The sequence below is a fragment of the Odocoileus virginianus genome, chromosome 3 (genome assembly GCF_023699985.2).
Source record: "Odocoileus virginianus isolate 20LAN1187 ecotype Illinois chromosome 3, Ovbor_1.2, whole genome shotgun sequence".
In the NCBI taxonomy this organism is placed as follows: domain Eukaryota; kingdom Metazoa; phylum Chordata; class Mammalia; order Artiodactyla; family Cervidae; genus Odocoileus; species Odocoileus virginianus.
The window spans coordinates 58,065,728-58,209,906 of record NC_069676.1 but is presented as its reverse complement, the minus strand read 5'-3'; the positions used below and the strand labels follow the sequence as shown (position 1 = coordinate 58,209,906).

General features: G+C 45.9%; 1 protein-coding gene and 1 long non-coding RNA gene across 5 annotated transcripts in view; one reads left to right on the top strand and one right to left on the bottom strand.

Annotated features, from left to right (window-relative positions):
- Positions 1 to 43,026: 43,026 nt before the first annotated feature.
- On the bottom strand, positions 43,027 to 138,142 carry NDST1 (N-deacetylase and N-sulfotransferase 1). 2 transcript variants are annotated; one of them, XM_020885135.2, is made up of 17 exons: positions 137,983 to 138,142; positions 131,078 to 137,010; positions 130,152 to 130,210; positions 100,978 to 101,874; positions 92,119 to 92,613; positions 89,180 to 89,267; positions 68,440 to 68,594; positions 67,597 to 67,782; positions 65,705 to 65,833; positions 64,705 to 64,887; positions 60,790 to 60,886; positions 59,503 to 59,626; positions 57,386 to 57,560; positions 54,964 to 55,134; positions 54,221 to 54,330; positions 52,750 to 52,852; positions 43,027 to 47,705 (listed from the first exon to the last, which is right to left on the bottom strand). In XM_020885135.2, the coding sequence occupies exons 4-17, from the start codon at positions 101,488 to 101,490 to the stop codon at positions 47,586 to 47,588; spliced, it is 2,649 nt and encodes an 882-aa protein (XP_020740794.2). In that variant the 5' UTR covers positions 101,491 to 101,874; positions 130,152 to 130,210; positions 131,078 to 137,010; positions 137,983 to 138,142; the 3' UTR covers positions 43,027 to 47,585. The 2 variants fall into 2 exon arrangements, with proteins under 2 accessions (XP_020740794.2, XP_070321746.1); XM_070465645.1 differs by lacking the exons at positions 131,078 to 137,010; positions 137,983 to 138,142 and adding an exon at positions 130,645 to 130,777.
- A 5,422-nt stretch (positions 138,143 to 143,564) lies between these two features.
- LOC110132041 (uncharacterized) overlaps positions 143,565 to 144,179 on the top strand; it is a 7,249-nt gene continuing 6,634 nt past the window's right edge. For all 3 annotated transcript variants that reach the window (XR_002312336.2, XR_011486924.1, XR_002312340.2), the window contains exons 1-2: positions 143,565 to 143,622; positions 144,048 to 144,172. This is a non-coding gene — a long non-coding RNA (uncharacterized lncRNA). The remainder of the gene's footprint in view (positions 143,623 to 144,047; positions 144,173 to 144,179) is intronic.

Sequence of the window (144,179 nt, the reverse complement as noted above, 5' to 3'; positions counted from 1 at the left end):
TAAGAGAAACTCATCTGCTTTTGGTACCAGGAAGATTCCCTGACCACACTAGCTGCCCATGGGCTTCAAGTCACAGTCGGGTACCTAACCTCAGTGTTCAACGCAAGGGGATCATTTAAATAAACTATAATACAGTTCTATAATGTGCATAGGAGAGCTTGTGAAGGAAACCCACCAAAGAGTTAGAAGTGTTAGCCCAGGGACCCAGAGAAGAGAGACTCTCATGCTTTAGATTTTGTGCACTTCACTGATGACTGCAGTTCTCTCGCCAACAATCTTGTACCTGGATGAAAATAGAAATGAGACAATTTGATATGCTAATAGGAGGAAAATATTTAATAACATGTAAAGATGTTGATGAGGTTTGCCTGATGGCTCAGTGGTAAAGAATCTGCCTGTCAATGCAGGAGACATGGGTTTGATCCCTGAGTCTGGGAAGATCCCCTGGAGAAGAGAATGGCAACCTACTCCAGTATTCTTGCCTGGGAAATCCCATGGACAGAGAAGCCTGGCAGGCTACAGTCCATGGGGTAGCAAACAGTTGGACACAACTGAGAGACTAAACAACAACAAAAAGATGTTGGCAATATATTATGATTGAAAAGCAAAATAGAATGTTGGTATATTCTCATTTCTACAAAACAAATTTATACATCAGACAGAGAGGAAAAGTCCTAAAATACTAATAATGATTATTTCAGTCATAGGTATAGACAGTTTTGTTTTCTTCTGATTTGTCTATATGTTCTTGGTTTTCTACAATGGGCATCTGTAACTTCTGTGATTAAAAAATATATTTTCTTAAAAGGAAAGATTTGGCCCGAGGCTTTGCCTGTGTGGAGCGCCTGAGTCACGGTGGCCTGCACTTTGAGCCTTCTTCTTGCCTCTGCTTTCTCCTCCTCCGTGTGCTTGGTTTCTCATCCACTTTTAATTGGCGCCATCTTGCTGTCCCTCCTGCGTCCTTGAAAGAGGCCCGAAGACCTTGTTAAATGGATGCGAGGCAGAAGCCAGGGCACAGGTCCAGCTCCCCATCCAGCGGTTCGCCCCTCACACCGCCTTCTGGGGTATTGTTCTAATTAGAGTGGGATGCAAAGCAGACCCAAAGGCGGAACTATAAACACCAGAGGCAAAGACCCATAAACATCTGGATAACTGACTCCAGCTGTGTAGATGGCCCTGGCCCCCATGTAAGGGCTGGAAGCTGGACGGGGGCTGGGCAGACCATTGAGTTCTGGCCTCAGCCTCCCCTACTTAGACTACAGGGTGATATGAGCTGGGCACTTAGAGAACTGGGTGGGTGAGTCCTGGGTGAGCTTACAGCCAAGTGAGCAAGGGGTGTGGGGGCCAAGGGTCCTCAGAGTCACTTGAGCCCTATTATCTGTGCCCCTTGGCCTCAATTTCCACTTCTGTAAAATGGGGAAGAGAGGAACTAAGAGGCAAGATGGGCCTTCTCAGCTCTACCACATCATGCTTAATTCATGTCTCTATGCACTGGGACTAAATGCCTGCAATTAAAGGTCTGTAATATGATTAAAAAAATATGTATAATATAAACATATGCTATAACAGTATTACCTCTAATGTAACCCATACATTATAAATTATAGTATCATACTCTTTTTTATGAAAGTGGCTTTTAAAAAATTTTATTTTTTTTTTGGCTGCACTGGGTCTTCATTGCTGCGCATAGGCTCTCTCGAGTTGTGAAGAGTGGTGGCTGCTCTTCACTGAAGTGTGCAGGCTTTTCATTGCAGAGGCTTCTCTTGTTGCAGAGCACAGGCTCTAGGGCTTCAACAGTTGCAGCACACGAGCTCTAGAGTGTGGGCTCGGTAGTTGTGGGGCACGGGCTTGGCTGCTCCACGGCATGAGGAATCTTTCAGAAACAGGGATTGAACCCTTGTCCCCTGCATTGGCAGACAGATTCTCATCCACTGTACCACTGGGGAAGTCCTGTATCATACTCTTCATAATTTATAGAAATTCTGTTTCTATAATTTCAAAATGAGTATGGGTGTCTGTTATCAAAGAGTATGTAGAGGCTAGCCAGGAAGACTTCCTATAAGAAGAGAGATTTAAGGGCTATAAATATGGCAGGCAGAGGAAAGGAGGGAAGAAGTGAGAGAAAGAGACTTAAAGGGGATTCTGTGGGTCTTTTGGGGTGGGTCACCTGGAACAGGGACCCATACGCCACCCTAGAAGCACACAGCCTGGTATAACAGAGGGCAGAAAGAAAGCACACTGGATTAAAGTGATCAAGACTTGCCAGCCCCAGCAGCTCCCAGACTTGGATGCACAATAGAACCCCTGGGGAACCTGGTAAAACACAGATTCTTGGGCCTTTCCTAGAGTTCCTGAATCAGAATTTGGAGCATTTGAATATTTGAATTTTGGAAGTTGCCCAATTGATTCTGAGGCCAGAAGTGTCTGTGACTGGTGTGGGTGGGTGTTTGGGAACCTCTGGCCCAGAGTTCTCAGTGTCTGTGGATAGAACGTGAGGTGGATTGACACGCACGAGTCTTAATCCTCCTCTGCGCCTGGCTGTCCTCATGCAAAGGAATGAGGTTGGACCCCAGCTCCACACAATATACAAAAATCAACTCAAAATGGATCAAAGACCTAAATGACCTATCTGAGAAGGGACCGTCTATCCAGAACATATCAAGAACTCTTACAACTCAAGAAAAAAAAAAAGACAACTCAAATATGAACAAGACTTCCCTGGTGGTCAAGTGGTTAAAAATCCACCTGCCAATGCAGGAGACAAGGGTTCGATGCCTGGTCCGGAAGAGTCCACATGCTGTGGAGTGGCTGGGCCTGTGCCCCACAGTCATTGAACCTGTGCCCTGGAGCCTGGAAACTGCAAGTCCTGAGACTTTGTGCTGCAACTTTTGAAGCCCATTTTCCCCAGAGCCCATGCTCCACGAGAGAGGTCACTACAATGTGAAATCTGAGCACTGCAACTAGAGAGTGGGCCCAGCTCACCACGACCAGAAAAAGCCTCAGGCAGCAATGAAGACCCAGCGCAGGCAAATATGAAGATAAATAAAAAATTTTTTTTAATTTTTTAAATGGGCAAAAGGTCTTGAATAGACATTTCCCCAAAGACATGCAAATGGCCAAACACATGAAAAGATGCTCAAGATCATTAATTATCAGAGAAACGCAAATCAAAAGCCACTTTGCACCCACTCGGATAGATATAATTTTTTTAAATGGAAAATAATAAGTTTTGGCAAGAATGTGGAAAACCTGGAACCCTTGTACATTGCTGGCAGGAATACAAACTGGTTTGGTCACTGTGGAAAACAGTTTGAAGTACTGATTCATGCTTCAACGTGGATGAACTTTGAAAACATTATGTTTTAGTGAAAGAAACCAGACACACAAGGCCATATATTGTAGGATTCTGTTTATGTGAAATCTTCAGAATAAGTGACCCATAGAAACAAAGTAATTGAGTGTTTGCCAGAGACTGGGAAGAAGGAAGAATGAGGAACAGCTGCTAATGGATATGAACCTTTTTTTTTTCTTTTTGAGGTGATTAAATATTCTAGAATTAGAGAGTGGTGATGACTGCAAATACACCAATTTAGTATATAAAACCCACTGGTTGTACACTTTAAAGCATTATTTTATGGAGTGTAAATTTTATCTCAATTTTTTAGAGTTGCCTTTAATACCATGTATGTATTTTAATTGTGCTAAAAGATACATAGCATAAAATTTGCAATTTAACCACTTTTTCTTTTTTTTGGCCACGCCACATGGGATTTTAGTTCCCTGACCAGGGATGGAACCCATGCCCCCTGCAGTGGAAGCATGAAGTCCTAACCACTGTACCGCCAAGGAAGTCCCCATTCTAACCACTTTTAAGTATTAATTACCTTCCCAGTGTTGTGCAAACATCTCTCTATTTCTAATATTTTCTGTCACCCCAAGCGGGAACCCTGGACCATTAAACTCCCCATTCCCTCTTCTCTCAACCTCTGATAACCTCTAGTTTACTTTCCCTGTGAATTTTCCCATTCTAGATGTTTGGAGGAATCATATGATATTTGGCCTTTTGTGTGTCTGCTCGTATGGTCAGGCCACTCGACATGGCTGTTCTCCTGTCTTTGTACATCCCCTGCTCCACCAGTCCTGTGTCTCCTACCCCTATTCACGTGGGCGTGCTGTCCCCTGCCCCAGCTAGTGACTGTTCTAATCCTCAGACTAGAGTGTCTCCAACTGCTCAGTTATTAAAGAGAAACATCTGCCCTTGTGATGGTCATGAACCTGAGGTGCCCTAGCTCCTGGTTTCCATGGTAAATGAGGAACCAACCTGATGTCAATTCGCTCTATAAACAGAGGCCTCTGTTTCCTCATAGTAGCTCAGGTTACTTGCCATGTCCTGCCTGCTGGCTGCCACTCACAGTGAGGGTGTCGCTCCAGACCCATTTGTTTCGGACGTGTTAAATCCCCTGTCCAATAAACCATTGATGTCTCTGTCGCTACTTCCAGACCCTTTCTTTAGTCTTGAGTCTGGGCAACTACAACACTTGTTGGGGTGCAGCCCAACAATTGACGAGACAGCCCAAGAAACTCCTGGGAGCACTGAGATGTCAGGAAATAAGGAGAGGGAATGGAAAATTGTAGGAGTAAGGGTGACTGCCACTGGAATGGAGCCCTGTGCAGCTGACTACCACGAAAAATGTCTTTCTCTTCCGTTAAATTGATGCTTTCCTGTTAACCTCAGAGCCTTTTCAGTTTAAAAGTAGCAGTTCATGGTTCATCTGACTGCATGAGGACAGCTAGTGGGTACAGACAAAATGTAAGGACCTGGATTATCTATCAAATACTTGAATGTTAACTGGTCAGAAAAGACAAGCATACCCCTGACACTACTAAATAGTTACAGACATCAGTCTTAGGAATATTAACTCAGGGACAGGCTTGTGTATTGGTTACCTGGAAGGATTTGGATGCAGTTGGTGGCAGTGGCAAAATGATATGAGTCCTCTCGGTCTTCTGGTCCTAGCTAAGGAAAGGCGCAGAGCAATGATATAGTGTGATGAACAGTAGCCACATGTGATCAACAGTGCTACAAAAGTTGAGTAATGGGAAAAGGCCACTATTCAGGATCTAGAACAGCTGTGCATGACATAAGGCCCTCCATGGAAATCGATAGTGACCAAGGAACCCATTTTACTGGCCATGAAGTTTAAGAATGGGCTGATACAAATGCAGTTTCACTGCTGCTAGGCTCTGAATAGACTTAAACAACTACAGAGACAGCAGACTTGCTTTCTCAACTCGTGGACACATCCCAGTCCTTCTGCCATGTTACCAAGCAGCAACTAGTCAACACAATCCAAGTTCAACTCTTGACTACCAGAGGACCACTGCCAACTATTCGTCAGGACACCATCACTTCTCCAAGGGAACACACTGTAAAATAGCCTTGGAACTTGCAGGTTACTGGTGGTTTGAGTTTGCTACCTCATGGGGAATAGGATTAGAAAGGGACTTACAGATTTCACCTGTCCTCTACCTGGCCCCACCTAAGACTACTAAAGTAATTAATCTGGGCCCCCCACTGGAGAAAAACATTATATTATATTTATTATATTATATTCAGTCAGTTCAGTTCAGTCACTCAGTCGTGTTCCACTCTTTGTGACCCCATGGGCTGCAGCACACCAGGCTTCCCTCTCCTTCAGCAACTCCCAGAGCTTACTCAAACTCATGTCCATCAAGTCAGTGATGCCATCCAACCATCTCATCCTCTGTTGTCCCCTTCTCCTCCTGCCTTCAACCTTTCCCAGCATCAGGGTCTTTTCTAATGAGTCAGTTCTTCACATCAGATGGCCCAAATATTGGATTTTCAGCTTCAGCATCAGTCCTTCCAATGAATATTCAGGACCAATTTCCTTTAGGATGGGATAGTTTGATCTCCTTGCAATCCAAGGGACTCTCAAGAGTCTTCTCCAACACCACAGTTTAAAAGCATCAGTTCTTTGGCACTCAGCTTTCTTTATATTATATTAAATTATATTTTAGGCTTCCCTCATGGCTCAAATGGTAAAGAATCTGCCTGCAATGCAGGAGATCTGGGTTCGATCCCTTGGTCTAGTAGATCCCCTGGAGAAGGGAAAGGCTACTCACTCCAGTATTCTTGCTTGGAGAATTCTGTGTTCAAAGGAGCCTGATGGGCTACAGTCCATGGGGTCCCAAAGAGTCAGACACAACTGAGCGACTAACACTTTCACATTATATTATATTAACCCATGGTCTGTTATTGTACTTCTCCAGTACTGAGCACTGGCTGTGGGGACTGAGTGGACAGAGGCTGTGGTACCGCAGGGCAGGACAAAACCTCAGGCGGGGAGCTATTATCTCAGAACGCTCTTACCGCTTGTATTTTGCTTAATGGTCATGACCTTCCCTGTATTCTGCCTCTTAAACATCTTACATTTCATCCATTTCAACACCTGCAAACAGCTCAAAGGATTTGGCTCAGAATATTATCTATAACCCTTGAGGATGATGAGCTAAAGATCCTTGATTTTGTTTAATGGTTGAATTATTGTTTTGTCTTGCTTGACTGTTTTGGTTTCTGTGTCTTCTTGGGTTAAATTTATTCTTTGGAACACAGGAAAGGCCTTGGAGGCTCAAGTTTTTCTACAAAGAGATAGGAAGTGGACATGGAGGAATCTCTGTCCCAGGAAGGCCCCATTGGTCCTGCTCGGTTGGTTATAGTCCGTAGTCCAAGGTGGGGGTGGGGGGGATCTGTTTGGGGCCTGGGGGGGACAATGGAGGCCTCACTGTGAAATGAGTTTCACTGTTGGGTCTGCAGTGAGATGCCATTGTTGTCCTCAAATTCCAAGAAAAACTGCCTGGCTCCGAAGTTTGCCCACTTCTTGAACTCTAGACACTCTCTATCTGTGGTCACCTGTACTACATTTGCGTTGTTTGGTTGCAGTGCCCCTCTACATACCTGACCTCAGCGACAGAGCGCAAGATGGGCAGACTAATGTGGTAAGGGTTGTGCATGGTAAAGAGGGGTGGAGTGTATAGGCAAACCACTCCAGAGGGCTGTCCTCCTGCTCTTGTTCCCCCCCCCTCACCCCCGCCCCTGCCCCAGCTAATGATTCTTCTAATCTTCAGGCCAGTGTGACTCCAACTGCTAGGTTATTAAAGGGAAACATCTGCCCTTGTGATGGTCATGAACCATTAAATTAGTTATATACATACATACATACATATATATATATATGTAACCACTCTGCTTTAGATTTTTTTCATGTAGGGGTTAATGCATAATACTTAATAGGGTTGCTTGTGCTATATAGTAGGTCCTTACTAGTTAATCTATTATATATATACTGTGTATATGTTGATGCCAGTCTCCTAATTTATCCCTCCCAGCCACCCCTTACTCTCCTCCCTGGTACCTATAGGTTTGTTTTCTATATCTCTGACTGTATTTCAGTTTTGTAAATAAGTTCATTTGTACCAACTTTTTAGATTTTGCATATAAGCGATATCATAGGATATTTGTCATTTTCTGTCTGACTTACATCACTTGCTATGAGAATCTGCATGTTGCTGCAAATGACAGTTCATTTTTATGGCTGGAAAACATTCCATTGTATATATGTACCACTTCTTCTTTACCCATTTGTCTATCGATAGATACTTAGGTGGCTTCGCTGTTTTGGCTATTATAAACAGTGCTACAGTGAAACCCGGTGTGCATGTATCTTTTGGAATAATGGGTTTTTCCAGATGTATGATTTGGAGTGGGATTACTAGCTCATGTGGCATTTCTAGATATAGTTTTTAAAGAGCCTCCATATTTTCTCAATCACGCTTGTACCCATCAGGCCTTCCCAGGTGGCTGAGACAGTAAAGAATCTGCCTGCAATGTGGGACACCTGGGTTTGATCCCTGGGTCAGGAAGATCCCCTGGAGAAAGGAATGGCAACCCATTCCAGTATTCTTGCTTGGAGAATTCCATGGGCAGAGGAGCCTGGTGGGCTACAGTCCATGTGATTGCAAAGACTTGGACATGACTAAGGGGCTAACACTTCACTTTTAATACTGAATAATGTTGAGCATGTTGTCATGTACCATTGGCCATTTGTATGTCTTCTTAGGAGAAATGTCTGTTCAGATTTTGGATTACTTTTGAATGGTGCTGTTGGCAGCCTTTACATATTCCAGATCTTAAACCCATAGCAGGCCTATGGTTTGCAAACATTTTCTGCCATTCTCTAGGTTGTCTTTTCTCTCTTGAGAGAATGTCCTGTGAGGCATGGACTTTTTTCATTTTTCTGAGGACCAGTGTATCTAATTTTCATTGTTTTCAATGCCTTTGGTGTCATATTTAAGGAACCATTAGCAAAGCCAAGAGCATGGAGATGTGTGTCTGTGTTTTTGTTTATAGTTCTTAGCTTAGCCAGAGGGTTTGTTTCTGGGTTCCAAGTCTGTTCCACGGTCTATGTGTCTATGTGAATGCAGTAGCACACTTTTGTAAGATTATTTCAGCATCTCTTGGGATTTCATATGAATATTAGATTTTTTCCCCAATTCAAAAAAGAACAACAAAGTAGAAAACTCTGGGATTGAATTGCATCTCTGTATTTTCCTTGGTAGTATGTTATTTGAACACTGTTTAGTGTTCTAATCTTCAAATATGGACTGTTTTCCATTTATTTAGGTCCTATTTAAGCACTGTTTTAGAGTTTTCAGGGTAGAAGCCTTTCACCTCCTTGACTGACTTCTGAAGTGCTGTACATTTTTTGTAAACCATTTATTTATGGTTGCACTAGGTCTTTGTTTCTGGGCAGGTTTCCTCTTGTTGCAGCAAGGAGGGCTACCCTTCACTGTGGGGAGCAGGCTCCTCTTTGAGGGGCTTCTCTTGCTGAGGAGCACAGGTTCTAGGCTCAGGGGCTCCAGCAGTTGTTGTACATGGGCTCAGTAATTGTGCAGCACAGGATTAATTGCTCCATTAATTGCTCCTGTGGACTCTTCCTCGACCAGGGACCTAACCTGTGTCCCCTGCGTTGGCAGGCAGATTCTTACCCACTGCACCCCCAGAGAAGTGCCCTTGTATTATTTTTTAATTTTTCTGGAGAATAGTTGATTAACAATGCTGTATTGGTTGGTATAGAGCACCTGAAGAGAATCAGTGAATAAGCACTGATAAGTGAATCAGTTATGTGTTTAGTCACTTCAGTCTTGTCTGACTCTTTGCACCCCTGTGGACTATAGCCCACCAGGCTCCTCTGTCCATGGGATTCTCCAGGCAAGAATACTGGAGTGAGTTGTCATGCCCTTCTCCAGGGGATCTTCCTGATCCAGGGATGGAACCTGTGTCTTTTGTGTCTTCTGCACTGCAAGCAGATTCTTCACCCACTGAGCTATACATATACATAGATCTACTCTGTTTTAGATTCTTTTCCCATATAGGTTAATACAGAATATTGAGTGGAGTTCTCTGGGCTGTGAGGTAAGTCCTTATTAGTTATCTATTATATGTATAGTAGTATATATATACATTGATCCCAACCTCCTAATTTATTCCTCTCCGCCATGCTCTCACTTTCCCCTTGAGTAACTATATTTTCTCAAGAAGTTCATTTGAATCATCTTTTTAGATTCTTCACATAAGAGATATCATATGATTTTCTTTTTATCTGACTTAACATTCCTTTGTATGAGAATCTCTAGTCCATCCATTTTATGGCAAATAGCAGCATTTCAGTGATTTATTCATTTGTATTTACTTTTAAACTTTTTATTTTATATTGGAGTATAGTTGATTAACAATACTGTCATAGTTTCAGGTGGACAACAAAGGAACTCATACATATATATGTATCCATCTCTCCCAAACTCCCCTCCCATCCAGGCTGCCACATAACATTGATCAGAGTTCCCTATGCTATACAGTAGGACCTTGATAGTTATCCATTTTAAATATAGTAGTGTGTACATGTTGATCCCAACCTCCCTGACTATCTCTTCTCCCTGGCCTTTGCCCCTGGCAACCATAAGTTCATTCTCTGTTTTCTGTGTTGTTAATAAGTTCACTTGTACCCTTTCTTTTTAGATCGCACATACAGGGGATGTCATATGAGATTTCTCCTTCTCTGACTTCCTTCAGTCAAATCTCTAGGTATGCAAATCTCTAGGTTCCTCCATTTTGCTGCAGATTGCATTATTTCATTCTTTTCAATGGCCAAGCAGTATTCGATTGTATAGATACACCAGATTTTCTTTATCCGGTTCTCTGTTGATGGACATTTGGGTGGCTTCCCTGCCTTGGCTATGGTGAACTCTTCAGCAGTGAACCCTGGGGTGAATGTATCTTTTTGAATACTGGTTTTTACAGATGTATGCCTTGGAGTGGGTTTGTGGGATCATATGGTAGTTCTGTATACAGTTTTTAAAGGAATCTCCATATTCTTCTTCATCATGGTTGTACACATTTATATTCCCAATAATAGTGTAGGAGAGTTCCCTCTTCTCCATGCCCTTTCCAGGATTTATAGTTTGTAGATTTTTTATGATGGTCGTTCTGACCTATATGATGTGACACCTCATTGTAGTTCTAATTTCCATTTCTCTAATAATGAGTGATATTGAGCATCTCTTTATGTGCCATTGGCCATCTGTTTAGGTTTTTGGTCCATTTTTGAATTCTGTTGTTGGTATCTTTTACATATTCTGCATATTAAACCCACAGCAGGCCTACAGTATGCAAACATTTTCTGCCCTTCTCTAGTTTGTTTTTTCACTCTCTTAAGAATGTTCTGTGATGACTGGAAATTGTTCTTTTTTTCTGAAGTCTACTGTATCTATTTTTCATTGTTTTTGCGCCTCTTGTCTCATATTTAAGGAAACAAAACCAAATTCAGGTCATGGAGATGTGCAACTGTTTTTTCTTCTACAGTTCAACAGCTTAGATCCAAAATTTAGGCCTTGATTTATCTTGCATTACCTTCTGTGCCTGGTATGAGGTCAGGTCCACCCTCAAGTTTTTGCACGTGAGGTCTGAGTTCTGCAGTGCCATTCATTGGGTCTGTTCTTGGCCCAGTGACCAGTCTTAGAACTTCTATCAGAAATCAAGTGAAAATAGAAGTAAGGGTTTATTTCTGGGTTCTCAAGTGTATTCCTGTATTTGGTAGTTCTACATACAGTTTTTTAAGGAACCTCCATATGCTTCTCCACCATGGTTGTACCCATTTATATTCCCACCAATAGTATAGGAGAGTTCCCTTTTCTCCACATCCTCTTTAGCGCTGATTCTTTGTAGTTTTTTTGATGAAGCCCATTCTAACCTATGTAACTTGACATCTCATTATAGTTCTGATTTCCATTTTTCTGATCATTAATGATGTTGAACATCTTTGCATGTGCTGTTGGCCATGTGTATGTCTTCTTAGGAGAAATGTCTGCTTGGGTTTGTACACCATTAAGGAAAATTTTTTAAATTATTTTTCGCTGTGCTAGGTCTTTGTTGACACGTGGCTTTTCTCTTGTTGTGACCATCAGGGGCTGCTCTCTAGTTGTGGCGTGTGATCTCATTGCAGTGGCTTCTCTTGTTGCTGAGCACAGGCTCTAGGGCAAGTGGGCTTCAGTAGTTGTGACATCTGGGTCCAAGTAAATGCACTTCCCCGACTTGAGAGCACAGGCTCATCAGTTGTGCCCCTCAGGCTTAGTTGACCTGCAGCATGTGGGATCTTCCTAGATCAGGAATTGAACCTGTGTCTTTTGCACCAGCAAGCAGATTCTTTACCACTGGGAAGCCCTGGACCAGTTTTGCATTGGCTAGCGGGTTCTTTACCACTGGCACCACTTGAGAAGCCCCTTAGACCATTTTTGAATTGTTTCATTGGCATCCTTTACATATTCTGGATTTTAAACCCAAAGCAGGCCTATGGTTTGCAAATGTTTTCTGCCATTCTCTAACTTGTCTTTTCACTTCTGTGAGAATATCCTGTGATGCATGAAAATTTTTCATTTTTTTGAGGTCCAATGCCTCTAACTTTCATTGTTTTCTATGCCTTTGGCAAAATATTTTAGGAACCATAACTAAAATCAAGGTCATGGAAATGTGCATTTGTATTTCTGTCTGTAATTCTTTGCTTAGCTTGAAGGTTTGTTTCTAGGTTCCAAGTCTGTCCCATGGTCTGTATGTCTATGCTAATGCAGTAATACACTTTTGTAAGATTATTTCCACCATTCAGCATCTCTTAGAAATTCATTTGAATATTAGAATTTTTCCCAATTCGAAAGACATCAAGAAAAAACGAGACTCTGAGATTGAATAGAGACTGATTTGAATCTGTATATTGTTCTACATAATATTGTTATTTGAACAATATTAAGTGTTTTAATCTTCAAACATGGATTGTTTTCCAAGTATTTGGGTCCTCTGTAAGCAATTTTTAGAGTTTTCAGGATAGAAGTATTTGTTTCACCTCCTTCATTAAATCTGAAATATTTCACATTATTTCCTAATTTTTGCTAAAGTATAGCTGTTGTTCAATGTTGTATCACTTTCAGGCATTCATTAAAGGGAATCTGTTATACATATACTTATATCTACTCTGTTTAAGATCTTTTTCACGTGGGGTTAAAGCAGAATATTGAATAGGAGTTCCCCTGCTCTGTATGCTGCTAAGCTGCTAAGTCACTTCAGTTGTGTTCAACCCTGTGCGACCCCATAGACGGCAGCCCACCGGGCTCCCCTGTCCCTGGGATTCTCCAGGCAAGAACACTGGAGTGGGTTGCCATTTCCTTCTCCAATGCATGAAAGTGAAAAGTGAAAGTGAAGTTGCTGAGTTGTGTCCGACTTGTAGCGACCCGATGGACTGCAGCCTACCAGCTCCTCCATCCATGGGATTTTCCAGGCAACAGTACTGGAGTGGGATGACATTGCCTTCTCCACCCTGCGCTGTATAGTAGGGCCTTATTAGTTATCTATTATACATAGAGTAGTATGTGTATGTTGATTCCAGTCTCCTAATTTATCTGCCCCGGACACCTCTCACTTTCCCCTCTGGTGATTATAGGTTTGTTTTCTATATCTGTGGTTCTGTTGCTTGTTTGTGAATAAGTTCATTTGTACCAATGTTCTGCATTTTGCATGTGTGATATTTGTCATTTTCTGTCTGACATATCACTAGCTTTGAGAATCTCTAGGTCCATCCATGTTGCTGCAAATGGCAAGATTATGTTCATTTCTGTGGCTGAGTAATATTCCATTGGTATGTGTACCACTTCCTCTCTAACCATCTGTCTGTAGATACTTGGGTGGCTTCCCTGTCTTGGTTATTGTAAACAGTGCTTCAGTGAACCCTGGAGTGCAAGTACCTTTCTGAATAATGGTTTTCTCTGAACATGCCCTGGAACGGGATTGCTGACTCATATGGTAGTTCTGTATATAGCTGTTCTTGAGGAACCTCCATATCTTCTCCATCATGGTTGTACCCATTTACATTCCCACCAATAGTATAGGGGAGTTCCCATCTCTCCACACCCCTTTCAGCATTTGTGGTTTGTATATTTTTTGACAATGACCATTCTGAGCTGTATGATGTGATATCTCATTGTAGTTCTAATTTCCATTGCTCTAATAATTAGTGATTTTGAGCATATCTTCATGTAGTGTTGACCATTTGTATGTCGTCTTAGGAGAAATGTCTGTTCAGATTTTTGGACCATTTTTGAATTGTGTTGTTGGCATCCTTTGTGTGTTGATATTGCTGTTTACTCACTAAGTCGTGTCTGACTCTGTGACCCCCATAGACTGCAGCACACAGGTTTCCCTGTCCTTTACTATCTTCTGGATAGTGACACCCAGATAGTAGCATCCTTTACATATTCAGATTATTAAACTTGTAGCCAGACTATGGTCTACAAACATTTTCTACCATTCTCCAGGTTGTCTTTTTACTATCATGAGAATGTCCTGTGATGCATGGAAGTTTTTAATTTCTTTGAGGACCAGTGTATCTAAATTTCATTGTATCTTATGCCTTTAGTGTCATTTTTAGGAACCAAAACCAAGATCATGGAAATGTGTGTCTATGTTTCATCTGTAGCTCTCAGCTTGCCTCAAGGGTTTATTTCTGGGTTCCAGGTCTGTTCCATAGTCTGTGTGTCTATGCTAATACAGTAGCATACTTTTGCAAGATTATTTCAGCCATTCAGTGTCTCTTGGGATTTCATAAAATATTAGAATTTTTTCCCATTTCAAAAAACAGAAAAAAAAGAAACCTCTGAGACTGAATATGGATCGAATTGAATCTGTATATTGTTCTGTATAGTGTTGCTATTTAAATAATATTAAGTGTTCTCATTTCCATACCTGGGTTGTCTTCTATTTGTTCAGGTTATCTTTCATTTAAGCAATGTTTTAGAGTTTTCAGGGTAGAAGCCTTTCCATATTCTTGATTGAGTTCTTAAATGTTTTACATTTTTTTAAATTTGTAAGAGATTGCAGTTGATTAACAGTGTTGTATCAGTTTCAGTGTACAGCACCTGAAGTAAATAAGTGAATAAGCATTGATAAATGAATCAATTATGCATATACTTATTTCCACTCTGTTTTAGGCTCTTTTCCCGTATAGGTTAATACAGAAAACTGATTAGAGATTCCTGTGCTGTATGGTAGGTCCTTTTTAGTTGTCTATTATGTGTTTTAATGTATATATGTTGTCCCAGTCTCCTAATTTATTCCAACCCTCCACCCTCTCACTTTCCCCTTTAGTAACCATAAGTTTCTTTTATATACCTGTGCCTCTAGTTCTCTTTTGTAAATAGGTTAATTCATATCATCTTTTTAGATTCTGCATATAAGAGATATCAAATGTTATTTCTCTTTTCTATCTGACTTAATGTTCCTTTGTATGAGAATCTCTAGGGCCATCCATGTCAATGCAAATGGAAGTATTGCATTCTTTTTTAATGGCCAAGTAATATTCCATTGTATAGAGGTACCCCATTTTCTTCATTCATTCCTCTGTTGATGGACATTTAGGAGGCTTCTATGTCTGAGCTATTGTAAATGAACCTGGGAGTGCCTTCATCTTTTCGAATACAGGTTTTCCTTCCAGATGTATGCCTTGGGGTGGTGTTGCTGGATCATACAGTAGTTCTATTTATAGTTTTTTAAGGAATCTCCATACTGTTCTCCATAAATGGATACCCATTTACGCTCACTCCAACAGAGGGCTCCCTTTTCTCCACACCCTCTCCAGCATTGTTTGTAGATTTTTTGATGATGGCCATTCTAATTTATGTGTGGTGTTATCTCATTGTAATTTTCATTTCCATTTCTCTAATAATTAGTGATATTCAGCATCTTTTCATGTTCCTTTGGCCATTTGTATATTCTCTATGAGACATGCCTACTTAGGTCTTTGATCCATTTTTGAATTATATTGTTGGTGTCTTTTATGTATTCTATATAGTAAACCCATAGCAGGCTTATAATGTGAAAACATTCTTGCCCTTCTCCAGGTTGTTTTTTCCCTCTCATGAGAATGTCAGATGATGCATGGACATTTTTCATTGTTTTCTGTGCCTCTGGTGTGATATTTAAGGCACCATCACCAAATCCAAGGTCATGAAGATGTGTAGTTGTTTTTTCTTGTACAGTTCTATAGCTTAAGTCCAAAATTTAGGCCTTGATTCATCTAGTGTTAACTTCTGTATATGGTATGAGGTCAGGTCCACCCTCAAGGTTTTTGCATGTGAGGTCCGAGTTTTGCAGTGCCATTTGCTGGATCTGTTCTTTGCCCAGTGACCAGTCTTAGCACTTCTCTCAGAAATCAAGTGAAATTAGAAGTGAGGGTTTGTTTCTGAGTTCTCAAGTCTATTCCATGGTCTGTTGTTGTCCAGTTGCTCAATCATGTCTGACACTTTGCGACCCCGTGGACTGCAGCATGCCGGTTTCCCTGTCCTTCACCATCTCCTAGACTTTGCTCAGACTCATGTCCATTGAATCCATGATGCCATCCAACCATCTCATCCTTTTTTGTCCTCTTCTCCTCCTGCCTTCAATCTTTCTGAGCATCAGGGTCCCTTGAATTTCCATAGGAATATTAGGATGTGTTCCCAATTCAGAGAAAAGAAACAAACTCTGAGGTTGAAGAGGAATGAAATAAACTTCTGTGTTAGTCTAATAGTATAGTTTTTGGAGTATAGTTGGTATACATTGTTGTATCAGTTTCAGACATATAGCAAAGTGAGTCAGTTAAATATATTTGTATATCCTCTCTGTTTTAGATTCTTTTAACATAAGGATTAATGCAGAATACTGAATAAAGTTCCCTGTGCTGTATAGTAGGTCCTTATTAGTTATCTATTTTATATAGAGGACTGTGTATAAGTTGATCCCAGTCTCCTAATTTATCCCTCCTGGATATGATATTTGTCATTTTTTGTTTGACTTACATCATTGGGTATAAGAATCTCTGTCCAACCACGTTGCTACAATTAACATTATTTTGTTCTTTTTTACAGCTGAGTAATACTCCCTTGTATATATGTACCACTTCTTTACCCATTTGTCTGTTGATAGATACTTAGGTGGCCTCCATGTCTGGGATGTTGTTAACAATTCTGCAGTGAAGCATGGTGTGCAGTATCTTTTTGAATAATGGTTTTCTCCAGATATATGCCCTGGAGTAGGATTGCTGGCTTATATGATCGTTCTGTATACATTTTTAAAAGAACATCTATGTTCTTCTCTATCATGGTTGTACCCATTTACATTCCCACCAATATTGTAGGCAGTTCCCTTTTCTCCAGACCCTCTCCAGCATTTATTGTTTGCAGATTTTTTTGATGATGGCCATTCTGACTTGTGTGACGTGATATCTCATTGTAGTTCTAATTTTCATTTCTCTGGTAATTAGTGGTGGTGAGCATCTTTCCATGTGCTGTTGGCCATTTGTGTGTCTTAGGAGAAGTGTCTGTTCAGATTTTTGGACCACTGTTGAATTGTGTTGTTGGCTTCCTTTACCTATTCTGGATATTAAACCCGAAGCAGGTCTATGGTTTGCAAGCATTTTCTGCCAATATCCAGGTTGTCATTTCACTTTCCTGAGAATGTCCTGTGACACAGGAAAGTTTTTAATTTTTTTTGAGGACCAGTGTATCTAGTTTTCACTGTTTTCTATGCCTTTTGTGTCATATTTTAGGACCCATGACCAAAGCCAAGGTCATGGAGATCTGTGTCTGTGTTTTCATCTCTAGTTCTTAGCTTAGCCTGAGGATTTGTTTCTGGGTTCCAAGTCAATTCCATGGTATGTATGCCTATGAGAATGCAGTAACGTTTTTGTAAGATTATCTTGGCCATTTAGGATCTGTTGGAATTTCATATTTTCATATAAATAATAGGATCCCAATTCAATCCCAATTCAAAAAACAGCAGAAAAAAGCAAACTCTGAGCTTGAATGGGAATTGAGTGTGTTTATTATTCGGTATAGTATTGTTGTTTGAACAATATTAAGTGTCCTAATCTTCAAACATGAGCTGTATTTCATTTATTTAGGTCTTCTTTCACTTAAGCAATGCTTTAGAGTTTTCAGGGTATAAGTCTTTCACCTCCTTGTTTGAATTCTGAAATAGTTTATATTATTTTTTTCATTTTTAATAGCATATAGCTGACTATATGTTGTAAATTTTAGGTGTACAGCACCTGAAGTCAATAAATAAACACTGATAAGTGAATCAGTTGTACATATATTCACTGTTTTAGATTCTTTTCCTATATAAGTTAACACAGAATATTGAGGTAGATTTCCCTGTGCTTTATGGTAGGTACTTGTTAGTTATCTATTATATATAATAGTGTATATATGTTGATCCCAATTTCCTAGTTTATTCCTTCTCTCCACCCTCTCAATTGTCCCATGTAGCCATAGGTATGTTTTCTATATCTGTGCCTTGATTTTTCTTTTGTAAATAAGTTCATTTGTATCATTTTCTTAGATTCTGTATGTGAGATATCAAATGACACTTCTCTTTTCTATTTGACGAATGTTCCTCTGTATGAGAATCTCTAGGCCCATCCATGTTGCTGCACATGGCACTATTTCATTTATTTATTTACTTTTTCTTTTAAGCTGCTTATTGGAGTATAGCTAATTAACAATGTTGTGATAGTTTCAAGTGGTCGGCAAAGGGACTCAGCCATACATATACATGTATCTGTTCTCCCTCAAACTCCCCTTCCCATCCAGACTGCCATAAAACATTGAGCAGAGTTCCCTATGCTATACCTTGCTGGTTATCCATTTTAAACACAGTAGTATCTACACATCAATTCTAAACTCCCTAACTATCTGTTCTCCGCATACTTCACCCCTGGCAACCATAGGTTCATTCTCTACATCTGTGCATCTGTTTCTGTTTTGTAAATAAGTTTACTTGTATCCTTTCTTTTTTCATTACTCATACAGGGGAGGTAATTCAATATTTCTCCTTCTCTATCTGACTTTTTCACTCAGTATGGAAATCTCTAGGTCCATCAGTGTTGCTGCAAATGGCATTATTTCATTCTTTTTAATGGCTGAGTAATATTCCACTGTGTAGATGTACCACTTTTTCTTTATCCATTCCTCTGTTGATGGGCTTTTAGGTAGCTTCCATATCTTGGCTATTGTAAACTCTTCAGCAGTGAACCCTGGGGTGCATGTATCTTTTTTTTTTTTTGCATGTATCTTTTTAAATACTATTTTTTATTTCCAGATGTATGCCTTGCTATGGAACTGCTGAAATATATGGCCATTCTATATATAGATTTTTAAGGAATCTTCATACTGTTCTCAGCATTTGGTATACCCGTCTTACATTCCCTCCAGCAGTATAGGAGGGTCGCCTTTTCTCTGCATCCTCTCCAGCAGTTATCGCTTGTAGATTTTTTGATGATGGCCATTCTGACCCATGTGAGGTGGTATATCATTGTAGTTTTGATTTCCACTTTTCTAATAATTAGTGATGTTGAACATCTTTTCATGAGCTGCTGGATATTTGTATGTTTCCTTTGAGAAATTTCTGTTTGGGTTTCTGGTCCATTTTTGAGTTGTATTGCTGGAGGGGCTTTTACATATTCTGCGTATTAAAACCATAGCAGACCTAATGTTTGGAAACATCTTCTGCCCTTCTGTAGGTTGTATCTTCAATCCTATGAGAAGATTCAGTTATGCATGGAAATTTTTTCACTATGTTTTTGAAGGCCAGTGTCTCTATTTTTCATTATTTTCTGTGCTTCTGGTCTGATATTTAAGGTACTATCATCAAATCCAAGGTCATGAAAATGTGCAGCTGGTTTTCCTTCTACAGTTCTATAGCTTAGCTCCAAAATTTCAGCCTTGATTCATCTATTGTTAACTTCCATGCATGGTATGAAGTCAGACCACCCTCAAGGTTTTGCAGTGAGGTCTGGGTTTTGCAGTGCCATTTGTTGGATCTGTTCTTGGCCCAGTGACCAGTCTTGGCAATTCTATCAGCAATCAAGTGGAAACAGAAGTGAGGATTTGTTGCTGAGTTCTCAAGTCTATTCCATGGTCTGTATGTCTCTGCTACTGCAGGAACACACATTTGCAAGATAATTTTGTCTCTTCAGTGTCCCTTGAATTCCATATGAATATAGGACGCTCTTTCCTAATTCAGAAAAAAAAAGAAACTATGAGATTTAACAGGAATGATGAATGTCTGTATTGGTCTGAATATTTTTGTTGTTTGAACAATGCTAAACATTCTAATATTTAAACGTGTTATTTTCCAATTACTTAGGTCTTCTTTAAGCAATGTTTTGGAGTTTTGAGGGTAGAAACCTTTCACCTCCTTGACTGAATTTTGAAATATTTTATATTATTCTTAATTTTTTTAGAGTATAGTTGGTGTTCACTGTTGTATCATCTTCAGGCAACAAAGTGAATCAGTTGGACATATACATGTATTTACTGTTTTAGATTTTTTTCACATGGGAGTTAATGAAGAATACTGAATGGAGTTCCCTATGCTATCCAGTAGGTTCTTATTAATTATCTATTATATATAGAGTAGTGGCTATATGTTGATTCCTGTCTCCTAGTTTATCCCGCCAGCCTCCCCTCACTTTCTACTCTGGTATCTGTAGGTTTGTTTGTATAGCTGTGACTCTAAATCTTTTTGTAAATAAGTTCATTTGTACCAACTTTTTAGATTTGCCTATAAACATTATCATATGATATTTGTCATTTTTTTTGTCTGACTTACATCACTGGCTATGAGAATCTCTAGGTCCAACCAGGTTGTTGCAATGGTAGCATTTCACTCATTCTTATGGCTGAGTAATACTCCATTGTATGTACGTAACACTTTTTCTTCTTTTTTAAAATTTTTTAATTGTTTAAATTATGAAAGAATGATAATACATTCACAAGAGACTTGGAGAATACAGAACAAAGTTCTATGTAAAGCCACCATATAGTATAATTTTTTACCTAGATAAGTTAAGATTTTTAGTTGGAGTTTCAATGTCATACTCTCATATCCTTTCATTTTAGATTCTGTATCCAGAGGATGCCATACAATATTTCTCCCTCTCTGTTTGACTTCCTTCACTCGATATGAAAATCTCTAGGTCCATCTGTGATGCTGTAAATTGCATTATTTCATTCTTTTTAGTGGCTAAGATTCTGTTGTAGTGATACATGGAAGCTTTTCTTTTCTTTTTTTTTTGAAGGCCAGTATGTCTATTTTTCATTGTTTTCTGTGCCTCTGGTCTGATATTTAAGGCACCATCTCTGAATCCAAGGTCATGGAGATGTGCAACTGTTTTTTCTTCTGCTTAGCTTAGCTCCAAAATCTAGGCCTTGATTCATCCTGCATTATCTTCTGTTTATTGTATGAGGTCAAGTCCACCCTCAAGGTTCAGCACATGAGGTCCAGGTTTTGCAGTGCGATTTGTTGGATCTGTTCTTGGCCCAGTGCCTAGGCTTAGCACTTCTATTAGAAATCAAGTGAAAATTGAAGAGAGAGTTTATTTTTGGGTTCTCATTCCCGGTTCTCATTCCATGGTCTGTATGTCTACACTAATGCAGTAACACACATTTTGCAAGACAGTTTTGGCTATTTGTCATCCCTTGAATTTCCATATGAATATTAGGATGTTTTTTCCAATTCTGAAAAGAAGAAACTCTGAGACTGAATAGGAATGAAATGAGGCTCCATATTGATCTGAATAGTATTGTTATTTGGACATTATTCAGCATTCTAATATTTATACATGGGTTGTTTTGTAATTATTTAGATCCTCTTTAAGCAATGTTTTAAAGTTTTCAGCGTAGAAGCCTTTCACCTCCTTGATTGAATTCTGAAATATTTTATATTATTTTTACATTCTTATAGGAGTGTAGTGAGTGTTCAATGTTCTATTAGTTTCAGGCATACAGCAAAAGCAATCGGTTGGACATATACCAATACCCACTCTGTTTCAGATTCTCATCACATAGGGGTTAATGCAGAATACTGAATAGAGCTTCCTGTACTATAGAGTAGGTCCTTACCAGTTATCTATTGTATATAGAGTATTGTTTATATGTTGATCCCTTCTCCTAAATTATCCCTCCCAGCCACTCCTCACTTTGCACTCTGGCAACTGTAGGTTTGTTTTTATATCTGTGGATCTAATTCTTTTTGTAAATAAGTTCATTTGTATAAACTTCTTAGATTTTGCCCATGGCGGTATCATATGACATTTGTCATTTTTTGTCTGACTTACATCACTGGCTGTGAGACTCTCTAGGTCCAACCAGGTTGCAATGGTAGCATTTCACTCATTTTTATGGCTGAGTAATTTATTGTTTAAATTATGAAAGTATGATAACACATTTACAAAAAACTTAGAAAATTCAGAACAAAGTTATATAGTTCCACTATATATTATAACTTTTTTACTTGGATAAGTTTTTTAGTTAGAGTTTCAATATCATACTCTCCAAAAGCAATAGAATATATATACAGAGAAGTTGAAAGATAAGAGTGGTCCTGGGAGCAATTATGAACCATTTCAACATAATTAAGATTTATACAATTTTTCACACAACAGTAGGAGACAAATTCTATTCAAGTTCCCATCAACTGTAAACTAGGAGACACTGGAACATATCCAGGAACATAAAACAAGGTGCGAAAATTACATGGTCTAAAAGTACTGAAATCATACAGAATCTATTGTCTTATCACTGTAGAATTACATTAGAAATCAGTATAAAAAGATATTTGAAAATAATCCACACATATTTTCAAGTGCAAAACATGAAATTTACCAAGAAAGATCTTTGACTTAGCCATTGAAAGCCTCAATAAAGTTAGACTGAAAAATACACAGAGGGTGATTGCAGGGAAGAAAGCATTTAAGTGAGAAATTAATATAAAAATGAGAAATTAATATTAAGATACTTTAAACAAAATCCCATGTATTTAGAAATTAAATGTCCATTTTTAAGTGATGGGTATATCTATGAGGTCATAACAAGGAAAATTAGAAAATATTTGTAATAGAGTAAAAATGAAAAGAGAATTTGTCAGAGTTTGTTGCATGCAACTGAAGCTGCTCAGTGCAGTTAAATACAATGTGGAGTCTTGAGTGAGGTATGAAAACAAATAATGGACACTGACATAAAATTTTGTGAAAGTTGAAAAAAAATGGTATTTTTAAATTAATCATTCTGTATCACTTGTTAATTTCCTGGTGTGTTTTTTTACAACATAATATTTCTGTATATTCTCAAATTGGATTAGAATTTTCAAGCCTCATTCAAATTTATTTTGAGTTACAAAGATAATAAATTTTCTAGACTTTTAGCAGTAATACTAAATGCCAAAATGCATGGAACTATATATAAATTAGAAATCTAACATTCTAGTCACACTACATCAAACAAGTAGAATCAAAATATCATAAATTTTTATAATTAGGCAAAAATTCAAAAATTTCTAAGTATAAACATTATACATACTATATATATGTATACAAATGCTTTTCTACTACACTTAATAAAGGCTCAAGAAAGAACAACAACAACAAAAATAGACAAATTGGAAAACAAACTAAATGAAATGGGAGTCCTGAATATGAAATAGAAAAAGTGAAATGAACTAGTTAAAAGTAAAAGATCATCATATAGTCCAGTTGTTTTTAAACATGGCTGCTCATTAGAAACACATCTGAAGCTTTGGAAAAAAATAGTATTACCTGGGCATTTGTATTTTCCAAAATATTCCAAGATAATTCTGTAATGCATCTGAATTTGATGCATTACAAGTGATCATAAAAAGTGATTACAAGTTTTTCTATAAGTGAGTACAGCTTCTTCTTTACCCATTTGTCTGTCAAAAGATAATTAGTTTGCTTCAATGTCTTGGCTATTGTAGAGTGAAGTAGTGAACCCTGGGATGCATGTGTCTTTTCAAATAATGATTTTCTCTGGATACATGCCCTGGAATGGGATTGCTGTACCATGTGGTAGTTTTATATATGGGTTTTGTTTTTTTTTTGAGGAATCTTCATATTCTTCTCCATCACGGTTGTACATATTTACATTCCCACCAATAGTGTAGGAGAGTTCCCTTTTCTCCACACCCTTTCCAGCATTTACTGGACCTGTGTGACATGGTCCACAGGTCATTATTGTTCTAGTTTACATTTCTCTAATAATTAGTGATGCTGAGCATGTTTCATTTTGCCTTTGGCCACTTTTATGTCTTTTTAGGAGAAATGTCTGTTCAGATTTTTGGACCATATTTGAATAGTTTTGTTGGCATCCTTTACATATTTTGGATTTTAAACCCGTAGCAGGCCTATGGTTTGCAGTTTCTGCTTTTCTCTAGGCTGTCCTTTCACTCTCCTGATAATGTCCTGTGATGCACGGAAGTTTTTAATTCTTTTGAGGACCAGTGTATCTAATTTTCATTGTTTTCTATGCCTTTGGAGTCATGTCTTAGGGCCCATAACCCAAGCCAATGTCATGGAGATGTGTGTCTATGTTTTCATCTGTGATTTTTCAGTTTAATTTTAGGGTTTGTTTCTGGGTTCCAAGTCTATTCCATGGTTTGTATGGGAATGCAGTAGCACACTTTTGGAAGATAATATTGGCTCTTCAGTGTCCCTTGGAATTTCATATGAATATTAGAATTTATTCCCAATTTGAGAAACAACAGAAAAAACAGAAACTCTGAGCTAAATAGGGATCAAATTAAATCTGTATTTGTTCTGGAGAGTATTGCTATTTTGGACACTGTTAAGTGTTCTAATCTTCAGACATGGACTGTATTCCGTTTATTTAGTCCCTCTTTAGTTTAAGCAATGCTTTAAAGTTTTCAGGGTAGAAGTCTTTTGCCTCCTTGTTTGGAATCTGAAATACTTTTTATTATTTTTTAAACTTTTATGGGAGTATAGTTGATTAACAATGTTGTATCAGTTTAGGTGTACAGCACCTGAAGTGAATACGTGAATAAGCATTGATAAATAAACCAGTTATACATATATCCACTTTGTTTAAATTCTTTTCTCATGTAGGTTAATACAGAAAATTGAGTAGAGTTCCCTGTGCTATATGGTAGGACCTTATTAATATATATACAGTAGTCCATATATGTTGATCCCAATCTCCTAATTTATTCCTCCTTGCCACCCTCTCACTTTCCCCTTTATAGCCATAGGTTTGTTTTCTATATAAATGCCTCTCTATCTCTTTTGTAAATAAGTTCATTTGTATCATCTTTTAAGATTCTGCATGTAAGAGATATCAAATGATAGTTCTCTTTTCTATCTGACTTAATGTTCCTTTGTATAAGAAATTCTAGGTCCATCCATGTTGCTGCAAATGGTAGCATCTAATTTACTTATTTTTTTGTTTTCAGTTTTAAACTTTTTATATTATACTGGAGTATATCCGATTAACAATGAGATAGTTTCAGGTGGACAGCAAAGGGACTCAGCCATACATAATATACATGTATCCATCCTCTCCCAAATTCCCTTCCTTTCCAGCTTGCCACATAACATTGAGCGGAATTCCCTGTACTATACAGTAGGACTTTGCTGGTTATCCATTTTAAATATAGCAGTGTGTACATGTCGATCCCAAACTCCCTAATTATCCCTTTTCCCTGTCCTTCTCCCCTAAGCAGCCATAAGTTTGTTCCATAAGTCTGTGAGTCTGCTTCTGTGTTGTAACTAAATTAGCTTGTATCCTTTCTTTTTAGATTCTGCATACCAGGGATGTCATACAATATTTCTCCTTCTCAGTGGGACTTTCGTCATTCAGTATGAAAATCTCTAGGTCCATTCATGTTGCTGCAAATGGCATTATTACATTCTATTTAATGGTTGAGTAATACTCCATTGCATAGATGTACCACTTTTTCTTTATCCATTCCTCTGTCGATGGACATTTAGATGGCTTTTATGTTGTCTATTGTAAACAATGCTGCAGTGAACCCTTCAATGAAAGTATATTTTTTCAAATACTGACTTTCCCCCCCAGATGTATGCTTAGTAGAAGGATTGCTGGATTATACAGTAATTCTATATAGAGCTTTTTAAGGAACCTCCCTAGTGTTCTCCATAAATGGTGTACCCATTTACACTCCCTCCAGCAGTGTAGGGGGGCTCCACTTTCTCTGCATCCTCTCTAGCAGTTATTGTTTGCAGATTTTTTGATGATGGCCATTCTGACCCTTGGTGGTAGTATCTCACTGTAGTTTTAATTTCCATTTCTCTAATAATTAGTGGTGGTCAGCATTTTTTCATGTTCATTTGACCATTTGTATGTCTCCTTTGAGAAATGTCTGTTTGGGTTTTTGGCCCATTTTTGAATTATATTGTTTTTAGTGTCTTTTACATATTCTGCAGAGTAAATCCATAGCAGATTTATGGTTTGCAGACATTTTTGGTCCTTCTCTAGGTTGTCTTTTCACCCTCGTAAGAATGTCCTGTGATGCATGGAAAATTTTCATCTTTTCCTTGAAGGCCACTGTATCTATTTGTTGTTGTTGTATTCTGTGCCTCTGGTCTGACATTTAAGGCACCATCACCAAATCCAAGTTCATGGCAATGTTTTAGAGTTTTCAGGGTAGAAGACTTTCACCTCCTTGATGAACTCTGAAATATTTCATGTTTGTTTAAATTTTTATTGGAGTATAGTTGTTGTTCAATGTTGTATCAGCTTCAGACACATAGCTAGGTGAATCAATTAGATACATCTGTATCTACTCTGTTTTAGATTCTTTTCACAAAGGGGTCAAAACAGAATACTGAAAAGAGTTCCCTGTGCTGTATAATAGGTCCTTATTAGTTATCTATTACATACAGAGTAGTGTGTATATGTTCCCCCATCTCCTAATTTATCCTTCCCAGTACCACACACTTTCCACTCTGGGAACTATACATTTGTTTTCTATATCTCTGACTCTAATTATTTTTGTAAATAAGTTCATCTGTACCAACTTTTTAGATTTTGCATATAAGCAATATCATATGATATCTGTCATTTTTTGTCTGACTTAGATCACTGGCTATAAGAATCTCTAGAGCCATCCAACTAGCTGCAAATGGTAGTTTTTCACTCATTTTTCTGACTGAGTATTACCCCATTGTAGGCATGTACCACTGTTTTCTTTTTTTTTTAAGTTTTTTATTTTTAAATTATGAAAGTATGGTAACACATTTATAAAAGACCTGGAAAATGCAGAACAAGTTTATATACAGTTCAGTTGTTTATTACAGTTATCTTTTGCTGCTGCTGCTAAGTCGCTTCAGTCGTGTCTGACTCTGTGCGACCCCATAGATAGCAGCCCACCAGGCTCCCCCGTCCCTGGGATTCTCCAGGCAAGAACACTGGAGTGGGTTGCCATTTCCTTCTCCAATGCATGAAAGTGAAAAGTCAAAGTGAAGTCGCTCAGTCGTGTCCAACTCTTTGCGACCCCATGGACTGCAGCCTACTAGGCTCTTCCGTCCATGGGATTTTCCAGGCAAGAGTACTGGAGTGGGTTGCCATTGCCTTCTCTGACAATTATCTTTTAAGTAAATTAATATTTTTATTTGGAGTCTCAAGTCAATCTCCCCAAAATTAATAAAATGAATGTACAGAGAAGTAGAAGGATAGAATAGACCTGAAAAATGCTATACACCAATTCAACATAAGTAAGATTTATACAATTTTCAAACAACAGTATAATAAAAATTCTACTCAAGTTCCCATAGACTGTAAACTTCAAGACACTGGATCATATCCAGGGACATAGCACAAGGTGCAAAAATGTCATGGTCTTAAAGGTACTGAAATCATAGAGAGTATGTTCTCTTATCACTGTAGAATTATGTTAGAAATGAATATCAAAAGGTATTTGAAAGTAACCCACATATTTTCATATTAAAACATAACATTTATCAAGACAGATCTTTGACTTAGCCATCCAAAGCCTCAGTAGAGCTATGGTGAGAAAAACAGAGGGTGATGACAGAGAAGAAATCATTAAAATGAGAAATTAGTATCAAAATGAGAATAAATATTAAAGATACTTTAAGCAAAACCCCATGTATTTAGAAATTAAATGTCCACTCTTGAATAATGGCTGTATCTAAGAAGCCATAACAAGGAAAATTAGAAAATATTTGTAATAGAATAAAAATGAAGAGAATTTATCAGAATTTGTTGCATCCAGCTGAAGGTGCAGCTAAATACAATGTGGAATCTTGACAAGGATTAAAACATATAATGGACACTGGCATAAAACTTTGTAATATTTGAACAAAATCTGTACTTTCGTTAATAATACTGTATCACTTATTTCCTATTTTTTTAACATCCTGTATCTCTATATTCTAAGAATTGGATTAGAAGTTTCAAGTCTCATTCAAATTTTTTTAAATCACTAATAAATTTTTAGCACTAATACTAGATGCCAAAATACATGGAATTATATAAAAGTTCTGAGTGAATATAAATTAAAATCTAGTCATGCTGAGTCAAACAAATATAATCAAAATGTCAAATTTTTTTAGCTAGGCAAAAATTTATGAATTTTAAAAAATATATATCCACTTTATTATACATACTGTATTTATATTTGTATACAAACACTTTACTACTACACTTGATAAATGCTTGAGAAAGAGCTACAGCACAAAAAGAGACAGAGAAATTGGGAAACATAAAGTAAATGAAATGGGAACACTGAATATGAAATAGAAAAGGTGAAACAAACTAGAGAAAGGTAAACGATCAGCATATAGTCCAGTTGTTTTTCAACATGGCTGCCATTACAAACACATTCGAAGCCTTGGAGAAAATAGTTTTACCTGAGCATTTGTATTTTTCAAAAATATTTCAAGAGAATTCTGTTCTGTGCCTTGATTTGAAAGTGATTTCAAGTTTTTCTGTTGGGTAGCGCTTCTTCCCTACTTGTCTGTCGATACTTGGGTGGCTTCCGTGTTTTGGCTATTGTGAGCAGTGTTGCAGGGAACCGGGGGCGCATGGATCTTTTCAAATAATGGTTTTCTCTGAATATCCGCACTTGAGTGGGATTACTGGATCATACAGTAGTTCTGTATACAGTTTTTTAAGGAACCTCAATATTCTCTATCACAGTTGTACCCATTTACATTTCCACCAGTAGTGGAGAATTCCCTTTTCTCCGCACACTATCCTGCATTTATTGTTTGTAGATTTTTTGATGATGATCATTCTGACTTGTGATATCTCATTGAAGTTCTAAGTTCTAGTTCTCTGATAATTAGTGGTACTGACCATCTTTTCATGTGCTGTTGGTCATTTGTATGTCTTCTTAGGAGAAATGTCTGTTCAGGTATTTGGACCACCTTTGAACTGTGTTGTTGGGATCCTTCATATATTCTGAATCTTAAACCAATAGCAGGCCTATGGTTTGTAAACATTTCTGCCATTCTCTCAGTTGCCCTCTCACTCTTGTATGAACATCCTTTGACACATGAAGTTTTTAATTTTTTGAGGAGCAGTGTATCTAATTTTCATTGTTTTCTATGCCTTTGGTGTCATACTTTTGGACCCACAACCCAAGCAAAAGTTAAGAGAATTCAGCACCACCAAACCAGTTCAATTCAGTTCAGTTGCTCAGTCATGTCCAACTCTGCGATGCCATGGACTGCAGCACGCCAGGCTTCCCTGTCCATCACCAACTCCCAGAGCTTACTCAAACTCATGTCCGTTGAGTCGGTGATGCCACCCAACCATCTCATTCTCTGTCGTTCCCTTTTTCTCCCACCTTCAATCTTCCACAGCATCATCATCTTTTCCAATGAGTCACTTCTTCACATCAGGTGGCCAAAGTATTGAAGCTTCAGCATCAGTCCTTCCAATGTATATTCAGGACTGATTTGATTTAGAATTGACTGGTTTGATCTCCTTGCAGTCCGAGGGACTCTCAAGAGTCTTCTCCAACACCACAGTTCAAAAGCATCAATTCTTCAGTGCTCAGCTTTCTTTATGGTCTAACTCTCACATCTATACATGACTACTGGAAAACCTGTAGCTTTGACTAAATGGACCTTTGTGGACAAAGTAATGTCTCCTTTTTAATATGCTGTCTATGTTGGTCATAGCTTTTCTTCAAGGAGCAAGTGTCTTTTAATTTCATGGCACCATGATGGTAATTTCAATCACCATCTGCAGTGATTTTGGAGCCCAAGGAAAAGAAGTCTGTCACTGTTTCCATTGTTTTTCCATTTGCCATGAAGTGATGGGATTGGATGTCATGATCTTAGTTTTTGGAATGTTGAGTTTTAAGCCAGCTTTTTCACTCTCTTTTACTTTCATCAAGAGGTTCTTTAGTTCCTCTTTGCTTTCTGCCAAAAGGATGGTGTCATCTACATATCTGAGGTTATTGATACTTCTCCCTGAAATCTTGATCCCAGCTTGTGCTTCATATAGTCCAGCATTTTGCATGATGTACTCTGAATATAAGTTAAATAAGCAAGGTGACAATATACAGCCTTGACATACTCCCTTCCCAATTTGGAATGAGTCTGTTCCAGCAACAGTTCTAACTGTTGCTTTTTGACCTGCATACAGATTTCTCAGGAGGCAGGTAAGGTAGTCTGGTATTCCCATCTCTTTAAGAATTTTCTACAGCTTGTTCTTCAAGCACTCTATCAGATCTAATCCCTTGAATCTATTTGTCACTTCTGCTAGATAATCATAAGGGATTTGATTTAGGTCATACCTGAATGGTCTAGTGGTTTTCCCTACTTTCTTTAAGTCTGAATTTTGCAATAAGGAGTTCATGATCTGAGCCATAGTCAGCTTCCGGTCTTGTTTCTGCTAATTGTATAGAGCTTCTCCATCTTAGGCTGCAAAGAATAAAATCAATCTGATTTTGGTATTGACCATCTGGTGATGTTCACGTGTAGAGTCATCTCTTGTGTTGTTGGAAGACGGTATTTGCTATGACCACAGCATTCTCTTGGCAAAACTCTATTAGCCTTTACCTTCTCCTTTGCCCTGCCCTGTTCTATAGCTTAGCTCCAAAATTTAGCCCTTGATTCATCTTGCATTACCTTCTGTGTATAGTATGAGGTCAGGTCCACCCTCAAGATTCTGCATGTGAGGTCAGGGTTTTCCAGTGCCATTTTTTGAATCTGTTCTTTGCCCAGTGACCAGTCTTAGCACTTCTATCAGAAAGCAAGTAAAAATTGAAGAGAGGGTTTGTTTCTTGGTTCTCAAGTCTATGACATGGTCTGTATGTCTCTCCCAATGCAGTAACACACATCTGGAAGACTATTTTTGCTCTTCAGTGACCTTGAAATTCCATATGAATATTAGAATTTTTTCCCAATTCAGAAAAAAATAAGCTCTCAGATTGAATAGGAATGAAATGAGTATCTATTTTTACTGAATAGTATTGTTATCTGAACATTACTGAGCATTCTAATATTTAAACATGGGTTGTTTTCCAATTATTTAGGTTTTCTTTAAGCAGTATTTTAGAGTTTTCAGGGTAGAACATTTTCACCTCCTGGATTGAATTCTGAAATATTTTATATTATGCTTAAATTTTTATTGGAGTATAGTTGGTGTTTAGTGTTGTATCAGCTTTAGGCATACAGCAAAGTAAGTCAAATATATTCATATATCCACTGTCTTTTAGATTCTTTTCACATAGGGGTTAATGCAGAATACTGAATAGAATTCCCTGTGCTGTAGAGTAGGTCATTATTAGTTATCTAGTTTATATAGAGGAGTGTGTGTATATTGATCCCAGTCTCCTAATTTATCCCTTCTGGCCACCACTCACTTTCCCCTCTGGTAACCATAGGTTTGTTTTCTGTATCTGTGTTTCTATTTCTGTTTCATTTTATTTCTGCATTTATGGCAACATTTTAGATTTTGCATATAAGTGATATCATATGATATTTGTCATTTTCTGTCTGACTTACATCATTGGCTGTGAGAATCTCTATGTCCATCCATGTTTCTGCAAATAAGAGTATTTTGTTCGTTTTTATGACTGAGTAATACTCCATTATAAATATGTACCACTTCTTCTACACTCATTTGTCTGCTGATGGACAGTTAGAGTGGTTCCATGTCTTGGCTATTGTAAACAGTGCTGCAGTGAACCCTGGGGTGCATCTTTCTTTTTGAATAACCATTTTCTCTGGGTATACACCCTGGTGTGGGATTGCTGTATCTTATGGTATTAATAGTTCTGTATATTGCTTTTTAAGGAAAGTGTATTTTCTTCTCCATCATGGTTGTGCCTAGCTACATTCGCAGCATTAGTGTAGGAGAGTTTCCTTTTCTCATTACCCTCTCCAACATTTATTCATAGATTTTTTTTTTTTACTTTTATATGCATTTATTTTTTGCTGCATTTATTCCTGGGCCACCAATTTTTATTTCTTCAGTTTCTTCTGGGATATCTTTTTCTTCTGCACAACCTCCTTCTGCACAACTTCCTCTGGTTTAGGAACAATGTTCTTCTCCAGTTAGCATCATCTCAGTGTGCAGGGAGCGCTCACATGTGGGTCGATCTGACCATGAGTCTCTAAGTCCTGTGCTGCCTCCTGGGGGCTTTGTTCACCTGAATGTGCTCAATGACCAGAGAACCTACATCTCAGCCCTTAAGTTCAGCACTGTCTGCATTTCTGAGCATGTGCAGTAAAACTCAGCACTCTTTTCGGACCACTGACCCTGCGTCCAGCCCCACTGTTTGGCCTGTGCACGCCTGCCAGCCCCCCGTGGGAGTGATGGAATAGCACACACTGCTTCTTTACGGTGACATCCTTCAGCTACTCCGTGGCTTTTCAGATATGCATACACTTAACGACCTGGGCGGTTTCTCAGGTGTTCTTAAAGTGAACACGAAGATGTGAACCTCTTGATCTGCATGATTTGTGAGGTTTTCTGGGTCAAGTGTATTGTGCTCCATTTTTAGAGATCACCTCAGACTCTGTAAATTTTATGATGATGGCCATTCTGACCTATATGATGAGATATCTCATTGTAGTTCTAGTTTTCATTTCTCTAATAATTGGTGGAGTTGAGGGTCTTTTCAAGTGCTGTTGGCCATTCGTATGTCTTGTTAGGAGCAATGTCTGTTCAGGTTTTTGGACCACTATTGACTGTGTTGTTGGCATCCTCTGTATATTCTGGATCTTAAACACATAACAGGCCTATGATTTGCAAACATTTTCTACCATTTTCTAGTTGTCCTTTCACTCTCATGATAATGTTCCATGACTAATAGAAGTTTTTCATTTTTCTGAGGGCCAGTGAATCTAATTTTCATCGTTTTCTATGCCCTTGGTGTCATATTTTAGGACCCAAAACCCAAGCTAAGATCATGAAGATGTGTGTCAGTGTTTTTGTCTGTAGTTCTTAGCTTAGGCTGAGGGTTTGCTTCTGTGTTCCAAGTCTATTCCATGGTCTGTATGTCTATTTGAATGCAGTAACACACTTTTGCAAGATAAATTTGGCTCTTCAGCATCCTTTGGAATTCCATATGAATATTAGGATTTTCCCCCCTAATTTGGTGGGGGGAACCTCTCAGATTGAATAGGAGTGAAATGAATCTGAATATTGGGCTGACTAGTATTGTTACTTGAAGCATTCTAATATTTAAACATGGACTGTATCCCAATTATTTAGGTCCTCCGTAAGCAATGTTTTAGAGTTTTCAGGGTAGAAGCCTCTCACTTCTTTGATTGAATTCTGAAATATGTTGTTATTTATAAATTTTTATCGTAGTTGGTGTACAATGTTAATCAGTTTCAGGCATACAGAAAAGTGCATCAGTTCAACATATACCTATAGCCACTCTGTTTTAGGTTATTTTCACCTAGGGATTAATGCAGAATACTGAATAGAGTTCCCTGTGCTATAGTAGGTCTTATTGGTTATCTATTATACATACATAGAGTAGTGTGTATATGTTGATCCCAGTCTCTTAATTTATCCTTCCTGGCCACCCCTCCCTTTCCCCTCTGGTAACTGTAGGTTTATTTTCCATATCTGTGACTCTATTTCTACTTTGTAAATAAGTTCATTTGTATAAACTTTTTAGATTTTGCATATGAGTGATATCATATGATATTTATCAATTTTTGTCTGACTTACATCAGAGACTATGAGAATTTCCTGGCCCATCCATGTTGCTGCAAATGGCAGTATTTCACTCATTTTCATGGCTGAGTAACACTCCATTGTATATATGTACCCCTTCGTCTTTACCCATTTGTCTTTCTATAGATACTTAGATTGCTTCCATGTCTTGGCTGTTGTAAACAGTGCTGCAGTGAACCCTGGGATGCACATATATTTTCAAATAATGGTTTTCTCTGCCTATAAGCCCTGGAGTGTGACTGTTGGTTCATATGGTAGAAATGAAATCTGTATATTCTTCTTCAACACGGTTGTACCCATTTTACATTCTGACCAATAGTGTAGGAGAGTTCTTTTTTCTCCGCATCCTCTCCAGCATTTATTATTTGTAGATTTTTTGATGATGGCCATTCTGACCTGTGTGATGTTGTATCTCATTATAGTTTTGATTTCCATTTCTTTAATAATCAGTTATATCCTGCACCTTTTATGTGCTCTTGGCCATTTGTACATCTTTTTTGAGAAATGTTTAGGTTTTGGCTCATTTTTTTATGTTCTTTTTAAAAAAATTTATTTATTTATTTTAATTGGAGGCTAATTACAATATTGTAGTGGCTTTTGCCATACATCCACGAATCAGCCACGAGTGTACACATGTCCCTCATCCTGAACCCCCTCCCACCTCCCTCCCCATCCCATCCCTCAGGGTTGTTCCAGTGCACCGGCCATGAGCGCCTTGTCTCATGCATCAAACCTGGACTGGCGATCTAGTTCACATATGGTAATATACATATTTCAGTGCTATTCTCTCAAATCATCCCACCCTCACCTTCTCCCACAGAGTCCAAAAACCTGTTCTTTATCTCTGTGTTTCTTTTGCTGTCTCGCATTTTTAAATTGTGTTGTTGACATCCTTTATATATTCTGGATATTAATCCCATAGGCAACCTGTGGGTTGCAAACATTTTCTACTATTCTCTTGGTTGTCTTTTCACTCTTTTGAGAATGTCCTGTGACACATGGAAGTTTTGCATTTTTTTGGAAAGCCAGTGTATCTATTTTTCATTGTTTCTTGTGCCTTTGGTATCATATTTAATGAACTATGAACAAGCCCAGGTCATGGAGATGTTCACAGATGTTTTTCTACATATCTATAGGTTAGCTCCAAAATTTAGGCTGTGATTCATCCTGTATTAACTTCTGTGTATGGTATGAGGTCAGGTCCACCCTCAAGGTTTTGCACGTGAGGTCCAGGTTTTGCAATGTCATTTGTTGGAAACGTTCTTGGCCCAGTGACCAGTCTTAGCACTTCTATCAGAAATCAAGTGAAAATGGAAGTGAGCATTTGTTTGTGGATTCTCATATCGGTCCCTTGGTCTGTAAGTCTATTCTAATAATGCACTACCACTGTTTTGCAAGATTATTTTGGCTCTTTGGTGTCCCTTAGAATTCCAAAGAATATTAGGATTTTCCCCATTTTTAAAATAAAAAAATAAAGTAACTCTGAACTAATGAGAATAGTATGGAGGTTCTTTGAAAAACTAAAAATAGAGCTGCCATGTGATCCAGCAGTTTCACTCCTAAGCCTATATCCAGAGAAAAACATGATCCAAAAGGATCTATTCACTCCAATATTCACTGCAGCACTGTTTCCAATAGCTAAGACATGGAGGTCACGTAAGTGTCCATCGACAGAGGAATGGATAAAGAAGATGTGGTATATTATACAGTGGAATACTACTCAAAGTCTTTTTTTAAAAAATGGAATAGTAAAGTAATTAGCCTCCAACTAATAAAAATAAATGGAAAAAAAATTAAAAAATTAAAAAATGGAATAATGCCATTTGCAGCAACATGGATGGATCTAGAGATGTCAGACTGAGTGAAGTCAGGCAGAGAAGGAGAAAGGTTGTATGACATACCATATATATGGAATCTGAAAGGAAATGATACAAATGAACTTACAAAACAGAAACAGACTCACAGACTTAGTGAAGGTACTTATTTTTGCTGGGGAGGTGGGCAAGGATGGGGGGAAGGGATAGTTATGGAGTTTGGGATGTACATGTACACACTACTATAATTAAAATGGATAACCAATAAGGACCTACAATACAGGACATGGAACTCTGCTTGATGCTGTGTGGCAGCCTGGATGGGAGGGGAGTTTGGGGGAGAATGGATACATGGTATGTATGGCTGAGCACCTTTGCTGTCCACTTGAATCTGTGGCAACATTGTTAATAAGTATACTCCAACACAAAGGGCTTTTAAAAAATTAAATACAAACTGGAACATAAACTCTAAGATTTAACAGGGATTGAATTTAATCTGTATGTTATTCTGGAAAATACTATTATTTGAACAATATTAAGCATGAGTGAGTGAGTGAAAGTCTCTCAGTTGTGTCTGACTCTTTGTGACTCCGTGGACTATACAGTCTATGGAATTCTCCAGGCCAGAATACTGGAGTGGGTAGTCTTTCCCTTCTCCAGGAGATCTTCCCAACACAGGGATCAAACCCAGGTCTCCCACATGGCAGGCAGATTCTTTATCAGCTGAGCCACAAGGGAAGCCCAAGAATACTGGAGTGGGTAGCCTATCCCTTCTCCAGGGGATCTCCTAATCCAGGAATTGAACTGGGGTCTCCTGCATTGCAGGCGGAATCTTTACCAACTGAGCTACCAGGGAAGCCCAATATTAAGCATACTAATCTTTAAACAAGGGTTGTTTTCTATTTATTTAGGCCCTTTTAATTTAAGCAATGTTTTTAGAGGGTTCAGGGTACAGTCCTTTCACGTTTTAAATTCTGAAATATTTTCTAATTTTTATTGGAGTTAGTTGATAAACAGTATCTTGTTCAGTTCTGGCATACAGCAAAGTGAATTATTCACATGCATATGTATATCCACTCTGTTTTAGATTCTTTTCTTACATAGGTTGACAGAATATTGAGTCGAGTTCCCTGTGCTATACAGTAGGTCCTTGTTAGTTATGTTTTATATATGTTGTATTGTTATTTGTTGATTTCCCCTACACATCTCCTAATTTATCACTCTTTGCCAACCACCTTCATACTTTGGTAACCATAGGTTCGTTTTCTACATCTGTGACTATTTTTGTTTTGTAAATAAGTCCATTTGTACCATCTTTTTAGATTCCGCATATAAGTGACACCATATGGTATTTATCTTCCTCTGACTTGCATCACTTAGTATGAAAATCTCTCAGTCCTTTTATGCTCCTGCAAATGGCATTATTTTATTCTTTTTGATGTGATGGTTCATGAACTTGTTTCCTTAATGTCTCCCTCTGTTCTTTCACCATTAGTGTATAGGAATGTAAGAGATTTCTGTATTAATTTTGTATCCTGCAACTTTACTGACTTTATTGATACTCTAACAGTTTTCTGGTAGTATCTTTAGGATTTTCTACATATAGTATCATGTCATCTGCAAACAGTGAGAGTTTTAACAGTTTGAAATCCTTTTATTTTCTTCTCTGACTGCTATACAGCTAGGACTTTCAAAACTATGTTGTATGAGTGGCAAGACATCCTTGTCTTGTTCCTGATCTTAGAGGAAATGCTCAACATCACCATTGAGAATGATGTTAGCCGTGCATTTTTTGTAGATGTCCTTTATCGGGTTTAGGTAGGTTCCCTAATGCTCACTTTCTGGAGAATTTTTATCATAAGTGGATGTTGCAGTTTTTCAAAAGCTCGTTGCAGGCTTCTCACTGCAGTGGCTTCTCAGGCTGCAGAGCATGGGCTCCGGGGCACATGGGCTTATTCGTTGAGGCACATGAGCTTAGTTGTCCTGCCGCATGTGGAATCTTCCTGGACCAGGGATTGAACCCGTGTCCCCTGCATTGGCAGGCGGATTCTTAACTACCGGACCTCCAAGGAAGTCCAATCTCTAGACCTGCAGTTCTATTCAGATTTTCTCTTTCTGCTTGAGTCAGTTTTTGTAGCTTGGGTATTCCTAGGAATTTGCTTATTTCATCTATCCTATTTGTTGACCTGCAGTTCATAGTATTCTTTTATGGTCCTTTGCATTTCTGTGAAGTTGGTAGTTGAGGGGATGTATATATTTTGAGGGGTCATTCTCAGTGTCCTAGATCACCTGACTGGTTTGATTTCAAGGGTCCCAGAGAGAACAGTCACACGTGATGAGTTTCCACGTTGGGTGTTCCTCTTGGCTCCTCAGCCCCACCCTCCTCAGCCTCAGGACAAAGGTGGCAGTGCCAGTCCCAGGCCAAGGCATGGGAGCTGCCAAAGTTGGATGCCTAGAATTGGATCAGGCTTTACCGAGCACTCAGTATGAAGCAGGCCTTACTCCTCACAGCAGCCCTGGCACCTGCCACTCATCACTATTCCCATTTTACCAATGAGAAGACAGCCTCAGAGACATAAGGTACTTGCCCAAGGTCACATAACCAATGTGGACCTGTTTGAAATCAGGTCTACTATCTGTGCATATTTCAGCAACTATGCTACACAGCCTCTTCCCTTCCCCAGGGACAGCTCCCTAGAATGGGGAACAGCTCCTGGAGAACTTGAGCTCCAGCTTCTCCCTCCCGCCTTCCTTCTCCAAAGATTGGATCGAGTGGAGCCTCCTCAGTGCCTCCACCACAGAATCTCCCTCCACTGCTGTAGAAAGCGGCAAATACCTGCCACCCAGTGCCCGGTGCCAGGCAGGAAGCACAGTGCAGAACACGTAAGAGCAAGGCAAGCCAGCAGAGGGTGTGTGTGTGCTGGGCTGTCACATTTGAAAAGTGATCTGTGGAAAGATCCAGAGAAACTGGCGGTAGTCGTTTCCCTTGGAGAGGCGGCGGTTGGGGTGGGTTAGAGGTGGGGGGGGGGTTGCTGTTTAGAGCTGGACTCAGAGCTCACTGTAGGCAGAGCTGTGTTTGCTTTATACTCATGGGTGGGGACACACACACACATTCTTCTGTGTGCTCAGCCTACAGACGGGCAGGGGCAGGCTCAGTGAGTTCTCCCCACTCTGACTCATGACAGGAGGCAGGACCACCCGGGGGGCTCAAGGCAGTGGAATCTCAAAGACTAAGGACTCCCAGCTCTGTGATCCTGGCAGAATTATTCAACCTCTCCGAATCTCAGACTCCTCATTTACATAGTGGGAGTAAGGATAATACCTACCTCAGAGGGTTGTGGCAAGGATTCAAAGAGATAGCACTTGACGAGCAGAAGGCCTTCCTGACAGAGCGAGAAAGTTTTTAATTATCCCTGTCATTGAATTATTTATAGTCTTATTACCTCACCACCATTGATCACCAGCCCAGTCTTCCCAGAGGAGGTTCAAGCCAGCTCGAGTTTGCCAGAGGGTGGGGCGACAGTGTCCCCTGGTGGACATGTTCTGAAGTGCGCCAAATAAGTTTGACCCATTAGAGAAAGTTCATGGGTCAAAATTCAGCTTTATTTCTTCCCTTTTACCCATCAATATTTCAGCATGTACTACTTAAGAGCAATGATATACTCTTATATAACAGTATAATACAGTAAATATTATCCAATCCACACAGAAAATATTCACATTTTGCCAGCTGTTAGTATGGTTTTCTTTACAAGTAACTCTTTCCTAGTCTAGGAACTCTCCTGGATTATAAATGATTTGCCAGGGCTCTTTAGTATCTTTAGTATCCTTTAATTCCCCGAACCATTTCTCAGCCTTTCTTGATCTTCCATGACCTCAACCATTTTAAGGGTTCAGGCCAGTTATTTTGCAAAAATGTCCCTCAACATGGATGTGCAGCTGTTTCTTCTTGGGTAGATTCATGTTATGAATTTCACAGGTGCTAGGCTGGGTTTGTCCCAACACTGATGTTCACTCTAACTCCTCCCGTGTGAGCATGTGGAGCCAAGTCACCCACAGTCACACAGTCAGGATCCCCAGGCCAGGAGCCTGACAGGTGCTCAGGATTCCTGCAGCAAGGCAAGAATCCCCCCCCCCCCCCCCCCACAGCTAGGGCCTCCTCTGGCCCTGCATGTTGGGTGCCTGTGGGCTGGGAGAGCAGCCGGGCTGTTTTCACAGTGAGCATCCCACAACAGTCCTTCTCTCTGGACTTCATTTTCTGCTTTGCCCATTTCTGTTTCTTAAAGTTACCTTTATGACTTTTTTATTCCACAAATGATACATACATTTCTTTTGTTTTTAGTAGAATATTTGGGACAAAGCTAAAGTAGTACCTCTTGAAATCTTCCCCCTCCCCATTCCCTTCTCCTTCTTCCAGAAGTAGCCAGTTACCAGTGTGGTATGAGAGAGAGCTAGCTATATTGCCAGGAAAGATAGTGCAGAATGGCGTAAGTAGTGTAAGTCAGCAGGGCACACATGTGTACTTAGCTGGATGGCATCCTCTTTCCACAGATGGTCAGTCATTCTTCAGATTTCCCTGGCTGGGGACCTGGGGCCTGAGCTATTCATTCTCTCCTGCATCACCATGTTCCAGCAGGTGGCCAGAGCAGTGGCTATTTAGCCGATGCCCTCTGTACAGACATCTAGGCTGTTTCCAGGGCTTTGCTACGATGAAACACACTGCCCTGTGCACCAGATCTAGGGCTTCTCTGAGGGAAGCACCCACTTTCAGGATATGACACTGCCCGTTGGGCATGATGCTCCCTGAGCCAGGACTCCTCACGTGGGAGATGAGGAGGGTTCGATGTGTTTGTTAGGTCTGTTAGAACTGCAGGACTCTTGGGACCTCTGATAACACCTGGGCTGGGCTTCCCTGGGGTGTTTCAAGGATTCTCTGGGTTCCAAAATAGTGTAGGGACATGGAAGAGGTGAGCTGGTGAGTCCAGATACTCACCCCAAATCCAATGAGAAGTCTCTGCCTCTACCTGGTTTTCAATTATGTTTCTTTAAAAAAAGTTTTTTAATTCAAAATTCTGTGATACAGCTTGACTGATTATCTGGCCCAGGAATCCCATCTGTATCATGCATACCCACTGTTCCTGCTAATGCATGCTATACCCATGTTCTTTATATACAGAATTTGTTAGCTGCACTGGGTCTTAGCTGGGGCTCACAAGATCTTTGATCTTTATTGCAGCATGTGGGATCTAATTCCCTGACCAGTGAGTGAACCCCGGTCCCCTGCATTGGGAGTGCAGAGTCCTAGCTACTAGACCACCAGGGAACCTCCCACTGGTGTTCTTATTGTTGCCCCATGACTTTTACCAAGCTCCCAGCCGACAACCCCAAAAGGTGTCTGAAAGTGCCACCCTTGTGTCATCGAGGTTGTTTTTGCTGTTCTTTGGGGGGGATTTTTGGGCACATCATGCAGCTTGTGGGATCTTAGTTCCCCAACCAGGAATCAAACCTGGGCCTTCAGTATTGACACATGGAGTCCTAACCACACTGTACCACCAGGGAATTCTCATGGAGTTGGTGTTTCTTATTTTTAGTTTTTCTAGGAGTATGGCTGATTTACAATGTTTTGTTACAGGTATGCAGCAAAGAGATTCAGTTATATATCTACACATGGCCATTGTTTCAGCCTCTGTTCCCATACAAGTTATTAAAACCTGTTGAATAGAAATTCCTGTGATACAGAGTAGGTCTTTGTTGATGATCTATTAGTTATTATAAAATATATATATATATATATATATATATATTAGTGTGTATAGGTTTCTTTCACCTAATCTATCCTTTCCGCTCACCTTTCCCCTTTGGTAAGCATGTTTCTTGCCCAAGTCTCTGAATCTATTTTTTTGCAAATTAGTTCATATCGAATGAGTTTTTGATTCCACCTTTAAGTGATATCACATGATGGTTAGCTTTATTTAGTATGATCATCTCTGGGTCCATCCATGTTGCTGAGAAGGGTCTTATTTTGTTCTTCTTTATGGCTAAGATTCCACTGTCTCTCTCCTTCCTTATCCATTCATTGGTCCACAGACATTTTGGCCACTCTGGTGTCTTGGTTACTGTAAACAGCGCTGTGGTAAACGCTGGGGGCGGGGGGGTGGGGGTGGTGGTGTTGGTGATGGTGCCTGTGTCTTTTCTTCGGATACATCCCCAGGTGTGGGAATACCTGATCAACCGGTAGCTCTAATTTCAGTTTCCCGAGGAATCGCGGTACTGTTCTCCATGTGGCTCTTTGCATTCAAGGACACTGTAGGTGTCCCTTTCCCCCACATCTTGTTCAGCATGTATCCTTAGTAGATGTTTTAAAGATAATTGCTGTGACTGGTGGGAGGTGATACCTTGTTGCAATTTTGAGTCCCTTGTCTCTAATCATTAGCCATGTTAACCATCTTTTCCTGTGCTTTTTCTCTTTTAAATAATAGCGAAACTAATATTTACCTCTTGAAATTGGCCTCCAGAGAGTCGTCCTGATTTGAATTCTTTTTTGATTACCTCCCCCAGGATATTTCTTGAGAGCTGGGGCTGCAGGCCTTGTGAATATTCAGCGCCGAGTTGCCGTTACAGGCAGTGTCCAGACCGAGGCAGCACTTACGTTCGCAGCTGTGTCCCAGCACAGCCCACGGCAGCTGTCCACAATTCTGTGGAGCTTCTCTGGATGGCCCTTGAGGGCCTGACTGACTCAGTGTTCCCACACCTTCCTGTGAGGCAGGGACTGTGCAGACATCCACATTTCTGGCTCTCTCTCCCAGAGAGATTCTGAGTGGAAAGGACTGGGGGAGGCTGGGAATGTGCATTTTGTAAAGTTCCCCAGGGTCCTCTGAGGGAGCGGCTTCTGCCTCTCTGCTCCCCACCTCTGCCCCGCCCCGGAAAGGGAGGACTAGGAAGTCATTCATTTCACCCAAAGTTTTCACTACTTGGGCAGTAGGAGGAATCAATTAGAATTCATTAATTAGAACCCATAGGAGCCACCTATCTAAACCAGGGTTCCTTGAGTGGGGCGCCTCAGTGTGCTGGAGAGGCTGTTAAAATGCAGATGCTCGGGCCACACATGCATCTGCCACAGAGGAATCCTTGGGGGCACAGCCAGGGAATCTGCATTTGAATCAAGCTCTCCAGAGTGGCCACTGAGTCCAACACCTTCCATGCCTCTAAGAGATGAGAGAAACTAAGAATCCAAGCGTGAGAGTGACGTGTCTTCAATCACATCACACGCTGATGGCAGAACTCTCTCTAGACAGAGGTTCCTCGCGGTACAGAACTCCAGCACTTCTCAACTGTCCAGCGTGCCTGCAAGCTCTCTGTCATCTGACACACCCCACCTGGCTGTCCTGGGACAGGCCCCTACTGTCTAGAAAGGCTGTGGTTTATTGTCTGTGGGATTGGTCTTTGATTTGACAAAGTCACTGTGTGTATAGGGGTGGCCACACTGGCCATCGTGTGAACACCCTTCTCTCCACCACTCCTGTGGGCCTTGAAAAAAAGGTCAGAGAGACAGATGTGACCAAGGTGTACAAACAGAACCCCACTTTATTAGCAGTTAGTTCAAGATTGTACATTAATGGAGGAAGGTTCCCACATTCAACACAACCCAAAACGGCTGGTTTGAGAGCCCTGATCAGCTGAGTGGGGAAGCACCCTCCTCCCCACCCACAAAGGAAGGAAACCTCTGACTGTTCCCCTAACCTGCCCCCCACCCTCTCAGTCAGCCCGCTCCTCTCTCCCCAGGAAATGACATGAATTTCATGCACAAATTACAAAAGGAGCCCTCTTGCTGATAATAAAAGCTAGCACAGTCATAGAAAACCCTCAATGCCCTCATTCTCCTCAAGGGCCACAGAGAGGCAGGGAGGGATGAACTTATTAGGATAAAATACAGCCAGAGTCTTCCCTGGGCCCTCGACATTGACTGCACACAAGGCCCACGGCTCTCCCTGGTGGGAGCTGGAAAAGCCTCTGGCGGTCTGAGCTGGCGAAGGGAAGCCGTGGGGACAGGCAGCCTCAGCCAGGTAAGCAAGCCGGAAGCCCAGCACTGCCTCAAGGGCAGGGGGACCTCCATCCCCACCTCAATGAGAGCCGACTTCCTTCCTTCCTTCGATGTCTGAAAACCCACGCTGTAGCCCCATCTGCTTATTCTAGATGGGAAGTTAAGTCCTGGGAGGAAAACTGTCACCTAGCTCCTTAGTGCACACAGCTTGGACAAAACCACATCTCCTGCCTCCAGCCCAGTGCTTTCTCCTCAACCGTGGCCTGGGCAAGCTGCCCCCACCCCCTTCTTTGGTGCGTCCTTGTGGCTCTGCCCCCGTGCACACAGACCATGGGCCGCCAGGAAGTGAAAACCCAGAGATGCAAAACAGAAAGAGATACTATTTGGTGCCCTGTGGTCCAGTCCCAGGATCAGGAGAGCACAGGACCTTCTGAGTCCAAGATGTTTCATTTCCAACAGGCCCAGCCTCCACGCGTGCGGCCTCTTCCTTCTAGACTCCCCCAGCCCAGTTGTGAAGCTGCCTCCCCCGCCCTCTCCAGGAGCTCTGGCCCGCCCCTCTGTTGATTTGGCACTTGGTACAGGTGACAGCAGAGGGACTGAAGTTTTTAAGTCAGCAACAAGAGGTAACACTTCCCATAGCCTTAATCGCCCTTGCCGATACAGGGGTTAGAGGAACTAGACACCGTGGAGAACAGATCAGCTTGTGGGACGTCGAGCCTTATAAGTAACGTCATTTAAAAAACCAAAGTGGGCAGAACGAAAACTTCACTGGCTTGAAAGAGACTTTAGAAAACACACTTCCAAGATGCAACCTGTGTACCTTAACTAGGCCCTGATTCTAAAACCAGGCATAAATTATTCGGGGAAACTTTAAATGGGGACTGATGTTGCTGGGAAATGACTGTTGTCTTGGGTGTGATGGGGGGCCAACTGAAGGAAAATGACCTACCTCTTAGGAGATGCAGGCTCAAGTATATGGGGTGGAGTCTTAATGATAAAACTAGTTCAGAAAAACTGTACAGACAAAAAGATAAAAAAATGTGGCAAAATGTTCACTGTAAGTCTGAACAGTGGGTAGTAGGAGTTGGTATAAAGTATCTGGTACAACATTTACTTGCTCTTTCTAACATACCTGTGGGGACAGCTCCATGCTGGGACCAACTGGTCTCTGCAGGTCAGCCCAGCAGTTTCCTCCTGCTGGGAACAGACCACTGCTCCCTCGCTGGGCCCCAGAGGCACTGGCTACTCCTACTGAGAGGTGCAGAAGAGACACATCCTTACACCTCAGACTCTTTCTCCAAGAGCAAGACTCCTGTCGTGGGTGGCTCTAGAAGCCCGGGTGACACAGCGCACCTGCTCCCAGCCTGGGGCACAGGTATGTGGAGGAGACAGCAGAAGGGGGGCAGAGTTTCTGCTCTTGTTTTCAGGCCAGAGGACGCTGCACCACTGACCTCTGGTTTTCTCCCCCCTCAGGGGGATCTGTGTACTCAGTAGCCAAAGCGCCCCTAGGGGACTTCTCTCCCCTCCCCAGTTCCTCCAGGTCCTGGCAGGGGGTCCTCGAGACAGATGCCTTTAGTGGGAAGGGAAAAAGTAGCAGTGACAAGACAGACTTACAACAGGTGACAGGTCAAGTCCCCAGGATTTCCTCTGCTCCCCCAGGGTCTCACACCTGCCTGTTTCTTCCTCAGGCCGGAGGACAAGGGGAGCGGACCCACCTGCCCCGTGAGGACAGACCTCAGACGGTGGGAGCTGTGAGGTCCTCATCACAGAACATGAGCCCCGCACTGAAGGGCGGGAAGGAAGGCTGGGCTCTGTGCTGCGGAAGCCGCTGCCAGCTCTGGGAGTCTGGTGCCAGTAAGTCCTCACGAGCATGCACGCAGGCATGTCGCCCAGTCCTCAGACACTCCGCTCCTGAGGCCCCATGAAAAGCATAATAGGAACACCTCTCTTGGGGGACGGTAGAACCACATGCAGCCGGCCCCGCAGAACACTCCACTTCTCCATTCCACGGAGACCATGGGGACCAAGACCCAGGTTCCCAGGCTGGGGAAGGGCCTTCTGAGGTGGGGCGAGCACGACAGGGATGCAGATCTGGGACTGAGAAGGCACCGGCTGGGAAGGAGTGGTTTGTCCCCGTATCCTGGAATGACCAAGGGCATGACCGAGTGAGGGACAGCAACCTGGCAGAGTAGGGTCCCAAGGACGGGCTCAGAGGCAGTGTGGCACTGGAAGAAGAGCTCTGGACCTGGAAGCGGGAGCCTCAAGTTCGCTTCTTGGCCCTGCTCCCAGTCAATTCTGTGACGTCAGCCCAGGAGGCCACCTCCCCTTTCTGGAGCTGTGTCCACACCCGTTGAAGGACCCCGCAGCCCCAACATCCTAAAGTCTTCTGAACAAGACCAGGCTCTCTAGAAAGGATTTCCGAGGTGTCAGTTCAAAGCAGAACTGGCAGTGGGAGGGACTGGGGAAGAGGCACCCCAGCCTTAGTCACTTCACATTGTTAAGAGTGGGGGTAGGAGCAGCCCCCCACCAGAAACTAGTCCAGAGATCCCCTTGTCTGCAGAGGGGCCTAGAGACAGCTGGGGGGGGGGGGTCCTGGGGGCCCCCAAGCTCCCAGGGCAGCTCCCAACCTAGCACCATGTGAGGGGAAGGGGACAGGCCAGCATTTAGCCCCGGGGTCTCCTACCTCAGCCTGGCTGTTTCCTTTGATCAGAAGTCCCCTGGGATCACTGCACTTCATGAAGCCAGACTTCCTGGAGACAGTAGGTCTTCCCTCTGCATATCACCACCCCTGTTCTCCTGGAGTAGCTGCAGGGCAGCCATGGCACTTGACCTCTCCAAGGGCACATTCATTCTGTGTCCTTGAGGCCCCCACACATTAAGATACATACCGCCCCCTCCATCCCATGCTCTAGCACTGAGATAGGACACCCTTTGGGACTGGGGCTTGCCACCATTCTGTACGACTGAATTAAAAACAAACCCAACCAAAAAAATATAATATATATATATATATATATATATATATACACAGTTATATATATATATGTAACACAGTGCAACCCCAGCACCCAGGGTATAAACTCTGGCACCAAGAAAAAAAAAAAATATTAAAATACTTTAGCTTCTTAGTACTTGGGAGGTTAAGGGGGGCTCTAGGTACCCTCGGCCCCAGGGAGCTGGCAGTCTCACCAACTCTGTCCAGCATCTGCCTGGGGCCAAGGCAGGGGCCTGGGGACAATAGATGTACACGGGAGCATGTATACGGCCGGCCCCACGACTGCCTCAGTCTCTTACCACAGGAAACACCACGCATGTCATATCCCAGGGGGAGAGAGGGGGCAGGGCTGAGGACTGGGTCTCTGGGTCCAAATGGCATGGCAGTGCCCCCAGGGCCCTGAAGGTGGCCTTGAGAACTGGGTGGGTACTGTATGAACCAGCGGTTCTTTCCCCAAAGTGGGAAGGTGAGATGCAAAGGTAATGAGCCGCAATGGGTGTGGAGGTCCAGCATTCTCTCAAGGTGGCCACCCTCACACCCCGCCTGTGGCTGCCTCTGGGTTTCCAGCTGACCCCTCTGAAGAGCCTGGCTTGAAACATCAGCGAAACGTCCAATTTCTCTCTCTGGTTTGCCAAAGGTCCCAGCTGGACCCTTGTCCTTGTTGTCAGGAGGACAGAGACGATGTGGCAGCTAACACTGAGTGGACACCCTACAGGGCAGGAGTGAAGGATGGAGCGCGCGGTGGGTAGAACACAGTGAGGGACAGAGAACAGTCTTGCGGACTCCCTCCTACCAGCATGTGGTCCTCCACCAACAGGAAGTGGCCTCCCCATAAAGACTGAGAGGAACGGACCTCAGGTGGCAAGGGAGGTCCGAGAGGCCACCGACCGCGTGCTGGATGCTCTGAGGCACGTGGGCACCTGCCTGGGCTCTCCTCCTGGCTGGCCCGGGCCGCGGCGGAGTATTGCTTGTGAGTGCTTGGCCGGCCGGGCCCCGCTCCCCACTCTGCAGGTCAGTCTGGCTCAGCGTGTGGCGGGACGTCCCTGCCGTCACATTCAGTCCGGCGGTGGGGCCGTGGCTACCTGGTGTTCTGCAGCTCCTCCCGGAGCCAGGTCGGCAGTGTCTGGCCCATCTTGTACAGCAGCTTGGAAAGCTCGACGTTGTGGTCCCGGTAATAGTCCTTCAGGAAGGCGCGGGACTGTAATGGGACGGGAAGCTCAGACGTTAGTCATGTGCTGGTTTGAGTGACCCCCGCCCCCTCCTCTGGAAAACCAGCACCCCGCTGCCATCTCCCACTCCCATTATTTATTCACAATCTTCTTCAAAATGGTAACCTTCAAAAGAAAACATATAGTAGAAGCACCAAACTATAGTATACAAGGTGAAAACTCATGATTGGGAGAAAAGAGAGAATTAATCAAGAATATTTTGTTGAGGATTTTTGCATCCATGTTCATCAGTGATATTGGCTGATAATTTTCTTTCTTCTGTGGTGGTATCCTCATCTGGTTTTGGTATCAGGGTGGGTGATGGTGGCCTCACAGAATGAGTTTGGGAGTGTTCCTTCCTCTGCAATTTTTTGGAAGGGTTTAAGAAGGTTAAGTGTTACCTCTTCTCTAAATGTTTGATAGAATTTATCTGTAAAGCCCTCTGGCCCTGGACTTTGGTTTGTTGGGAGTTTCTTAATCACATTTTCAATGTCAATTTAAGTACTTGTGACTGGTGTGTTCATATTTTCTATTTCTTCCTGGTTGCGTCTTGGCAGGTTGTTCCTGGCAGGTTGCTACCATTTCGTCCAGGTTGTCCATTTTGCATTTCTGTGCTGTCAGTTGTAGCTTTTTCTTTTTCCTTTCTAATTTTATTGATTTACACCCTTTCCCCTTTTTATCTTGATGAGTCTGGCTAATGGTTTATCAACTGTATCTTTTCAAAGACCCAGCTTTTAGTTTCACTGATCTTTTCTGTTTTCTCCATCACTATTGTATTTATTTCTGCTCTGATCTTTATCCTCAACAAAATACTAGCAATCCTAATCCACCAATACAATAAAAGGATCATACACCATGATCAAGTGGGATTTATTTCAGGGATACAAGGATTTTTCAGTATCTTCAAGTCAATTAGTGTGATACACCCCATCAAAAAATTGAAGAATAAAAACCATATGATCATCTCAATTGATGCAGAGAAAGCTTTTGACAAAACTCAACACCAATTTATGATTAAAAACTGTCCAGAAAGTGGGCACAGAGAAAACCTACCTCAACATAACAAAGGCCATATATGACAAATCTACAGCTAACATCATTCTCAATGGTGAAAAGCTGAAAGCATTTCCTCTAAAATCAGGAACAAGACAAGGATGTCCACTCTCGCCACTTTTATTCAACATAGCTTTGGGAGTCCTAGCCATGGCAATCAGAGAAGACAAAAAAAAAAAAAAGAAATAAAGGGAATCCACATTGGAAAAGAAACAAAACCATCACTGTTTGCAGATGACACACTATACAAAGAAAATCCTAAGGATGTCACCAGAAAACTACTAGAGCTCATCAAGGAATTTAGTCAAGCTGCAGGACACAAAATCAATACACAGATATCTACTGCATTTCCATACACTAACAACAAAATATCAGAAATAAACAATCCTATTCAACAACGCACCGACAAGAATAAAATACCTAGATGTAAGGCCAGATACTATAAAACTCTTAAGAGGAAAACATGGGCAGAACATTCTTTGACATAAATCACAGCAAGATCTTGTTTGATCTACCTCCTAGAGTAAAGAAAATGAAAACAAAAATAAATAAGTGGGACCATAAACAAAACGAAAAGACAACCCTCAGAATGGGAGAAAATCTTTGCAAATGAAGCAACCAACAAGGAATTAATCTCCAAAATATACAGACAGCTCATGTAGCTCAATATCAAAAAGCAAACAATCCAATCAAAACTGGGAGGAAGACATAAGCAAAGACTGCTTAAAGAGCACATTAAAAGATATTCCATATTATTATTAGAAAAAAGCAAATCAAAACTACAGTGGGGTATCACCTCATACCAGTCAGAATGGCCATCATCAAAAAATATACAATTAATACTGGAGCAGATGTGGAGAAAAGGAAACCCTCCTACACTGTAGATGGGAAGGTAAATTGGTGCAACCACTGTGGAAAACAGTATGGAAGTGCCTTAGAAAATTAAAAATAGACCTACCATGTGATCCAGGAATCCCAGTCCTAGGCATATAGGGCAGGAAACCATAATGAGATGAAAAAAAAATTGCACCCCAGGGTTCATTGCAATACTTCTGAACTTATTTACAAAACAGAAACAGACTCAGAGACTTTGAAAACAAGCTTATGGTTACCAAAGGGGGAGGAGAATAAACTGGGAGTTTGGGATTGATGCATACACACTGCTATATTTAAAATAGATAACCAACAAGACCTACTGTATAGCACAGGGAATTATGCTTAATATTTTGTAATAACCTAAATGGGAAAAGAATTTGAAAAAGAATAGGTATATGCATATGTATAAATGAGTCACTTTACTATATACCTAAAAGTAACACAACACTGTTTATCAACTATACTCCAATATAAAATAAAAATTTAGAAAAAAAGGAAACAGAACACTCCTTAATACCATATATGAAAATAAGCTCAAAATTATATAAAGACCACTGGGAAGACCCAGAGGGATCGGGTGGAGAGGGAGGTGGGAGGGGGGACTGGGATGGGGAATACATGTAAATCCAGGGCTAATTCATATCAATGTATAACAAAAACTACTGTAATGATGTAAAGTAATTAGCCTCCAACTAATAAAAATTTAAAAAAAAAAAAAAAAAAAAAAAAAAAAATTATATAAAGACCTAAACGTAAGACATGATACCACAAAACTCCAAGAAGAGTAACATAGGCAAAACATTCTGGCATAAATGATAACAATGTTTTCTTAGGTCAGTCTCCCAAGGAAAAGAAAGAAAAGCAAAAATAAAGAAATGGAACCTAACTAAACTTAAAAGCTTCTGCACAGCAAAGGAAACCACTGACAAAATGAAAAGAGAAAATATGTGCAAACAATGCAACCAAGGAGTTAATTTCCAAAATATATCAACAGTTCATGTAACTCAGTATCAAAAAAAAAAACAACTCAATTGAAAGAGCAGACCTAAACAGTTCTCTGAAGAGACAGATGATCAACAGGCACATGAAGAAACATTCAACATGGCTAAGTATTAGAGAAATGGAAATCAAAACTACAATGAGATCACTTCACAAGGATGAGAACGGGCAATGTCAAAGACCTACAAAAAATAAATGCTGGAGAGAATGTGGAGAAAAGGGGTTCCTCCTATACCATTGGTGGGGATGTAAAAATTGGCATAACCACTATGGAGAACAAAAGAGAGGTTACTTTTTAAAAACTAGTCATTGCAGCATTATTTACAATAGCTAGGATATGGAAGCAACCTAGATGTCCATTGACAGTTGAATGGATAAAGAAGTTGTGGTACATATATATAATGGAATATTAGCCATAAAAAGGAATAGCATCTGAGTCAGTTCTAGTGAGGTGGATGAACTAGAGTCTGTTATATAGAGTGCAGTCAGAGAAGAACAAATATTGTATATTAACACATATATATGGAATCCAGAAGGATGGTACTGATTAACCTATTTGCAGGGCAGGAATAGAGACACAGTCACAGAGATCAAACTTGTCACAGCTGGGGAAGAAGAGGGTGGGACAAATAGAGAATAGATTAAGACATATATATTACCACATGTAAAACAGATAGCTAGTGGGAAGTTGCTGAATAACACAGGACCCCAATGTGGTGCTCTGTGACAACTGAGACGGATGGGAGTTGTGAGGAGTGGGAGGGAGGTTCAAGACAGAGGGGACATATGTATACCTATGGCTGATTCGTGTTGGTTTATGGCAGACACCAACATGATTCTATAAAGCGATTTTCCTCCAATTAAAAACAAAATCAGACCTACAATATGATCCAGCAATCCAACTCCTAGGCATACATTCAGAAAAAAACTCATTGGGGCGCATGCATCTTTTCACACACATGCATTGGAAAGATATGTGCACCCCAATGTTCATAGCGGTACTGTTTACAATAGCCAAGATGTGGAAGCAACCTGTGTGACTATCAACAGATGAATGGATAAAGAAGATGTGGTACATATATATATACACATACACTAGAAAATTAAAAAGAATGAACTATTGCCATTTGCAGCAATGTGGATGGACCTACAGAATATCATACTAAGTGAAGTCAGACAGAAAAAGACAAATACTGTATGATATCACTTTATATGTGGTATCTAAAAAGCAAATCTATTTACAAAACAAACAGACTCAAAAACCAAACTTACTTGTTACCAAAAGGAAAGGGAGTGGGGAGGGGCAAATTAGGAGTATGGGTTAACAGATACACAATGCTATATATAAAATAGATAAGTAACAAGGATTTACTGCATAACATAGGGAACAATATTCAATATCTTGTAATAACCTATAAAGGAAGACAATCTGAAAAACTTATACATATATATAAACACTGAATCACTTTGAGATGTACCTGAAACTAATACAATATTGTAAATCAACTATACTTGGATTTTTAAAAAAATGAGCAACGGGTAATGAAAACACTGGGAAACATAACCACAGTCACAATGTGTGCCCTTTCCCATTTATCCTACAAAGGATGTCCTCTCCTATAAGAATGTCTCATCCTTCCATGCCATAGGTCCAAATGCTACCCCATCCTTCCAGGTCCAACCCCAGAGTCAGCCCCCACCTCGTCTGAGAAGCCTTTACCCATCCAGCTTCATATGGCACATCCTTGTTCTGAAGTCCCATCACACATGTGCATACCTAACTACACAAAGCACTTTTTACCTTGTATTCTACTTACTGGCATGTGTGACTCATTTCCCTCCTAGACTAGGAGCTCCCTGAAGGCAAAGAACATGTCTGATTCATTCTCAAAGCCCCATAGCATTCAGCCCTTGCAAAAGGAAATACTCTTTGACTAATCAACTCTGAGTCGCTAAATCCTAGCCCACGTTTCCTCCTAAGAACACTATCCAAGAAATGTCAAGGCAATGCATTGAGTGCTGGGTGTCAGATAAAGAGAAGCTTCTCTCCAGTACGGAACCCCCATCATTTATTCCCCTGCCACAGGCAGCATGTCTGCTACTTACATCCAAGTCCATCTCCGGGTACTTCCGGCCCTTGCTTTTGCCTAGACACTTGGTTTTTCCTCCTTCGAGCAGCTGGCACCAGAATCCTTTCTTTGGATCAAACCTGTGGAGGTGGGGAAAGCCTTCATCCTTCCTTAGCCTGGAAATCCTCCAGAAACTCTCCAACTCAGGGGTGAGAACCCAGTAGGAGAAGAACGTTTAGTGGGGGTTCTTTTGCTTTTTAATAAATTCAATCTTTATCAAGAAATGCTCTATCTACAATTGTGTTTAAGTATGTGTATCACTGGAAAGTTGCTGTTGTTTAGTAAACTCCAGAACTGACAAAGCAAGACTGCCTTCAGAATCTGAAGACATGCTGAGCCTCCCAGGGTATTTTGGGGAGAGAAGGTGCTGTTACCAGGAGGGGAGGCATAATGACGTCAGAATTGAGTCCCAGATCAGCAACTATCTGGAGATTCTTGGGCATAAGGACAGCAGGAGAACAGAGCTTCCTTCTGGCAGTAGAGCGAGATGGGGGTTTCTGAATGGGTCACAGGGTAGGCATGGTGATGCTGAGGGCAGCTGTCATTTACTGAGATTAGTACATGCTGGGCGAACTGAGCCAAGAGCTCTACAAGATAGTGACCCTCGGGAGGTAGGAATTATTATTACCTGTACCCTCAACCTATAGAGGAAAGTGAGACTTGAAGGAACCAAGACCCAAGCTCAAGGTCCCAAAGTTAAAGAAGTAATGGGTCTGGAATCCTCACCCAGGCATCTCTGCTGCCACAGCCATGCTCTTCGCTGCTGCTCCTCTCTACCCTCAGTGCAAAGGACTGACTTCCCTTTTTTACCTTCATCCTCCAAAGTAGGGAGATGGGGATATTCTTGCTGCAGGGCTTTCCGAAGAAGGTAGCTGGGGAAGGAGACTTTATTTCTCCTCCTCAGATTCCCTCATCCAGCTGTGTGTCACTTGTCTGTGATTCACCCTCGAAGACAGCCTCTCCTCAGCCCTGAGTCCCTCAACACAGGCTGGCACTTATTCATCTTGGGAGGGCATTCTCAGTGTCCTTGCATTGGGTTTTAAGTGATGAGAATTAACTGTTGACAATATTTATAGTATCTTTTTCCTTAAATTATATTTAGGCCATAAACTAATGCTAAGAAACCCTTGTGGGTATTAGAGTTGCTCATTACTGGTCTAACTTAAACACTCTGAAAATGTTCAGTCCAGATTGAAAAGAACACCCTAGCGGAAGGACTACCAGAAGAGAACACAGTCATCACCTCCTTTTTTCTTGAGTCAATACCTTTGTTTATATGACTCAAGTCATATTAAGTTTTCTGCTAAACTGCCTTCAGGGCCACGCATACTTTCTCATACTTACTGACTCTAATCTGTGTCTCTCTCCTAATCATTCCAACCTCTGGCTTTTGGGCCCATGTGCCTGTTTAGGACATCCCCCTGCTCAAAAGCCAAGATAACACTCACGCCAACGTTTTGTGGTAGTCAATGGTGTTTGTCACCCCAAGGAACTTTTGCACTGTGTCCATCACTTTGGCAGGTTCTGTTCGCAGCAGTTTACCATCCAAGACCAGAATCTGGAAAAAAAGAAAAAGGAGAATGTGATCTGAACCTGTTTTCACTCCAGTGGCCAACAGGCCCCCAGTCTTCTGGGTCAGCAGCCATGGTTATGGGTTGGGGACCCTACACTCTATAGAGTGCTTCCTCCTCCTCCTTGGACAGGAGGCGTCCCTGTGCCTTAGCCCTGGGCAGTCTTGCTCCCTGCCTTCTGCCAGCTTCTTCTGACTGATGCCATCCTCTTCCAGCATTTAATCCATCACCAAGACCCTGCCTTTCCCTCCTGCCCCTATGACAGCTCCCTCTCTGCCTCTCTCCAAGTTTCTGGACTACATGTCACTCTCCTGCCTAAACCCACCAAGGGTTTCCTTAAAATGCCTCAGCAACCTGGCCCTGTTTACCTCTCCAACTGGGCTCTCCCTCCCTCCCAGGGCCTATTCCAGGGCTTTCTGGGTCCCCTTAGGGTTACAGAGCCTGCTGTGATGGGACAAGGGCTTGGGATAAGCAACACTGAAACCTTTGAAGATCCCAAAGACATAAGTGTCCAATGACCACATTTCTGGCCCTGTCACTGGTAAAAGATCTTGAAGCCCTCAGTTAACTGCACAAGTCAGTGCTATGGCTGCCCTTCCGAGGGTCAGGGACAGGCCTACCTGGTTGGCGTGAAAGGCGCTAAGCCAGCGCTCGATGTGGGTGGCGTACCAGCCAGGGACCAGGCAGCGGTTCTGGAGGGTGCGCAGTTTCAAGGATGCATCGGGCCCAGCCGAGATCACTTCATGGAAAGTGTACTTCAGGGCTACTGGGTCATCATGGGCTCGCTGGTGCTGCAGACGGGCAGGGAGAGAGGGTCAGCGTGCCACATGGAGGCACCAAAGGGAGAGGCTTTTCTGGGGCAGTAACTAGGAGGTGGCTAGAAGACGCCAAGCTGGAACCAGGAGCCCTGGGCTCAAGATCTGGCTCTACCTGTCATTACCCTTTGACCTCAGGGAAGTCACAGCCCCCTGGAGCCCTAGTTTCCCCATCTTTGCAAGATGAGAGTCAGACTAAGTCAGAGCTTCCAAATGCTGGTCACTTCACACCATCTCTGTGGTCTCTGCCATGTCCAGCTGTACATGCCAAATCAACAGAACTTTCTTTATGTGGACTCCTTATTCACATAAATGTATTTCAAAATAAAACTCAATACTGCCTTCACAGATAGAAAACTAGAATCAGTTGTCATATATAAAGGTAATAAAGATAATCACTCATAAATACAGTAAAATAAAGCTATGTGTTCACACACCAGGCAGATACAAATGTCTGCTCTAAGCCCTGATGCAGTCAGGCAGGCGGAGCCCCTGTGATAGGATTGGCGCCCTTGTAAGGAGAGACACCACAGAGGTTGTTTGCCAAGAGGACACAGCAAGACGGTGGCTGTCTAAAAGCCAGGAAGGGAGCTCTCACCAGGAACCAGATCGACTGGTACCTCAATCTTGGACTTAGATTTCTAGGCTTCAGGACTGTGAGAAAAAAATGCTGTTGTTTAAGCCACCCAATCTATAATACTTGCTGAGGCAGCCCAAGCAGACTAAGACAGAAGGACTGGGAAAGAACTGGAAAGGGGAAATGCCAGGTTTGAAGCACCTGAAATAATGCCCCAGGCAGTCAGCATCTGCAGAGTGCCAAAGTCCAGAGATTGCGAGCCTGTTCACCAGGGGTGGCCCTCACGAACCCCCACACCCTCACTAAGCATCACAGACAGCCTGGGCCAGGGGTGGGGGGACAGCCCCCGTCCTCCTGATCTCCCCTCTGAAGCAGGCCACCACCCTTCCCCTCCTTCCAGGACCTCCCTGGGCCCTCCTGGAAGGAATCAGCCCCCCTTCTTCTTATCGCGCCTCAGCCACAGACAGAAGAAGGAACAGGGGCTTAGACCTGGAGGAGCTGGGTTCAAAACGCCAGCACATGAACTTGAGCTCGTCACCCGGCTTGATGAACCTTGGTCTTCTTGTCTGTGAGAGGAGACACAAAGCTCTCCGCCCTCTAGAGGAGGGGGTGCAGCAGGACAGAACCCGGGCACCTCCAGCGAGGGCCGCTTTCCCTCTGCCTCCCTCTCCTTCCTCTTTCCACCCCCCATAAATGCAGATGGTCAGTCACTGCTCACTGCCGGGGCACAGGATGGGGGGGGCAGCAGGGCACGAAGAGAAATGGCTTCCGTTCTCCCAGAGAAAAGGAGAATGTCGGGGTGAAGACAGAAAGTCGTGAGAAGAGTAGGCCTGCACTCCAGATGAGGAGGGTAACCGGCTTGGAGGGAGAGGAGGCGGAGAGGTCTGTGGGGGGAATCTGCACCTGGCCTCCTACCAGCCCATGGCCACAATGAGGCCCCAGAGAGGAAGCTCAGAGGGTGGCCGGGCCTGCAGCAGGACCAGCTCTACAGCAGGAAGCCTCCCACCCTGGCATAAGCATAATTCCAGCAAGATTGGCAGGTAGGAGAGGAAACCCCCCCAAAAGACCTGAGCCTAAGCTTTCCTATAAGCCCAGTGGAAAGGTGCTCAGAAAAAATTCAGTCAGATCATTGAGATTAAAGGAAATTCTAGTTCTTACACAGTCAAGTAGCAACTAGAAGTTGCAATCTCCTGCGCGAATCACAGTCTAGGTAACTTCCTTACCTGATCAGGCATTTGCATCCTCCACTAGGAAAGGCAGGTCCTGTGTTCTGTCCTTTTCTGAATTCCCACCCCCACTCCGAGCCCAGTTAGGAGGCCACAGTTAGCATGAGCCCAGATTACTTTTCACCAAATCCTGACTTCAGCAAGTAAAACCAGCCTCTACCTCTACTTGGAAAATCAGAGTCAGAGGCAGGTCCCCAGATAAAGCTGGGAGGGCAAGTAGGTAACCTGGCTGGGATTCAGCATGAATTTCTGCCCGGCTCCTCCTCTGGGCTGGAAGCACAGTGGAAGGGACCCTGTTCTTACCCACCAAGCCTAGCTGAGGGTGAGCACAAAGACGACACAGGATAAATGTCTGCTGATATTTATTAGTGGCTGAGTGGTAGACACAGCCTGGGCCACTACCCAGGGCCCCACCCCAGCTCACCTGGTACCAAGAGTAGGCTCGGTCCGCTGGGTTGATGAGGATGGTCAGGACCTTGGCCTTGGGTAACAGGGCAGCTGCCCGCCGGGGAGCCACTTCCGAATCAAAGTAGTTGGCGCTTTTCTCAAAGTAGAAGTCGGAGGTGGTGTTGGAGGGGATAGGGAAGAACTCCATGTACCTGCAGGAAGCCCACAGAGGGGGTGCTCACAGGCAAGATTCAGGAGAAGGGCCTGAGGAACGCAGTCAGGAGGGCCGGGCTCACTAGGGGGTGGAACATGAGAAAGCAAGCAGGCACACTGCTCTCAGTCTAACAAGGACTTACTTCTGCCGGGATCCGAGACAGAGTGGCCACTTGGCAGACTCCCTCTAATGAATCTGTTCCTTTTTTGGGGAGACCCTGGGATCAGGAGGATCTTTTCTTCTTAAATGGGATGCTCCCAGAGTGAAACTGACAGGGCCCTAACCCTTACTGCCACATGGGGGCGAGCGGGGATGCTTCTGACCCGGAAACCCAGCACTAAGGGGAAGGACGCCCTCTGCTGCCTCCAGGCTGCAGGGTTTCCTTCCTGACCTGATGGTACTTTCTAAGCTGTTACTGTAGCCCAGCAGATAAGGAGGGGAGGCCATTGACTGCCTACCATCTGTCCCCCCCAACTCCGCCCGCCTCATATGGGTGAACCTGACAGCTTCCCACATGAACCTCCCACATCCCGCTCAGAGTGACGGTCCACACCAGTCCTCTGAGATCTCCTCTAGGTTGAGAGCTCCTCAGAAAACAAACACTCCAGACCCTCCCAGGGGCACCTACTCATGCAAGACGGAGCTACAGCTTCGGAAGTTTCTGGGAACCAAAGCCCACAGAGCTCATCATAGTTAAGGGCATAGGAGCCCTACTCTATCCTGTGAGGCAAGGTTTCTCCTGGGTGGTCCCAGGGACCCATTTATCAGAATTCAGTTACCTGGGGGCCTGGGGGATTTCTATACCCCTATAGACAAAATATTTGGAGTGGAGCTGAGAAATTGCTAGTTCTCTCACATTTCCAAAATTTCTTTACAAAATAGCACCTTTATGTTCACAATTCATTGTTTGTTATACCTAAACGGAAAACTCTGAGAAAGAAGCTTTTTTGCTAAGTTTGTAGCAAAGCCATCTGGCAGCAAACCTTGACTTAAGAATCTTACTTGGCATAAATGTTCACATACTTTGCTACAGATGTATTAATAAACTTGCTAATGGGTGCTGCCCCAGACCTTGGTGAAGGTGCTGTTAAGTATATTATGTCTCTCTAAATCCATAAAGAGGTGACTTCCAATCATGTATCTGGTTACAATGGATTTTAGATGAGAGATTGTGGCAGTATCGGAGAGAGAAAATGACAGCTAGATTGCCTGACAGATGACTGAAAGAAAGAAACAGAAAGAGGCTGATGGAAATACACAGAGAAATACCAAAAAAACAAACAGAATAACACCCATGAGGTCTCTACTCAGGTAAACCACAGACATAAAAATAATAAACAAGAGCAACGCATGTATAAGGTCAGAAAAGACGAGAGAGAGGCAAACAAGAAACACGGTGTGAAACCATCCCCACTAGCACCCACACCCTGAGGGAGCCTCTGGTGACAGCTTCTGGTAGGAATCTGCAATTCCAGCCACGTTCCCAGGAGATTCCCTGAAGACTTAACGAGCCACCTCTGAAGGGCTCACAAGATCGCCTCCTGCTACACGGTCAGCCACACACAGTGGAAAGGGCCAGCTTTCTGGTCCGAACACCTGGATTTTAACCCCTGTTCTGTCCTCAGCTCTCAGGGCCTCAGGCGTGTCCCTCTTCTCTTCTTGGACTCATGAAGGCAAGGAAGGGAATGGACTCGACTTCTGGTATTCCCTGAGTCCAGGCAATAATATAAAGGGGCAAAGGGCTTCCTCATCAAGTGTCCCATCTGTGTGCAGGCTCCAACATCATGACTCAAGGGTCGCTGCACTTTGTCCCTGTTTACAGGAACTGGCTGCGTGTGAGCAAGCGCCAGCTGCTTCCTGCTGTGGCCTCAGCAGACCTCCTCCTTGGCAGCCTCTATGGCGGCCGTCCTGTCGCACTGCTGACAGAAAGACCCACTCACCAGTCAATGCCTTTGTGATAGTTGTGGCCATTAAAAAACTGGATCTCCTCAAAGGTCTCGGAGCTGGGGTAGTTGCTGCTGAGGTCGGGGTGCATGCCCAGGAACAGATAGAGGGCCGTGGTGCCTGCAGGGAAGGAAGGCAGGTGAGACCTGGGCCCAGGCCCCCAGCAAAAAGACAGAGTCTGAAATCCTGAGTTCTGGTCCTGGATCTCCGTTACTCACTGGGAGACACTGGAAAAGTCCCTTCTCTTCTCTGGGTTTAGTTTCTTCATCTCTACCATGAGGGAAACACACTAAACTCAGGATAGGCAAATACAGAGTCTGCAGATGGGCACCCGAACTCTTGAATCCACTGCAGACATCACTAGCCTCTCACAACATTCTTCATCATAAAGACTTGACCTCAGAATCCTTCTCAGCACTGTACCCCGGCATTCACATCCACTTGATTATTGTCCCCTCAAAACCCCGAAGACGACGGTTTCTGCTGGCGCCTTCAGGCCCTGGGACTCGGGTCCTCTCCGGCACTTGGGAGGAACTCAAGGACAAGGGAGTTCCAGACTCGCCAGTCTGCTGGTGTGAAATTCTTGAAGGGCTAAGAAATCTGGCCCAGATGCCTCCTGTTTGAGTGCCCTTCCTTCACTCACGCTCCCTCCCCATTCGACAGTACAGGGCTGACCCCCTCCCTCTAGAGAGTCCATTCCTTTCCTGCACGGATCTACAGCTAACATGCTCTAGTGAGAGCTTTCAGAAGAGAAGAGACTACAGGGCTCGGTGGTTCAGAGTATATATTTCAGGGGCACAGAGACCAGAGTCCCAGACCCGGATATGCCATCTCCTAACTAATGTGTTAGAGAAAGTGACAAGTTCTGCGAGCCTTGAGCGTTTTGTCTGTAACGTGGGAACAGTCATCCATACCATACAGTGTCCGTGTCACCACCACAGACATGACTGACTTGTCAGTCCTCTCTGCCCTGATCCAGTTTTGCCAGGCACTGCGCAGTCTTGCACAGCATCGGATCTAGGCTTCTCTGCTTGGACTCAGAAACCCCCAAGAGGACACCAAGAGAGCTCTCTGAGGCTATGGTTCACAATAGGAGAATTCAATGCCCAACCTCTACCCTTCCCACCTCCACACTGATGGGCAACTCATGGTCACCCCAGCTTCAGTCCCACTTCCTGGGAAAGAGGGTGTAGATTACTGGGGAGTGGAACCAGGGCACGACGGTCTCCAGAATTCTGTGGCTGGGACATCAGGGGAAGCCGGTCAAGAGTGGAGAGACCTGCCTGTTTTTTGGGGGCCAATGATGAGGAGCTTTGGGAAGCGGTCACATGTCTTCTCCTTGGACCAGATGTCCTTATGGCGTTTGTCTTCGCAAGGATCCTAAAATGACAGTGGAAGAGATGTCAGGGCGGGGCAGAAGAGTGGACTCAGTGAACGGATTCCAGACTCCTACTGCACATGGATGTGTGGCTCTGACAGCCTTGAGTGACAAGTGTAACTACACGTGTCCTTGTCACATCCCCACCTCAGGACACTGAGCTACTGGGAGGCAGCATCCATTTCTGGTCAGTCTCCTGCTCCCGGACAAAACCTTAAAAAATGCTCACCCCAGCACTTGGCGCATAACAGGAGCTCACAGGCTCCTATTGTTGAATTTAAAAGTTCAGCAAGAGGTCAGAAAACTTTCTCTATGAAGTACAGTATATCTTTTGAAATGTTTATTACATATTTTAGGCTTGGGTACTATCTGGTCTGTCACAACCACTCAACTCTGCTATTGGAGCTTGAAAGTAGTCACAGACAGTTATGTACAAGAATGAGTATGGCCATGTGCCAAAAAAAATTTACAAAAATAGACCACAGGCCATACTGACTTAAAAGCTAGGTTGTGGACTCCTGGTCTGAACTGTGAGACCATCAATTCAAGCTTCTGCTCCTAGTTTTTGACAGTCCCCACTGGTGCAAACAGCCAAAGTGGAAAGGATGCTCAGTTGTGGAAGTATCTGGTGGTGAAATTAAAGTCTGATGCAGTAAAGAACAATATTGCACAAGAACCTGGAACATTAGGTACATGAATCAAGGTAAATTGCACATGGTGAAGTAGGAGATGGCAAGAGTGAACATCAACATCTTAGTCAGTGAACTAAAATGATAGGAATGGGTGAATTTACTTCAGATGATTATTATATCTACTACTGTGGGCAAGAATCCCTTAGAAGAAATGGAGTAGCCTCATAGCCAAAGAAAGAGTCCAAAATGCAGTACTTGGGTGCAATCTCAAAAACAACAGAAAGATCTCGGTTCGTTTCCAAGGCAAACCATTCAGCATCACAGCAATCCAAATCTATGCCCCAACCACTAAGGCTGAAGAAGATGAACTTGAACAGTTCTATGAAGACCTACAAGATCTTTTAGAACACCAAAAAAAGATGTCCTTTTCATCACTGGGAATGCAAAAGTAGGAAGTCAAGAGACACCTTAAGTAACAGGCAAGTTTGGCCTTGGAGTACAAAATGAAGCAGGGCAAAGGCTAACAGAGTTTTGCCAAGACAACACACTGGTCATAGCCAACACTCTCTTCCAACACCACAAGAGACGACTCTACACATGGACATCACCTGAAAATCAATATCAAAATCAGACTGATTATATTCTTTGCAGCCAAACATGGAGATGCTCTATACAGGCAGCAAAAACAAGACCAGGAGCTGACTGTGGCTCAGATCATGAACTCCTTATTGCCAAATTCAGACTTAAATTGAAGAAGTAGGGAAAAACACTAGGCCATTCAGAAATAACATAGATCAAATCCCTTATGATCATACAGTGGAAATGACAAATAGATTCAAGGGATTAGATCTGACAGAGTGTCTGACGAACTATGGATAGAGGTGCATAACACTGCATAGGAGATCGTGATGAAAACCACCCCTAAAAGAAAGAAATGCAAAAAGGCAAAATGGTTGTCTGAGGATGCCTTATAAATAGCTGAGAAAAGAAGAGAAGGGAAAGGCAAAGGAGAAAAGGAAAGATACACCCACCTGAATGCAGAGTTTCAAAGAATAGCAAGGAGAAATAAGAAAGCCTTAAGTGAACAATGCAAAGAAATAGAGGAAAGCAACAGAATGGGAAAGACTAGAGATCTCTTCAAGAAAATTAGAGATACTAAGGGAACCATTTAATGCAAAGATGGTCACAATAAAAGACAGAAATGGTATGGATCTAGTGGAAGCAGAAGAGATTAAGGAGAAGTGGCAAGAATACACAGAACTGTACAAATAAGGTCTTAATGACCCAATAGCCACAATGGTGTGATCACTCATGTAGAGCCAGACATCCTGGAGTATGAAGTCAAGTGGGCCTCAGGAAGCATTACTATGAACAAAGCTAGTAGAGGTGATGGAATTCCAGCTGAGCTATTTCAAATCCTAAAAGATGATGCTGTTAAAATCCTGCACTCAAAATGGCAGCAAATTTGGAAAACTCAGCAGGGGCCACAGGACTGGAAAAGGCTGGTTTCCATTCCAATCTCAAAGAAGCGCAATGCCAAAGAATGTTCTAATTCCGACACAATTGCATTCATTGCACATGCTAGCAATGCAATGCTCAAAATCCTTCAAGCTAGGCTTCAACAGTACATGAATCGAGAACTTCCAGATGTACAAGCTGGATTTAGAAAAAGGAGAGGAACCAGAGATCATATTACCAACACTTGTTGATCATAGAAAAAGAAAAGGAAAAACCAGGAAAATATCTATTTCTGCTTTATTGACTACACTAAAGCCTCTGACTGTGTGGAACACAACAAACTGTGGAAATACCAGACCACCTAACCTGCCTCCTGAGAAACCTGTAATGCAGGTCAAGAAGCAACAGTTAGAACTGGACATGAAACAATGGACTGGTTCAAAATTGGGAAAGTACGTCAAGGCTGTATATTGTCACCCTGCTTATTTAACTTACACGCAGAGTATATCACGCAAAATGCTGGGCTGGATGAAGCACAAGCTGGAATCAAGATTGCTGGGATATGCAGATGACACCACCTTAATGGCAGAAAGCAAAGAGGCACTAAAAAGCCTCTTGAAGGTAAAAGAGGAGAGTAAAAAAGCTGACTTAAAACTCAACATCCAAAAAATTATGATCAAGGCATCCAGTCCTTGCCACTTCATGGCAAATAGATAGGGAAAAAATGGAAATAGTAACAGACTTTATTTTCTTGGGCTCTAAAATCACTGTGGATGGTGACTGCAGCCATGAAATTAAAAGACGCTTGCTCCTTAGGAGAAAGTCATGACAAACCTAACAGTATATTAAAAGACAGAGACATCACTTTGCCAACAAAGGTCCATACAGTCAAAGCTATGGTTTATCCAGTAGTCATGAACAAATGTGACAGCTGGATCATAAAGAAGACTGAGGACCCAAGAACTGATGCTTTCAAACTGTGGTGCTGGAAAAGACTCTTAAGAGTCCTTTGGACTGCAAGAAGATCAAACCAGTCAATCCTAAAGGAAATCATCCTGAATGTTCATTGGAATGACTGATGCTGAAGTTCAAATACTTTGGCCACTTGATGCGAAGAGCAGAATCATTGGAAAAGACCCTGATGCTGGGAAAGATTGAGGGCAGGAGGAGAAGGGGGTGACAGAGGATGAGATGGTTGGGAGGCATCATCCATTGACTCAATGGACATGAGTTTGAGCAAACTCCAGGAGACAGCAAAGGACAGGGAAGCCTGGCGTGCCACAGTCCATGAGGTTGCAAAGAGTGGGACACGACTGAGCAACTGAACAATTAGGGCAGACTTCCTGAAGAACTGTCCCTTAAGCTCTCTGACTGGTCCCCTTTCCCAGGCTCAGAGCCTGCTGGAGTGAGAAGGGACGTAACAGACAGTCCAGGCAGGCCAGCAGCTGCTTTCCACACTCATTTACACCATGTTCACCTACAGTTCTATGCTGCTGTTTTTCACAGGCTGTGTGTGAGTGTGCATTCACATAGGTTCTGCATGGGAGGTTTCATGTGCACAAGAACAAGTGACAGCGCCCACACTGGCAAGCAAGTGTACACCTGAGTTTACACTTGAGAGTATGAGGGCTTGAGGACCGAGTCCCTGAGCCTGTGCCTGCAGCGCAGACCTGTGGGTGGTGGGCCTTCCCTCCCTGCAATGAGGTACCCAGGCCACCTGCCCTACTCACCTGCCAGAGCGGGTCCTTCTCCTCAGAGAAGATCTGGAAGTACTTCTGGGCCAGCTGCACCGGGGGCAGCGTCTGCAGCCGGAGGTTGGTCCAGGAGTGCAGGAAGCGCGCCAGGTGCTTGAAGGTGTACAGGCCCAGGCGGTCATTCCCGTAGTTGGACAGGTGTGTCATGAAGATGCTGATCTGCTCCAGGGAGGGAAGACGGGAGGCAGGGGCTGTTAGCCTCGGAGCCTCCTTCACTACCTTCACCCCCACTTCTGACCCACTGGCCTTGCTTAAGCCTACAGTGCCGCTCGATGACCAGTCCATGGTTCACCAGGGCCACTGGTAAACTCGCCACGTGACCATGGACTAGGCGCACCCGGTGAATCCAGTCTGACTGACACCAAAGACAGCAGCCCCGAAAGGGAAGCTGACCTCCTGTGCAGACGCGGGGGTGCTCTTTCGTACTCTTCTGGCAGGAAGGTGAGGGGGTACATGAAACGTAAGGAATACACAGTTACCCCCCAAAGCTGATACCACCACCACCTGATATCTATCTAATATTATCAAAGCACAGATGATTATTTCCATTTTACAGATAAAGAAAGAGAGGCCCAGGAAAAGAGAGGAAAAGTTTAAAATGCACTCTACATCTATAGCAAGTGCCTTTTAAATTATATATATCAGTACATATATATAAATGTATACAGACATATATAGTTTAACATATTCAGTTTATCATGTATGTTAATATGCATTATTCATATATTTATACACACACAAGGACTGGAAAAATAACATGGACAAAAATGCCAACTCTATTGTACAGAAGTGCAAGATGATAAAAGGAAACAGACTGCTCAGATTCTCTACCAAAGTCACACAGCAAGTGGGGACAGGGCCAGAGCTGGAATGAGGGTTTTCTAACTCCCAGCTGCACACCTGCTCCTACCCTCCCCCAGGGATGGCGGTCCAGCAGCCCCTCCTCACCGCCAGCCAAGGGCTGTGGAGCACTCACAGGGTTCAGGAGCACGGTGAGGAAGAGCTCGCCCCCGTTGATGATCTTGTCCAGCTCACTGGAGCCACCCGGGTACTCGTTGTAGAAGATGGTGTGTGTGAAGAGGCCACAGGTCTGCCGCGGGAGGACCTGGGGATGGGGCGGGAGAGGAGCTATGGCTTCTCCAGGTCCAGATGGCAGCAGGCAGGGTATCTCCTCAGAGAGGCAGCCTCCTCCGTGTGACCACACAGCCCCCACCCTTGGGGGTCTTCCCCACCAAAGGTCTGCAGCCTGTGACAGTCCCCCAAGTGAGCCCACCCGGCCTTGCCAGTTTACATATGTAAACTCTTTTCATATTTCTCTGTACAAAATGAGCAGACTCCAAGGTATTAGGGACTGGCAAGAGGGAATCTTTCTGGCAGCCCGGCCTGTGTGCCCAGCAAGGGCCCTGTCCCTCTCTAGAGCAGCACCCCCAGGCACGCTCTGTGACTCCTCTCCTGGCTTTAGCACTTGCCTCATGGCATTCTCGGCTGTGCACTGGTTTAGCTGTTTCTTATGTGATCCAGGAGAGTAGAGAACTCACCCTCTCTGTCACCACCTCATCCCCAGAGTCAGTAGGAATGCCTGAAAGGAGGAGGTCAGTGGACAGATGGATGGAGGTGTGACTCTGGCCTTCCCACAGCTGCCCATCTGGACTGATGAGAACTGTCCAGTCACTCCAGCGGCTGAGGTCAAAAACAGAGTAATCTTCTTCTCTTTCACATGCTATATCCAACTCATCAGCAGTTCCTGTATGCTCTAACTACTAAATGAGCCCAGAATCTGATTAGCACTGCACCCAGGGCCAAGCCACTGTACCTCAACCGGAAGACTGGAGCAGCCTCCACTGGCTCCCCACTTTATCCTCTAGCAGCCAGAATGATGGAAATCCTTTTAATATATGAGTCAGATCATCAGAGCACTCCATTCAAAACCCTCCCAGCACAGACTAAAAGCTAAAGTCCATACAGGGGTGTTATGTTGCCCTACATGACCTGGTCCACCAATCACCCTTCTGACTTCATCTCCTGCCACGTCCCAACTTGTCCCTTCCAGCCATAGTCGCCTGTTAGTTGGTCCACCTGACACAAGCCTGCCTCAGGGCCTTTGCACTTGCTTTCCCTGCCATGTATGCCCTGCCTCATGTAGCAGCATGGCTCCATCCCCAGAAAGGCTCTCCCTAACCATCTTGTTTAAGTTTCTTCTCTTCCTGCATGCATGCTAAGTTGCTTCAGTCATGTCCAACTCGGCAATTTTTATGGACCATAGCCCGCCAGGCTCTTCTGTCCATGGGATTATCCTGACAAGAATACTGGACTGACTTGCCAGGCCCTCCTCCAGGGATCTTTCTGACCCAGGGATCAAAGCTGTGCCTCTTATGTCTCCCTGCACTGGCAGGTAGGTTCTTTACCCCTAGCGCCACCTGGGAAGCCCTCTCCTCTTCTGAGCATACCCTATCTCCATCCCGTTTGATTTTTCTCCACAGCACTTATACCATCTGACTTTACACATTATATGCTTTACACAGTTATGAATACACTGTCTCCTGTCACTAGAATGTCAGGTCTACAAAGGTGGGGACTTCTGTTGACTTTGTGCATTTCAGTATTCCCAGTGTGTAAAAAAGGGACAGACACATTTTACGTAAGCCAACAAATGGATGAGACAGAGGCCTGTCCCAGGGCCTCACTAGAGGCCTCTTAAAAAATGTTCCTCCACCTGATCCTGTCACAAAAGCATAAGAGTCGCTCTCTAAAGAGGCAGACAGGCATCCTCCCTCCCTGGGATAGGGAGCCTCAGGTGACAGAGGGGACAGCAGAAACCCCCAACCAGATCCCCAAAGTCCTGCCTCTCAGGCTCCGGGCTGCACTCACCATGATGCCGTTGTGGATGAAACCGCGACGGTAGCGGGCTGGCTTCAGGTGGGGGTACTCCTCCGTGCTGGTCACGCGGATGTTCCACACCTGCTTCCAAGCCTCGTAGAGCTGCACATGCACAGGGTACACGCCCGAGTGGTGGGGTGCCACTGCATACCCCATGTCTGTGGGAATGCCGTGCTCCTGGGGAGAGGAGGGCCAGGGCAGGGTGAGCACAGGGTTCCTGCTCCTCTGGGCCTTATTTCCTCTTTGTAGGGCAGGGGAGAGAAATCAGACTAGGATGGCAGGGCAACAGGTCCGAGACCTCAAGGTGCAGATGGAGAAGCTGAGGCTCGGGGCCCAGAGTCTCGGAGGAAAGCACTGGCCAAGCTGGGACTTCCGCTCTCAGCCCAGCGTTCACTTCCTTCTGCACCAGGAGTGAGGAGCAAGGATGGGCACCACTCTGCCTTCGTGGTCTCTATAACTGGCTGGTGGCTCGGGAGGCATCGGCACCAGGCCTCATTCTCTCCTTGCTGGGCACCTCTTCCAGCTGTCCAGGGCTCCTAGTCTAGCCTCAAGAGAAGAGCTTGGGCTCCGGAAGCCAACAGTCCTGGGTTTAAGTCCTGGTTAGACCTCTTATAAGCTGGGGTGGCTTCCCTGAGCTTCCGTTTCTTGTCTAAAATGATGCTATTGAGATACCGGGTTCTTGGGTATCAATGAGGCTTCAATGAGACAGTGGCTATAAAGATGTTAATAAAAAGCTGTCACATGGAACTGCAAAAGCAGCGGGAGGCCAGCAGTTCTGACCCCCAGTCCAGCCCCAAGCCCACCCGACTCTGCCCTGCAGGGAATCTTACTCACGACAGCGAACTTCTTGTTCAGGGCCATCTGCTCAGCCAGCACGGACTGGTTGTGGAAAAGGTGGGGCTGCATGTGGCTCCACATGTGGGGGAACCACCAGAACTCCTTCACGTATGACAGCAGCAGGTCGTCCCCCGCGTCCTCAGCGTCGGTACCTACCGCCCAAGCACAGGCAGCTCAGCCCAGCCCAACTGCCTCGAGGCCCAGGGATGGGCGTGGAAGGCCACTGCCCACCAAAGTCGCTCAGAGCAATTCTATGAGCTACAGGGCAGCAGAGACAGAGCCCCAGTCCAGGCCCTTGACTCACTCAGTGGATGACTCCGACCAAGTTCTCCCCGTATTTGGGCCCTCAAGGCCTATCTGTGCAATATGCAGTTCAGATACAATGATCCCAAGGGTTTCCTCTAGCTCTGACTTGCTTGCTGTGACTTTAGTCCTGTTTTTCTATTGGGTTACTTGTCTTTTACTTATTATAGATGTTCTCTGTATATATACAGGATGTTTAAGCTGTCTTGTGTACATCACCACAACTACCTCTGAGATGCTAAGGGTCTTGTGCATGTGCTCAATCATGTCTGACTCTTTGCAACCCAATGGACTGCAGCCTGCCAGGCTCCTCTCTCCACGGAATTTTCCAGGCAAGAATACTACAGCAGGTTGCCATTTCCTACTCCAGGAGATGGAACCTGCATCTCTTGTGTCTCCTGCATCGGCAGGCAGATTCTGTACCATTAGTGCCAGCTGGGAAGTCCTGTTAAGGGTTAAGAATATAAAAATACCGACAAACCACCCAGTGTTGCTCTTATTTGGCTTTGGAGCTAAGTTACAGACTTTCCTCCCAGAGCTGCAGACTAGTAGGGTTTGCCTAGAATTTAAGAGAGGCTGTCCTCACTGTGGCCCAAGCAGAAGGCAGCTCAAGTGAATACTCACTACAGATGACCACTCAGGAGCTGTTCCCTCCTGCCCAGTCTGAAGGGTAGCATGTGAGGAACAAGGGCAAGTCACCAAGAGGAGGGCAAGTATGAACCAGACAGCCCTCAGCCTTCAACCTCAACCCTTAAGACATGAAAATAAACTCATTCCAGGCAGAGAACAGGATAAAAACCCACAAGAATAACTAAATGAAGTGGAGATAGGCAACCAACCTGTAGAAGAACTTAAAGATGCTAAAGTGTGAGTTGCTCAACCTTGTCTGACTCTTTGCAATGCCATGGACTGTGGCCTGCCAGGCTCCTCTGTCCATGGAATTCTCCAGGCAAGAATACTGGAGTGGGTTGTCATTTCCTTCTCCAGGGGATCTTCCCAACCCAGGGATCAAACCCAAGTCTCTCTCATTGTAGGCAGATACTTTACTGTCTGAGCCACCAGGGAATAAGAATTTAGACTAACGATAGAAAGCATGATTCAAAATCTCAGAAAAAGAATGGAGGCATAGATCATTAAAATACAAAAGATGTTTAACAATGAGCTAGAAGATTTAAAGAACAAACAGAGATGAAAACAATACAATAACTGGAATGAAAAATACACTAGAAGAAGTCAATAGCAGAATAACTGAGTCAGAAGAAGTGAGTGGAAAGACAGAATAATAGAAATCACAGCCATGGAACAGAATAAAGAAAAAACTAAAAGAAATGAGGACAGTCTCAGAAACTTCTGGGATAATATTAAATATACCAACATTCCCTTTTTAGGGTCCCGAAGGAGGAGAGAGATAAAGGGACTGAGAATATATGAGCAGACTATAGTTGAGAAGTCTCCTAACATGAGAAAATAATAAACCAAATTCAGAAAGCACAGAAGAATCCCATACGACATAAACCCAAGGAGAACCATAAACCCCTCCAACACTTACTAATAAAACAGACAAAAATTAAAAGACAAACAAAAAAATATTAAAAACAAAAAGCAACAAATAACATACAAGGAAACTCCCACAGAGTTATCATCTGATTTTTCAGCAGAAACTCTGGAGGCCAGAAGGGATGGCACAATATATTTAAAGTGATAAAAGGGAGACACCTACAGCCAAGAACACTCTATCCAGCAAGGCTTTCATTCATTCAATGGAGAAATCAAAAGCTTTACAGACCAGCATAAGCTAAGAGAATTCAGTACCACCAAACCAGCCTTACAACAAATCTTAAAGGAACTTCTTTAGGCAGAAAATAAAGGGCCACAACAAGAATCAGGAAAATTACAAAATGGGAAAGCTCACTGTTATGCAAACAAAGTAAAAGTAGGAAATTATTCATACACAAATCTAATATCAAACCAGCAATCGAGAAAAGAGGAGAGTACAAATGAAGAATACTGGAAATTAAGAGACCAGCAACTTAAAACAATCTTGTGCATATGTAGACTACTATATCAAAACCTCAGGGTAACCACACACATACACACAAAATCTACAAACGATACAGACACAAAAAGGAAAAGTAATCCAAATACAACAGTAAAGATAGACATCAAATCACAAGAGAAAAGAACAAAAGAGGAAAGGAAAAAAAAACTTTAGGAATACATCCAACTAACAACTAACAAAATGTCATTAACAGCATACATATTGATAATTACCTTAAATGTAAAAGGATTAAATGCTCAAACCAAAAGACATAAATTGGCTGAATGGATACAAAAATAAGACCCAAATATACATATGCTATTTACAACACTCTTTTAGAAAGGGTCTCAGGAAGCATTACTACAAACAAAGCTAGTGGAGGTGATGGAATTCCAGATGAACTATTTAAAGTCCTAAAAGATGATGCTGTTAAAGTGCTGCACTCAATATACCAACAAATTTGGGAAATTCAGCAGAGGTCCCAGGACTGGAAAAGGTCAGTTTTCATTCCAATCTCAAAGAAGGGCAATGCCAAAGTATGTTCAAACTACCACACAATTATACTCATTTCACATGCTAAAAGGTAATGCTCAAAATCCTTCAAGCTGGGCTTCAACAGTATGTGAACCAAGAAATTCCAGATGTACAAGCTAGATTTAGAAAAGGCAGAGAAACCAGAGACCACATGTCCAATATCCATTATAGAAAAAGAAAGGGAGTTCCAGAAAAACATCTACTTCTGCTTCATTGACTACAGTAAACCCTTTGTGTGGATCACAACAAATAGTGGAAAATTCTAAAAGAGACAGAAATGCCAGACCACCTTACCTGCCTCCTGAGAAACATATATGCAGGTCACGAAGCAACAGTGAGAACTGGACATGGAACAACAGACTAGCTCAAAATTGAGAAAGGAGTACATCGAGGCTGTATATTGTCACCCTCTTTATTTAACTTATATGCGGAGTATATCACGTGAAATGCCGGGCTGGATGAAGCTCAAGTTGGAATCAACACTGCCGGGAGAAATATCAATAACCTCAGATATGCAGGTGACACCACCCTAATGGCAGAAAGCAAGGAGGAACGAAATAAAGAGCCTCTTGATGAAGGTGAAAGAGGAATGTGAAAAACTGGCTTAAAACTCAACACCAAAAGAAATGAAGAACATGGCGTCCAGTCCCATCACTTCATGGCAAACAGATGGGGGAAAAAATAGAAACAATGGCAGATTTTATTTTCACGGGCTCCAAAATCACTGTGGGCGTTGACTGCAGCCATGAATTAAAAGATGCCCACTCCTTGGGAAAAAAGCTATGATACCTAGACACTGTATTAAAAAGCACAGATGTCACTTTGCCGACAAAGGTACATCTGGTCAAAGCTATGGTTTTTCCAGCAGTCATGTACAGATGTGAGACTTAGACCATAAAGAAGACTGAGGGACAAAGAATTGATGCTTCACTGTGGTACATATACACCATGGAATATTACTCAGCCATTAAAAAGAATTCATTTGAATCAGTTCTAATGAGATGGATGAAACTGGAGCCCATTATACAGAGCGAAGTAAGCCAGAAAGATAAAGACCATTACAGTATACTAACACATATATATGGACTTTAGAAAGATGATAACGATAACCCTATATGCAAAACAGAAAAAGAGACTCAGATGTATAGAACAGACTTGTGGACTCTGGGAGAAGGCGAGGGTGGGATGTTTCAAGAGAACAGCATTGAAACATGTATACTATCTAGGGTGAAACAGATAACCAGCTCAGGTTGGGTACATGAGACAAGTGCTCGGGCCTGGTGCACTGGGAAGACCCAGAGGGATCGGGTGGAGAGGGAGGTGGGAGGGGGGACTGGGATGGGGAATACATGTAAATCCATGGCTAATTCATTTCAATGTATAACAAAAACTACTGTAATGATGTAAAGTAATTAGCCTCCAACTAATAAAAATTAAAAAAAAAAAAAAAGAATTGATGCTTCAAACTATGGTACTGGAGAAGACTCTTCAAAGTCCCTTGGACAGCAAGGAGATCAAATGAGTCAACCCTAAAGGAAATCAACCTTCATTATTCCCTGGAAGGACTGATGCAGATGCTCAAGTACTTTGGCCACCTGATGTGAACAGCCGACTCACTGGAAAATACCCTGATGCTGGGAAAGACTGAGGGCAGGAAGAGAAGGGGGCAACAGAAGATGAGATGGTTGGATGGTATACTGACTCAATGGACATGAGTTTGAGCAATCTCTCTCTCTCCAGGAGACAGTGAAGTACAGGGAAGCCTGGTATGGTGCAGTCCAATGGGTCGCGAAGGGTTGGACACGACTGAACAACAGCAAGGTCAGAATGGCCATCATCAAAACATCTAAAAAAATAAAGTCTAGAAAGGGTGCAGAGAAAAGGGAATGCTCCTACACTATTGGTGGGAATATAAATGGTTACAATCATGAGGAAGAATACAGAAGTTCCTTAAAAAGCTATATACAGAATTATTAATACCACATGACCCAGCAATAACATTCCAGGGCATATATCCAGAGAAAACCATTATTCAAAAAGATATACGCACCCCAGGGTTCACAGAAGCACTGTTTACAATAGCCAAGACATGGAAGCAACTTATCTATCAACAGACCAACGGGTAAAGAAGAAGTGGTACATATATACAATGGAGTATTACCCAGCAGTAAAAATGAGTGAAATAATATCATTTGCAGCAACATGAATAAACTGAGATTCTTATAGTCAGTGATATAAGTCAAACAGAAATGAAAAGTACCATATGATATCGCTTATAGGCAAAATCTAAGAAGTTGGTGCAAATGAACTTATTTACAAACAGAATTAGAGTCACAGATATAGAAAACAAACCTATCGTGGAAAACACTTAGAGAGATGGGAATACCAGACCAACTTACCTGCCTCCTGAGAAGCCTGTATGCAGGTGAAGAGGCAACAGTTAGAACTGAACATGGAACAACAGACTGGTTCAAAATTGGCAAAGGAGTAAAACAAAGCTGAATATCATCTCTCTGGTTATTTAACTTATATGCACAGTACACCATGTGAAATGCCAGGCTGGATGAAGCACAAGCTGGAATCAAGATTGCCAGGAGTTATACCAATAACCTCAAATATATACATGACATGACCCTAATGGCAGAAAGCGACGAGGAACTAAAGGACCTCTTGATGAAGGTGAAAGTGGAGGATGAAAAAGCTGGCTTAAAACTCAACACTCAAAAAAACAAAACTCCACACTCGGCTTCTGGTTCAAGATGGCAGAATAGAAGGACATGTGCTCATATCCTTCTGGGACAGCACCAAAATTACAACTAGCTGTTCAACAACCATCGACAGGAGGATGCTGGAACCCAACAACAACAACAAAAAAAAAACCATGTTCAGAGACAAAGAAGCTGCAAGGAGACAGGAGCAGGCGCACAATCACAACAAAGTCAAATCCTATACCCGCTGTGTGGGTGACCCACAGACTGGAGGACAATAACACCAAAGAAATTCTCACACTATTGTGAAGGTTCTGAACCTCAGGTCGGGCTTTCCAGCCTGGGGATCTGACTAAGGGACTGGGAATCCCCAGGGAATTTGGCCTTGAGGGCCAGCAGGACTTGGTTATTGGAATTCCAGAGGACTGGGGGAAACACAAACTCCAGTCTTGGAGGGCACAAACAAAATTCTCCATACACCAAGATCCAGGGGAGAGGAGCAGGGACCCTACAGGAGACTGAAGCAAAACTACCTGCTAGTGTTGGAGGGCCTCCTCTGGTGGCATGGGTCAACAGAGGCTCATCACAGGGACAGGGGCACTGGAAGGTCCCCCTTGGTGTAAACCCTCCTGGAGCTCACCATTAACCCTACCACAGAGTCCACAGACCCCAGGGCCAGGTCGCCTCAGGCCAAACAATGATCAAAGAGGGAATGCAAGCCCACCCATCAGCAGATAATTGGATTAAAGTTTTACTGAGCAAGGCCCTACCCACAGTGCAAGACCCAGGTTTTCCCATCCCCAGTCCCTCCCATCAAGAAACTTCAATTCAGTTCAGTTGCTCAGTTGTGTCCGACTCTTTGCGACCCCATGGACTGCAGCACGCCAGGCCTCCCTGTCCATCACCAGCTCCCAGAGCTTGCTCAAACTCACGTCCATCGAAGTCGGTGATGCCATCCAACTATCTCATCCTCTGTCATCCCCTTCTCCTACCTTCAGTCTTTCCCAGCATCAGGGTCATCTCCAACGAGTCAGTTCTTCGCATCAGGTGGCCAAAGTACTGGAGTTTCAGCTTCAGCATCAGTCCTTCCAATGAATATTCAGGACTGATTTCCTTTAGGATTGACTGGTTTGATGATCTCCTTGTTGTCCAAGGGACTCTCAAGAGTCTTCTCCAACACCACAGTTCAAAACCATTAATTCTTTGGTGCTCAGCTTTATGGTCCAACTCACATCTATTCATGACTACTGGAAAAATCATAGCTTTGAACAGACGAACCTCTGCTGGCAATGTAATGTCTCTGCTTTTGAACATGTGTCTAGGTTGGTCATAGCTTTTCTTCCAAGGAGCAAGTGTCTTTTAATTTCATGGCTGCAGTCACCATCTGCAGTGATTTGGGAGCCCCCAAAAATAAAGTCTCTCACTGTTTTCATTGTTTTCCCATCTATTTGCCAAGAAGTGATGGCACCAGATGCCATGATCTTAGTTTTCTGAATGTTGAGTTTTAAGCCAGCTTTTTCACTCTCTTTCACTTTCATCAAGAGGCTCTTTAGTTCTTTGCTTTCTGCCATAAGGGTGGTGTCATCTGCATACCTGAGGTTACTGATATTTCAACAAGCTTACACAAGTTTACTCTTAGCCTCAGTTATCAGAGGACAGGCAGAAGAAGCAAGAAGCAGCACAGTCTCACAGCAGCTAAAACAAAAACCAAACTACAGAAAGTTAATCACAATGGAAAAGCAGGAAGTTATGTCTCAGATGAAGGGACATGAAAAAACCCAAGAAAAAAAAAACTAAATGAAGTGGAGAGAGGCAACCTTCCAGAAAAAGAACTCAGAAAAATGATAGTGAAGACAATCCAGGATCTCAGGAAAAGAATGGAAGCAAAGATTGAGAAGATGCAAGAAATGTTTACCAAAGACCTAGAAGAACTAAAAAGAACAAACAGAGATGAATGATACACTGGAAGGAATCAACAGAATAACTGAGGCAGAACAGACAAATGACCTGGAGGACAAAATGGTGGAAATCACTGCCATAGAACAGATTGTAGAAAAAAAGGAATGAAAAGAAATGAAGAGAACCTAAGAGACCTTTGGGACAACATTAAATGCACCAACATTTGCATTATAGGGGTCCCAGAAGGAGACGAGAGAGAGGACCTGAGGAAATATTTGTAGAGATAATAACTGAAAACTTCTTGGACATGGGAAAGGAAATATTCAATAAAGTCCAGATAGCACAGAAAATCCCAGGAAGGATAAACCCAAGGAGGAACACACTGAGACACACAGTAAACAAACTGAAAAAATTAAAGACAAAGATACAATATTAAAAGCAATAAGGGAAAATGACAAATAACATATAAGGGAACTCCATCATGCTATCAGATGATTTCTCAACAGAAACCTACAAGCCAGAAGGGAATGAGATGATATATTTAAAGTGATGAAAGGGAAGAACCTATAATGAAAAATACTCTACCCAGCAAGACTCTCCTTCAGACCTGATGGAGAAATCAAAGCTTTCCAGACAAGCAAAAGTTAAGAGAATTCAGCACCACCAAATCAGCTTTACAACAAATGCTAAAAGAACTTCTCCAGGCAGGAAACCTAAGAGAAGAAAAAGGCTTAGAGAAAGTAAAGCCAAAACAATTAAGAAAAGGGTAACAGAATCACACATATTGATAATTACCTTAAATGTAAATGGATTAAATGCACCAACCAAAAGACAGACTGGCTGGGTGAATGAAAACGTGAGCATATATGCCTTTCCACTTACCACATCACTCTGCTTGACCCCTCCCCCCCAAATTGTATGCAATATTTTATATTGTTAAGTTAATCATGTTCCCATTATGGCTTGCAATTCTAATTATCTTGTAAATAAAATGTAAATAGAAAATAACCCAAGTTTAAAGATTAGTACACTTAATAGTGTTCAAATAATATTGTCCAGAACAACATATAGATTAAATTCAATCCCTATTAAATCTCAATTTATTTTCTAGTTTTTATATAACTTAAATCATTAAAATTTTTTTATTTTGTGGAGTATACCTTATTAACAATGTTGTGATAATTTCAGGTGGACAGCAAAGGGACTCAGCTAGACATATACATATCCATTCTCCCCCAAACTCTCCTATCCAGGCTGCCACATAACACTAAGCAAAGTTCCATGTACTATACAGTAGATCCTTGTTGGTTATCCATATTCATTATAGCTATGTGTACATGTCCATCCCAAACTCCTTAACTATCCCTCCCTCTACCTGTCCCCCTGGCAAAGATAATACCTTCACTAAGTTACTGAGTTTGTTTCTGTTTTGTAAGTTCCTTTGTATCATTTCCTTTAGATTCCACATATGCAGTATGTCATACAACATTTCTCCTTCTCTGACTTACCTCACTCAGTATGACATCTCTAGGTCCATCGATATTGCTGCAAATGGCATTATTCCATCTTTTAGTGGCTAACATTCCATCGTATAACGCAACACATATTCTTTATCCATTCCTCTGTCAAAGGACACTTAGGTGACCCCCAGGCCTTAACTATTGGAAACAGTGCTGCAGTGAATATTGGGGTGAATGTATCCTTTCAGATCATATTCTTCTCCAGACATATGCCTAGGAGTGGGATTGAAGGGTCATATGATAGTTATATTTTTAGTTTTTCAAGGAACCTCCATACTGTTCTCCAAAGTTCAGAATTACTTTATATTTTTATTTTAGAAATGGGGAAAGAATCCTAATTCCAAGGATTGCTGAAGAGCCAAAATAATCTTGCAAAACAGTGGTAATGCATTCTTAGCATAGACTTACAGACCATGCGACAGACATGAGAACCCACAAATAAGTCCTCACTTCTGTTTTCACTTGATTTCTGACAGAAGTGCTAAATCTAGTCACTGGTAAAATAACAGATCCAACAAATGGCACTGCAAAACCCCGACCTCATGTGCATAACCTCGAGGGTGGACCTGATCTCATACCATACACAGAAGGTAATGCAAGATGAATCACAGCCTAAATTTTGGAGCTAACCTACAGTTATTGTAGAAAAAACATATGTGAACATCTCCATGACCTTGGCTTTGTTCAGAGTTCATTAAATATGATACCAAAAGCACAGAAAACAATGAAAAATAGACACAGTGGCTTTCAAAAAAATAAACCTTCATGCATCACAGGACATTCTCAAAAGAGTGAAAAGACAACCAAAAGAATGGCAGAAAATGTTTGCAAACCCATAGACTGATTATGGGATTAATACCCAGAATATGTAAAAGATGTCGACAACACAATTTATTTTTTTTTATTTTTATTTTTTTCCATTTATTTTTATTAGTTGGAGGCTAATTACTTTACAATATTGCAGTGGTTTCACAATTTAAAACTGAGCAGAAACATAAAAAAAATTTCTCTAGAAAAGACATACAAATGGCCCAGAGCACATAAAAGATGCAGACTGATGGAAATCAAAACTATAACTAGATACAACCTCACATGGATCAGAATGATCGTCATCAAAAAAATCTACAAACAATAAATGCTGGAGAGGATGCAGAGAAAAGAGGCCTTTCCTACACTACAGGTGGGAATGTAAATGGGTACAACCAAGAAGAAGAAGAATACAGAAGTTCCTTAAAAAACTATGTATAGAACTACATAAGATATGATCCCGCAACCCCACTCCAGGGCATATATCCGGAAAAAAAAAAACAATATTCTAAAAGACAGATACACCGCAGGGTTCACTGTAGCACTGTTTACAATAGCCCAAACATGGAAGCCACCTAAATGTTCACTGAGAGAGGAATGATAAAGAAGATGTGGTACATGTACAATTAAATATTACTCAGCCATTAAAAAGAATGAAATAATGCCATTTGCAGCAACATAGATGGCAATAGAGGCTGTCATACAGTAAGTAACACACCGAAGGAGAAATATCACATAACATCTGTTGTATGTGGAATCTAAAAAGAAATGATACACCTAATAAAAAAAAAAAAAGAAGAAGAAAAAAAAAAAAGAAGAAAAAAAAAAAAAAGAAATGATACAAATGAACTTATTTACAAGACAGAAACAGAATCACAGACTTGAGAATGAACTTGTAACTCCTGGGGGGAAGGATGGAGGGTATAATTAGTTTGGGATAGACAAGTACACACTGCTATATTTTAAATGGATAACCAACAAGGACCTACAATGTAGCACACGGAACTCTGCTCAATGTTAAATGGAAGCCTGGATGGGAGGGGAGTTTGGGGAGAATGCATACATTTATATGTGTGGCTGAGTCCTTTTGCTAGCCACCTGAAACTATCACATTGCTATTCAGCTACACTCCAATACAAAATGGAAAGGTTAAAAAACAACAACAACAACAACCATCATCAAAAAATCTACAAACAAAAAATGCTGGAGAGGGTGAGGAGAAAAGGGAACTCTCCTACACCACTGGTAGGAATGTAAATGGGTACAACCATGATGGAGAAGAATATTCAGGTTCCTTAAAAATCTGTATACAGAACTACCATATGAGCCAGAAATCCCACTCCAAGGCATATACCCAGAGAAAACCATTATTCAAAAAGATACATGGGACACCAGGGTTCACTGCAACATTGTTTATAATAGCCAAGACAGGGAAGCAACTTAAGTATCAGCTGACAGACAAACGGGTAAAGAAGAAGTGGTACATATATACAATGGAGTATTAGTTATAAAAATGAACGAAATACTACCATTCACAGCAACATGGATGGACCAGGAGATTCTCATACTCAGTGATATAAGTCACACAAAATATGATAAATATCATATATCATTGCTTATATGCAAAATCTAAAAAGTTGGTATAAATGAACTTCTTTACAAAATAGGTAGAGTCACAGATACAGAAAATAAATCTATAGTTCCCAGAGGGGAAAGTGAGGGGTGCCCAGAAGGCATAAGTTAGGAGACTGGGATCAACATATACACACTACTATATCTATATATCTATATTATACCTATATAACAATAAACTAAAATAAACAATATATCTAATAAACAATAAGGCCCTACTATATAGCACAGGGAACTCTATTCAGTATTCTGCATTAACCCCTATGTGAAAAGAATTAAAACAGAGTGCATACAGGTATAGATCTAACTGATTCACTTTGTTGAATGCCAGAAACTGATACATTGTACACCAACTAAACTCCAATAAAAATTTAAACATAATACAACATATTTCAGAATTCAATCAAGGAAGTGAAAAGATTCTACCCTGACAACTCTAAAACATTGCTTGAGAAGGACCTAAATAACTGGAAAGCAACCCATGTTTCAATATTAGAATGCTTACTCTTGCTCAAATAACAATACTAGTCAGCCCAATATACAGATTCATTTCATTCCTATTCAATCAGATTTTTTTTTCCCCCTGAATTGGGGGAAAAATTCCTAATATTTATATGGAATTCCAAGGGATGTTCAAGAGCCAAATTTACCTTGCAAAAGTGTGTTACTGCATTTGAATGGACATACAAACCACAGCATAGACTTGGAACACAGAAAGAAACCCTCAACCTGAGCTAAGGACTACAGAGGAAAACAGACACACATCTCCATGACAATGGCCTGGGTTATAGGACCTAAAATGTGATACCAAAGGCGTAGAAAACAATGAAAGTTAGATACACTGGTCCTAAAAAAAAAAAAGATACACAGGTCCTCAAAAAAGTTAAAAACTTCCATGTGTCACAGGATTTTCTCATGAGAGTGAAAGGACAACTAGAGTTTGGCAGAAATATTTACAAACCAGAGGCCTGCTACGGGTTTAAGATGCCAACAATGCAATTTAAAAGTGGTCCAAAAATCTGAACAAACATTTCTCTTAAAAAGACATACAAACGGCCAACGGCAAATGAAAAGATGCTCAACACCACCAATTATTAGGGAAATGTAAATTAGAACTACAATGAGATATCTTGTCACACAGGTCAGAATGACCATCATCATAAAGTCAACAGAGTCTGAGGTGATCTCTAAAAATGGAGCACAATACACTTGACCCAGAAAACCTCACAAATCATGCAGATCAAGAGGTGCAAATCTTCATGTTCACTTTAAGAACACCTGAGAAACCGCCCAGGTCATTAAGTGTATGCATATCTGAAAAGCCACGGAGTAGCTGAAGGATGTCACCGTAAAGAAGCAGTGTGTGCTATTCCATCACTCCCACGGGGGGCTGGCAGGCGTGCACAGGCCAAACAGTGGGGCTGGACGCAGGGTCAGTGGTCCGAAAAGAGTGCTGAGTTTTACTGCACATGCTCAGAAATGCAGACAGTGCTGAACTTAAGGGCTGAGATGTAGGTTCTCTGGTCATTGAGCACATTCAGGTGAACAAAGCCCCCAGGAGGCAGCACAGGACTTAGAGACTCATGGTCAGATCGACCCACATGTGAGCGCTCCCTGCACACTGAGATGATGCTAACTGGAGAAAAACATTGTTCCTAAACCAGACGAGGAGGTTGTGCAGAAGAAAAAGACATCCCAGAAGAAAATGAAGAAATAAAAATTGATGGCCCAGGAATAAACACAGCAAAAAATAAATGCATACAAAAGTTAAAAAAAAAAAATCTATGAATAAATGTTGGAGAGGGTAATGAGAAAAGAGAACACTCCTACACTAATGGTGGGAATGCAGGTGGGTATAACCACATGATGGAGAAGAGAATACAGGTTCCTTAAAAAACAATATACAGAACTATTAATACCATAAGATCCAGCAATCCCGTTCCAGGGCGTATATCCAGAGAAAACTATTATTCAAAAAGATACATGCACCCCAGGGTTCATGGCAGCACTGTTTACAATAGCAAAGACATGGAGGCCACATAGATACCTATCGGCAGACAAATGGGTAAAGAAGAAGTGGTACAATGGAGTATTACTAGCCATTAAAATGAACAAAATAATGTTATTTGCAGAAACATGGATGGACGTAGAAAGTCTCACAGCCAGTGATGTAAGTCAGACAGAAAAGGATGAATATCATATGATATCACTTATATCCAAAATCTAAAATGTTGCCACAAATGCAATTATCAATAACACAGATATAGAAAACAAACCTATGGTTACCAGAAGGGAAAATGAGGGCTGGTCAGGAGGGACAAATTAGGAAACTGGAATCAACATACACACATTACTCTATATAAAATAGGTAACTAGTAACGACCTACCATACAGCACAGGGAACTCTTTTCAGTACCCTGCATTAACCCCTATGTGAAAAGAATCTAAAAGACAGTGGATATACGAATAATTTAACTGATTCAATTTGCTGTATGCCTGAAGCTAACATAACAATGAATACCAACTATACTCCCCCTAAAATTTAAACATAAAATATTTCAGAATTCAATCAAAGAGGCGAAACACTTCTACCCTGAAAACTATAAAACACTGCTTAAAGAAGACCCAAATAATTGGAAAACAACCCATGTTTAAATATATTAGAATGCCTGAAAGTGAAAGTGAAGTCGCTCAGTTGTGTCCAACTCTGTGACCCCATGGACTGTAGCCTACCAGGCTTCGCTGTCTATGGGATTTTCCAGGCGGAAGTACTGAAGTGGGTTGTCATTTCCTTCTCTAGGGGATCTTCCCGACCCAGGGATTAAACCCAGGTCTCCCCCATTGTAGGCAGACACTTTACTGTCTGAGCCACCAGGGAACAATATTAGAATGCCTGCTGCTGCTGCTAAGTCACTTCAGTCGTGTCTGACTCTGTGCGACCCCATAGACGGCAGCCCACCAGGCTCCCCCATCCCTGGGATTCTCCAGGCAAGAGTACTAGAGTGGGGTGCCATTGCCTTCTCCAATGCATGAAAGTGAAAAATGAAAGTGAAGTCGCTCAGTCGTGTCCGACTCTTAGCAACTCCATGGACTGCAGCCTACCAGGCTCCTCCATCCATGGGATTTTCCAGGCAAGAGTAATGGAGTGGGGTGTCATTGCCTTCTCCGATTAGAATGCCTAGTAATGTTCAAATAATAATACTATTCAGTAAAAATAGAGATTCATTTCATTCCTATTCAATCTCATTTTTTTTCTCAATTGGGAAAAACATCGTAATATTCACATGGAATTCCAAGGGACACCGAAGAGCCAAATAGTATTCCAGATGTGTATTATTGCAGTAGCATAGACATACAGACCATGGAATAGACCTGAGAATGAAGAAACAAACACTTACTTCTGATTTCACTTGATTTCTGATAGAAGTGCTAGGACTGGTCACTGGGCCAAGAACAGATCCAACAAATGGCACTGCAAAACTCAGACCTCATGTGCAAAACCTTTACAGTGGATATTCCATCATACCATACACAAAATTTAATGCACAATGAATCAAGGCCTAAAATTTTGGAACTAAGCTACAGAATTGTAGAAGAAAAACAGGCTGCACATCTCCCTGACCTTTGATTTGGTGTCAGAACCTTCAATCTGACACCTAAGGCACAGAAAACAATGAAAATTAGACATTGGCCTTCAAAAAAACAAAACATGAGAAACTTCCACGCATCACAGGACACTCTCACAAGAGTGAAAAGACAACCTAGAGGGGGGAAAAATATTGGCACACCATAGGCCGATGGGCTTAATGTTTAGAATATATAAAAGATGCCAGCAACAGAATGCAAAATTGGACCCAAAACCTAAACAGACATGTCTCAAAGAAGACATACAAATGGCCAACAGAACATGAGAAGATGTTCAACATCACTAGTTATTAAACAAATGGAAATTAAAACTGCAATGAGATACCACTGCACATGGGTGAGAATGGCCATTATCAAAAACTCTACAAACAATAAATGCTGGAGAGGGTGTGGAGAAAACAGAGCCCCCTACACTGCTGGAGGGAGTATAAATAGGTATACCCATTACAGAGAACACTACTGAGGTTCCTTATAAAACTATATATAGAACTACCCTATGATCAAGCAATCCTACTCCAAGGCATACGTCTAGAAGAAACTAGCATTCCAAAGGATACCTGCACCTCAGGGTCCACTGCACCACTGTTTACAATCCCCAAGACTTGGAAGCCACCTAAATATCCATCAACAGAGAAATGGAGAAAGAAAAAGTGCAACACCTATTCAGGGAAGAATACTTAGCCATTAAAAAGAATGAAATAATGCAATTTGCAGCCTCATCAATGGACATAGAGATTTTCATATTGAGTAAAGAAAATCAGACAGAGATGGAAGAAATATCACATGATATCCCCTGTATGGGGAATTTAAAAAGAAAGGATACAAGCTAATTTATTTGTAAAACAAAATAGACTCACAGACTTAAGAATGACTTACGGTTGCCAGGGGTGAAGGGCAGGGAGAAGGGTTTGTAGGGAGTCTGGGATACATGTGAACACACCGCTATATTTAAAATGGATAAGCAGCAAGTCCTACTGTATAGCATATGGAACTGTGCTCAATGCTATATGGCAGCCTGGATGGGAAAGAGTTTAGAGGATAATGGGTATGTGTACAAAACAATTGTTACGTATTGTTTTTGGATTAATCCCTTGATCATTACATGGTGTCCTTCCTTGTTTCTTATAAGGCTTTTTTAAAAAGTTGTAAATATATAAGCACCCAAAATAGGAGCTCCCTAATATATAAGGTAAATGGTAGTAGTCATAAAAGCAGAAACAGTGACACACAATAGTGGGGGACTTTAAACCCCACTTTCATCAATGGACTAATCATCCAGACAAAAAAAATCAACAAGGAACCATGGGCCCTAAAAAGAAACATTAGACCAAATAGACTTAGTTGATACTTATAGAAAATAGAAAACACCTTCTTCTATAGTACACATGGAATATTCTCCAGGACAGATCACACCATAGGCCAAAATCAAGCTTTGGTAAATTTAAGAAAATTGAAATCACATCAAGCATCTTTTCTGACCACAAAACTATGACATTAGAAATCAATTACTGGGGAAAAAATGTAAAACACATAAATATGTGAAGACTATACATTACTAAACAACCAATAGATCAATGAAAGAATCAAAGAGGTAATCAAAGAATAACTAGAGACAAGTGACAAATAAAAAAACAGCAAACCTATGGGACTCAGCAAATACAATCTCACCTCATAAAACAATAAAAATCTCAAACAATCTAACTTTACATGTAAAGCAACTAGTGAAAGAAGAACTAACAAAACCCAAAGTTAGTAGAAGAAAAGAAATCATAAAGATAACGGCAGAAATCAGTGAAATAGACAAAGAAAACAATAGAAAAGATCAATGAACCGAAAACCTAGATCTTTGAAAAGATAAACAAAATCGATAAACCTCTAGCCAAACTTATCAGGAAAAAGTGGCAAAGGGTGCAAATCAATAAAATTAGAGATGAAGAAGTTACAATGAACATCAGAGAAATGCAAAGGATCATAAGATGACCACACACACATACACACAAAAACTGTATGCCAAAAAAACGGACAACCTAGAAGAAATGGACAAATTCTTAGAAAGACACAACCTTCCAAGACTGAACCAGGAAGAAACAGAAAATATGAACAGACCAATCACAAGTGCTGAAACTGAAACAGTGATTTTAAACTCCCAAAAACAAAAGTCCATGACCAGGGGGCTACACAGGCAAATTCTATCAAACATTTAGAGAAGAGTTAATGCCTATCCTTCTGAAACTCTTCCCAAAAATTGCAGAGGAAGAAATACTCCCAAGCTCATTCTATGAGGCCATCATCACCCTGAAACAAAAAGCAAAGATACCACACACACACACAAAAAAAATTACATGCTAATATCACTGATGAACACAGACACAAAACACTCAACAAAATACCAGCAAACTGAATCCAACAAAACATTAAAAGGACCACACACCATGATCAAGTGGGATTTATCTCAAGGATGCAAGGATTCTTCAGTATCCAAAAATCAATGTGACACACCACATTAACAAACTGAAGAACAAAAACCATATGATCATCTCAGTAGATGCAGAAAAAGCTTCTGACAAAATGCAACACCCATTTATGATTAAAAAAAAACACTCCAGGAAGTGGGCATAAAGGGAACTTACCTCAATGTAATAAAGGCTATATATGACAAACTCACAGCTAACATCATTCTCAATCATGAGAAGCTGAAACCATTCCCTACAAATCAGCAACAAGGCAAGGTTGTTCTCTGCCACCAGTTTTATTCAACATAGTTTTGGAAGTCCTAGCCACGGCAATCAGAGAAGAAAAAGAAATGAAAGGAATCTAAATTGGAAAAGAAGAAGTAAAACTGCCACTGTCTGCAGATGACATGATACTATACACAGAAAATCCTAAAGATGGAACTAGTAAACTACTAGAGCTCATCGATGAATTTGGTAAAGTTGCAGGGTACAAAGTTAATATAAAGAAATCACTTGCTTTCCTACACATGAACAATAAAGGTCAGAAAGAGAAATTAAGAAGATAATCCTATTTATCATCACATCAAAAAGAATAAAATACCTAGGAATAAACCTACATAAGGAGACAAAAGATCTGTACTATGAAAACTATAAGATGATGATGAAAAGAAATAGAAGATGACACAAATAGAGGGATACACCATGTTTTCAGATTTGAAGAATCAATACTGTCAAAATAACTATACTACCCAAGACAATCTACAGATTCAATGCAATCCCTATCAAATTACCAATAGCATTTCTCATGGAATTAGAACCAAAATTTTAAATTTGTACGGAGTCACAAAAGACTGAATAGCCAAAGCAATCCTAAGAAAGGAAAATGCAGGTGGAGGGATACGGCTCCCTGACTTCAGACTATACTACAAAGCCACAGTCATCAAGACAGTATGCTACTGGTGCAAAGACATACATATAGATCAATAGAACAGGACAGAAAGCCCAGAAATAGAGCCATGTACCTAAGCTCAATTAACTTATGACAAAGGAGGCAAGACTACACATTGGAGAAAAGACAGTCTCTTCAATAAATGTTGCTGGGAAAACTGGACAGCCACATGCAAAAGAATGAAATTATTCTCTAACACCAGACACAAAAATAAACTAAAAATGGATCAAAAACTAAATATAAGGCCGGACATTATAAAACTCTTGGAGGAAAACATAGGCAGAATACTCTGACATAAATCACAGCAAGATCTTTTTGAATTAACCTCCCAGACTAATGAAAATAAAAACAAACAAATGGGACTCAAACTCCAAAGTTTCTGCACAGCAAAGGAAACCATAAACAAAGACAATCCACAGAATGGGAGAAAATATTTGCAAACAAAGTGACTGACAAGGGATTAACCTCCAAAATATACAACAAAACTGTTCATGAAGCTCTAGATTGAAAAAAACAAAAAACCCAATCAAAAAACAGGCAGAAGATCAGACATTTCTGCAAAGGAAAGACATACAAGATGGCCAAAAAGCACATGAAAAGATACTCAACATCACTAAATATCAGAGAAATGCAAAGCAAAATACAGTGACGTATCACTTCACACCAGTCAGAACGGCCATCATCAGAAAACATGCAAAGAATACACAGGGAGCTCTGCACGGTGCTCTGTGATGATTTAGAGGAGTAGAACAGGTCAGGGGGTGGGGGAGGCTTAAGAGGGAGGGGATATATATATGTATATAATTATGACTGATTTGTGTTGATGTAAGGCAGAGATCCCCACAACACTGTAAAGCAATTATCCTCCAATTTAAAAAATTTTTAAAAATGCAAACAATAAATGCCGAAGAGGGTGTGGAGAAAAGGGAATCCTCCTACACTGTTGGTAGGAATGTAAACTGGTATAGCCACTATGGAGAATGTTATGGAGGTTTCCTAAAAAACTAAAATAGAGCTACCATATGATCCAGCAATCCCAGTTCTGGGCATATATTCAGAGAAAACCATAATTTGAAAAGATATGTGCACCATAATGTTCACTGCAGCATTATTTACAACAGCCAAGACAAGGGAACCACTTAAATGTCCATCAACAGAGGCATGGATAAAGAAGAGGCACATATAGTAGCTCAAATGGTAAAGAATCTGCCTGCAATGCAGGAAATCCAAGTTCAATTCCTGGGTCAGGAAGATCCTCTGGAGAAGGGAATGGCAATCCATTCCAGTATTCTTACCTGTAGAATCCCATGGACAGAGGAGTCTGGCGGGCACAGTCCATGGGATTGCAAAGAGTTGGATACGACTGAGCAACTGACAGTACCTACTACTCACCCATTAAAAAGAACGAAATGATGCCATTTGCGGCCACATGGATACTACAGATTATCATACTGAATAAGCCAAAGTAAATACCATATCACTCATAAGTGGAATCTGATTTCTAAAAGATGATACAAGTGAACTTAGTCACAAAACAGAAACAGAGTTACAGATATGGAAAGTAAACTTATGGTTACCAAAGGGGAAACATGGAAGGGGAGGGATAATCAGCAGGAGGGGTTAACATATACACATGACCATAAATAAGATAGATAACCAACAAGGACCTGCTGCATAGCACAGGGAACTCTACTCGATATTCTGGGATAACCTATATGAGGAAAGAACCTAAAAAAGAATGAATACGTGTATACGTATAACTGAATCACCTGAAACTAACACAACATTGTAAATCAACTATACACCAATAAAATCTTAAAAAGAAAGAAAAAAAATAAACTCATCACAGTGCTCATCTATAGTGCCTTTTCATTTTCTCTGCTATATATTTCTGTAATGTTCTTAAAATTCAACCAGTTCCCTTGTAAGGCAGAAGTAGTAAAAGAATATTAAAGGTGGGGTGAGACAGACAAGAGGGAGAAGATGCCCACCCCCAGGACAGCAGAGCCGGAGGGCCGGGGACGAACCGGGGGATATTGTCGCGTCACTGCTACCCCCAAATGCCCTCTATCTGGGGCTGTGACTTCCCTGTGGGCTGTCTGGTTCAGGGAGAGGCCACAGGAGTCAGGTCAAATGTGACCCTAAGTGGGCCCATCCACCCTCCTGCTGTCCCCATGGCATTGCACTCCGAGGGTCTGGATGCTGAGGCCTTGGAAGTTGTGAATAGGGGCAGAGCCAGGCCCACTTACCTGTGTGGAAGAATTTCCCTGAGTAGCCCAGGTTGAAAGTGAAGTTTGGGATGTGTGTCCGTAGTTCGTTCTGTGTATCAAACAGGGCCTAGGATAGGCAGAGTGGGGACAGTGGGGTGAGAGGAAGCCAGGAGCTCCCTGCTTCCCCCATGAGGGCCCACAACAAGGGTCCAGCTCCTACAGGACATGCTACAAAGGCTGCAGGGCCCAGGGAAAAATAAGAATAGGGATGCTTGCACAAAAATTGTTAAAAAACGCCAGGAAGGCAACATCAGAGGACCACCTTGTGCGGGCGTCTTTGAAGCATGGGGCCCTGTGTGACTGTGCAGGCCCCATACCCGTGAAGCCAGCCTGGGCCGCCACCTCCACCAGGCCTCCAGCAAGACAAGGCCTAGGCCCTAGTACTACTGTGTCCTTGAGAAAGTTCAGCAGCTTCTCCAGGCCTGTTTCCCTAGGTGTGAAATGGGGATAATAACAGCTCTCTCATGGGACTCTAAATGAGATACTACATGTAAAACAGCCTGGCATTTTGGTAAATGATGAAAAATGGTGACATTGTCATGTCTGCAGACACTGCCACTGTGAGCCTCATGTCTTCATCTGTCAAATGAGGGGGATTTCACTTCACTGGTGACTACAAGGCTGATATCAAAGGACCACAACTTTTCCAAAGTTGTACTGTGTGTCCAGCAATGCTGTGTTTCCATGCACAGCACACCCAGTGCTTTGCATGTCAGTGAAAGGATGCTGACCCTTGTGAAACAAACATACAGTTGTCCTCCAGAGTGGAGACTCAAAAAATCCCTACCAGGCATGATGTGAAAGGCTGCTAGGAAACCTGCAAGAAGAGCCTGCTATCAGAACACTTTGCAAACAGAAAGTCCTGGCTCTCCTAGGGCCATGCACCACCTCATGGACATCCATGCCCTAGCTGTGTTGCCTTGGGCCACTCATTTCACCTCTCTGAATGTTAGTGTCTGCCTCTGTAAAATGGGATTTAAAACAATACCCATCTCACAAAGCTGCAGTGAGGATCAGTGAGGCCACACACAGAAAGGGTTGAGCACAGAGCCTGGTGCTTGCCAAGCCTTGAATAAAAGCTGCTGTTGGTATTACTTAAGTTGCACTGGACAGCCCGTACTGTACAAGTTAATAAGCCAACATTCATGTTTCTGAAAGAAAAGCTCAGTTGTCACCAGTGCTTGGGACTGAAGAAAAAATTTTTTAAAAACTCTGTCCATTCTGACTCAAAACAGGATGCTTAAGGCAAACAGGACCCGGCTGCTGGAGGGCTCGGCAGTCTGCGCTGAGCTGCATGCATGGGAAGAGGGCATCTCTGCTGGTATTCTTCTACAGAAACACCTTCAAGCTGCTAGCATTTCTCTCACTCTAAAAATGGGGAAAATAAGAACCAAGAGGCCAAGTCCGGGGTTCATGGGAGACACAGTGAGCCTGGCAGCTTGATTGCCTCCTGGGGCCAACCCTGAACCTCTGAACCTCTCAAGGACTCATCCTGGACAGGCAGCAAAGACCTAAGTTACAGAGGAGAGAGCAAGGCTGGGCCGCCAGAAGAAAGACCTAGGTAGAAAACAGAGTTATCTACTTTGCTGGAGGTGGGTCGTGGCATCACATGAAGCCTCAGCTGGAAGGCTCAAGAGGAGTTGTCGCAAAACTTTTTTCCAACAGAGGAGCCCTTGAGGAGGTGAAACCTAGGAAGCAAACAGGTAAAAAAGCAACACTGTCCTGTCCTAAAAGTGGGGCAGAGGGCTCAGAGCCTGGCATCTGCACACGCCCCCCACCCCCGCTCCAGCCTCCCAGGCCCCTCCCACCCACCCCATCTTGTCATTGCACTGCTGAGGCTCAGACAAGGGAAGGGGTATGCTCAGGTCACCCACTTAGGGGTAGATTGGGACTTGAACCCAGGTCTTGACTCCCCAGACACTGCCTGCTCCCCAACAGCCTCTGCTCTGCTCTTCTCCTCTGGAGGTGTGAGGAGGAGCAGAGAGCTCACTCTGGACCAAGGAAAGGTCAACACGTCTCCCTGCCCCTCACCCAGGGGGCCCCACCCTCTATGGCCCTTTCAGGAGCTACAGCCAATCCCAACACAGCACCCATGGGAGGAAAGCACTCCTGCAAAGTCTCTTTCACTCCTCCTCCTAACATAAAAAAAAAAGTCTTGGTTTGGTGCTAATACATTTCTAACTCTCACTAATCTCACATAAGAGACGACAGGCGGTCAGTAGGCAGCAGTACTTTGCTAGAATTTAATCCCCTGTTTTGTTTTCACTGGATCTATTGTTATGGTTGCCCTCTATTTATGGCATGTGATGCTGATTCCCCATTTACACAAGTGATGTTCCCTTTGCATATAACCCTGAGTAAAATAGTGAGTAGATGGAAGCTGTCTTTTAGAGAATGCTTAATACTCTCAATTTGTAGGTATCTCTTTAACAGTGAAACGTGTAAAATTTCATGGCTTGCAAAATGCTTTTACATATAGTTAGTTAAGTCAGGTAAACATTTTTTGAATTAAACACACACCTTCCGCCATCTATACAGAACTCAGTTCAAGTATGCCTTGTCTATGATTTAAGCTCTAATTCTTGTTTTATGAGTTTTGGAGGAGCTTTGATACCGACATACATGTTTTTTGAGAGTTAAAAATCATGTCTGGATTAAGAGGTAGGTAAACAACTCTGCACAGCTCCCACCTCTCAGTAGTTATGTTCCTGAGCCCCACATATTCCAATGTAAAATTCCTCTATATTCAATACTTCAAATAATTTTAAATGGCAACCTGCTGCGAAGAAAATAGAACCAAGTGGCCAAGGGAGGGGCACGGACAGCATGAGGGAGGCAGAGAGAGCAGAGTCACAGCGGGGACAGCAGAGTTTGACGGTGGTGAGGCCTCCCCTGCCCCCCGGCCCCCCCAGCCATACCTTCACATCCTCCACCTTCATGCGTGTGCCCTCCTTGCCCACGAAGATATCGTCAATGTCCACCAGGATGTAGCGGTCCAGAGGCAATGAGAGGCGCTTGCCCGTGAGGAAGGCCACGGCATCAACGAACACGAGTTTGTGCAGCCAGAAGTTGAGGTTGTTGCCAAAGAGGACACGCTGGATGCCGTCGTGGAGGCCCAGGTCCTGGACCACCGTGGCGTGCAGCGCGGCGTGCAGCCCGGCATCCGCGCCCAGGTGCGGGATGGACTCAGACGAGCGCGTCTTGGCCAGCAGCACTGGCTCGTAAGTGGAGTGGTTTGACTGGAACACGGTCCAGTCCTCGCCAGGCAGCACGCCCTTCTCCACCTCACTGGGCCGGGTCACGTAGAGCAGCGGGGACTTGGGGTTGATGCTGCAGTCCTTCAGGCCCAGGTTCGAGTGCAGGAACAGGGGGAAACCTTTGAGCTGCGCGCTCAGCAGGCTGTTCTCATTGGCCTGCAGCAGAGAGGGGAGGGGGAAGGCAGCCATCAGATCCAGAGCCCCCCGGGGCCATGGACTCTCAGGTGTAATACTGAGATGACAGCAGTGCCCACTCTCATTCCTGGAGGCCTCATCACACTCCTGAGCCTGTGTGAACGTAGCACGCCCCACTCTGCCCATCTTGGTACTACACCAGCTAACACACAGGACGGCTTCCCAGAGCCAGAAACCGGGCTCGTGTACTTCAGTGTGAAGGGGCCCCGTAATCCTCCCAGCAGCCCCACGATGGAGGCATCTCCGTTATACAGACAAGGAGACCAGGCCCGGAAAGGCTAGGTAACCTGTCCAAAATCACACATGGTAAAGCTAGCAGTGGAGCGCATGGATTCTGCCACCAGTCTGCCTGACCTTGAGCAAGTTATGTAACCTCCCCACGACTCAGTTTCCTCTGCTATAAAACATGGCCAAGAATGGCAGCAAGTCCCTCACGGCTGGTGGTGGAAGGTGAGCACTAAGCCTGGCAAAGTGATCAGAACAGGGCCGGCGGCATCACCATTGCTCCTTCAGTCCTCACATCAGCCTCTGTTGCCCCATTTCACAGGCAAGGACACCGAGGCTCTGAGCGCGGGCATCGCCATCACTCCTTCAGTCCTCATATCAGCCTCTGTCACCCCACTTCACAGGCAAGGACACCGAGGCTCTGAGCGCGGGCATCACTATCACTCCTTCAGTCCTCATATCAGCCTCTGTCACCCCACTTCACAGGCAAGGACACCGAGGCTCTGAGTGCGGGCATCGCCATCACTCCTTCAGTCCTGACATCAGCCTCTGTCGCCCCACTTCACAGGCAAGGACACCGAGGCTCTGAGCGCGGTGCCATCCTGGGTCACACAGTGGCCAGAACGAGCCACACCGCACAGCCAGATGGCTGACCCCAGAGTCCACCTGCCTGACCACCAGACTCCCTGCCTGAGCTTTCCAAGCTGGCTTTTGCCACACCATCTTTTCTTCAGGAGAAAGCCTGGGCAAATGCCCATGGAGAAGAGATCAGAGAGCAGGAGACTGCTGGAGGTGCGGGAGCAGACACTCCGCCCCAGAATGCTCCCAAGCCCTAGACACCCCCAGCGCTCCCAAGGCCACGCTCCACAGGAGTCCAGCTCCCTGTGCCTCTCTCTGCTCCCAGGGTCTGCCACTGCCAGCTCCCTGGGACCTTCAGACAGTACCCACAGCACCCCTCTTCCTCTTCCCTAGACTCACAGCCCCTGACCCTTGTCCTTCACCCTCCCAGTCACCTTCCTCTGGTTGTAGTACAATCTTTCTTTGTCCCTGTGCCAGCTCCTTGAGTCTTCTTGGCCTGACAATCTCCTGCTCATCCTTCAAAACCCAATGCATCTGCCCTCTTCTGCCCCTGGAACCACATTATAGCCTCAGCGGCAGCACTTCTCACCTCAGCTGCGGCACTATCTGTTCAGAGTCTCCCTGCTAGTCCGTGACCTCTCAAGGGCAGGGACGATGTCATTTCCACCTTGGATCCCTGGTGCCAGCACAGGCTTGACACCCAGTGTCAAGAAAAGGCATACTTGATGAGTAAGTGAATTTTTTAAAAGAAGGAACAGACAGATCCCAAATACCTGGCACATGGCAGCTGTTTATTACATGTCTCATTTGTTTATCCCACTATTATTCACTATTCCAGGCACTGTGTTAAGTAACAGGCATGTGGTGAGAAAAACAGACACTGCTCCTGCCCTTATGAACTATAAAGGCAAGCAGAGAAGAGAGAAATCAAAATAGCAGAAATGTACATAAAACTTCAATGTGGCACAACTACACAGAAGAGGTTCAGAGCTCTGGAAGAGTAGGTAACTGAGCATAGTCAGCTAGCTCGAGAGAGGCTTCTCTAGGAAACGGACTTCTGAACTAAGATTTAAAGAGTGAGTAAGTGTCAACTAGGGCAGAGGTGGGAGCCAAGTTCAAAGAACAGCAGGTGCAAAGGTCCTGAGATTGGAGAGAGTACGGCACAGTCAAGGAACATGGAAAGGCCAGCAGAGTGATCAAGAGGGAGAAGAGGCAGAAAGGTCGGCTGGGGCCAGACCTGCAGGACCCTGGAGGCTGGAAGTGGCACTGGGAAGCCAACAGAGACTCCATCAAAGGGATCTGAACAGAGGGATGACAGGTTCCAATTTGCATTTTAAAAAGGTCCATCTGGCCACTGTGTGAAGAATGACTGGGGTGGGACAAAGCAAGAGTGGACAAAGGGCGCCAAATGAGGCTGGAGAGGGAGGCAGGGCGGCGCACTGGGCCGCCCTGGAGAGCTGGCCATGTGAGCGCTGTGCAAGGACACTTGCTGAGGGCTGAGCCTTGTGCCCAGGGCACCTTTTAGTAATAACCTCCACGCAAAGTGCTTTTCTGTAATTCCCGTGAAGGCTCTGGAGGGCCCTGGCCTCACGAACTGAGGTAAGGGGCCTGTGTTCCACTCTCCACACACCAGGAATACCTACCAACTCCCCACCCTTGTGTTGAGAGTCCCAAATTGAGAGGCCCCTCCTCCAGCCCCAGGGTCCCCAGGACTATTAAGCCAGCACCGGGGACAAAGGCAGGGGGTGCCAGCGACATCTCAGGCTGTCCATCACCGGCTGTGGCTGGGGAGGCCACAGTGGACCATAGGCACTGGGGGATCCCATTTCAAAGCCCCGATCCTGAACTGCCTGCCAGGCGCTGGCAGCTCAGGCAGCTGGCCAGCTGGGACACGGCGAGGAAGGGAGAAAGCCAAGTCACTGACTGTCCACCCCAGCCCGCAGTGAAAGCAACCGTCTGGGAAGGGAATGGAAAGTCAGCATAAGCATGGCAGAGACTGACCCCTCACTGTGGGCCTCTCCCCAAGGGAGGGGAATCCCTCCTGTTCTTCAGCACTCGGGACCCACACAGGAGACACCACATCTTCCAGTGGGGTCATCAGGCAGAGGAAGGAACAGCCCTGACCCGGGAGTGGGGAGGCCTAGTACAGACTGAGAGTAACTGGCTGCATGACCTTGGGGACCTCAGGGTGCTACTTCCCAAGGCGCTACTTCCCAGGGCCTCAGGTCTTACAGCCATTGGTTAGTTTACGCCTACAAGTGGGTTAGAAGAGCTGAGCAGGGTGGCTGAATCTTGGCTCAGACTTACAAGCTGTGTCAGTCTAGACAGCCATGTTACTTTCGGAGCCTCAATTCCTCACCTGAAAACAAAGTACTCACTTCGCAGGACCTGTGAGAATTATATATGATAAGGCACTAGAGCATTCAGGTATGACCTAAATCAAAGCCCTTCGGATTATTCGGTAGAGCTGATGAATAGATCCAAGGGATTAGATCTGGTAGACAGAATGCCTGAAGAACTATGGACGGAGGTCTGCAACGTTGTACAGGAGGTTGTGACCAAAACCATTCCTAAGAAAAAGAAATGCAAGAAGGCAAGGTGGTTGTCTGAGGAGGCCTTGCAAACAGCTGAGAAAAGAAGAGAAGAGAAAGGCAAAGGAGAAAGGGAAAGATATACTCAACTGCATGCAAAGTTACAGACAATAGCAAAGAGAGACAAGAAAGCCTTCATAAGTGAACAATGCAAAGAAATAGAGGAAAACAACAAAAAGACTAGAAAGCTCAAGAAAATTGGAGATACCAAGGGAACATTTCATGCAAAGATGGGCACAATAAATGACAAAAACTGCAAGGACCTAACAGAAGCAGAAGAGATTAAAAAGAGGTGGCAAGAATACACAAAGGAACTGTACAAAAAAGGTCTTAATGATCCAAATAACCACGATAGTATGATCACTTACCTAGAGCCAGATATCCTGGACTGTGAAGTCAGGTGGGTCTTAGGAAATCTCACTATGAACAAAGCTAGTGGAGGTGACGGAATTCCAGCTGAGCTATTTCAAATCCTAAAAGATGATACTGTTAAAGTGCTGCACTCAATATGCCAGCAAATTTGGAAAACTCAACAGTGGCCACAGGACTGGAAAAGGTCAGTTTTCATTCCAATCCCAAAGAAGGGCAATGCCAAAGAATGTTCAAATTACCACACAACTGCACATTTCACATGCTAGCAAGATTATGCTCAAAATTCTTCAAGCTAGACATCAGCAGTATGTGAACCAATAATTTTCAGGTGTTCAAGCTGGATCCAAAAAAGAGGAACCAGAGATCAAATTGCCAACATCCGCTGGATCTTAGAAAAAGCAAGGGAATTAAAAAAAAAAAATCTACTTCTGCTTTCTTGACTATGCTAAAGCCTTTGACTGTGTGGATCACAACAAACTGTGGAAAATTCTTAAAAAGCTGGGAATACCACATCACCTTTCCTGCCACCTGAGAAACCTGTAGGCAAGACAAGAATCAACAGAACCAAACATGGAACAATGGACTGGCTCAAAACTGGGAAAGGAGTATGCCAAGGTTGTATTCTGTCACCCTGCTTATTTCACTTGTATGCAGAGTACATCCTGTGAAAAGCCGGCCTAGATGACTCAAAAGCTGGAATCAAGATTGCCAGGAGAAATATCAACAACCTCAGATATGCAGATGATACCAGTTTAACGGCAAAAAGCGAAGAGGAAATAAGGAGCCTCTTGATGAAGGTGAACGAGGAAAGTTAAACAGCTGGCTGAAAAACCAACGTTCAAAAAATGAAGATCACGGCATCCATCCCATCACTTCATGGTAAATAGATAGGGAAAAAGTGGAAACAGTGACAGACTTTATTTTCTTGGGCTCCAAAATCACTGGGGATGGGGACAGCAGCCACAAAATTAAAAGACGCTTGCTCCTTGGAAATAAGGCTGTGATAAACCTAGACATGGTATTCAAACGCACAGACATTACTCTACCAACAAAGGTCCGTCTAGTCAAAGCTATGGTTTTTCCAGTAGTCATGTATGGATGTGAGTGTTGGATCATAAAGAAAGCTGAGCACCGAAGAATTCATGCTTTTAAACTGTGGTGCTGGAGAAGACTCTTGAGATTCCCTTGGATAGCAAGAAAATCAAACCAGTCAATGTTAAAGGTAATCAACCCTGAATATTCACTAGAAGGACTGACACTTAGGTTGAAGCTCCAACACTTTGGCCACCTGATGGGAAGAGCTGACTCTTTGGAAAAGACCCCAATGCTGGCAAAGATTGAGGGCAGGAGGAGAAGGGGGTGACAGAGGATATGATGATTGAATGGCGTCACCAATTCAATGGACAGGAGTTTGAGCAATCTCTGGGAGATGGTGAATGACAGGGGAGCCTGGTATGCTGCATGCTACAGTCCATAGGGTCACAAAGAGTTGAACATGACTGAGCAATGGAACAACAAGGCCTGCAAGGCAATGAGCTGAGAGTGTGGCACAGAGTAAGTGTGCAAACAGGGCTTCCCAGGTGACACTAGTGGTAAAGACTCCAGTTGCCAATACAGGAGACAAAAGAGACGGGGGTTTGATCCCTGGGTCTGGAAGGTCCCCTGGAGGAGCACGTGGCAACCCACTCCAGTGTTCTTACCTGGAGAATCCCCATGGACAGAGGAGCCTGGCAGGCTACAGTCCACGGGGTCGCAAAGAGTCAGACACAATTGAGGTAACTTAACACACACACACAAGTGTGCACAGGCCCTTGTCAGGCCTCTGCAGGATGTGCTCAACCCGGGGGAACCTGGAGCTGCCAGGCTGAGCCAAGAAACAGGGCTACTGACGAAGACTGACTCTGCCCTAAGGGACCTCAGGGGCACATGTTGGCTGAGCCACAAGGCAGAGAGCCACCCCCAGTTGTGTGTGCTGAGATAAGATAACAAGGCAAGCCAGCTGCCATTTCCTGGGTGGCACTGGATACCAAGCACTGTGCTAGCGCTTCCTGTCCACTGTCCTGTCTTCAATGTGGCACAACAAGGCGGGTGCTGTGAGTGGCCCCATTTCATAGACTGGCTGAATATCCTGCCCAAGGTCACTCCGTCTATAAGTAACAGGAAGAGCTGACCCACAGTCTGGACCCTCCAGCCCCTGCTCTCCCACTGACCAGGAAGTCCAGTGCTGTGGGCAATGGAAAGTGAGCGCTTCCAGACCCCTGGAGTCCCAACCCCCGACCTGCAGCACATGTTTCTTGCAGAAGAGCAGAAACATGCAGCCTGACCACCAGATGGCTCCCGTTAGAATGGAAAGTCACCGCCCCTGATGAAAACCAAGGAGGGGTCTTGTCTTACACAGTAGGGTAGAAAGAGCATGGAGACCTGGAATGACCACCAAGGAGGACCCACAGGAGACGCAGCACACCCATGCCCCTCCCTGGGCTAGTGTTCACCTTCTGTATAGCAAGGATCCAGGGCCTGAGAGCATCTGTTGTACCCACTGCACCCAATGACCAGAGTCCACTGACTGGTTCCCAGAAACCAGGGGAACTCTGTGTACTGGGCGTGGCCTCTGGTGCAAATCCTACTAAATACGTGGTTTTCAATGCTCCTGGACTCATCCCAGTGTTGGGAATAAAAGTCTCTGGAACCAGACCACCTAGGTTCAAATCCTACACCTATGCTCATTAGAGGTGTGAGTGTGGGTGGGCACATTGCTTTGCCCCTCCTTGCCTCAGTTTCCTTCTCTCTCAAATCAAGAGGACCTCCACCTGGTTTGGAGGATGGTTTATGAGTGTCAACTGTGTTAGTTCACATAAAGCGCATAGGATGTGTGTGGCTGTGCATGAGCGCTCAGTAACTGTCAGCCACTGCGGCATTTCTCAGGCCTGCGGCTCTGAATCAAGCATAATGAAGTCCATGGCAGGAAAGGGAACAGAGTCCAGGAGCAAAGGGAAAGCAGAAAATGAAGCTGTCTGACGTGACGCCATTGCCCAGCCACAAACCAGGCCAGCATTTCCCAGATGCTGAGATGTGAAATAAAGGGTTTTGTCATCAAGCCAGCTGGGGAACAAAGATCACCAGGTTGCTCCACTGCAGGACTTCTAAGGGCCTTCAATTTCTTGGCCCATAAAACCTTTTCTAGTGGCAGAGCATCCTGCTCCATCAGTGCATGAAAGAACACGCTGTGAGACACCCTCATCTAGACCACAGTCCCCCCAGTACGGAGCACAGGGCCAGGGCGCAGCTGAGCCACCAACGCCTGGGGACGAACAAGTAGCCGTCGGTGCCCACGGGCTACTTCTGACCCATCTCCTGCTCCTCTCTCCACTCACGCCACACAAGGGCTGACCTTGGGACCTGTGTGCTTACTGTCTCCTCTGCCTGGAAGGCCCTTTGCACAGAGCCATGGGCTCCTCTCATGCCCTTCCAGTCAGTTAATCAAAGACAATGTCTCTGGCCATTCTATCAAAACCAGCACCACTGCCCATACCCATCATCCACATGCCCTTTCCTGCTTCTTTTTTTTGTACTTATCACCACCTGCCACATGGTATGTTTATTTGCTCACTGTCTAGTCACCCACCCCACCCACTGCCCGGAAATGTCAGCAGCACAACCGCAGGGACTTTGCACACTTCGTCACCACTGTGTCCCCAGTGCCCACCAAGGGACATAAACATGGCAGGCACTCCGTAAATATTTGAATGCAGGAACAAACACCCCTGAGTACCCAGCTACAGTTCCAGTCACCCACCGTGCAGGTCGGAGCTCTCCGGCCAGAGCCTCTGGGTCCCCTATCCAGCTGTCCCCAACCTCCTCCCCAAGGACAGCTTCTCCATTACAATTTCAGCAAGGACCGCAGTCCCAGTGGTCGCTCTGGGTGCCCCACCAAGCCCAGGGCAGCTCACCTGTCCTCCGGGATTTCTTTCCCCTCCTTCTTCCAGTGCTAAGTGGCTCTGGTTCAGGGGTGCATGAACTTCATCTACCCCTCCACAGCCAAGAGGAAAGGGTGCAGGACTCAAAGCCCCAGCCATCTAAGTCTGGGCTCAGGCTCTCCCACTTACAGGCCGCACAGCCTCCTGTAACCTAACAACCCTCTTGAGCCTTGGTTTGCCCATCTACAAAATAGGGTCATACCCCCACCCTTGGGAGAACTGCCGTGACAGGTTCTGAATGACCCGGCAGAACACATGCTCTCCTCCCTTGCACTCATCCCTAGGGCTGCCCTTGAGAACGGGCCTGCAGTGTGCAAGGCCTGTACACAGCAGGCAATGCCCCTGTTGTGTGCTTCTAATAAAGTTAATACTTAAAAGGCACCTACCAGGCATGAAGCACCATGTGCCCCAAGCGCATTACCCACATTCACCCGCTCACCCTTCACGACCAACAAGCTGGGAGGAGGTGCTGTCATTACACCCATTGTACAGGTGGGAAAGTCAGGAGCTCAATCACACGTGTGGGATGAGAATCGGGCTTGGCTGGAGATCCTCACTGCTCAGACCTGCTCCCCGCATACCTTAAAGAAGCCGATGATGCCCACGCCGTAGGCCACGCAGTACTTGTCCAGCAGCTCCCGGTTCCAGGCATCCAGGTTGACGTACTTGAGGATGTTCTCATAGATGATGAGGGCGAAGCGGCCACGGCCCTTGTCAGTGAGCGTCGGCATGTCGCCCTTGCCCGGTGCAATCTCCGTGCGGTACTTGAAGCGGCTGGACTCCAGGATGGCCACCACCTCCTGGCCCAGCTGCGAGTAGAGGCTCTCCACGAACACCAGGACCAGCGGGTCCGTGCGGGAAGGGGTGGCTGCCTGGATGGGCTTGAGCGGCAGCAGGCGGCTGGGGGCCACTGGAGGAGGGTCCCCACAGTCAGGCTCGGGGGCGTCCGCCGAGGGCTCCAGGCCCCGCTTCCAGCCATAAAGGTAGTAGGCCGAGACAAAAACGCTGAACAGGCAGAAGGCGAACAGCAGGAAAAGGACGACCTGCGGGGACACGTGCCGACACAACCTACGGAGGCGCGCCAGGGCAGGCATCCTGGCCCCCGAGACCTTGGCCAGCAGGGCCCTGGCCTGCCCGGGCCACCCCAAGGCCCCACGCAGGAGGAGATACCCGAGGTGTCCACTGGCCGAGAGAGTCACAGAGACTCAGCAAGTGTGGCCCGCAGCGGGCAGGGGAGAGGAGGATCCGAGCCCTGGCCCTTCCTCCCAGCCAGGGGCGCAGTCCACGGCTGGTTGCGCTCCTTCCTTCCTCCGCACCCCGTTATGTCACCATGGCAAACCCCCACGTGGTCCTGTGCACAGCAGAAGTGCCCCAGGGCGTCAGGGCCTCCTGGGGGGGCTGGGCAGCAGGCAGAAGGATGCTGGGCAGGCCTGGGGGGGCCGCATGCCGCTCGCTCAGTGGGGCCCCCGGGGCCAAGGCTGTGGAGAGAGAAGGAGAGTCAGAAGGTGGAAAGCCAGAGTGTGGGCTCTGAGGCTCCACCGACTGTGGACCCACAGGACCTGATCTAGGCCGGCCCGAGTTCAACTACTGCCACTTGTCCTGGGTGCATGCTTCTTCATCTCTCTGAGCCTCACTCTGTCCATGTGTTAACAACAGTACCTGCCTCACTGGAGGCTGGGAGGTTTCATCCCATAATGTATACATCATGCTGAGCAGTTATCTGCATATGGTGTCTACAGTGATAGATACTGTTTATCATGATTACCAGAGTCCAAGACTGCTCTGGTAAGACCAAGAAGACTCCAGAAGCAAAGTGAGACAATAAACATTTGCAAGGCCTGGCAGCTAGAGGTGGAATTCTAAATCACGACCCAACACCACGTTCCCCCACTCCCTTACCCGCGTGCTTCCCACCCATTTCTCTCTCGGAATGTGCCCAGCAGCACCATCTGACAGATTAAAGACTAAGGCTCAGACTAGGATTCAGACCTAGGTTGTGAGGCATCAGTGGCTTGGCTGTGCTAGAAGGCCCTCTCAAGCATCAGCGATCTCGCGTGTGAAATCACCAAGCCTACTGCATTGGGTTGGGGCCGAGGGATAACTTATGAAACCTATTGGAGGAGCATGGCGAAAGCCACACGCAAGAAATGGCACCTGTCGCTATCTGCCCCAAACACAACAGCCATCTCTCATCCTCAGGGCAGAAGCCCACAGCGGCACAAACCAGCCCAGCACAGCAGGCAACCAAACCCCCCTGCCTTGAGGATCCCAGGCTCGCCCAACATCCTCACCCAAACAGCACCCTGACCCCCGGCCCTCTACGTGGTTTCCCTTAAACATGAGCGGAGGCAGCTGCTGAAAGCTGGCAGGAGAGCCCCTGGCAGGACGGGAAACGGGGACAAGGACAGGAGGTGTGAGGGACTGGGCTGGAGCACCAGGAGGGGAATGTGTGTTTCAGACCCAGAGGCGGGGATGAAGACCCTCAAAGACGCTCCCAGCCCCCAGACTGTATGGTCTGCTCAGCGTGGGTACACTCTACCAGAGACCCTACAGCTGTATTTCTAGGAACTCATCCTAGAGGTAGTAATTGCAGAAGTGTGCAAAGATTTCCCACAAGAAAACGAATCCCCGTGCTGTATAATAGCATGGAGTGTTGTTTATAATAGCAAATGCCCAACAATAGGGAACTGTCTTTAGCAATTATAATGCAAGCATGTGATGGAATCCCAGGCAGCCATTTACAATATGTTGAAGGAGGTCATTTACTGACACAAAAATATAATTACCATATATATTATTAAAGTGGAAAACATTTTTATAAGACCATACGGTCTTATTTTTGTGAAAAATGTTATGCATAAACCAGAAACTGGTACTAAATCTAAAAATCAAAACAAAAAACAGTAACAATTATCTCTGACTTTTCTTTTCCTTTGTTTCCTAGATTTCCTATAATAATCATTTGTTACTTTGTGAATATATGAAAGCAAATATTTTTAAAGGATATGCTCAGAAGCAAAGAGGCACGGGTATGAAATGAGAGCATGTCTTGGACATTGGGTCCGCTCTCAGTCCTGCCTTAATGTGCTGCGTGGCCTCAGGCATGCTCTGCCCCGTTCTGAGCTTCTTGTCGGTCAGCAAGGGGCCTGGGCCAGATGATGTCTGGGGACTTTTCCACCTCTGATGTTCTACAGTCCACTCTCTTACACGATGTACTAGCACCACAGGGAACCCAAGGCAGACAAGAAAACAGGCACCTACGATGCAGGGAGAGTGACAGTGGGAGGAGGGAGGGTATCTGAGAGAACTGAGGGGCACTTAATCCCCCTGGAGGAGGAAGGGGGAAGATCAAGGAAGGCTTCCTGAAGGAAGTGGTACCTGAACTGGCCAGAAAGCCAAGCAAGGGTTGACCCAGGGTAGGAAGAGGGAGGGACACACAGCACAGCTATCCCTCTAAAGATAAGGGAGCAGGCAGAGCTTTCCAGGGAGTCCCTGCAATTCCAGCTGAGAGCAGGGCAAGACAGGACTGGCTTCCTGGGTGGGGCCAAAAGAGCTGGGGTGACTTGTCCAGCTTATTCCTAGGGTGCACCCATGTCCCGTTCCCCTTCGATAAGGGCAGCCCTCTGCCCTACAGCCACAGCGAGCCCCACCCCTTGGCCCAGGGCCAGGACAGGAGCACAGTGGGTGGGGAGGCACCTGACTACTCAGGCCATCTAACCCCACCTCCCCTGCTGGCCTGGGTGCTCTGGTCACCGGCCTTCAGCTTGTTGCATTAACAGCCTTTCAACATGTGTGCTAATGACTTACCAGCAGTCTCAGGCATCTTGGGGTCACCGACCCTTGTGGGAAACAGACATTTTCCCATTAAAAAAAAAAATGCACGTACGCTGTGAAATGTTGTAACAATTTCAGAGTCCAAACCCAATGCCTCCAACTCCCTAAAGCCCTAGGTCAATAGAGCCTAAGGGTTACATGGGCAGACTAGATCTAGGCAGCTTCGTTCAAACCCAAACCCTACTACCCAGTAATTGCACATTCTTGGGCAAGTTCCTCAAGTGCCCCCAGTTTCCTAATCTGTAAAACCGGAAAACTTGACATACTTCCCAAAGTTGTGAAAATTAAATGAGTGGATACACAGGAAGTGTCATGCCTGGCACACAACCCTGAGGAAGGGCCAGCTGCTGTTTTCATGTATTCCTATTTAACGTACTCATAACGTGGGTAACACCTGAGCCCACAAAGCACTGTCAAGCTCCAGGCACTCTCTAAGTCTCTTAACAGCCCTTGGAATCCCAAATCCCCACTTTCAGAAGCCGTGCCTTGCTGGGGAACCTGATGGATGAGCAGAGGCCATATAAAAGCCAGAAGGCTAGAGAGAAGGCCATGCAAAGCTCAAGACCAAGAGAGGGTAAAGGAAGAAAGAGAGTGACCAACTAGCCCCCGGCCCCAGAGAAGGCCACGTATCCCGGCAAATCGCTGACCACCATCGACCTGGCCACAGGGCCCTCCAGTGCAGCCCCCACCGTAACCCCTCAAGGGCCTGGCACCAGCCATTCAAGGCCCTCCATACCTGCCTGAATTCCCGCACCCCTGTGGCTCAAGGGATGCGAAACAAAGGTTTCAAACCTCTGTGGAGCCACCCAGGCCTCAAGGACACCTAGGGGCTGAGGCCTCAACACTTCCCTCCCGCCCGGGGCCTGCCTGGGCCTTGCCGACATCACCAGTCATTTTCCTAAACTCCAGCCTCGCCCAACCAGTCACAGTCTTGGTCATGCATCTAAGCCTTTGTTAATGAAGTTCCCATTGCTTGGAATGTCTTCCCCTACCCCTTGGGACACTTACTCATCCTTCAAGACCCCAGTTCCAATAGCATCATGTCTCTGAAGTCATCTCCACCCACCAACCCCTTTCCTGCCCCCACGTCCCATTCCTCCTCAGGCTCCCGCCCCATCCCTACTCTATAGCGTAGAAGCTGAGAACCAGGACCCTCCAGCCAAAACAGGATGCAAAATTCTTTGACAGCATTTTTCTTTGAGACTAGCTATCAGAATCTTAAAATCAGGAGATTTCATATAAAAGTCAGAACTTCTAACTTCTTGGAGAAGGAAATGGCAACCCACTCCACTACTCTTGCCTGGAGAATCCCTTGGACAGAGGAGCCTGATGGGCTATAGCCCATGGGGTCGCAGAGTCGGACACAACTGAGCTATTGACACACACACAATTGAAGAAATACTTGATGGTGAGAGGGTACACTTCATCTACTCTCCCATCTCCTGCAGGAAGCAGAATGGGGCAGGCAGCAGCTGGGAGGCAGGATGGCTCGCCACCCACCCCCCCAACCATCCCTTCTGGAAGTCTTGGGGCCTCAGTGCCTGCAACAGCTGGCCTTAGGCAAATAGAAGACTAAGTTGTTTACTAACAATAAAAAAAAAAGTTTCTACTTCTTGAAAAAGAGCACATTTGAGGGACTTACTGGCAGTTCAGTGATTAAGACTCTGCACAGTTTCAACCCCTGGTTGATGCTGTGTGGTGCAGCCAAATTAAAAAAAAAAGTCAATTAAAAAAAAACAACACATTTTAGTGACACTAGGCCTGTGGAAATGGCAACCCACTCCAGTACTCTTGCCTGGGAAATCCCATGGACAGAGGAGCCTGACGGGCTACAGTCCATGGGGTCGCAAAGAGTTGGGCACGACTGAATAGCTGAACACAGCACGGTGCATGCACACCCACTGGCTACCTTTGTAGCTTATACTTCAAGCTCCAGCCTCAGGTGGGTGAACACAGTCCCGTAGCTGACCTCCCTCCCTCACTTAGCTCTCTGATGGCTCAACAGGTAAAGAAACTACCTACAATGCAGGAGTCACAGGAGATGCAAGCTCAATCCCTGGGTCAGGAAGATCCCCTAGAGAAGCAAATGGTAATCCACTCTAGTATTCTTGCCTGAAAATTCCATGGACAGAGAAGCCTGGTGGGCTACAGCCCATTGGGTCACAAAGAGAGCTCCTCTGGTGGCTCAGTGGTAAAGAATCCACCTGCCAATGGAGGAGACACAGGTTTGATCCCTGATCTGGGAATATCCCACAGTCAGGGCAACTAAGCCTGTGTGCCACAACTATTGAGCCTGTACTCTAAAGCCAGGGAGCCGCAACAATTGAGCCGACACGCCTCAATCACTGAAGCCTGCAAGCCCTAAAGCCCATACTCCACAACAAGATAAGCCACTACGATGGGAAGCCCTCATACCACAACTAGAGAGTAGCCCCTGATAACCACAACTAGAGAAAAATACACACAGCAACGAAGATCCAGCAAAGCCAAAAATAGAATAATAAATAAAAAGTAAAAAGCAACAAAGGGTTGCAAAGAGTGGAACACAACTGAGCAATTAAGCACTTAAGTGCACGCACACACACACCAACCCCTGAGCACACCCAAGCATGGAGTCCAGGCGGAGCAGGCTTGGAGTGTTTCTACACATGGCTCTGTACCCTGGAGTCTGCAGATGGGGGCAGGACTAGAACTTATGACCTGTGCCTGGCACTGTGCTAAGCACTTTTACATACTTTATCTCAGTTAATCCTTACAACTAATACTGTCATTCACCATTTACAGCTGCAGAAAATAAGGCTCAGAGATGTTAAGTCACTTAAACCACACAGCTAGTCAGTGGCAGAGATGAAATCTGAACCCAAACCCCATGAAATGGTAATGGCTCCAGAGCCTACAGGGGAATCTTGGCAGGGATTGGGGAGAGCATGAGGGGGCCTCAACTACCAAGCTCTCAACCAAGCCTCCACTGTGCTCTTTCAGCCCTAGGCCCAGCTTTCCCTGCCAAGGTGCTGGGGATAATGAATGAGATGCTCTGGTTGTCATGGAGATGCCATGGAAACGCTGCACTTTCGGGAAATACCACGGTAACTGTGGCCACTGCTCTGTTGAAAGTCACTCATGACCCCAGCCCCCACTCCAAATTGCTCAGGTGCCCCCAGAATCCTCTCTAGGACCCAAAGAGAAAAGAGGCAGTGGCGACAAGGAACTTCTCAGAAACCACGCTGTCTAGAGAGGAGGACTGGGGAGGAGGTCGAGCTCTGCCCTGGATGGACAGGTAGTCTCTGGAGTGAGACCAAGCGCTCCCTGAGTCTTTCAGGGCGAAGTGCACCTAACAACCCAGCTCCCATGCACTTGCTGCCTACCATGTGCAACAGGCCTTCCGTGAAGAGCTGTATGCATCATGCGGTGTCATCCCATGACAGGGGCAGTGATGCAGTAGCTGCTAGCATCCTTGTTAAAGGTCTTTGTGCAAATCTCTCCACCTCTCTGAGTCTCAGTTTCCCCAGCGTAAAATGGGGTTTATACTACTCATCTATCTTGCAGGGCTATTGCCAAGACTAAGAGAGATGATCTGTGTAAAACTGCTCAGTGCCTGGCACAGGGTGATACAGGCTAACAAGATGATTATTCACTTAATGGATTTGGAAACTGAGACTCAAGAAGGAGCTGGCCAAAGACCACATATCAAATTGATAGTGGATCCAGAAACAGGAAGAGAGGTCAGGTTTGGGCGCACACTGGAAGTCGGGAACAAGCAGATGATCCATTCCCTGTTTCCTCATTCTGTTCCTACCGAGCCCCGCCAGGTACCAGGCAGGGCACTGGGCACGGAAGGTGCAGGCCTTCGGGCTCCAAGGTCCTAGTCTCTGGCTGGACCTTGGACCAGCGGGCTGAATGCTACGGGCTGAATGGAGGCAGGTACCCAGAGCCCCGCAAGCTCGCCCAGCCTAGACTTTACTTCCTGCCTGAGTCACTCCTGGCCATGCCCCCTACTTTCTCCACACTCACAGGCACATGAATGGACAAGCAAACTTACATGGTGCTGAGATGTTCAAATGGGTCAACATAGGCCTCCGAGCCACAAGCACAAGGATGGGGTGGGGAGTTGAGAAGAAGTGCGGGGAGAGCCCCGCAAACAGGCTCAGAAGTATGTGGATGGGCACTCAGCCTCAGGGAGGAGGAGCAGCTGCCGGCTGGGCACTGGGAGCCCTACATGCAATCCCAGGGCCGTTCCCCACAGCTGACTCGGCCCCTCCCAGCCTGTCACACCCCCAGCGCAGTCACACCACACCCAATACCCAGCCACACCCCACAGCCACCCTGCTCCACCAGCTACCCAGCCCCAGCCTGCCCCACCCACCACATGTACAGCAAAGAAAATCCTTCACATTTGCTTCCCAGCTGTGCAGGAGTTTCTCTGGCACAATCACACCCTTGGGAGGCCGAGACCAGAAGCAAATCCCTTTCCTCTGTTGGAATCTGCCGCACGCCCCAGCCCCCACAGCCCGGCAGCACCGCCTGGCTGGGGGCCAAAAGGGCTGCCTATCAGTCACCCTGGAGTCCACGGCTACCACCAAGGAAGGGTCGGCAGTCTGGCTGAAGGGTCTCAGGATTGCAGAGTGTATGGCCCACCCTGTGGTGAGCACACAGGGACACCGAGGCCCAGAGAGATGAAAGGACCATCTCGGGTTGCACTACCAGGTCTGTCCCACCCCCACCTGCCTTGGCTCATTTTCTTATCCACAAAAAAGCCTACACATCCTCCTCCAAGGCCAGCTTCAGCTGAGTTGACTCCACCAGCTCTGAATTTCAGAAGTCCTGGATGAGCTCTCCTGCCCTGTACCCCACCACGCAGGGCCAGATTGATGTGCCAGAGACGTCAGCTGCAATGGAGACTAGCACACTGGGCCCCAACTTCACCAAAAGCTTTCCAAGGCAGAAGTGATCACCCACCCATGGTAGGTACTTAAGAGTGAAGTGCCCCTGCCAATGACCTTTCCCTTTTTCAATCTGCTACAAGGAATTGCCAAGCTAAACGCATTAAAGCATGAACTCCCATATATTAGACATGATATGCCTGTACTACATGCTATTATTTACCCTTCACCACACCACTATGAACAAGATTCCCTTCATTTAACAGATGAGGAAACCGAGGCCCAGAGCGGGTCTGGGGCTTGTTAACAAGTGGTAACTGGGACTCTCCCCAGCCCACGCATCCTTCAGCAGCACAGGCCCTCCAAGTCCACGGAGGACAGCTGACACAGGCCAACGCCTGCACACCCCATCCTCTTTTCCCTTCAAATGCTGCGCTTTCTGTTTTTGTTTTCAAGCATCTTACGTGTGTTTAAACATCAAAAGCAGCCTCTCATGATCCCGCCTGCAAGCAGACCCACAAATCACGCATCAATCAACAAGCAAACAAACCATAAAGCACTGGCTCACTCCCCAGCTCCCAACCTGGGATCTGTTCTGGGTTCCCCAGAGGGGAATGCCCAACAAAAATCTCAAGAACCGAGACCCCCTACTTGTGGAGAATTTGTCTTTCTTCCAGCAAGGCCTGAGTTGAGAGTGTACCTTTGCACCAGCTCTGAAAAAAGGGTTTACTGAGCCATCAAACAAGACAGTGGGGGTGGAAAAGTGGGGAATGAGAGGGGTCAGGACCAGATACCCTTTGGCCCCACTGAAGCTCTCAGGAAAACCAAGGTGGGCAGGACCCTCATGGAGCAAGCTCTTCATTAGCCCACAGAGCTCCTCAAAATAGGGCTCTCTCCACCCAACGCCCAAATCCATCTATGCAGTCAAATCCATTCCCAGCTATTTCACTTAGGCTTGGATCACTGGCATTTGGCGGGGGGGGGGGGGGTCGTTGGGAAACAGTAAGATATTTCTTTGCAAATATCCTAACCTCCCTCACTGATGGCAGCCGGCACTGACTGAACTCCTGGTACCTTGCCAGCCAGACACTGGCTTCCCCTGATTCATCACACCCAATCCTCACACCCCGAGAGGTGGTGTCACTGATACGTGCACTTCACAGAGGGGAAATCTATGCTCTGAGAGATGAAGCAACTGACTCAAGGTCACACAGCTGGGCAAGGGCAGAGCTAGGACTACCCCAAGCCAGCCCACTTGGAGCCCCAGCCTCTGTGCAGCTGCCCAGCACCCTACACCATTCCTAAACTAGGTCTGCAACCCGGAACCTACCCAGGAACAGGCTCCCTGCAGGTGACCGTCCCCAGCTGCCTCAATGCAGACTGATCGGCATCCCTAGCAACAGGAAAGTCTTCCTTCATGGACAGATGAGGCACCACAGGCCCCCAGAGAGGCAGGACCTCAGCCTGAGGGTCCTGACCATCCCCTGCCCCATCTCAGATAGGCAGAGATCCCGCAACATGAGATAGGGAGGCTGCCTCCATGCCCCAGGCAGAGGCCTCATGTTGAGGAAAGGGAGAGCTGGGTGGTGAGGGTTAGAAGAAGGAGATCTGAGTTAACAAGACCAACTCGAAGGACCATGGGGACCAGCATGCCTCACAGGTCTACTACACACCAAACACTACGACAAGCACTGCCCAACCGCGATCTCAGTTATTCGTCGTTTTCTTTCAAGGAAAGTTTACCGTCATTCATTCCTATCTGCCAGCCCTGCATGGGAGCCGGGGAACACTGGTCAACCCCAGCCCCTGCCCTGCCCCGCCCCTTGCCCGTTCCAGGTTGCCATATGACCCCTGGACAGATCCTGAGAAACATGTGCACTCGGGATGGGGTGGGGGCCTCCACCTCCTGGAGGTTAAAGCAAACTCCACATGGGCCTGCCGTACCATCAGCACCCCAGTGTGTCCACCGGCTCCCTCCGGGCAATACCTTCCCTTCTCTGAGCCTGTTCCTGAACTGGACAACAAGGGGTATGGATTAGATCAGAAGTTTGTGACCTCTGGGTGTTACAGCACCCTTTGAGAATCTCATGAAGGCTGTCAGCAGACTCTCCCTAGATGGATGCCACATTCCACACAAACTCACGGAGACTGTGAATGACCCCCTCCCCAAAAGTCAAGTTAAGAGCAAGGAGGGACTTCCCTGGTGGTCCAGAGGCTAAGACTCCGTACTCCCAATGCTGGGGGCCCAGGTTCGAACCCTGGTCAGGGCACTAGATCCCACATGCCCCAACTAAGACCTGGCAGAGCCAAAACAAAGAATGAACACAGAAAGTCTGCAGCAGCCTTTTTGACTTTGACGAGCCACATCCTCACCATCTAGACAGGACTGACGCCACGCAGGTATAACATCGGAGCACGCTGGGACCTCACCAGCCCAGCTCCTCTGTGGCCTGTGGTAAATCCTTAACTCCCAGACCTGCTGGCCTCAGGTGGATTTGTGGACTTGCTGAGCTGTCAGGAGAAGCTCAGAGAGAAGCTGAGCCCTTCCTTTCCACCCCTCAGCCACAGTCTCCTCCTCACTCAGGAGTCCGCCAGGTAGGCCCTGGGCTGTCTCCCGGGGGCAGTCCTGGTGGTGGAGATCCTTGAGGTACCTGCTTCTGGTCCTGCATGCAGACAGGACCCCCAGGGCCAGGCCTGGGGGCCACTCCTGCACCCCTGGCCCCACCCTGCGTGAGTATGAACATGAACACACCGTGGGCACACACTCATCAGACAGACCTGGGAGGACTGGATAGGAGGGAGGAACACGGGGCCGTGGTCAGATGGGGCAGGGTGGCCGGGGGGAAAAATGACAGGACCCACCAGAGCGCCAGGCAGCAGCTGCTCAGCTCCGCTCTGCTCCATGTGGCCGTGTCCTCAATGGCTCCCTGCCCCTCACTTAACACAGCCGCGCCTAATCCCAGAGCCAGGACAAATGGCATTACCGTCGGCCCAGTCCCCTCCCTGGGAGGGGGTGGCCTGGGGGCACCCCGTGCCACCAACCGCGTTCCTGGAAGCCTCCAGGCCTCCCCCATACTGCGTCCCTTGCCAGAGGCCACCAATCCCTACCCTCCTGAACCTCAGGAAGAGGATGTCTTGTCCAACTCTGTCCCACACCTGGGGACCCCACAGCAGGCAGGGACCCCGCGCCCTCACCCCCGCCCTGAGAGAGGCGGCTTCCACGGAAGAGGAGAAAACATGTCCCTGACCCTATGCCGATGGCCCTCGTGTTCCTCTCAAGGGTGGCAGCCCGGAGTGGATGAGCCTTTGCTGTCAGCAAGGATAACTGGGCTCTGACTGCAGCTCTGCTTGACTTCCTGTGTGATCAAAGCAGGGCCTGTCCCCCAAACCAGATCTCAGTTTCCCTACTTGTCCTGAGACAAAGAGGAAGCAGGACTGATAGCCCCTACAGGGCCAGCAGGTGGTCAAAGTGCCTCGTTTTGGCCCCCACCCCAGCTGCCAGGCCCTTGTCACTGCCCCCACCAACCCCAAAAGAGGAGAAAGAAGGGTAACTGCCAGAACATGGAGGTTCTAGAGTGGAAAAGGGCCTTAACAAAGCCCAGAGAGGAGAGGCAGTTGGGCCACGGTCACATAGACAGCTGGACAAGGGCCAGGCTAGCCTGAGTTTGCTCTTCAGCAGCAAACATTTAAGAGTGTCCACCTGCAAACATATCTGCCTTTTTTAGAGGATGCCAAAGAGAGAACAAGACAAACTGCTCAGTACCAGAATTTTAGGCCCCAAGAGTAGCAGTTGGGCAGGGGGGCATTAATGGCATGTTTGAATGTACAGTCTGGGGATGGACACTGCTGACTGTCCAAGGTCACTCATACCACACCACGAGGGTGGCCCAGGCTCCTGCCAGCCCGTAGTGATCCCAGGAACTCCTGCAGGGATTAGCAGCCTTGGCCACCTCGTGACAAGTCACCAGTGGCCCAGCGGTGGTGATGGGGAGACTGGTCTAGAGGCACGAAAGTCTGGGGGATGCTGAGAAGGCTCCAGGCCCCGTGGCCAGAGTGGAGGGAAGCCAGGAGCTCTGGGGTCAACAAGGAGGAAAGGAAAGCCTGAGGCACTTGGAGCCCCAGAAGCCCCCTAATCTCCTAGAGGCCTGGTGGGTACCAGCCAGCCTGCTGATACCAGGGAGGCTTCACCAGGGCCTGCATGAAAGCGCCCTCGTCCCTCCAGACTCGCTGGGGCTTGTCACTATGACAGGAGCCTGCTGCCAACATGCCTCCCCTCCAGGGCTCGGGCTCGGGTGCTCACACGGAGGCGCAGCTGGCAGGGGAAGGGGCAGCAGGTTGGGGGGGGGGCTTGCTCTCTCTGGATCACAGCCAGCTAGAGAGCAGAGACAGAGTAAACAGCACCGGGCAGGTGACTACTTATCCAAGACCCCTTTTAAAGAGGCCAGGGGGCCTGGGTGAGGCTCTACAAGGCACTCTGCAAGTGTCCGCACACCCCTACGGCTCGGGGACTGATTCCTGGGGTCGGGAGACTGGTGTTCTTCTAATCCTCCACTGAGCCAGGATGAGGCATCCAGGCAGCAGGCACAAACACGAAGCAGACACCCGCTCTCAGGGGCTGGCAGGCACCTGCCCGGCACCAGGAGTCTCACTGCGGCACCTGAGTGCTCCTCTCAGTCTGCCTCTACGTGCCTCTCAGCCTCCCACTAACCTGCCAGTGAGCCCAGCCAAGCGCTCCCTCCTTGCTGTGTTCACCAGTAAAATGGAACGGCGCCAGATGACTCCAAGGGCCAACCTAACTCCAAGCTGGGCAATTCTGCAGGGAGCGTAACCGACCTCCACGCTCAGTCCCAGAAATGGGCACAGTGGTTCTCCCGCCATCCAGAAGCCCTTTAGGCACCATGCTCCAGGCAGAAAACATGGTATAACGCCTCTATGTAACTGTGTGCTCTGCCCTTTCCTAAATGCTTGGCCTCTGCTTCATCAAGCCCTCATTTCACAGATGTGGAAAATGCGGCTCATGGGAGTAAAGCAACTGGCTCAAGCTTCCAGTTGGGAAGTGCTGAGCTGAGATTCGAACCAGGGCCTGGCTGTAATCCTACATTCCACAGGATTCGCCACAGACAACCCAGAACTCACTACGGCTCAGAAGATGCCACCGGGTCTTTGCACCTCCCACGTGTTTGAGGGTGCAATGCTGAGGCGGGCTGCCAGAGGCGGCGGAAGCAGAGGCAGGCATGGGAAGCCTGTGTGGGTGCGGGGCATCTGCAGACTGACCAGCCTCCGGCCCGGCCAGCTGTCCACTGCTGTGGCCACAGAGTCCTCGTCACCACCAGCACACCACCGCCACCACTGTGCCATTTTTAAACCATCACACAGATGCAAAGCTTTTTCACAGATGCTGCTTTGGCATCACATGACAAAGCATGGCAGGGATTTCTTCCCTCTTTCTGCTATGAGGAAAGTGGGGTTCCTGGAGGAAGAGTGACTTCCCAAGAAGTACACAGTGAGGCAACGTTTGGTAGTGAACTTGGAGCCCACACCCTCTGCCTCAGGTCTGGAGCTTTGTCTACTCCTCCATGCCCTTGACTTTTCAGTTCAACCAGCACTGATGGGCCTATGTAACAAAGACCTTTTTTTTTTTTTTGACCATGCTGCATGGCTTCTGAGATCTCAGTTTCCTGATGAGGGACTGAACCTGGGCCACGGCAGTGAAAGCACTAACTCCTAACCACTAGACCACCAAGGAGCTCCCACTAACAACTGTTTCTGAGAGCTCATTCTGTGCAGGTAGGTATTCAGTTCAGTTCAGTCACTCAGTCGTGTCCGACTATTTGTGACCCCGTGGACTGCAGCACACCAGGCCTCCCTGTCCATCACCAACTCCTGGAGTTTACTCAAACTCATGTCCATTGAGTCAGTGTTACACCCTCACTTCATGTTATTATCTCATTTAACCATCAAGACAGCTTCACAAACTAAGTACTGCTACTGTTCTCATTTCACAGACAGAGACACTGCGGTTCAGAAACATGTTCACCATTTTAGAAAGGGGCAGAGAGGAGATTCAACCGGAGGTCAGTCCAGTTCTGAGGCCTGCACTTGGAATCTCTGTGCTCTCTCTGGGACCAGAGGGGAAAGGGGAGCAGACACACTCAAACAGCATGTGTGCCCGCAGGTTATGGTGAGATTAGGATAAGAGGAGGACAGGCAAAGCTCTTGGAGAGCCCAGAAGATGCAGGCTGTTACAAACGTCCAGGCAGGAGGCCAGGAGTCTGAGCAAGGGACATGGGAACAGAGGGAGGTGACAGATGGGAAGGAAGCGGCCTTGTGAGACCTTGGTCAAGTGCCTTGCTTTCTCTGGATCTCAATTTACCCAGCTGTTAAGAAAAGTCCCTGGAATATCTCCAGAGCCCTCTCCACCTCGAAAAACTCTTGGACCCTGGGAAAACAAGCAATGCCTGGTGACAGCCTGGCTGCCAGCCACGGGGGAATCTGAAATGTCCTTGGCTGTCCTGGCACGATTCAACTGCTGGGTAACAGGCTTGCAAAAGCACAAGGCTCGGTCAGCATGCCTGGGCACCACTGAAGTGTGGGTCCTAAGGGGGACACATTCCGCCCATTGTCAACCCCTCCATGGCTCCACTGGAGCAAGCACCCAGGCTGGACCCAGACCAGGAACCAAGGTCACACCCAAGTGCCCAGTGGAATGTCACTCCAGGCTTGCCCTGCCCTAATCCTGTCCAGACAACCCGAGGACACTCAACGTCGCCCACCCCTCAAAGCCCCACACTCACATTCCCTAAGGTCAGCCATTGGGATGTAGAGACAAGGGGTTCTGTAGGAGATCTTAGGGAAAATGACCATCTCCATTCCTACGGGACGTGTGTAAGGCAGAAGCTGCTCACAACAAGTCAAGTGAAGACCACCAGTTAAAGGAAGGGCAGGAAAGTCCACCGGGGTGGCCCTCAGTTCTCACTCCTGCAGGTGGACGGGGTTCAGCCAAACTCACAGCTGCTTCCTCAGACCACATGTGTACCAGTCTCCTACTCTATAGCCTGCCATGGCTCCCACCACCTACAGGGCAAAACCCCTTAACCTGACCCACTGAACAGTCACTGTTATTAACAACCTCTGTTCACTGGGTGTGGTGTGTGCCAAAGCCTTGGCTCTGTGCAATTTCTCGTTTAACCCTCACAGAAACTCTCTGATGCAGGATGCAGGTACCACGGTTAGCCCATTTTCACAGATGAGAAAACGGAGGCTCAGAGAGGTTATGCCAGTGGCCCAGAGTCTCACAGCCAGGTGGCAGAACAAGGACTCGCATCCACACTGGAGTCTAAGACAGGTTCTTACCCTCTGTGCATTCAGCCTCTTCAAGGGCCCCCTGCCACCCTCAGGACCCTGGGCCTAGCTTAACACTTCCATATGCCGGAGGAGGAACCAAGGCACAGAGAGAAACCTCTGTTGGTAACTGAGCCAGGGAAAGGCCTGAGGCCTGCCCCCACGCCACCCACCCCAGGAAGAACCCCCACCTAAGGAAGCACACCAGGCAGAAAGGCCAAGACCACCGCCAAGACAATCAGTCCTCAGAATCTGCCTGTTTTCTCTGTCCAGAAGGAAGGGGGAGAAAGGAGCAAGTTCACAAAGAAAGAAAAAGAACATGAGAGGCCCAGGAAATGCTGTTCTTACAGACAGGTTTTCAAGAGTCTGGGAGGTCCTCCAGGGCACCCCCACACCCCCCAACAACAGGAACGCCCAGGACCAACCTCTACCCATGCGTCTCCCCTCGCCCAGATATGCCCCTAACTAGCACATCTGATCTGAAATCTCCATTTCTCTCCCTAAACCTGCCATCCTGCAGCCTTCTCTGTCTCCATAAATGTCCTTTCAGTTCCTCAGACCAGAAACCTTGCTGCTGACTTTCTTCCTCCCACAGCCCACATCTGATCCATCAGCACATCATCCTGAGAAACCCATTCGGAGTCCGACCCCTTTCCACGCCGAGCTGTACTGCCACCTGTGTGACCGCCACACCTCCCTCCCTCCCGGCCCTGCCATGTCCTGCTTCCACCCTCCTGACTTCTCCCTGCCCGCAAACATGAGTCAGCCCTCAGCCTCAGCCCCTCAGCAGCTCCCCCTTAACTCAGACTAAACAGCAAAGTCCTCTAGACGGCCCAAGAGGCCCTAAGCGGTCCTCCCCGCCCCTGCTCTGGCCGCCTCTCCTCCTAGGCTCTTATTCTACCCCTCCCCACACCAGTCTTCTGCTCCTCAAGCACATCCCAAACCCTCTTGCCGCGAAGCCTTGTGCTGCCGTGCCCTCCGCCTGGAATGCTCTTCCCCACACACCCTGTGGCTCCCCAGCTCCCTCCTGGAATCTCTCTCATCCCCCGACCAGAGATTTTCCATGACCCCCACCCCTAACACAGCAGAGCCACTCACTCAACACAGCTTTGTTTTTGCGGCAGGCACTCTGGCCACCTGACAAATAGCCACTATTCATCAGTTTGTGGACTCTCTCTCACCACTAGAATGTCACCCCCCAGTCCAAAATAGGGACCCGGTCTGTTTTGTTCACTGCTGTGTCCCAGTGCCCAGAATAGTGCCCAGAACAAAGTAGATGCTCAATAAAAATGTGCTGGCAGAAGGACTATGGCTGCCCTCATCTGAGCATCTGTTGGTTTCTTCAGCCCCCAGGAGACCAGGATAGCCTGGAGGCTGAAGTGAGACTCTACCTATACCAGCTGGAGTCTTCTTGACAGTTGTCACATGAACAGCCCTGGTACAAGTAACTGCTTGGACGTGAGCAGGACTTACACTGGTCCCTATCTGATGCCTGTGCCCACTCTTCTGGCTACTTCTGGGCCTGACAGCTGGGCTCACAGGACAGCTCCCATCCCAGCAGGAACACGGATTGGGCTGCAGCTGGGCTCCCCCCACCAGCCCGCCAGTGCTGCCGGGGTCTGGCATCTGACAAAGGCTGCCCCATGCCCCCAGCGAGGGGAGGCGGAGGAGGGAGGCCAAGTGCCACGCCTGCCCTTTTCCTGTTGTCAGCAGGAGGACCGTCAGAAGGAAGCTTTGTTCTCAGAATAAAGAGCAAGAAGCCCAGTGCCAGGCGGAAACGGGCACAGAGGCAGCTGGCCCATTGGAGACAGTTTAAGGAAAAATGAAGAAAAAATGGGACGGAGGATGTTTGAGGGCTAATTTGCACACCCAACCAGTTTCATGCCTCCAGGGTGGCTATGACGATGGTGGCTTCACTTTTCCAGGTCAAGCCTCGAGGTTGTCAGACAACCAGACGACTGTCCCAGCTGGGGGGCCTGGCACTGACCCTGAGGAGGGAGATGAGGATGGAGGAGTGGATCCTCGCTTGAGAGTCAGAAGACCTGGGTCCAAGCCTGGCTTTCCACATAATCACGTGAGACACGGGGGGCGTCCCTCCCTCCGCGTACCTTGACATACCCATCTATAAGTGACTTGTGCCGGCCTGTGCTTGAAGCCTCAGCCTGTCTGCCACCAGACCACCCAGCAAGGTGCCTCTGAGCCTGTGGCCAGGTCACTGGAAGTCCAGGACAGTCCTCCAACCTTCCTGGGCACAGGCCCTGCTCACTGGGACCCGGGCTTCCAGCCTGCCTCCTCCCCTGCCATCAGGGCCCTCCTCTCCTGAGCTGTCTGTCACCTGAGCAGTGTTAAATCCCTCTGGGCCTGGCCCAGACCCCCCCGTCAGCCTCTCCCAGGATGGTGCTTCAGATACTTTGAGTTACAACCACCAGAGGAGCCCAGCGTGTTAGTGCACAGAAGGTGAAAAAGATGCCCAGAGAGGGAAAGGGGCACAAGATGTCACATAGCACAAACGTACCCGGAGGTCCACCCTTCCAGCCCTGGGCTCCCTGAGCTAAGACAGGGTCTTCAAGGCATGTCTATAGACCCTCACGTCTAAATCCTCTAGGAGTGGGACACTATACTCTGGACTGAAGGAATCAAAGATAAGGGCCAGAAACCTGCATGCTTAGAAAAAAAGCTTCCCAGATTTTTCTCGTACCCAGAACAATTGTGACCTCTCAGCTAAGACCTCTTCCAAGAGGAGACATCTTAGCTGGTCTCCAGGGAAGGTTAGGGTTTCCATTAAAAGAGTAAAATAAGCTTTTCACAGATAGATAGCTGAACAAAGAAGCTGGGGGTTAAAGCACATTCTCTAGGAGAAGAATAAAGCAGATAAAGGCCTGAAGGAGGGAAAACCCAGCCCAGCAAACACTCGAACTGATTCTCCCCCACCATCTCCCCCAGGATGCAGAGGTTTGCACTTGATGCCATCCAAAGGCTGCTGATCCCAGCCTCCCTCCACCCCGAAGCTCCTCCAAGCCCCCAAGGAGAGTGGAAGGTGGAGACAGCTGCAGGGGAAATGTTTCTCTCCTTGGTTCTACTGCAGTGTGGGGACGACTCTCTGAGTGACTGTTTATCCCCAGCTTAAGAAGCTGCCGGGGTCAGTGGCTAAGCAGTCACAGCTTATCTGGGAGGAGGATTCTCAGGCCACGGGGCAGGCTGATCCAGAGGCTTCCATTAAATGGAATCTTCACAGCTGGTGAGGCGCAGCAATGCCCCGCCTTCGTTCATAAAGGAAACACTTATTATGCTCCTGCTGTGTATGCAGTCCTGAGCTTGAGCACCCCCTACCACCCTCAAAGAGCCCACAAAGTTGACAGACATGGCACCATACCACAGCACAGGAGAGACAGCCAGCCGTGCCGACAGGACAGGGTCGAAAACTCAGATGCCTAGGAGGCTAGAGAGTCTGTGCAAGTGTGCCAAGTGGCTCGGGAGGGCTGGGGCAAAGTGGAGCTTACGTGCTTCATCTCCAGTAGTGGCCACTGGAGAACTAGGCTCAAAGTTTTACAATCTTCTCATTTTTGAAGTAAAGCCAGAAGTTGAGATCTTACGTAAAATCTCCTGTTGGCAACTAGCCCAATATTTGGTGTGGGCCAAGTAAAATCTGCCCCTGGGGTGGATGTGGCCTGCCAGTCTGTGGCCTTTGTTTTCTTAAAGAGAACAGAACGCAAAGCTTAGAAGAGGAGGCTCCCTGTAGCCGAGATACCAGGGAAGGCTTCCTGGGAGAGGAGGCCTGGCGCTGGGCTGCAGGGACGGGTAGGTCACTCCTGGGGAGGGAGTCATGGCAGGGTGGGGGGGGAGGTGGCGTACCAATTCAAGCCATAAGGACCATGGGTCAAGGGCACCAGCCCGCAGCCTATAGCCTGCCCATCCCCCTAAAAAGGAATCCTGGTCTCCATCCCCAAAGCAGGCACAGAGGCGTCAGCTCTGTCTGTCCCCAGGTGGCCAGGGGAGGGGCCACTTGCCCAGGAAACCTCCTAACTAAACCAGTCGGTGGCAGAATAGCACGGGTTCGATTTCATCCCTGTAGCTTGAGGAACAGATCAGCTAATGCAACAGCCCCACGGGGGGAAGGGAGAAGAGACAATGGAGGACAAAATGAGGTTGAGAATCCCGTCCTGCCTGGCCAGGCCCCACTAGTTACATAATCCTGCCTCAAGGCACCAGTGAGGGCCTGGGCTGGGGAGACCCAGGATGTAGAAGGTTCCCCCGCCTTCCCTTGCCCACTGCTGCTTTTCAACCCTGCCCTGCAGCTCCTGAAAAGCCCAACAGAGCTCTGGGTGGAGACTAAGACCCCAAGATAAGGCACTTAACAGGATCACACAGCAAATTAGCAGCAAAGCTGAAACTGATAATAACAGCAATATTTAACCGAGTGGTTACTTTGTGCCAGGCAGAGCGCAAATCCTTTACACACATTATCTTTATCTTATTTAAAAAGTCTACAACACCTGTAGATAACTACTCTCATTTTTCCCACTTCACAGATGGGGGAACTGAAGCACAGACATACTAACTTACCCAAGGTGATGCCGGAGTTGGCTCAGAGGAGGAGCCAGTTTTCAGAACTCAACAGTGGCCTCCAAGACCACACAATGAACCACGAAACTACACTGCCATCACGCTACTTTCTGCTAGAACCACACTGCCTTTCAGCTTCCTTCTCTCAAGCATGCCGGGCATGCATGCAGACCCCTGCCCTCCTGTCAGCACTTTGGGGACCACCGAGTCCTCTGACAACCTGATGAAACCTACAGATTCTCTCTGCAGAAAAAGAATCCACAAAAATGCATACAAAACATTGCAGGAGATTTGAGGGGCTCACACAGCCCTGCGCTGGGGAGCAAAGCGGATCCAAAGCATGGAGTACTCCAAAGTTGGGGGGAAGTGGAGGAAGGGGATTCCCCGAGGCTCTCTGGCCCCCTCGTCTCTGAACTTGGAGCCCATATGGACAGCCACGTTAGTCCACAGGCGTGGGCACGCATCACGGCCCAGAGCCTAGTCATCCCTTCAGGGCTGGGAGAACAGAATGAATCACGATATACAATAGCCCCCGCCTCTGCACCCACTGAGAGTGACTCACAGCTCCCAGCTGCTAGGCAGACGGTGCACAGCTGGGCCCCAGCATCTGGACGGGGGTGGCATCGCCAAGCTTACCACCATGCTTCCCCACCCTGCGAGTCATCATTCAATGGGTCACCTGTCTACAGGTTAGACCTGGCCTTGCCCAGACTCTAGCAGCTGTTTCCAAGAGGGGACCCTCCACAGTCTCCACTGCGCTCCAGGCCAGCTGGCGCCATGGGAGCAAGAGGTGGCGACAACTGCCCCTTACAAGGTACCGCAAGACCCAGGCTCCCATCCCAAGTCTCCTGCTGCCTCACCGTGCAACCTCAGGCAGCACCCCCACCTGTCAGAGCCTCAGTTTCACCAACTATAAAGTGGGAAGACAACCGTATCAAGTCCTACCCAGCGCCACAGCCCCAAGTCTATAAACAGCAGCACCTGACAAACTTCACGGAGCCTTGGGATCCTGCTTTCAGGAAGTTACATAAACATCCTTTGGAGAAACAAAAGTCAAACCTAAAGACTTTTTTTTTTTCCTGTAAGGATATCAAGAAGCCCTTTTTATAGTCTGACTTCCCCCATTCTACTTCCATTGTTTCAGATATCCTCTCAGGACCTAGAAAATACATTTGGTTTCCGTCTGGGGTCTGGGCTTCTTGGTGTTCTTCCCCTTGGATGCCGCCCCACCCTCCTTGGCAGCTTTCTCCTCCGGACACACCCTTCTCTACCCCCAGCACTGGTCTGGGCCACCCTGAGGGCTATGGCTACCCAGCCTGCCAAAGGAGGGGTGGGGGGCAGGGACAGTTTTCAGGAAACAAAGCCTCCCCTGGTCAGAACAGAGAGTGCGGCAGGTCTGGTCCCAATCGTGACATGGTGGGTGGCCCTCTGTGGGTCCCTGCTCCCCACTGAGAGACGAAGGGCTTCCTCTACTGTGTCAGGGATGCTCCTGCACTGCACCCAAAGACACGGAGGCAGATGACAACAGCAGGGTGCACACTGGGCTCTCTGAGCACGACTCCCCAAACCCTCCTGCTAGAACCAGAGGAGACCCGGGTTTTTCTGATTTTACTTCTTGCTCTAGCTGTGGGACCTGGAACTCAGCTCAGCGCCTCTACGAGCCTCAAATGGCCCATCCATGACACAAGGAGAATGACAGTGTCTATAGTGGAGGCCATGATTTGGAGGCTTGAGCCCTAACCACCCCCACACAATCCCAACACCCCCCTCAGTAAAGCCTGACTTACTCATTTGATAGAATGCAGCTCTATAAAGCCTGCTACACAAACACGCCAAAACAATCCTCCATAGCCTCTCTTCCAAGGCGATCATGCTTCTAAGGCCCCCACAGTAAAATTCCTAGATTTCTACCAACTATGGCTGTGTGCCCTCAGTATCTTCATTTGTAAAATGGGGCCAATAATGATGCCAACCTTATAAGATTACTCTGGGGATTACTCCAGAGAAGGTTACATGGATATGCCTAGCAAGCATTGACAAGCTCTCCACAAATGTGAGTGGCAATTATACGATCACCATCATTAAAATGACTGAGATGCTTTAAAACCATTGGACTGGTATCAGCTAAGGCCCCGTGGCCCTCTTGGACCACATCTGGTCACTGTGACCACACGTGCATGCATGTGCCCCTGACCCCAGCACACACCCTTCTCTGCAGCAGGAACCTCTCTCTGCCCCCACTGCTAGAATACAGCCAGCTTGTTCCTGGCACCCATCCTTGCCACCCACAGAGTCTGCCACCTGCAAGTCCCCCAACCTCCCAAGTGGCCCGAGCACTGTCTCCTGTAAGCACGTTGGGGTTCTCTTGAACCCCATCACTGTGGCACAAGACTGTTTCCAGGCAGAGGAAGCTGTTACAAGATGGAGAGTCTCTGAAGTCAGGCTAGAGAGAAACTGGGCTTTCCTCTGGATCCCCCGCATTTGCTGGTGTCTGAATATGTTCAGAGCCCAGAGAAGCATCAGTTTTTTTTATTACCCAACCAAGTACTTTGGGAAGTTGAGCATGCATCGGAATCACCTGAGAAACTTACATTGTTGGATTCCCCGCCCTCCCTAACTCATCAGTTTCAGATTCAGTAAGTCTGGGGTGGGGCTGGATAATTTGCATTTCTAATAAGTTCCCAGGTAATGTTGATGCCAGTGGTCCAGAAACCAACTTTGAGAACCACTGACTTAACATGCAGGTGAATAAGGGAGAGCTGTGAACAGGTGATGCTAACAGTCCTGTAAACACACACAGGAGCTGCCCCGCCTAGGGGCAGGAGGAAGGGGACCTGGGCAGACGGTGCAACCAGAGAGAAGGCCCTATGAGGACGACTTTAATTTCTCCTCACCTGGCCTCTGCCTGGGCAGGCAGCATAAACCAGAGGTGGCTGCGTAATAACCACAGCAAATCTCCACCGACCGCCACCCTAGACCTGCCCTGACAGGCCCATCCTTGGCCGGCCCGCAGGTGAGGAGAATCCATGCTACACCTCACGGAACCAGAGCTCTCAGGTCTCCACCACTTCTCAGCGAGGAGCGGCAGGATTCTGCTCCATACCTCCAGACACCCATCCAGACACATCCCCTTCCATCTTGGCCAGCTCAGACTGCTTCTGTATTTTCAGCACCTCATACAAGTCAGCTTCGTCTGACCGAAGCAGTTCCCTCAGAAACCACCAGACACCAATGACAGACCTGCCAAGTCTGAACCTCTCCAGGCCAAGCCATCCACCTCTCTGGGCCTTAGTCACCATATCTGCTAAAGGAGGGTGGTAACAGTGCCCACCGCCTTCTGTTGCTGGGAGAATGAAAATGGGGTCCTTAGTCATTAACTACATCATCAGCTAAAACAATAACCATAACTATCACGGACTGGGCTTGCAGTTAAGCATCGTCCTTGTGTTTTCTTTCTAAATGCCGTGAGATGAGGACAGTTATCCCCTTTGTACAGATGAGAACCTACAACAGCTCGCCCAGGGTCCCACCAAGCAGGAACTGACCCAGCAGAGATGTGAACCCAGCTTATCCTGTTCCAGAGCCTGGTTCCCAGCCTCTTCTCAATGCGTGTCCCTGTCAGCCCACCCTGAGATCCAGCCCAGGTCAACTCTCCCTGCCACCATCCTCTCCCCCTGCCTGGGGCACAGGGAGGCTGGGCAGGAGGGCTACAGAGGCTGCAGCCTCCACAGTCGCCCACAGTCTAGGGTATGGGCCCCTGGTCTTGAGGGCAGTCGTGAGGCCTGCCAGCTAGGCCAATCTATCTGGCACAAGTTTTAGATACCACTCAACAGGGCCACCAAGGAGGAGGCTGGGACTACAAAACGTGAGCATCTTAACCATGGAAGAAGAGAACAGGTTTCCCTGGTGGCTCAGTGATAAAGAACCCACCTGCCAATGCAGGAGACACAGGTTCGATCCCCTGAGAAGATCCCATATGTCACAGAGCAACTAAAGCCCATGCTCCACAACTACTGAGCCCGGGAACTGCAATCACGGAGTCCCCAAGATGCAACCACGGAGGCCCTGTGCCTGTGCGCCACGACGAGAGAAGCCATCGCAATGAGAAGTCTACACACGACAGCCAGAGAGTAGCCCCCACTCTCCGTAACTGGAGGAAAGCCTGTGCAGCACTGAAGACCCAGGACAGTCAAAAACAAATCAAATTAGTTAAAAAAAGGAAAATCAGATGTAACCAAGAGAATGAGACCCTGCCAGGCTTCCAGGATGAGACGGGCAGCTGCCATGCCTCTCTCTCTAGTCAGTTTCCTCAACCACACAAGCTTCAAGTCATTAGACAGAAAGCTTAGAAATCCCAGAGTCTTCCCTTCATCTCGAGAGACAGAGATCACCTCCTAAACAACAATTGTGATAACCATTGTAATCTCTGAACAGCTCCCACTTACTGGGCTCTGACACTGGGTCAGGCACAGATCTGCTCCATCTCCCTGCAAAACAGGACTACTACTATCCTCATTCTGCAGTTGAGGAAAACCATGCCCAGAGAGATTTAGGTAATGTGATCTAGATCCCACAGCTAACGATGACAGAGTTGGGACGTGAACCTGGGACTTCTGACTCCACTATGCAAAGCCACCCAAATCCAGTGGGGCAGAAACAGGCTGCCTGCAGCCACTGCCTCCAGAGCATGGAGCCTGGAGATGAGACATGTCCTTAAGGAGCCAGAATTCAAAACCAGGTGTACGAAGGTCCCCGTAGAGGCCCAGTAACAGACTGTGCATGGAAAGCAGGGGGCAGGCAGTACTAGCTCTGCGGATTTAGAAAGAGGTCATGCTGGAGCTGGGTACTGGCTGCGGAGGGACTCTGGGGTGGGTGGGCGGAAGGGACTGGGGTGCAGCATCCTCTCTGTGAGCAGAGATGTGGAGAGAGGAAGGGACTGGGCACACACAGGGAGAAAAGGGGACAGTTTCTTTGTGAGGGTCAAGGGGGACTGGAAGATAGGGCACTGTGGTCACATAGCAAGCCACCCACCTCCATGCCTGGCCCTCAAGTAAGTGTTCATTTGCAGTGCACATTTAAAATTAGACTAATCCAATCTGTATGAACAGATAAAACAAGCAGGAATAAAAAGGTCCAGGAGGCAACTGGACACAAACTTTTCTTCATCGAGATAAGAGCGTTAGGCTGTGTGTGTGTATACGCTTAGTCATGTCAGCCTCTTTTGTGACCCCATGGACTGCAGCCCACCAGGCTCCTCTGTCCATGGGATTCTCCAGGCAAGAATACTGGAGTGAATTGCCATGCCCTCCTCCAGGGGATCTTCCCGACCCAGGGACCGAACCCAAATCTCTGCATCTCCTGCATTACAAACAGATTCTTTACCACTGAGCCATTGAGGACCTCTGTAATTCCTTTGGTGACAGACTGACTTTAGCCCCAACACCACACAGTCCAAGACACCCCCATCCACCTTCTTCCAAGCTCTCAACCTCCAAGCTGAAGCTGACAGAGCTTTGTGACAGCCCCACAGGCAGAAGAAAGTACCCTGGCTGGTAAGCCCTGAGATTGGAAGACTCTAACCTCTAATGAGGGGAAGGAGGCAGATACCCCTGGCCCCCCACACACACATCCCACCCCATCCACTCCTCACTTTCAAACCAACCCCTGACTGAGTCAGCCTGATTCATGATTCAGCCTTATTTCCTCATGTTTGAGGAAAGACAGACTGAACCCATTTCACAGGCTGAGAAAGGAAGGCAGAAGGTTCCAGGCCTATGTGAAACCACAGGCCCTGGCAATTCAGGCTTTGGTGGCTGATCTAGAAATCCTGAGGTGCCTCTGAAAGGGCAGCTGGGCTGAGGGTTTCCGTGGGGCATGGGCTCTCCCAGGCAGAGCGCCGCAGAGGAACTTCTGGAAACGCACAGGAAGGGGCAGTTCTGAAAAGCGATGAGAAAAATGAAGTGGAAATGGGTCAAGCACACCCTAAACGCTGAGATTCTCGGGTGCAAAGGGAACTGAAAGAAGTCACCCAGGCCTAACCGTGCTGGCACATGCTTTCTGCACCCTCTCCAGGTCCTCTGCGTGCTGTCAGCAATGGGACCTTGCTGCCTCCCCAGGCAGTTTATGCCCGTTAGCTTCACTGTCACCCTTGGGGCTGTCTCTGCCCTTGAGAGCCACACAGGACAAGATTATGCCCTCTGCCCAGAGACAGCCCTGTAGGGAACCGAAAGCAGTGACACGGCCACTTATGGGTCCTTCCCCAAACCTGAGGCCACCTGTGATGACCCCATCCTCAAGGCACCTACAAAGTCCTGTAGCCTCCCCCCTCCTTCCCTCTCAGTCCGTCCTGTGGCCTGAGTCAGACTTCGGTCAACTTTCTGCTGGACCACAATTAGCATCATCTCTGAGCTGGTCTCAACCCTGCCAGTCTTGCCACCATCTCCAGCCAAATGACCCCCAAGAGAAGCAGCACAAGAGGGCAGAAACAGTTTAAGCCTGGGCTCAAACACAGGTCTGTAAGTGACTCAACCCCTCTGAGCCTCCATTTCCTCATCTGAAGATGGGGTGGGGTTGGGGGTGAGCAGCAAGCAGCTACTTTGCAGGGGTATTGTGAGATTTCAATGGAGCGTCTGTAAGGAGCCTGGCACAAGACACAGTAACAGGCACCAACTCAATGAGCTGCTTACAAACCTCTGTCCTCTCCACCAGCCACAGAATAAAATCCAAACTCCTGAGCAGGATACTGCAAGCTCCCCATGACCTGATCTTGCCTCCCACTGCCCCCCTTCCCACTGCCTGCACCCTCACAAGCACTTCCTCCCCCAGGAAGCCCTGTCGACATTAATAACCAGAAGAGCTTTTCCCCTCCACTGACCTTCCAAAGCCCATCTATCACTGATCACATCCTGCCTCTTCGCCATCACTTGATCCTTGCCTTCCCTCCCCCATCAGATTAGCAGACTCTCCAGTCAGAAAGCAGCAGCACCTCACCCCATTTCATTTCCCAGTCACCCACGTCCACAGACATTTTCCATACATATTTAACAAATTACCCGAACGTTCCATTTCAAATAAAGAATGTCCAAGTTCTCCAAACAGTCCAGATATTTCAAGCTATATCCTAAACCAAATTCCAAACAAGCAGAAGTCTGCCCAGTCTCCAGGGACTTACAGGCCTGTTTTTGACCTCAAAGTTTGGAAGACGGGTCACGCAGGTCCAAAGCCCAGGGCAGAGAACGCTCTAAACTGTGAAAACCAGAGTCCATTCCTAAGTGTCTCACATGCAGGGTTTCTCAGTTGGCCCCTAGGTCAATCCCCAGCTTATGATTTCATACCTTTAACCACATCCTCAATTTGTGATTGTAAAACTGTCTTTGCATACCCCTGTGACCGGAGATTCACTATCCATCTTTTCATTCTTGCTGCTTCTCTTCCCTTCACCTGTTGATTCTTGCTCTGATCATGACGACAAGGAGAGTCTGACCACATGCCAAGGGTCATTACCATCCCTTAGGACTCTCTTCAATCCCCCACATTTCTGACTACTTAGCTAAGTAGTCGAATTTCCCCTCTTGTTCCTACAAACTGGCAATGAACTGTCAGTCCAAGAGAACCCCCTACTCTCAGGGTCCAGGAAAACCCTATGGACACTGCAAATCCCAGACTCAGTGCTGAAACAGCCCTTGGAGCAGTTCAAACAGTAATGCACAAACTTTCCTCTCCCCAAAACTTTATTATCTACGCCCACTCTATTGTTTTAATATGTCATTTAGTAACCAGCAATTTGTTTTCTATTTTTAAATAAATTACTCAAGGTCCCTACTCAGAGCCTGATCCATAGTCATGGACTGGTACCGCCACCAGAAGACTGGGCTAGTACAGAGCACTTTTGTGAGTGAACGTCTAGGCCACCCCACATTCATTTCTGGGCTATTTACTGAGGGCCTACAGTGTCCCCTAGGCTCAGAAACCCATGCATTTTCCATGAGGATTCTGCAATTGAGACACAGGCTCAAAGTCCACCCTTCACGACTATCCTCAAGGACGCTTGGGGTTGGGGCACCAAAGCAGCCCATTACTTTTGCAATGAGGACCCTGCCAATGAGTCACACTGAAGGACACCTGGAATATAAGTCCCTTGGCCATAGATCTCTCATCATCCCAAGGGCTCCGCTCCTGGCCCTATCTCTGCACCCTGCTGATGTGAAAGTGACCCGGTCCGAATGGAGTTGGAAAGTTCTTCAGTTCCCTGGGTGCTGGGAAGAGACAGCCGCCAGCTGTCCCCAGCCAGAGCCAGGCAGAGCACCACCCGCTCGACGAGCGAGTTGCTGCCATGGTCCCCCCAGCCAGCAGCAGAACTTGGACCACTATCCAGCGCCAGGCCCAGGCTCCAGCTGCCCACAATAATAAGAACCAAGGCACAAGATCTCAACCCACACGAGACTGGGCAGAAGGAGCAACACCTGGCGGTAAGGGAAAGGCCAAGGATGTCCTGATAATTTCAAAGGAAAATGAGATGGGTCACAGTAGGATCTTATAGAGCCCTGCAGTTGAGACTCAGGCTGGGGGAGGGGAGTCAAATCCAAGCTCCACCGCTTCTCACCTGTGTAACCTCCCCGATTTCTGTGCCTCAGTTTGCACCTCTGTAAAATGTTGCTGATAGTCACATGGTAGAATTAAATGAGATGAAGTACAGAAGGCAATTAGCCCAGGCCCTGGCGTATAGTACACATAGGACAAATACTTGTTGAATATAAGCATGCTCCTGTTTACTAAGGTACCATAGGTTCTCATTTCATTCTTATTCTTGCCCATTCTTACACTTTGCCCATTTTACAGGTAAGAAAATTGAGGCTAGGGGAAGATAAGGAACCAGCCCAAGGTTACAGAGCTGGGAAGTGACAGGCCCCCAGGTCAATCTGAACCTCAAACCATGGAAAATAATGCCCAGGCCATTCCAAATGCTCTGGGCGGGTGGGTACAGCACCGGGGTGTGATGGTGGGGCTCTGTATCCCCTGGGCTTGACATGGCTCCTCGCTGACCCACCGGGCCTGAGTCTGGGAAAGAGCCAGGAGGCCAGTTCCCAATTTCCCAGTTTGTCCCAAAGCCCTTGCGTCCACGTACGCCCCCTTCTTACCTCGTCCCAGGTTGTTAAAGGGCAGCGTTCAAAGCGGGGGTGTCCTTGCTCCCGAGAACCTGAGGGAGGAGGGGAGTTAAGAGACCAGGCGGATCACAACCCAGGGAAAACCGGTCCGGCTGCCTTACCCTTCCCGAAGCGGGGACCCGGCCTCTAACCCCCTCCCTCGCCAGACAAAAGTTTCCCCTGTTCGGGAGTGGGGAGGGGGAGGGGGCATTCCTCGTGAGTGACATTATCCATGACCTACAGCTGCCGCGCTGCCCTCGCCCGCACCCCGGCCTGCCCCCGGCCCCCGCGCGGTCCCCCACCCCTTTGTCCTCCCACCCCCGCGCGCGGGGCCCCGCGGACGCTGCGAGCCCGGCCGGCGCCCGCCCGCACCAAACTTGAGCCGGCAGCCACTCGGGCCCCGCGCGGCCTGCACGCCCGGCTCGACTCGGGCCCCGCCGGCTCGGCGACAGGGGACTGGCCAGCCGCGGCCCTCCCAGCCTCTTACCTGCCTCAGCTAGGGCGCCACCCGGGGGAGGGGGCGCTCCCGGCGAGCCGCCGGACGCCTGGGTCCCCCGGGCCGAGCGCGCGCCGCGGGGCACTGGCCCGGGCCGGGGTTAACCCCTTCGCGGCCGCCTCCCGCCGCTCCCACCCCCGCTCCACGCCGCCGCCGCCGCCCCGCCTTCCGCAGGCTCTCCACCCCCAGGCCCTCCCGCGGTGCCCAGCCCCCAGTCCCGGCCCCCGGCACTGCGCTGGAGCACCGCTCAGCCTCCCCCCTCATCCCGCGGTGGGAGGTGGGGGGGTCTCCCTGGAGACTGGAAGTTGGGGCGCGCCACCTCGCCCCCGCGCGGGCCCGCGGAGCACCGAGAGGTGAACCCGCACGCTAAGGGACCCCCCCGCCCCGCCTGCCTCCCCTTACACCCTCTGGCCCCGGCGCCTACCTCCCCGAATCTCGGCGGCGGAGGCGGGTTTCGATCCCGTGATGGAGAGTGGGTGCTGGCCAGAGATCGGCGCCGGAGGCCCGAACGGCCGGCGGGCGTGCGGCGAGCACCCCGGGGCGGGGGCCGGGGCGGGACTGGGCGCTGCTATCGGGGCTGGATTTCTCGGCTTCCACCCGGATTCTCCCTCGGCTCTGCCGGCCGATTCGGTGCTGCTCGGCGACCACGTGACGCGGGCTGCCTTTGACCCCAGTCTCGGAGCGGGTAGGGGGCGGGGGCGGGAGGGGGTGTCAGATGCGGGACCCACGAGGGCCCGAGGCGGCTGCCGGGAGTCCCGGAGGCGGTGGCCTCGACGAAATAAAGCCCGAGTGAAGCCAACAAGTTATTCGGGGTCAAGGAGGGAACAGCACTGGGGGGTCGGAGAGGCTGCAGAGAGCGAGGGAGACAAAGACCCGCGCCTGCCGTGCTTCCAAGGGCCCTGGGAGCGGCCCGGCGGGCCGAGGGCGCCTCGTGGCCCTGCCGCCACTAGGCTGGTGACAGCCCTCCAGGGCCTCCTCTGATGGCTCCGCTCTGCTAGAGTGACTCCTCCTGCCTGCGCAGTTCTTCCCTGCACCCTCTACCCTTTTGCCCTTACTCTCGAAAACGCCTTTATTCCCTTTATCGTGATTATCTTGTTCATTTACTGGTTTCATTGTTTACTAGAATGGCATCTTCCCCCAACAAGTTGTTCCCAGCTGAATTCCCAGAGCCTGGCACGTAACAGGCAGATGAAGAGATGGATGATGACATTGTGCAAATCTCTTCTCCCACTGAGCCTCAGTTTCCCACCTCCAGTGTTATTTCAAGGATCTCAAGGACCCTGCAAATTAGGCAGGATTACAGTGGTCATCCTCATTAAACAGATGAGAACCATGAGGCCCAGAAAGACAAAATGATTTCTGGGAGTCTCTTAAGTGGCTGAGAGCCGGAGCGTGCACACAGACGTGTTTGTTCCAGGTGGGGCTTTTTGCCATCCATGAGCCTGTCTGTAAGATGAAGGGCTGGGTCATCAGTTGATTGGTTGATTAGGAGCCATAAGGGGCTTGTTTAATGATGTAGATCACCAGGCCCCTACCCTATCCTACAGGTCTGACTCATGGGCCTGGAGTGAGACTAGAGCAAATTTGGAAAGCAATAGATCCGTGGTTTCCTAAGGGCCTTCAGAGGCTCAAGATTACCTCACTGTAGGAGCAAAGCTTAAGAAAAAAAAATGTGGAACTATCACATGATCCAGCCATTCTACTACTGGGCATATACCCTGAGAAAACCATACCTGAAAAAGACACATGCACCCCATTATTCGTTGCAACACTTTTTACAGTAGCTAGGACATTGGAAAAGACCCTGATGCTGGGAGGGATTGGGGGCAGGAAGAGAAGGGGATGACAGAGGATGAGATGGCTGGATGGCATCACCGACTGGATGGACATGAGTTTGAGTAAACTCTGGGAGTTGGTGATGGACAGGGAGGCCTGGCGTGCTGCAATTCATGGGGTCGCAAAGAGTCGGACACGACTGAGCGACTGAGCTGAACTGAACTGAGGACATGGAAGCAGCCTAGATGTCCACTGACAGATGAATGGATACAGAAGCTGTGGTACATACACACAATGGAATGTTACTCAGCTTTAAAAAAGAATGCATTTGAGTCAGTACTAATGAGGTGGATGAACCTAGAGTCTATTTTACAGAGTGAAGTAAGTCAGAAAGAGAAAGACAAATACTGTATATTAACACGTGTATGAAATCTAGAAAGACGGTACTGATGAACCTATTTGCAGGGCAGCAATGGAAACACAAATACAGAAAACAGACTTGTGGACATGGTGTGGGAGGGACAGGGTGGGAAGAATTGAGAGAGAAGCATGGAAACATATACATTACCATATGTAAAACAGATAGACAGAATTTGCTCTGTGGCACAAGGAGCTCAACCCAGTGCTCTGTGACAACCTAGAGAGGTGGGATGGGGTAGAAGATGGGAAGGAGGTTCAGGAGGGAGGGGGCAAATGTATAACTGTGGCTGATTCATGTTGATGTGTGGCAGAAACCAGCACAAAACTATAAAGTGAATATCTTGCAATAAAACAAAAAATACAAGTGAAAAAGAAAAAGAGCAACCAAAGCAAAGCCAGGAGAAGTAGAAAAGTCAAGCTGGACACTTAAGAGTAAGACAGACTCACCCCAGTTTCCCTAAAGAGTAACCTCCCTGTGCTGGTGTTGGGGGGAGGGGGGCTGAGAGGGAGGAGGGATTTCAGCCAGCCCACTCATGTCTCAGAGAGGGAAAGACTCAAAGGCCTAAGCAAGGTATGCTGCTAGGGGATGGGACCAGGCTCAAGACCAGTCATGTCCATGTGACAGCTTTAGATGGATCACAGTCAGTAGGACTTAGCCTAGGGTTGGTGACCACAGGCCCAAACTGCAGGCCTTATTCAAAGACAGGCTTGTGACTTCCTAGGGCATACTCCAGCCATGCCATCAGTTTAGCCAGGGAAGTCAGCATCCACCAGCAAATTCTCTTTTATAATCCATGTTCCTGCAGTCAAAGTCCCTGAATACTGCTTGGGTCTTGGGCAGGTAAACAAGCTCCAGAATCTTACGCTCAAATCTGCTTTAGAAGACCATTTTCATCCACATGAGGTCCTGCAGGCGTCTTCCCTGTGTCAGGCCCTGTGTTCTTGGTAACAGATTCAGGGTTGAAAGGACACAGATCTGCACTCTCAAGAAGTGTCCGGGTGTGTTTAGAGATGATCTGCATGTCTTTCTCTGTGTCCAGAGGCTTCCTGAGTTGAGGGCCCAAGGCCCTCCAGCTCACTGTCACCCAGAAAGCCTGCAAAAAGGCCCTACCCAGGGAATCGGCCTCCCTGGGTCTAGGGTCTGGGTGGAACTGAGAACTCACATTTCTAACCCATACCCTGGGAGGTTCTGAGGGACACTGTCAAGATACCCTGCTCCTCCATCCCCTCAGACCTAGGGCAAGTGCTGTGGCACACAGTAAGAGGGGAGCAGAACAAGGGACTCTGAGGAGGAAGCAGCCTCTGAGCAGGATCCAGAGAAACTGGAAGGAATTGGTTTTAGGAGACGGACATTCCCAGTATAAGGAACAACCTGTTATAGGCCACATGGAAAGCATTCAGGAAAAGTTGAGTGCTGCATGGACAAGGGCAAGGGGAAGGGGGAGGAAACAGGAAGGAAGGAATGAGCAAGAAAGCTGGAGAGGTGGATTGGGAGCGGTTTATGGGTGACCTGCTATGAGGGGTCCAATGGAAGGGATGTTATCCTGAGGGCCAGCTGGAGTGAGAAGGCTGTAAGCAGGTGACGGAGGTGATAAGAGACATGCTACGGGAGGCCAGTCAGGTCACACAGCTATCCTCCTGCCCGAGCTGAGCGAGGGCCACATCTCATCAATGGAGCTGGGGGGCTGGGGGCAGGGAGGCTGTGAGCCAGGATAACTCCCCATCCCTGACAGTTCTTCCAACTCTTCTCAAGTCCTCAGAGTTACTGTTCACCAAGTTGGGCCCAAGGCCCTCCTGCTTAGTGTCACCCAGAAAGCCTACAAAAAGGCCACGCTCAGACCCCACCCAGGGAACTGGCCTCCCTGGGTCTAGGGTCTAGGTGGAGCTGAGGATTCCCATTTCTGACCATACCCTGGGGGGTTCTGAGGAGGACTGTCGAGATGCCCTGCTCCTCCATCCCCTCAGGACCCACCCACATCTCCTGGAGCTTTGGGGACCTTCTTTGTTCTGATAACCGCCACTGCCCACACCCTCTCCTCAGTCCAACAATCCCCCTCACTGACCACTCGACATGCTCTTCGGTTGTCCCAAGGTCCCCTTTATCCAACGCCATAAATCAAAGGCTGAACTCCCAAACCTGCATCTGCTCAAACCTGCTTCTCCCCCTCCTCCATGGACATGTCCACTTCACATATCCAGTCCAGAAATCTGACACAAGCCCCTTCTCCCCGCATCCCATCCATGAGCCTGTTCCGCTGGTTCTGCCTCTGGTTGTTTTTCTCTAACCCAATCCCATCCCGTCCTCTTCATCACTACCACACTAGTCCAAGTCACCATGTTGTCTGCCTTGGCCCATGTTAACAGCTCCCCCGCCCCCACTTTGCCTCCTCTAATGTAACCTCACCATGTTCATTTTACTTAAAGCCATCAATGGCTTCCCATTGCTCTCACAATAAATTCCCCAACTTGTTGTCTAGGCTTATCTCTTGTCCTAAATGATATGCCTGGCCTTCCCCTTTACCTAATTCCTTGTTAAGTGTGTAGACTAACTGGGTTTGAATTCTGGCTCTACAAGCTGTGTGACCATGGGCCAGTTTTTCAAACTTTCTGTGTTCATCTCTAAAATGAGATAATGGTAGTCTGCACTTCATAGGGCCATTGTGAGCATTAAATGAGTTAAACATGTAAAGAAGCCCCAAGAATGGTGCTTGTCACATGAAATTATTGTTTAGTCCCTAAGTCATGTCCGACTTCTTTTGCAACCCCATGGACTATAACCCACCAGGATCCTCTGTCCAGGGGATTTCTCAGGCAAGAATATTGGAGTGGGTTGCCATTCCTTTCTCCAGGGGGTCTTCCTGACCCAGGGATCGAACCTATGTCTCCTGCATTGGCAGGTAAATTCTTTATTACTGAAGCACCAGGGATGCCCCTGTCACATAATAAGTTCTATTAAACCAGTCCATCCTAAAGGAAATCAGTCCTGGGTGTTCATTGGAAGGACTGATGTTGAAGTTGAAACTCCAATATTTTGGCCACCTGATGCAAAGAGCTGACTCATTTGAAAAGACCCTGATGCTGGGAAAGATTAGGGCAGGAGGAGAAGGGGACGACAGAGGATGATGGTTGGATGGCATCACCGACTCAATGGACTTGAGTTTGGGTAAACTCTGGGGGTTGGTAATGGACAGGGAAGCCTGGCGTGCTGCGATTCATGGGGTCGCAAAGAGTTGGACATGACTGAGCTACTGAACTGAACTGAACTGAAAATGTTAGCTAAATGGTTAGTTTTTGTCTGGGGGGCATCAGGTTAAATCTCACTTCCTTCTGAGGCTCTCCCTGTGCCCCTAACCGAGACCACTTCCAGGTCTACATGTCACAGTCCCTCTTCACCACCCTTGTCGTTACCTGTGGGCTGGCTCTCTCTAGAGTGCAAGCTGTGCGGGCACAGGCCCACGTCCGTCTCAGACCCAACTGAGCTCAGGACCCCCACACAGTGCTAGGCACAGTGCAGGCCAGCAACCAGCACATATTTGCTAACTAAACAAAATAAAAGTCAATAGAGGCATCACAAAACAAGAACAGTGTCTGCCTGCAGAGTGCCCGTTCACAGCAGTTTGTACATTTTTTTCATTTGACATTGATTAGTACCTCTCCTAGAGTTTTCCTCACATCATCCTGGTTGGGGAGGGGAAGTAGAGGGACACAGAGATGAACAAGACAGATGTGGCCCGTGTCCTCAAGGAATGTACAGTCCACTGCAGAGACAAACATGTAAATGCATCACAAGATAGGAAGCATTGTAACTGTGTTGTAGTGGCCTGTAACAATTCTATTTCCCAGGAGATCTTTGAAACATGAAAGCGAAAAGTAACTAAAAATAAACACTGTTGCCTACTTTATCTCCACCCCCAGTTTCTAATAAGGTTTTCTGTAGAACAGAAAGGGTAGGTCCTGTCCCAAGGGCACTAAGGTCACCCCATCTTTCTCTGCCTGGAGACCTCCTATTCAGACATCAAGACCCCATTTAAGCAGCACCTCCTTCAGGAAGTCTTCCTGCTCCTGCCAGGGCTCTCTGGGACTTAGTCACAGCTCTAGTGATTTTCTGGGATGATGATGGGATTTGTCACGGAGAATCCAAATTTCATGTCATTTGCTTCTCTAAAAAAGTAAAAGGTAATTCAATGAATGTGTAACTACGTGTGATTTCATGTTGGACTTCAGTGGAGGCAGAAAATAGCCTCTGTCTGACCATGTGACCTGATTTGTGGTTTGGAGAACATGGTCACCGTAATTACAGCATTGACCACATGCTGTAAGAGTTTCCTGTCTTTCTCTCTCTCTCTCCTACACAGACACACACTTCTTCAAGTACAGGGACTATTTGCTTTCTGTTAAACAAATGAAGGAAAAAATCTGTGAAATGGGTGGGTTATCAGATGGAAAATGGATATAAACTGTCCTGGAATGCAACAAAAGATGGTCAGAGGTGGGAGACGGGAGCAATTAACAGCACTTAATCATTTACTCTCGTGCATGCTACCTCCTTTCCATTTGTTATTGAGCAGCCCAGAAAGCTGTAGCTCAAAGAGGTCAAACAACTGTCCCATGGTCTCCCAGACAGGAGTGGCAGAGGAGTTTTCAAATCCAGGTCCACCCAACCCAAAGGCTGCATTCTTACCACTTACCCCACCCCTCCGTGCCCAGGGGCAATGAGTCCCCAAACTGCAGGACCACCTGCGTTCCGTGGCCTACTTCCTCACTTCCACCGGGTTCTCCCAACCCTTCCCTGTTGCACCCCCACTTTCATCTACGCTGCTGCTGATGAAGAGCACCTGTAGCTGGTTTCCAAAGCAGTCCTGACCCTGGGGCCAGGCTTCCTGTTTCAGGCAGAGCCCACCCAAGGATGTGTGTCCCGCCTTCCTCAGCCCATCCTTCACTCCCAGGAGCTGCCTGGGCCAAGGACTCGGCTAGCACAATCTTTTGCAGGTGCAGCACTTTCCCCGTGTTTTCTAAAGCCTTTTCCCATTCTGTAAACCAGTTTCTGGTGACTCCACAGTAGTCCTGAGAGTTTTTCACAGTGGAGGACATTTCACCCTATTTTAAAGATGAGAAAATGGAGGTTTGGCCAACCTGTGGGAGATCCCCTCGGCTGTTCAAAGAGCTGAGCTGCAGCTGAACGGGATTTCAGGCCACCGGCCTTCCAAGTCCTTAGAGGGTTCAACTTGACCAAGAGAACAGGGATGGAGGGTGAAAGATCTTCAGAATCTTCACACAGAGAAGATAATGGCTTCTGCAAACAAATGTAAATCGGTTAATTTCCCTTTTTTACTGTGTTCATTGTGATGCACCAATTACAACCTGGCAAAAGAAAAACACTCACAAGCACTTGTGGTCTCTAAACTGCAATAAATTGGTAAATAAATTGGTAACTGCAATAGGCTCAAAGTCCTCTGAGGGTGAGGAAGGGCCCAGTTCCAGCCTGCCAATCTGGGGGCAGAAGCCAAGGATCACAAGCAATCTGTTCTTTTGCCAGTCTCTCCAGAGAGGCTCTGTACTGGTCTTGCCTTCACCCCCAGGCCATTTCTCAACCACTCCTCCACTATCTGGCTTCCACATTCTTCAGTTCTCTTCATTTGATACCCAGGTGCTAAATACATTTTTTTAATTGAAGTAAAGTTGATTTACAATATTGTGTTAGTTTCAGATGTACAGAAAGTAATTGTTATATATATTCCCTCAGATTATATTCCATTGTAGGTTATTGAATATGATTCCCTGAGCTGTAAACTGTTATTGCTACATATATTTTTCAATTTTTTTCAAAATTCTCCAAGCCAGACTTCAACAATACATGAACTGAGAACTTCCAGATGTTCAAACTGGATTTAGAAAAGGCAGAGGAACCAGAGATCAAATTGTCAACATCTGTTGGATCATAGAAAAAGCAAGAGAGTTCCAGGAAAACTTCTGCTTTCCTGACTACACCAAAGCCTTTGACTGTGTGGATCACAACAAACTGTGGAAAATTCTTCAAGAGATGGGAATACCAGACCACCTTACCTGCCTCCTGAGAAACCTGTATACAGGTCAAGAAGCAACAGTAAGAAATGGACATGGAACAACAGACTGGTTCCAAAGTGGGAAAGGAGTACATCAAGGCTGTATACTGTCACCCTGCTTATTTAACTTATATGCAGAGCACATCATGCGAAATGCCGGGCTGGAGGAAGCACAAGCTGGAATCAAGATTGTCGGGAGAAATATCAATAACCTCAGATATGTAGATGACACCACCCTTATGGCAGAAAGAGAGGAAGAACTAAAGAGTCTCTTGATGAAAGTAAAAGAGGAGAGTGAAAAAGCTGGCTTAAAACTCAACATTCAAAAAACGAAGATTATGGCATCCGGTCCCGTTACTTCATGGCAAACAGATGGGAAAAGAATGGAAACAGTGATAGATTTTATATTTTGGGGCTCTAAAATCACTGCAGATAGTGATTGCAGCCACAAAATTAAAAGACATTTGCTCCTTGGAAGAAAAGTTATGCCAAACCTAGACAGCATATTAAAAAGCAGAGACATTACTTTGCCAACAAAGGTCAGTCTAGTCAAAGCTATGGTTTTTCCAGTAGTCATGTATGGATGTGAGAGTTGTACCATAAAGAAGGCTGAGCACCAAAGAATTGATGCTTTTGAACTGTGGTGTTGGAGAAGACTCTTGAGAGTCCCTTGGACAGCAAGGAGATCAAACCAGTCAACCCTAAAGGAAATCAGTCCTGAATATTCACTGGAAGGACATATGCTGAAGCTGAAGCTTAAATACTTTGGCCACCTGATGAGAAGAGCTGACTCCTTAGAAAAGACCAGGATGTTGGGAAAGACTGAAGGCAGGAGGAGAAGGGGATGATAAGAGGATGAGATGATTGGATGGCATCACTGACTCAATGGACATGAGTTTGAGCAAGCTACAGGAGATGGTGAAGGACAGGGAAGCCTGGCATGCTGCAGTTCATGGGGTCGCAAAGAGTCGGACACCACTGAGCAACTGAACAACATGTATTTTATGTATAGTAGTGTCTATCTGTTAATCCTATACTCCTAATTTATTCCTCCCCCACCTTACTTTTTGGTAACCATAAATTTGTTTTCTACATCTGTGAGTCTGTTTCTGTTTTTTTTTTTTATTTAGATTTATTTGTATTATTTTTTTAGATTTCACATATAAATGACAACATGTGGCATTTGTCTTTCTCTTTCTGACTTCACTTCGTAGGACAATCTTTAGGTCCATCCATGTTGCTGTAAATAGCATTATTTCATTCTTTTTTTATGGATGAGTAATAGTCAACAGTTCATATATACCACATTTTCTTTATCCAGACATCTGCTGATGGACACATGCTGCTTTCATATCTTGGCTATTGTAAATAGTGCTGCTATGAACACTGGTATGCATGTATCTTTTTTAGTTTACAGTTTTCATTTTTTTCCAGATGTACACCTAGGAGTGAGATCACTGGATCATATGGAAACTTTATTTTTAGTTTTTTAAGGAACATCTATACTGTTTCCCATGTGGTGTGTGTATTAGTTGCTCTGTCGTATCTGATTGTTTTTGACTCTATGGACTGTAACCCACCAGGCTCCTCTGTCCATGGAGCTCTCCACGCAAGAATACTGGAGTGGGTAGCCATTTCCTTCTCCAGGAGATCTTCCTGACCCAGGGATCAAAACAGGATCTCCCTCACTGAGAGAAGATTCTTTGCCATCTGAACCACCTGAGAAGTTTTCCATAGTAGTTTCACCAATTTACATTCCCAACAACAGTGTAGGAAGGTTCCCTTTTCTCCACACCCTCTCCAGAATTTATTATTCATAGAGTTTTTGATGATGGCCATTCTGACCAATGTGAGGTGATACCTCATTGTGGTTTTGATTTCCATTTCTCTAAAAATTAGTGACACTGAGCATCTTTTCATGTGCCTATTGGTCATGTGTATATCATCTTTGGAGAAAGAAATGTCTATTTAGGTCTTTTGTCCATCTTTTAATCGGATTGTTTGTTTTTTGATATTGAGCTATATGAGCTTAAACATAAATACTCTTAATATGACTCAATAAAAAGATTACATTCATCAAAGGGGAGAGGGCATTTCTCCTCAAGATTCCCAATTATTCTCATCAGTTCATTCTCACCACTCCCATGGGGTGGGCACCACAACTCCCAGTTAAAGAAACTGTGTCTCAGGGTCCTGGGGGCTCCACCAAATGAAGCAGGGAGGACAGGCCAAGTCACCTGGTCGGGAGGTTGCCTCCAGTTCTCCTGGGTCCTCAGCCCCCACCACAGGCACACATACACACCCCTACCCCCCCCCACCCCCATTTGTTTGCATTCTCCTCCTGGGCCATCTTGTCGCCTTAGTTTATGATTCCTGAACTAATGCAATCTGCCTGCTTACAGAAAAGGAGAAACTGAGGCACAGAGAGGAACAGGGGCCTGACTCCATCACCAGCGATGCAGCCAAGCCAGGACACCCAGAGGAGGCGCCTGCCTGTAACTCTCCCACTTGCCTGGCTGTGTGTGCATCAGAAGCTGAGCAGGAGGTGGCACCCAGGGTCAAGTCTAGACACTGTTCCTGGGTCCCGGACTTGTGCCAGCATATAAGGAAGGGAGGGAAAGGCAGTGTTGTTGACCCCAGTGGGAAGTTGGCTCTAAAACTGCCATGGTGACCAGACTGTTGTCTGGGGCTATTTGTTCCAACAGGCATGGGAATTCTTATCATTCCAAGGCCCCATCTTCACACAGACCTGTCTGGACTGAGTCTATCCTGAGACAGAGCTGGGGTTGGGTGAGGGAAGCAGGAGGGAAGTAACGGGGATTACCCCCCACCTTATTTACACACAACAGGGTCACACTCATTCACTTATCAGCTGCACACATGACTCACCCCACCAATCTGCATTCCCCACAACCTCCCCTCCATCCAATGCTTAAGAGCTTTGAAGCCAGACTATCCTGTGTGGAAATCCAAGGTCAGTCATCACTTACTGTCACTTAACGTGGCTTCAGTTGTTTATTTGTAGAATGGGAATAACAGTACTTACGTCATAGGGTTATTGGTAAGAATAAATGAAATATTAGGAAACCACTTAGCACCATGCCTGGCATAGCTGCTATAGCTGTTACTGTTATTTTACCAACATACTCCTACAGCTAACTGGCATTCCCCCTTTCTCTGTTGTACACACACACCTCCCCAGAGGCCCTCAGCCGGCTAACCCATGCTCATAGCCCTACTGCCCTCTGACCCTTCTACTCCAGGCAACCTGGGACTCTCAAGGCCTGGGTCCCAGCCATGTGTGCCCAGCATTCTTCCTGCCAAGGAGAATGCCCTCATCTCCACCTCTTCACAACTCTCACACTCCCTCCTTTCCTTCAAGTCCTAGCTCCAATCCCACTTCCTCCAGGATGCCTTCCCTGACTGACCTCTGATCTTCCTTCTTGGAACTACTCAGGTGCTGAGTGAGTCACCTATTAGTACCGCCTTGGAATTTCTGAGTCTGTTAGTAAGAAAGCCTCTTCCTTCTTCCTCCCCACCATCTCTTAAAATCGAAAAAAGCATTTTCCAGGCAGATTTGAGGCACCCTGAATCAACCCCCTGATTCCTGTGTCACCCCCACATCCCAGCACCCGCTGTCACCCGTCATACATCTTCTGGAGCTGGGAACAGGGCAGGGCCTGGAGACTGCACAGGGCAGGCAGTTACCCAGACAGACGGATAGGATAGTCTATAGGCTTGGAGAGGTGGGAAGACCACCCAGTCATTGGGGTCCCAGGTTCTGCTAAGAGATAGGGGCATCAAGAGCTGAGACTCTCTGAAGCTCACCTGTAGGGGAACAGGGGTCGAGGTAGACCCTGCAGCTTGCAGGACAGCAGCCTGAGGAGGGTGGTCAGAGCTCAAATTCTACACCTTTCATGGGGAAGAAGGATGCAGACCTGTTCTGGGAGGCCCTGGAAGAGGCTCTGGAAACAAACCATGAGGGTGGAAGAAGCTGTGGGAAGTAGATCCCACCCAACACCCAGAAACTCTAGCCATTCTAAAAGCCCAGCAGCCATGGCAGCAGCTGAGTTCTCCACTGGAGGAGAGAATGGGTAGGCAAAGGCTGGTCAGTGCTGGTCAGGGTGGGCTAGGAGAAGGACCAGGATTCTTCTCAGATTCTCCCAGACTCTGGGAGTTAATATATATCTAAGGCTCAAAGTCAGCTAGTGATGTAAAGATCTGGAAACCTGGTTCTGAAATTCCATCTCTTTAAAATTCTGAAATGAAACACATGAAATTTAAAATGTTCTAGCAGTCATGTTTTAAAAACAAAAAAACAAAAAGATTCATTTTAGTAATACATTGTATTTTACCCAATATACCAATATATCCAAAATATTATCATTTTGACATGTAATTAATATGTTATTAATGAGATGTTTAAAAGTCTTTCTTTTGTTACTAAGCCTTCAAAATCTGCTATGTATTTTAAATATACAGCTCATCTCAATTCAGACTAGTTACATTTCAAGGACTCAATAACCACAGGTGGCCAGTGGCTACAGTGTTGGGACAGCACAGTTTAGAAACCTACAATCTATGACTCACTTTTCTAAAATTCTGAAATGCTGTGCCTCTGAGATTCTAGAATTCTCCAGTATATTCAGGTTCTGTAACGCTTCAACTGTGATTCCACCAGATTAGCGTGTTGCCCCAAGTCTGCGTGTGGGTAAGGCTTCTCCCCACATGTCTTCCGTGTGGAAGAAATCCAGGCCCCTGCAGAGCCCCTGGGTGGGGGAAGAGAGAAGCGAGGATCCCTCTCCTCGGCCACCCCCACCATCTGGCCCAGCCGGAGGAAGCGGGGGTGGGCGGGCCTGTGCGCCCAGGGCCGCTGGCCTCTCCACATGGCGCTGCCTCTCCCACCATCCCTCCGGCTCGTCACCTCTCCATCCGCGCGCACAAGCCTGGCAGTGAGACTCCTGCCTCTGAGTCCTCCTGGGGAGGGGGCGTGCCCCTGCCTCCCCACCCTTGGTTTCCGTCCACTCTGGAGAGCATTTGGGAGGCTGCTGTAAGCAGATGGGGTTGGGGATTGCGGTTCAGATCCCAGCTGGAAGGCCCTGAGGGTGGAACTGGTCTCCATCTGTTCGAGGCTAGGGCCTGGAGGTCTGAGGATGGCAGAAGTCGGAGACCCACCCACTGTACATCAGAAGGCTCTGTGAGGTCCTGTGATATATGCTTGAACAATGCAGGTGGGGAAACTGAGGCCCACCAGGCATAAGGTAAGTG

Excerpts from the sequence above, each read along its gene's own strand:
- NDST1 (XM_020885135.2), bottom strand. The coding sequence starts at position 101,490 with ATGCCTGCCCTGGCGCGCCTCCGTAGGTTGTGTCGGCACGTGTCCCCG. Across the intron at positions 92,614-100,977 it reads GCATCATCGGCTTCTTTAAG|GCCAATGAGAACAGCCTGCT; the intron begins GTATGCGGGGAG and ends TCTCTGCTGCAG. Across the intron at positions 64,888-65,704 it reads TCACCGTGCTCCTGAACCCT|ATCAGCATCTTCATGACACA; the intron begins GTGAGTGCTCCA and ends TCCCTGGAGCAG.